This window comes from Haliotis cracherodii, unplaced genomic scaffold (genome assembly GCF_022045235.1).
Source record: "Haliotis cracherodii isolate W230 unplaced genomic scaffold, xgHalCrac1.p SCAF_6, whole genome shotgun sequence".
NCBI lineage: Eukaryota > Metazoa > Mollusca > Gastropoda > Lepetellida > Haliotidae > Haliotis > Haliotis cracherodii.
In genome coordinates this window covers 64,263,226-64,375,798 of record NW_027266319.1, presented here as the reverse complement: position 1 = coordinate 64,375,798, position 112,573 = coordinate 64,263,226, and the positions used below count along the sequence as shown (strand labels likewise).

Below are 112,573 nucleotides of genomic sequence, written 5' to 3'. Positions count from 1 at the left end.
AGAACCTCCGTTTATTATCCCCCTTGTAATACTGAGGGAGGGAAATGTCAGGGGAACCGAGAACCTCCGTATGTTATCCCCCTTGTAATACTGAGGGAGGGAAATGTCAGGGGGAAACTTTCTATTTTTCATAAACTATACAACAGCGTTGACTATCTGGTACCATAATTATTCTAAAGCCTAGAAAATAATTATAAAAACCACCAAATTATATTTAATAAAAATGTGTAATTTAAAAGCATTGACTACAAATATAAATCTTAAGTACTGTATAGTTAACCTTAAATTCACAGCATTTATATTTTTTACAGCTACCTTTTTCTTGTTTTTCTAAATGTCCAAAATAATCAGGTGGGTCGTGTTAGCATCAATCTAGTAAACACGGTGTTATATACTTACCCAAACATGGAATAAGTCACTATTCATATGGTCCTACTTTTTGTAGTCAATATTGTGATGACCTTTTGATCATCTACACAAGGTTACCGTATTCAATGTAATTTATTTGCGTATAATACACATTCATGTGTTATATGCACCCTTAATTATGGGCAATAAAATTCTTGAAAAATATATCTGTCATATATAAACATTTCAGGCTGTCAGCATAAACCATGAAATTTATCTTTCAACTGTTTTTTCTCACCAAAATGATATTCTAATAAGAGCCCTCATTTCTATTTTTGAGAGCGCCCTGGGCGCTTATTACATCAAATATGGTAGTTTGTTTTACTGTGTATTCATGTATAACAGAATTCATAATCAAATGCATACCGATGACATTTCCATAAGATATTATCCATTTATCTTACCAAACGTGAACTAATTGCATTTTATTGGTCAGCGATGTTTTGGTACATTTCCAAGTAATAAGAGGACAATTTCAAAACCTCAAAAATTAATAATCGACAAAAGACATGCAGGTTTATTGAAACTCTATCTGATCAGCAGTTAACATAGTTTGAGGGAGCCAAGATTCCATATACTACATAGTATTAACTGTTTATACAAAGTGTTTATATAATTAGAATAATTATGGCACTGTTGCCCCTCCAGTGTGATGTGACCCCCACTGACCCTCATCATGTCCTCCTAGGTGCATCTTCATGAGGCAAGGGAGTAAACTATGAAAGTCCAGTTTCCACCCTTGCTGACCTAGGCTGGAATTTCGGAGTTCTATTTGGCTGGACTAGTGAGTCAATCCATATTCCAATCAAAATCACGGAACGAAATCCACAGTCAGTTAGTAAACATTAAGACTACTGCTGTCCATATTTCGGTCAATTGCATGATTTGCAAAGCAAGTCCACTGGACATCGGCATGATATTTTCAATATCTTTTCATGATTTTGATCAAGGTGCTCAAGTGGTTTGATGCACTTCTCAAATAGATCTTGATTATCGATCAGATCTTCTTGACTTGCCTTCGCCATTTGGTTTGAAGCAAACGCAGGTGATATGAGACATGGAATCTGATTGGTCAATAGGAGGGAAATGGAAGGGACATATCTCGTAACAGCCATTGGTTGCGCCACAATTGAGCTACGAAATTCCAGCCTAGTTCGGCAAGATTTGAAACTGGACTTTATAGTCAGTTACCTCCATTGCCTCGCGAAGATGTATTCTACCCGAGTGTTTTACCCGAGTATTCTACCCGAGTGTTCTACCCGAGTGTTCTACGTGTGTGTTCTACCTGTGTGTTTTACCTATGCACAGTGTCTGCACTGCTCAGTGTCTCCAAGGTTTATCTTCAACTTTATCATAATACTCTAATGTTTTGCATGATGTTTTTTTTTATATAATCTGTATAATATTTATACAATGGATTTTGTGAACTTACTGGATTATGACACTGTTCAAACATGTGGTATGAGAAGGTTATTGACCTTGTCTCTTCTTCTGGAAGGAAGAAAGTGTTTGAATGTGATGAGAATGTGTTCATTTGACTGAGAATTTGTATTTTTGCTCTTTTCAACACTTGCATGTTTTAAACTTTCATCAACACCAAATGCAGATTGAGGCTCTAATGTGTCACACGAGCTGATATGAGCGTTCTGGAGGTATTATCGTAGTCGACGTAATAAGCGCCAAGCTCTAATAAGTGCCCTAGGCGACATTTGCTAATATTTTGGCTGGTGAACAATCAGCACCCCTTCCGATTGATCAATGTACACAAGACTTATTTATTCGTGTATAATGCGTACTCGTGTGTTATATGCACCCTTAATTATGGGCAAATAAATTCTGGAAAAATATATCTGTCGTACATTAACACTTCAGGCTGTCTGCACAAACCACGAAATTTATCTTTCAACTCTTGTTTTTTTTTCACCAAAATAATATTCTGATAAGAGCCCCCTATTTCTAATTTTTAGACAACCTGGGCGCTTATTACGTCAAATATGGTATTCTTTAATTTGAAAACGGGTAAACCTTTAACCCAAACTGGTTTTCTTAGAAGACGTAAATGGTGATTGTACAAACATGTCAGTCACAGGCTGGTTATAAATTCAAACTAATAATAGCCAGAAAAAAATGGTTGACAGTCATAGTCTATTTTAAAAAAGGGCGGTTGTGTAGCCTAGTGGTTAAAGTGTTTGCTCGTCACACCGAAGACCCGGGTTCAATTCCCACCATGGGTACAATGTGTGAAGCCCATTTCTGGTGTCCGCTGCCGTGACATTGCTGGAATATTGCTAAAAGCGGCGTAAAACCATACTCACTCACTCACTCACTCACTCACTGTGTGGAACAACATCTTGGCTGCTTCTGAGACCTATTCCAGACAGGATCAACTCATTGATAGTTTTCAGAGAGGCCTTGGGGTCTACCCATGTGTTTTGCAAGGTTTGGATACACATTGCACAAAGCATCTGACCATTATCATATTGCTGAATTTTTGCTCACGAGACTGTCAAATTTGTTGTCCTAAGTTGTAAATCTGAGGCAAGCAATTTGAATATCAAAAGCACTTGTGGGATTTAGGAAAGGAGATCTTAAATTTTGCTAAAGCAAGCTACCAAAAAAGTTTGTTTGTTATTGTTTTTTCACATCCAATGAGAGTTGCCAGCAAGCTAGTAGACAGCAGCCAGTGATCAATGTTGATATTTCAGTGGCATTATAGAAACTGCAGCAAGGGAGGATCCACCATTTTTAAGAGGGAGGGGTCCAAAATATCAAAATCCTCTCTCAGTGGAGGGGGGGATTGTCCACAACAAACTACATTTGGTTTTCAAAAGGGATCTGTCTCAGTGCAGGGTTAGAACTTACAGCATGCCCACCTGCAAGCCTGGGGCTAGTACTCATTTGTCCTGCCTGCTACAAATTTTTCAAAATTGCCTGTTGTTTTATCATTACAAGGGCATTTTATGTTTACCCAGACTACTTAAGCTTTTGATTTTTGTTCATGTTCTAACCCTGGGTGCCGTTGTACAAAACAACCTTTGCGCTACGTAAATCTGTGTTAATGTATGGGAGTTACGATCACCTATGCGCTACGACTGTCGTAAGTCTGTGTTAATGTATGGGAGTTACGATCACCTTAATGCTACGACTGTTGTAAGTCTGTGTTAATGTATGAGAGTTACGATCACCTTAATGCTACGACTGTCGTAAGTCTGTGTTAATGTATGGGAGTTACAATCACCTTAGTGCTACGACTGTCGTAAGTCTGTGTTAATGTATGAGAGTTACGATCACCTTAATGCTACGACTGTCGTAAGTCTGTGTTAATGTATGGGAGTTACGATCACCTTAGTGCTACGACTGTCATAAGTCTGTGTTAATGTATGAGAGTTACGATCACCTTAGTGCTACGACTGTCGTAAGTCTGTGTTAATGTATGAGAGTTACGATCACCTTAGTGCTACGACTGTTGAAGTCTGTGTTAATGTATGGGAGTTACGATCACCTTAATGCTACGACTGTCGTAAGTCTGTGTTAATGTATGAGAGTTACGATCACCTTAATGCTACGACTGTCGTAAGTCTGTGTTAATGTATGGGAGTTACGATCCCCTTGGCTGTAAGATCGCTTTCTACAACGGCACCCTGAGCTGTCATGTCAATGAAGACAGAGTTTACATGGATTTTGACTTTGTTCTTTTAATGTGATAAACGTACAAACCTCTTTACCAAAATATTGCATTGAGAGACTAAAGAAGTTGGTATCTATTAGTCAACTGTCTTCATTGGTGATGTTGATATTTTGGGCAAACCAGTTTCTCTTTTTTCATGACAAAGGGGTTGTACCCTTCACAGTAAGGCATTGTTTACTTTACTTACTTGATTTTTGGGGCGGTCGGGTAGCCTAGTGGTTAAAGTGTTCGCTCGACACGCCGAAGACCCGGATTTGATTCCCGACATGGGTACAATGTGTGAAGCCCATTTCTGGTGTCCCCCGCCGTGATATTGCTGGAATATTGCTAAAAGCAGCGTAAAGCCATACTCACTCACCCGATGTATCATTTTGAACAATGTTCCTTTCTTGATCTGTCAGAATCCTTTTGTGCTCTTGGTCTAATATCAGCACTTTGCTTCTCTCAACCCATTGTTATTTCCAGGGTCCCATTAATTTGATTCATCAGGTTTAACTGTATTTAGAGAACATGCATACATTTTACAAAAAAATTATTTAAAATGCGTCTTTGTTTATGTCATTGAAATTCACTTTGTGTGAAATATATGACTGCGTATTTATTCATATATGGCACTTTGAAGTGTAACCATGGTAACAGGAAGACACAGGCTGTTTATGAAAGGTAAGGTCAAACATTGAAAGAAGGTTGAAAATTTTCTTCTCAGAATATTTTTGGATGAACTTATTTGCGAATGCCTTATGAAATAATGGCTTCGCACAAATGTTAGTTATAAGCCTCAGCAACAGTTTCTTGGTTGTTAACCTGGCGCTTAATAAGCAGCTTGGGTTGTATACTCCCCAGGGAGCTGAGAATGATTCTTGAGTGCTCACTGATCCAGTGACCGGGGTAATAATAGCGCTTTGAGCATGCCCCGGAGTGGTGTGGAAATATGTGCAATATAAATAGCCTATCATTTCCTGAAACTTCATAATACAGATGAGTAACAAGAGGTTATTTTCCTGTGAGCTGATTTGTACTTCATTTTACTGGACATAGTAATGATAAGCTATGGAACTGACAAAACAGACTAAAATAGTTCAAAATATGTTTTACAAATACCATGTAGAATGGTAATATGATATTAGAGGTGGGAAATGTCACAGTTTTGTTATTTTAAAGTTATAACATTTGTTTTTAATAAGGGCATCCAATGCCCAGGTCCTATCCTAGCCTTGAAGGCAAACGTGTTCGGCAAGAGAATTGTCATGTGTGTTTTGGGTGATCCTATGAACCGAAGAGTTGACCACGATAAACAGCAAATGAACTACAGCATTGACAAGAAGTGTACATACAATTCCTGCATATTGCGTGTGCTTTGAGTTCGAATGATCTTTGCTGAATATCCTGCATAACGTCATGAAAGCTATACTTCTTAAGGCTTTTTTCTCATAATCTAAACAGTGCCATATTTTGATGGTATCTTAAGTGATGTGTTAATGCTTTAGCCTGCTTATGTCATGCCTTTGAGCTTGTGAACAGCCGTTGAAGCAGGTTTGTTACATATATAGTGTTCAAATTTTACAATAACATTGTCACAAACGCAGTGAATTCTGGGGAGTTTTTGTCTAACTACTTATCATTGTGCTTATGAATGACGTAATGTCACGTTGTGCTTCAGTATTTTTTCGTAAGCTTTGTTATATATCAGTGTTTTGTTTGACCATTTATGCATATAACAAAACTCTATTGTCAATTTATATATGCCTTTTCTATGTTGTTAAACAATAAATTATTACTGATTAAACTGTCAGATGTTTTCTTTAAGAGCTTGAGATGCTCAAGGCCATAGTCAGCCTTTTGCAATGAACTGTCAAGCATTCCTAGGCAACCGTTGTCACGGCAACAGGGTTGGAATGTGGGAGGAAGACCCTGAGTAAGAGATTCACCCAATCTGTCGAAGAGGTGGATGGGATTGGGGATCTAGAATATGGCACAAGTGACTAAGCAAGTTCCCAATGTAAAGGGGCGGTTGGGTAGCCTAATGGTTAAAGCGTTTGTGCTCGTCACGCCGAAGACCCGGGTTCGATTCCTGACATGGGTACAATGTGTGAAGCCCATTTCTGGTGTCCCCCGCCGTGATATTGCTGGAATATTGCTAAAAGCGGCGTAAAACCATACTCACTCACTCACTCCCAATGTAAATTTTTGCCCCCGCCCCTCTTTGAGTGAGTGAGTGAGTATGGTTTTACGCCCCTTTTCGCAATATTCTAGCAATATCAGGGCGGGGGACTCCAGAAATGGTCTTCACACATTGTACCCATGTCTTCGGCGTGACGAGCGAAAGCTTTAACCACTAGGCTACCCGATCCCCTCAAATTATCAATTGGTCACTCACGCCACATACACATATTCTTCACATACTCACTGCAATATCGTATCAATGATCCAACAATTACACTACCGGATCCCGAGGTCAGACTTGCTGACTTGGTTGATGCATGCCATCGTATCCCAATTGGATCGATGCTCATGATATCAATCACTGGATTGTCTGGCCCTGACTTGCTTATTAACAGACTGCCATCATATAGCTGGAATATTGCTGAGTGTGGCGTTAAAAAACAAACAAAACTTTCAAGTATGGATAAGATACCTTGCTGTTTGATTCTGATACTGTCTGTGTCTAGAATTATCAAACTTATTGAAGCGTACGTAAAATGTATTTTAATAAAACAAATTGCAAAAGAAACAAATCGTTTTGTTTCTAAGTCAGAAATACCTGAGTATTCACATACTAAAAGTCTTAAGAAATCTTAGGTGGGGAACATTTTCAAAATTAAGATTAATTATGAACATACCAATACTTAAATTTTTTTCATGAACTGTTTTTTTATTTTTTAAAGACATATCTTGAAACTTTATATTTTTAAGCAATATATCTTGTGAAAGGTTATAATTTTATCTTTATTTTGATATAAATCTGAAAATGTTAATTCAAAACAGGAAACAAATATTTTAGATTTATATGCATTTTTTATCCATTTTGACATGGACGGATTTATAAGTGAGAATTGTTTTACGCCCATTTTAGCAAACTTCCAGCAATATCCCGGTGGTGCACACCCTAAATGGGCTTCTCACGTTGTAGCGATGTGGGGAATGGAACCTGGGTCTTCCGTGTGAAGAGCGGACACTTTAACCACTGGGCTACCCCACCGCCCCGTATACGAGTTTGAGTAGGTGAGAGTAAGTTGGGTTTAAAGCATCTTTCAACAGTATTCCAGTTATATCACGACGTGTCAGTTTAATGAAGGAGGAAAGCCCGAAGTGACGCAGGTTACAGACGTTTACCACTTAAGCGAAAAACCACGAGCACGGGTATGGTGCTGACAAATCTAGAAACATAATCGGGGCGAACCGGGAATCCAACTAAAAAATCATAGGTTCCTGGCGTGCCCAAGGGACGCAAGTATGCACAGCGAATTTCGGCGCCTCAGACGACTGGGCTACCCGTGCCCCTAGACACGGTAATGTCCATCACAGTCAGTCAGTGAGTTGATGTTGTTTTACACCGCAACCAGCAGTGTTCCAGTTGCGTCACGGCGGGCTGCAAATAATCGAGTGTAGACAGGCAAATATACGGAACCCTTTTCGGGCCATTTGTTTTTTATTTTGTACTTGAAATTTCAAGATAGCAAGTTGAAATTTCAAGATACATAAGTTGAAATTTCAAGATGTTATGTTGAAATTTCAAGATACTAAGTTGAAATTTCAATATACATACTAAGTTGAAATTAAAAGATAATGATCTTGATATTTCAACTTAGCATCTTGAATTTCAACATAAATTTCAAGATACAAAGGGGCGGTCGGGTAGCCTAGTGGTTAAACCTTTCGCTCGTCACGCCGAAGACCCGGGTTCGATTCCCGACATGGGTACAATGTGTGAAGCCCATTTCTGGTGTCCCCCTCCGTGATATTGCTGGAATATTGCTAAAAGCGGCGTAAAACCATACTCACTCACCCACTCAAGATACAAAGTTGAAATTTCATGTTATTATCTTAAAATTTCAACTTAGTATCTTGAAATTTCAAGAAAAAAAGAAAAGAAACCAATGGCCCTAAAAGGCTTCCGTAAAAATATGCGATTGACGCCAATTTGACGACATGAGCAACGATTAACGCAGTACATTAACACTCTCTTCACTGTGCTTTGCATTAATATTTTGTCGGCACATATTATGACGTGGGTGGCACGGCGTTTTAAAAGGAGAGAGCTTAAAATAATATAGCAGCTCCATATGTTAAAACTGGCATAACCAGCAAAGTTAGTAAAAACATTGTAGGGTATACCACCCACTGCCTTACAAGTGCTATTAAAAGACCGAGTGCTCTACTTGCTGACTGAACCCTAGCCCCAGGTGTGGTACTGTAATCTCAATGCTCTTGTAACAGTAGGCCGAGATATGTATATCTATCAGCTGTATTTAACACAGTATTGCCACAAGTAAATACTTGACAAGGTGGAGGTATAGCATGAGTAATGCACTACATCAGATTTGTCCCCATAAAGTTGCATATTATTCTTTAGGCCCTCAAGCACGGTTGGGAGACACGACTCCGTTTCCGTCAAAAGAACTACATTGTGTACATGTGCCAGCATATAATAAAACTCATATGTACGCTCCGTTCACTCTTACTCCAGTATCTAATTCCTGAAGTGCAAGGGTTAAGTTGTTTATAAACAGGCTGAATAGGAGGGGCGATAAAGGGCATCCTTGTTTTACACCATACTTGACACTGAGAAAACCAGTCTGTTGTAAAACCATCAACTCTTTCACAACTTCAAACATTAAAATATATATAGTGTAGCGCTTTCCACATTTTACCTCTAACCCCCAGTTCACTAAATCTGTGCCATAATATACGTCAATCCACTGAATCGTACTCTTTCCGAAAATCGATGCACTACCAGCTGTCCCACGGGATTAAATAGTAACCACAGACATATATTGTATCGATAATAATGAAATATATATCGTGCATCGTGTATAAGCACATTCAGGAATATGCCCAGCAACCTTTACAAGGAATATCAGTTGTATTCACAGAGTGCCTATAAATTCAGACGACATAATATATAGACGGGCATGCATACATGCCTACAGCAGGCGACGTATGACTAATGCTGAGCTTCCTATATGTGGTGATGAATGATATCCGCGTCGCAAACACTACACACATTCAGCATGTGATAAGTGTGAGATTTATCATCGCAGTGGCCTGTCTCTTATACAGTGTCCATATATCACAGAGCAGCATATGCCATGACGGATATACCAGAATTACCAGCCTGGCACTTTAACATAAGATAAGATATTGATGATACAATAAGAGCCCTCAACGTGCTAAAATATCAAAACATATTAAACATAGTGGTTAATAATATTTGCAGATACAGCACTGTTTGTTTGTTTGTAACGCCGCACTCAGCAATATTCCAGCTATATGACGGCGGTTTTTAAATAATCAAGTCTGGACCAGACAATTCAGCGATTGATATCATGATCATCGATCTACGCAACTGTGATACGATGACATGCATCAACCAAGTTAGCGAGCCTGACCACCCGATCCCGTTAGTAGCCTCTTGCGACAAGCAGAGTCGCCTTTTACAGAAAGCATGGGTTGCTGAAGACCTATTCTCTTCCTGGATATTCACGGGTCAATATTTCTCTGTAGTTATATGAACTGTATATATCGTATATTACATGAGCCACACTAGACTAACGCTTAGTCTCTGAAAATATATAGTTTTGATAGAAACAAATAACTAAATTTAAATTCAAAGGAGCCCCAGTGCCTGCCCCTGGGCAAAATCTAGACTTGCTTTATCTAGGCCCATAACATTGCAGTAACGGCTGGACGACGAGGAAAATAATATGGTTCAGTGAGTGAGTATAGGTTTACGTCGTTTTTAGCAATATTCCAGCAATATCACGGCGGGGGAAACCAGAAATGGGCTTCACACATTGTACCTATGTCGGGAATCGAACCCGGGTCTTCAGCGTGACGAGTAAACACTTTAACCACTAGGCTACACAAGCGCCCTTATTAAAAATAGAATATGACTGTCAACCAGTTTTTTCTGTCTATTACTTGTTTGAATTTACAACCAGCCTGTGTCTGACATGTTTGTCCTTCGCCGTGACGAGATACCGCTTTAACCACTCGGCTACCCCACCACCTCTAAAATGATTCAGGGACAGTGAAGAAGAAGAAGAAGAAGAAGAAGAAGAAGAAGATTTTATTAACGTCTCACTTGTATACCACATTTTTGTCAAAACAAATTAAAAATAAAGTTACATTAAAGTTGTATACAACAAATCGCACAGCGATTTATGAGAGACGGTACATTGTTAACAGGCACATAATAAAAAAAATAGCAAAAGCTAAATATTAAAATATACACACATTTATATACAATACAATGTGGCATATATGAGAAACACAAATAATCCTCCTATTCGTTTTGCCAAGTATAAACAAAGCATTATTACGTAAACATCCCTATGAGGTTGTGTACCGTTTGTACCTCTGCAGAACAGAAGGGGCGATATCTGTCACCTCCAGCCCGTACAGGCAGCCCGTGCATCACCGACATGTTTGACCTCTCCCCTCACATTGTTCATTTATCAACGCTCGTGTTGGACAAATCACCACTTGTCCCTAATTTACTTCCCATCCACTTCACATCACTGTAACAAGCCCGCTGTCGGAGTTTAATTGCAGAGCCGTTGTCTAACATTGTCATTCATTATCTTACAGCGGACACCGTGCTACGCATGGCAACAGTGATAAATGTACCACCCCTTATGGATACGCGAGCTTTAGAAACGCACTTATTGGTGCTTTGATATGATTGGGTATTTCTGAATACGGATCGTGTGTTCTCTCTAGTTTATATAGTCAGACGAAGCAGAAAACAGATAAACACATCTACTGTCTGGTTGAAAACACTTCCGACCTCGAACTGTTTATTTCCTGAGGTTTTCACATTGTGGAGTTCTGTTTAAATATTGTATGATATTCAACAGCGATGGTTCGAGAAGAGCTCCTTGTATTCATCGTTGGATTTACGGTAAGTGCCTTTTTGAAAGCTATGTTGACCTAACTTAAATGCAGACAAAGAAAAGACGATGATTACAAACACATTTAAAAGAAAACAATGAAAGCAAATTGTTTTTGAAAACAACGAATATTATGTATCAACAATTGTTTTTTATGACTGTACAGTAATAGCTTGGTTTATTGTGACCTGCTTTGTTGAACGAGACGAGACGAGTTTGGGCTGTTTTTTTAAAGAAAGAAACGACACGTGGGAGTATTTCAGCGGTTTATTGTACGATAAACAACGACCACAAGTCGTCTATTTCTTCTATGAGATATCAACATTATGTTTTTGTTTGTTTGTTTGTTGTCTAACGCCGCACTCAACAATATATACCAGCTATATTGCGGCGGTCTGTAAATAATCGAGTTTGGACCAGACAATCCAGTGATTGGCATCATTAGCATCGATCCACCCAATTTGGACACGATAACATGTATCAACCAAGTCAGCGAGCCTGACTACCCGATCCCGTTTGTCGCCTCTTACGACAAGCATGATCGCCTTTTACGGCAAGCATGAGTTGCTGAAGACCTATTCTAACCCGGATCTACACGGGTTCAACACTATATATGTACGGCCTCATTAAGGATGATGATAAAATTTACACGGTTTAAAAACATATACCCGTATTTAAATAATGATTACTCCCTCAATAGAATTCGACCTCGACAATGCGGACAAGTCCATTTTATGCACAGATGGGGATTTCCCGCATATTCTCACAATCCTCATGTCGATTACCTGGACCTTTTCTTCGTTTTCTCCTGATACCGATTGCCATATCTCTCCCGCTTTCGGATGCAATCGTTCGGCCACTGCGTTCATCTGCGTTTCCCAGCTACATCTATGACGAACCACTCACTAGACACTCTAAAAAGTAACGTCGTCCAATATGCGAAGTCATCAAGTTGCGAGCACATGTTCGAATCACAAGAAATTACGTCATGATAGAACAATGTGTTATCGCGAATTCTATCGCTAAAGCGCTCGGTTCAAAATTAAAATAAAGAGGTATCTACTCTACAGTGGGACTACATCAAATTTCTAACACAGTAAGTTTATCTCCTAAATAAACCACACTTCGCTCGTCATTGTTCTTATCGATATATCGCGTAACTATCTTATATTAAAGAAATATAGGATGAGTGGGAGTTGTTTATTTCTTATAAGAGATATCAACATTTTGTACAGCCTTTTAAGTATGTCAGTCAATTGTACAAGCTTTAAACACATTTAAATAATGATGACTCCCCGAATACAAAATGACCTTGGCAATGTCGGACAACTCCATTTTATGTACAGGGGGTTTGGTATTCTCACAATGTTCACGTCGATTATCTGCAGCTTTTCTCCCAATACCGATTGTCAGATTTCTCCCACTATTGGGTGCGATCGTTCGGCCATTGCGTTCATCTGCGTTGTCCAGCTACATCTATGGGGAACAACTCAATAGACACGCCCCTCTTAAAAATAACGTCGTCCTAGTTACGACGTCGTCACGTTGCGAGCGCATGTTCGAAATCTCCAGAAATGACTTCATGAAAGAACAATATTTTATCGTGAAATAAATCACGCTTCGTTCTTCATTGTTCTTAGTGATTTATCGCGCTTTATCTTGTACATTAGACATAGAGGAGAATTTCAGTGACCGCAGAACCTTCTATTCAATACATCGGTACTTGATAATCATGTAGTTAGTTACCCTTGAAGAACCGGGGTAGAATTGGTCTTTAGCAACCCATGCTTGTCGTAAGAGGCGAAAAACGGGATCGGGTAGTCAGGCTCACTGACTTGGTTGATGCATGTCATCAATCCCAATTGTGTGGATCGATGCTCATGATATTAATCACTGGATTGTCTGGTCCAGACTAGATTATTTACAGACCGCCGTCATATAGCTGGATTATTGCTGAGTGCGGCGTTAAACAACAAACCAAACCAAAAATGCCTAACAGGCGACTTTGTTTGTCCTAAAAGGCGCTTCTTACGACAAGCATGGGTTGCTGAAAACCCATTCTAATCTGGATATTCACAGAATGAAGATTCTAATGTGGAGGGGCGGTCGGGTAGCCTAGTGGTTAAAGCGTTCGCTCGTCACGCTGAAGACCCGGGTTCGATTCCCGACATGGGTACAATGTGTGAAGCCCATTTTTGGTGTCCCCCGCCCTGAGATTGCTGGAATATTGCTAGAAGCGACGTAAAACCACACAAAACTCACTCACTTACTCACTCACTCACTCACTCACTCTAATGTTGATCTTCACCAGTCGCTCAGATTGTCATCAAATGGTTGATTTTTAAACACTGGTGAAGGACAATGTAAACTTACAGCATCCTCTCCCAATCAGGATGTTGAACGTACAATAATGAAAACGTGGACCTTGACGTTGACTGGAAGCGTTTGAAGCTGTAAACAGTTACTTTAAGGATGCTTAACAAGTCAATTATACTGACACGTGGAGCTCACATTCAGAATGGATATGTCACTTCCAGTAAATCGAGTGGATGCTTGTGTTTGAAGGAGAATGATGGTCACTCTGTGGCTTGTCATCCCTCCACAACTTTCACAATCAACGGTTCATTAAGTGACCCTTGACCTTTGACCTCGTGCGCGATCAGGAGACAGTTAACATCGAGGTGAAGTGTTAAGAATTTCCAAGTAATCTTGTGTCTAGTTTCATTTTCTCTAGTACATTTGGAGAATTGGTGTCACGCGGCAATAGGGTTTCGCGAATTATTAATTTAACTGAATTACTAGATGAAGGAAATTTAATTTCATTTGTGATTTAAGAATTATTGTGAATAAAAAGCAAAAATAGTGCCAAGTAGAATTACATGAATTAATATGATATATTGAAGGTTAATTTAACTCTGAGTTTTTTTTGTTTTGTTACAATATTATTTTTTTCATTTGTTATAAAATATGGCACCGATTTCCTGAGAAGGACTGTAATCCTTATAACGAGAGCCATGGGAGAGAATCACAAGTGTTGGTCCAACTGCCCCTATTCAGGACCCGTGAAGATCCGAGGTAGAATAGGTCTTCAGCAATCGTTCAGCAATATTGCAGCTATATGACGGCGGTCTGTAAATAATCGAGTCTGGACCAGACAACCCAGTGATTGACATCATGAGCATCAATCCACGCAATGGGATACATGACATGCATCAACCAAGTTAGCGAGCCTGACCACCCGATCCCGTTTTTCGCCTTTTACGACAAGCATAGTCGCCTTTTACGGCAAGCATGGGTTGCTGAAGACCTATTCTACCCCGGATCTCCACAGGTCGGGAGGGTATTGACAAAATGTAAGGGTGGGCACAAGACAGACAGACAACCACCACATTCAGCAACTGCCTTTGCTTTTATATTACATTTTCATTTAAGTTATGTTAATGTAGGATAATTAAAAAATTCCATGAACGTTTTAGTTTCCGTATAGAAGTCCGAGTTTTGCGTTTGGAAAATGCCAGCAGTTTTTTGTTTTTCGGCGTTTTTGAAAAATAAAAACAAGGCATATCATTAAACACTTACACGTGTTATTACGCTGGCAAATAACTCAGTATTAATAACCTTTCGTAACTTGACAAGGTAGACACAATTTTATGGATAACAACTTGTTTAATATTAAAGAAGTTGTTATCCATAAAATTGTGTCCACCTTTGTCATCCGTCAACTTTTAGGTAATGCTTATCAAACAATTTCTTTCGTAACTTTAATTGCAGCTTTCAATAGGGAAATGCCCCAATTATCCTCATTTTAGCCGTTAGCATCCGTTGACTCTCACTTAAAAACGTCAAGCGTTTTAAACTAACTAGATTTCGATAAAATGTTTCGAGTTATCTCTGATCCATGTCACAAAACTAGAGCAACTATAGTATTTTTAACATCTCGATTCACTTTGGCGATATAAAAAAAATTCCCCCAAATCGCAGTACGGTGAAATTCACAGTGCAACAAAGGGAGACAACTCAACAGTTTTTGGTCACATACAATATGATTCTTCAATAATTGATTCCTTTATATAATTAGTGACAGATTTCTAAGTAAAAAAATGCTTTGAGAACAAAATACAACTCCTTACAATCGTGCACAGTTTTATATATTTGCGGGGCGGTCGGGTAGCCTAGTGGTTAAAGCGTTCGCTCCTCACGCAGAAGACCAGGGTTTGATTCCCGACATGGGGTACTTTGTGTGAAGCCAATTTCTGGTGTCCCCCGCCGTGATATTGCTGGAATATTGCCAAACACGGCGTAAAACCATACTCACTCACTCACTCACTCATATATTTGCAGGGAAAGACAAAAGGACAGCTGCAAAATGCAGACCGCGCAATATGTTCACTTTCTAGTAATTATGATAGTATTTAAATATCATAACTGTTCTAGGCCATCGCCTGTCTACTCGTTTATATAAGACATGAACCTAGTCTATTATTGCACGTCATTTTGTAAGTTACGTGTACATATAGTAACTGACTTACATATATATTAACCTGCAGAAGCAATCACTGTTTATGTATGTATGTATGTATGTGTGTGTGTGTGTGTGTGTGTGTGTGTGTGTGTGTGTGTGCATGACTGCCTGTATGTATGTATACACACACACATCAACGCATATAAGCGTTAAACGATACCATCGTGTATCGTTAACGAGAATGTATGTCCTGAAATCACATCAGCTTTTAAGCTTTCTGTTTCCTAAAAAATCTTCACGGAATTGGGGGAACGAGACGCAAAGTAGAACTTTCGAGCTTTCTATTTTAAAAACAAACAAACTGTGTACAGAAGTGAGAAGTTAGAAGCGGTGTTGAGCTTTAAAGCCTTTCATCTTTCAAAAATTATGTTTGAAAGATAAATTTTCAACTGTTACCCGGATCGATCGTAACTCTCATACTTAACATAGATTTACGGCAAACGTAGAGTTACGATCGCTTTATGGAACGGGGCCCTGATCCTAATGTGATATTTTCGTTTTTGAATTTTTCGAGCTCTCGGATATTTAGAATTGGAAACACACAGCGAGATGAAGATCGGTACCATACACATGCAAGTGGGGTCATTTGTTCTTGCTTATTTGGAGATTTATCGCCCTATTCTTCAAATCTATAGCTTTATTTGATCTAGTAGCATCAAACAAACATGGCAGATATGTGTCCGGTATAATGCATGTGTATCGGAAAGGTGATTCAGTAAAATATATTTAGGAAGCACTTTTTTTTATATTGGACGTTTACTAGATTTAGTTTCCTTTTCTGATTTGCGAAAGGCCTATTCGGGGAATCCAAATTATACTGTGTGTGTCTTTCTGACATCAGGGGAAGTCTCCTTGTAGTAACCAAGAGTTGTGTGAACTGATATATGAAAATAAACGTGTCTCTCTCTCTCTCACACACACACACGCACACACAAACTAAAAATAAAAAAAACACAAAGAAAACAATGGAACTAAGACTCAACTAAAAGGGTATTAGCTTTAGCTTCCTATCGCCCAAATCGACCCCGTCATTTTCCACTACTCTCAATAAAATATGACGTGGGTACAAATTATCGACAAATGTCAACACAAGGAACTCCTTCAGAATACAGTAAATAATATATACAGAATAAACTCCATTACTGTGCATAATAATGAAAAATAATGAATCGAAAAAATAATATAGAGGATATTTCATGTTTCGAGTGAAATATCATCTTTCTCTTATCGTAGTTTCGTGAAAAGCGACTATGCTTGTCGTAAGAGGCGACTATAACGGGATCGGGTGGTGAGGCTCGCGGATATGGTTGATGCATGTCATCGTATCCCAATTGCGTAGATCGATGATCATGATATAAATCGCTGGATTGTCTGGTCCAGACTCGAATATTCACAGATCGCCGTCATATAGCTGGAATATTGCTCAGTACGGCGTGAAACAACATGAAATTAAATGACTATAGGTAGCGCCTTTAGCGCACCATTTGTCAGCGCCATGACATCAAATAACCACCATCTCGCGAGATCAGAGGTGTGTTCAGGGGGACGGGCGATCGCGTGAGCCTCCAGCAAGGAAACATGATGAGTCCTTCCGGATCGGAAGGCGCGGACTCGCTCTCACGGCTCGCTTCCATATTTAAACACATCTGTGACGTCATTCTATTGTTTGAACGCTCCATTATTTTTCAGGAATGGAGAGTTGCTTGTCAACTGTACATTATCTTGAAGCAGCATTTGAATTTTTCAAATATTTTCAACTACAGAATATTTTGTCAAAGTGTAAAAGTAGGGATGAGTTTTAAGTAGGGAAATATCCTCGTAACTCTCCATTCCTTAAAAATACTGGGCCTCGGCCCTTGCGGGGCCTCTGCTCCATTATTTTTAAGGAATGGAGAGTTACTCGGACATTCCCCTCTACATAGCGTCGCCGGGGATCAAAATGGCCATAGCTACAAGTGTTAAAGGTTCACACATTTAACTAGCACGCAATCAAGGAATAAAAAGGAATATCACAAATGTGCGCATAATTATTTGAAAATTCATATCTCAATTATGATCTGCCACCAAATTATTCCTTCTGCAAAGTTTTAAATCTTAAAAATGCATGTACTGTCGTTTCCAAACACGTAATATTTTTATGCCATTGCAAATAGTATTATTAATAAATATTTGCAACTATTTCATCTCAGTAAATCCCACGTTACACTATCAAAAAAATTGATAAAAAACTTTCTTGGTCCATGTTGGGCTGTTCACACTCATCAAAGTTTTTGACAGGCCGTCAAAGTTTTGGTAGGAATTATCTTGCCAAGGTGGATGCTACTGACGAAGAATTGCTTGCAGTTGTCATATGTATTTTGTGTACCGCCATGTTGAGAAGGCGGCGTCGGGGTAGGCAAAGGCATATTTGGTCCCGAGAATGGCTGCTCGTTGTTGAAACAAATCAATTAATTCTTCCAGCATCTCGTCAGTCCAAAATAGTTGACTCATTTTGAATTGACTCTATGCACTTCCGGTTGAAAAGGGGTATATGCTCTTGCAGTCTGATTGGCTAAATTAAATCAACGTCATTAAACTTTGATCAAAGTTTGACGAGAAGTAGGATCGGTCTCTATTCCATCAAGGTCCCGTCAAAATTTTGACCAAGATTTTTATCAAAGTTTTAAGATAGGACTTTTAATCCACCTGAGCTGATGGACTCCATCAGGCTCGCTGCTGGACTCCAGCAGACTCGCTGACTTGGTTGATGCATGTCATCGATCCAAATTGCAAGGATCGATGCACATGATATTAATCACTGGATTGTATGGCCCAGTCTCGATTATTTACAGACCGCCGTCATATAGCTGGAATATTGCTGAGTGCGGCGTTAAACAACCAACCAACCATAACGATTTTAATCAGTTGTCATTAGTTAGTCACACATAATGATATGTCACACATTACTATAGAAGTCTTTTTCACTCCATTGATTATGATCATTGTGTATTTTTGTCGCATGTAACATTTGCATTAAGATGGTATAAATTTTAGTACATTTTACCATTCAATAAATTTCAGTACCTGTTAAAACATTTTTTAATTTTTTTTATAATTTTTTATTTTTTTTATATTTATGTTGATTTAGTCTTCATAGGAAATTCTTTATTCAATGGTGTCTTTATGACATCCCTGAAAGTACATACATATTCTAGATATAACTCTCCGCCTACCCCGAAAGTACGTAACGGCCGACAAATAACAATGGTATAGGAAAACATTAATTACATGGAGAGGTAACGGTTTTCGGTCAAAGGGACGTAACCCCTCAAACTTAGTGATCAGTTGAGTTATTCCTCTACTCCTCAAGCCGGGGAACGTATAGATATGCCACACGATGTTTATAAGAAAATGACTAAGGAAGCAACACCATTTCCTTTTTATCAGTTGGTTTGTTGTTTTACGCCGCACTCAGCAATATTCCAGCTATATGACGACGGTCTGTAAATAATCGATTCTGGACCACACAATCCAGTGATTGATATCATGAGCATTGATCCACGCAATTGGGATCGATGACATGCATCAACCAAGTAAGCGAGCCTGACCACCCGATCACGTTAATCGCCTCTTACGACAAGCATAGTCGACTTTTACGGCAAGCATGGGTTGCTGAAGACCTATTCTAACCCGGATCTACACGGGTCTCCTTTTGAGCCGTCCTTTTTATTAAACATGGCTCAAACTTGAGTGGTCAGAACAGTGCTGTAAATCGGACAAGAGCCTATGCATTCTTTACTTTGGTAATGGGCATTTGGAGAAATCCGCAGAAAGTTTATCCTTTTCCATCCGAATCAAATTCGTGCACATCGGCCTCTGAAACATTCTTGATGAAGATAAAAAAAATATCATAAATGTATAAATGTTTGTTTGAGATTAGATTTTCTTTTTCAGCTGCAGATGCAAAACCAGATATTTTGATAATCCAAATATGAGCCTGAAGATTTTTAAAAGTAAAAGACCTTGAAACCTTGTGGCAGACAATTTCACGTTGTTTCAACAGACTGAATCCTGATATTTTATTTCAGAACATCAAATGGTCTCTACTTTAACCTACAACGTAAGACACAACAGAACCTACACTTAGGCTTCAGACAAAAATCAAATGAATGTGACTACACATAAAGTAAATGAAAAACCAAGTGATGTGTCATTTCCAGAATAACACATATGCCAGTCTTCCTAAACGTTTCAACAGAAATGGATAATCAAGAAATGAGTTATCACCTTCAAACATGTCCGTGCAGTGTGGTGATCCTCGGCCGCGTCACACCAAAAGACGTTAAAATATGGTACTTGTTGTTACCCTGTCTGGCGCTCGACATTAAGGGGCTAAAACAAGGACTGGTCGGCTCGGAGTCAGTATACTGTGTCTGAGTAGGGTATTCATGTTAAACTGCGGCATGGTCTCTCAGTGGGCTAGCACTATCAATCGGCATTAGTCCGGACCAGTACAAGCAGTTACACACACACACACACACACACACACACACACACACACATACACACACACACACACACACGTGCATGCACGTCGCTATATAAGTGCAATAATCTTGGACGCGACGTAAAACCCAATTTCACCTCACCTAATTAGATGTCCTCAGATCTTTGTGTAGCGATAGCGAGCACTAAGATCTGGTTTCATTGATATTAATCTTACACAGGAAAACTATTTTCTTACTGCAGTAGAGAATATAAAGCCAACGGGCACCACCAATTACCGATAAGTTCGTTTTTTCGTGACTCCTAGTAGATCATGTTTCCAAGATCTAACAGACAATGCAAAAAAGATTCCCCAGAAATATCAGAAATATTTCTCTTAACCAGATGGTGTGCGGGTCTGGGAGACTGTCCCTCCGTCTTCTGTCCTTCATCAACCCCGGGGGTAAGGGGAACAACGGCAACTACTGCGACGGGTTCTCCATCTTCAAACACTCCGCGTGTGACCACCAGTTCACCATATGCCTACACACTGTACACGGGTAAGTGCGTGTGCGACATCACAATTAATAAGGTACAGAATGCTGGAACGGGGTACATCCTATCTTGCAATATGACATAATTAAAGCTGACTGTGGTTTTAACAGGGATTTGTTGTAAACAATAAACACTTTCGATTATTAAAATTTGAGTGACCTGAGTCAACCAAGTTTATCACATTTCAGGGTTGACTAGATTCAAAAAACTTTCGACAGAACCCGAAATAAAATGCACAAAATGCAGACATAGATATTATACACATGGCGAGATGCAAAATCATCGTCAATGTTGTATTATTGATTCTAAAGTATTTATATGAACAATCGAAAGTTATATTTCGCTGACGCATGTCACAATACGCATATACTACCAATACCTAGTTAATCATATTCATAACAATGCCTTTATTCATTATTGAATCGGTAAATGAAACCAATTAGCTTGAACGATGACGACACTTGTATGCTGTATGCTAACCGCACCGCACCCAAACGGGTTCAGAAGGTATGGGCAACTGAAGTATACGCTTTAAAAAAGTACCATGAAATATACATGCTATGCTCGGTCGTCAGAAGATCCGATTTGAAAAATGCCTGCTAAAGACTATACTTAGCCCTGGGTCCTTTCCCGTGGTTCTCGCAATCTCCAGTTACCCGCCCTTGATTTCCATTTGCCAATTTGATTGGCTACGCTACTAGGTCTAACGTACCAATCAGAATGCGAGTTACAATCCAGCCTCAATGTTGGGTTGGCAAGTCCCATTGATTGTGAACGAGTTTGCGAGCAAATCAAAATTGAAAAACCGACTGAAACGCAAAAGAAAGCCTCGAAAATCTTTTTGATGGAAATGATGTCATACCCTCTCCCCTATTTCGACATCACACTCCGGCGCAGTGGTGACTTAGCTGGTCGCATGGAACTCTGGGTAGGAGAGTGTTTCGACATTTGATTGGTCGTTTGAAAATCAAGGGCGGGTAATTTGCGATCGTTAGGACCATGCCAATGGCTGTCTGGTGCTTTATAAGTAAAGTATAAGTGTTATTGTTATTATGATTGTATAATTGTATTAACTGTTGCTGTAGGTCCATGGATCTGAACACGTGCCAGTATGGGCGGGCGGTGACTGGCGAGGTCAGGGACCAGGATCGGACCACATTCGGGAGAGATATCGGGGGTGTCAGGAACCCTATTGTGTTTCGCATGACATCACTTCCGGTAAGAAATATAAGAGGAAAAATAGGATTTTTAATGTTTGTTTCTTGTGTGGGACACGAACTGTGAAAGAAAACAAACATGGAGATACAGTAATACCGACAAGGCCTCCGTTCCACAAAACGATCGTAGCGCAACGACTGTCGTAAATCTCTGTTAAAGTATGGGAGTTACGATCACCTAAGCGCTGCATAGCTTTGTAGAACGGACCCCATGTTTACTGCTAAATATAACCGCTCGCAGTCACCTGGCAGCCGTTTCTTATCCGAATTATAATTACCTGATCAAAACTCAACGATTCCACCTCTAGACTTTCGTATCGGCCCCAACATTTCCTGCAAATGTATACAACAGCAGCACTGGGAAGATATATAAAACCTGTCAGTACTTTCGTGAGGCAGCTCACAGAGCCATGACAACATCGTCAACGGATACGTCAGAGGTGTCAAGCACGCCGCGTATGGCCTATCCAGCGATTGAGAACTGATTCAGCGATGTTTGCTTCAGCATTGCATGCTGCGTCGAGCTGATGAGAGAGCCAGGATGTACCAACATCGCCGTGAACCTTTTTCCGCCAACTCAACACAGGTGGTTGACATATATGACGGTGGCAGAGTATTGATGTGGGTGGAAATCTCCCATACCAGTAGAACAAACCTGGTGCAAGTGAAAGGTTTGCTTACGACCCAGCGCTTCTGTGATGAAATCCTACAGTTGCACATTGTTCCCATTATGGTGGCAGTGTATTGATGTGGGTGGGAATCTCCCATACGGATAGAACAAACCTGGTGCAAGTGACAGGTTTGTTTACGACCAAGAGCTTCTGTGATGAAATCACACAGTCGCACATTGTTCCCAGCACGAGTCATGCTGACGTCATCTTTCCACACGAGCCGTGAACAGCACGTGTAACATTAATGTCCATACGGAACAACAATGTCCTCCAGTGCCACTCTGAGTTGTATTATCCTGAACCACCGCAGCTGCAACAGTTTGCACTATCACTACAGGCCGAGTGGTTTAACACTCCTAAAAGTGTAATCCGTGCTCTCATTTCGTCCGTGGGCAGGAGATGCCAGGCAGTATTTGAAATTAATGGTGGTATTAAGGTTCAAGAGGTATTGTGTTCTCATGACCTTGACCTCCGCATTTTCTGTGTAGTCATCATATTGGACAAGTGTCGATTTTTGTCTTGTTTGTAATATGTCATCATTCATCAAGTGTTAAGATGTACAGTACACGCGTGTTACTCCACAAACCAAATATCTGGTTAATATGCGTTTCTGTTTTCTTGAGTATATTCAATCCCTACATGAAGACATAATACTCAGGAACAAAATTATGTTTTTCTTTCAGCCTAGACTACGAATCAAAGTTGGAATATGGGACGTGGATAGCAGCAACGCATACGACTTTGTTGACATCATGGCGAGTGACACGACCTTGACCCCAAGTCCAACCGAGGCTGGTTCCAGAGCCTCCCGACTTCTGATCAAGAGAAGAAGCTCGTATGTACATTTCATAATTTCAAGACTGAAAGACCACAGATTTAAAGTGCTACACGCAACATGCATCTAAATTACTACAATGAATTACTTAATGTAGACGTTATCGTTTCCAGTGAATCGTCCGAATTATTGGATCGTGTTGTTACGAAGTGGAGTATCCACGCCTGGTCCTAACTACATGGCTAAATAGATACACAGGGGTCTGGGGAACTAAACGTGATTGTCCTTTGATGATGAAAAATGAGGAACTTAATTTAAAAAACAACAACCAAAAAAACAAAGGGTAGATATGTATAACCACGAATGTAGGAATGAATGATTATGTTTATGCAAAATACACTGATTCAATGTATGAAGGACACGCATATTGGTCACCAGATAAAAATAGCCCGCGTCTTGCTCCCATGGCCGAAAATGTTATACTGACGATTGTAACTAAGTATGACGTGTCAAAATTCAGGTTCCGCATGTGCAGCGAATGCCATGATCTGGTGGTAGTGTTTTCCGCGAAGTATGATGCGTTTCTATGATTTGTTTGTTTGTTGTTTAACGCCGAACTCAGCAATATTCCAATTATATGACGGTGGTCTGTAAATAATCGAGTCTGGACAAGACAATCCGGTGATTGACACAATGAGCATCAATCCACGAAACTGGGATACGACGATATGCATCAATCAAGTCAGCGAGCCTGACCGCCTGATACCGTTAGTTGCCTCTTACGACAAGCATACTCGCCTTTTTCGACAAGCATGGGTTGCTGAAGACCTATTCTAACCCGGATGTTCACGGATCCGTTTCTACGAACCCGAATCAATGAGTGTTTAATACTTCGCCACTACATATGTATTAGTAACGTCACTTAACACCAGAGGGGCGGTCGGGTAGCCCAGTGGTTAAAGAGTTCGCTCGTCACGCCGAAGACCCAGGTTCGATTCCCGACATGGATACAATGTGTAAAGCCCATTTCTGGTGTCACCCGCCGTGATATTGCTGGAATAGTGCTAAAAAGCGGCGTAAAACCATACTCACTCACTCACTTAACACCAGAAAGCGCCCAGTAGAAACTACACACTAACTGTCCCCTGGTGAATATGTGTTCCAAAGGAGCTTTGGCACCGGTTTTACCGCAGTGTGAGTGTTCTGTTAATGACAAATGACTGACCTTTTTGACAGATGGGTACAGACATGAGCGCGAGTATGGTTTTACGCCGCTTTTAGCAATATTCCAGCAATATCACAGCGGGGGGACACCAGAAATGGGCTTCACACATTGTACCCATGTCGGGAATCGAACCCGGGTCTTCGGCGTGACGAGCGAAGTACAGACTTGAAAGCATGGTATATTCTTCTATATTATCCAAAAAGGTAGAAAAAAAGAGTTTAAGAATAATTTACCGACATTTGCATTTTTGCGATTCTCAATGCAGCGCGGTTGAGGCGCTATGAACAACATCTGAACAAGAAATTAATTTTTTAGGAGTTTGTCTGTTATATTATTTTTTAATTTCTTTGCCACGGCTTGGGACTTACACCCGATAAAAACTTCACGATTAATAATACGTATTTTCTCGAAGGCCTTTGGCTATTGGTTAAACACCAACACAAGATGGCTGAACTCCATCTTGACCTTGACCTTTGTTTCAGTCTGCTTGTTGACGTCAAATCCTACTGTGATCCTAACTACTATGGCGCGCAGTGTTCAGTCTTCTGTCCCCCCAGCACCAAGGGGCGGTACACCTGCCACCCGAACACTGGAGCCAAGACCTGCGCACCCGGTACACCTGTTTTAATAGTGTAGAATGGGTTTGTAAAATGACAATTTAAAAGGGGCTTGCATATATTACGGAGAGTGACTTGAAGAAAAATAACGCCTGTATCATTTCTATCCAAGCGCTGGAATCAATCTATCGCTCTGTATCTCTGATCAACTTTAACAGGGCACTGTTTCACGAAGCTCTAGCTCTAAACACTACGCTCCCATACTCATACGCATATACCTCAAATGGTATAAGCGCTTAAGTCTCTTTGTTGAAACGGACCTTGGGCAAATGGGCACAAATCGATTATTAAACGAGATTGGGTATAGCAATGTAATATATTTACGGTTTGGTTATAGAAATGGCCAACATACAGTAAACTACGTTTATAACGAACACGCTTATAACGAACTGACGGATAAAACGAACTAACATTTTTGTTCTGACTATTTGCTGTAGTTATGCTGTTTATATGCTTATAACGAACTACGGTTATAACAAACTAAAATTAGAGGTCCCTTTGAGTTCGTTATAACCGTAGTTTACTGTATTTGCAAAATTCCTCAAAAGTTACAAGAGTAGAAGATGTTTTTTTATCCTATTAGGCTGGTACGGCATGAACTGTGAGGTCAACGTGGATGACTGCGCGAGTAGCCCTTGTCTAAACGAAGCCATATGTATCGACAGACACCGAGGATATGTATGTGCGTGCGCAGATGGGTTCGTGGGTAAGTTGTGTAATACTTAAACTCTCCAATACAATATATTATGATTTTGGTATTTAAGCGAGTGAGTGAGTGTAGTTTAACGACGCTTGAGGGCCCAGCCGTCTTAGGAGCTGCGATTTGTTTTCAGAGTTGCGTCCCTTGGGCACGCCAGAAACCTATGATTGTGGGTTCGGCTGTTACCTGATTGTTTGATAACAGAATCGCGGGACTTGCTTTCCTGTATTGCTTTGAAAGATTCGTACACTGAATTCGTACTGTAGCCTACAGTTTAGTGTGTGTTAATCAGTAAATAATCAGTCTGTTATTATTTGAAGAAGTTATTACAAGATTTGACTTTTTTTTTTGCATTTAAGGAGTTATAAACGTCAAAACCGATGTTCACACTTTGCGTGAATCCGCTATATAATGGATTTACAGTTTGCAGAGCGTTTTTAGGTTTATAAGTCCATAAACAACATTGAAGTCAATTACTAATTATCTAAAATTGACTGTATAAATGTATATCAGAGCGTGAATGTTACAGTTCTAATGCTTTAGATGACATCGTGTTTCCGCTCCCTAATCAGATAGTAGTTCGAATCCCAGGGACTTGGTCGCCACATTTCCTACCCGACCCCTCCTCACTATAACGCGCGGTATATCCCTGTTCTCCAGGTCCACGATGCGAGACAAGGATCAACCCCTGTCTGTCCGACCCTTGCAGCAACGGTGGGCTTTGTGAAGACACTGGCACGGGTTTCACGTGCAACTGCCCGGTTGGGTGGGCTGGGCAACAGTGTACAGTGGACAGAGACGAATGCGCAAGCTACCCGTGTCACCATCACGGAACCTGTGTCGACTATGCGGGAAGTTACGAGTGTTTGTGTTTACACGGCTACACTGGCCGACTGTGCGAGGACAACATCAACGACTGTTGGAGCAGCCCCTGCATCAACAACGCTACCTGCGTGGACGAGGTAAACAGCTATCGTTGCGCATGCGCGACAGGATTTACTGGACGGTCTTGTGAGGTCAAAATCAATGAGTGTTTAAGTAATCCCTGCGCCAACGGCGCAACCTGCGAAGACGACGTAAACGGATACCATTGCACATGCGCGAATGGATTTGTTGGGGAATTCTGTGATGAAAATATCAATGATTGTTTAAGAAACTCCTGCGCCAATAACGCTTCCTGCGTAGACGACGTGAACGGCTATCACTGCGCATGCTCAGAAGGATTTACCGGGCAGTTTTGTGAGAATAATATCAATGACTGTTTAATCCATACCTGCAGAAACAACGCTACATGCGTGGACCGAGTAAACGACTATCTTTGCGCATGCGCGGCTGGGTTCAGTGGTAAATTCTGTGAGGAGAATATCGACGACTGTTACAGCAACCCCTGCGCCAACGACGCCACCTGTGTCGACGGTGTTAACGGTTTTCGTTGTGCGTGTGCAGTTGGATTCACCGGGAGAGTCTGTGAGGAGAATATCAACGACTGTTTAAAAAATCCCTGCACCAACAACGCCACCTGTATGGATGACATCAACGGCTATCGTTGCGCATGCGCATCAGGATATTTTGGCGACAACTGCGAGTTTGATGTCAATGAGTGTATCTCTGATCCTTGTCAAAATGGAGGAACGTGCTCCGATAGCTTAAACGAGTTCTCCTGCAAATGTCCAGACGGATACGAAGGCAAATACTGCGAAAATAGAACTAACCCATGCGCCAGCAACCCATGCAGCAACAACGGAACTTGCCACGCGAACACCACCGACTTTACTTGTGAGTGCCTGTCTGGGTACACTGGCACGTTATGCGAGGCCGAGGAGGACCCGTGCGTGAGTCGGCCATGTTGGAACGGGGCCACTTGTACCAGTCTAGGACCCGCGTTTACTTGCAGCTGTCCCCGCGGGTTCACAGGATCCGCATGTGAAGTCGAGGTCAACGAATGTGACTCATCCCCCTGTCTGAACAACGGTACATGCGTTGATGAGGTGGGTCACGTGACGTGTAGATGTATGGATGGCTATTCGGGACACTTTTGTCAGATTGATATCAATGAATGTTCCTCAAGTCCTTGCCACAACAACGGAACATGCGTGGACAGGAAGGGATTCTTTAACTGCACATGTGATGAATTTTATGAAGGTAAGATTCTTTACTATAGTCTGAAATCACTTCCATGATAGGTGAGGTGAGGTGAAATGGGGCTTAAGATTATTGCACTTACTTAGCGACGTGCATACACGTGTGTGTGTGTGTGTGGCTGCTTGTACTAGACTGACTGACTGACTGACTGACTGATATAGATTGACTGAGATTTAACGTGCGCTATCCGACTGTAGCGTATTTCGAAAACGGTTGTACTAGACCGGACTGATGCCGATTTATAGTGCTAGCCCACTGAGATACCATGCCGCAGTTTAACATGAATACCCAACTCAGACACAGTATACCTACTCCGAGCCGACCAGTCCTTGCTTTAACCCCTTAATGCCGAGCGCCAGACAGGGTAACAACAAGTACCATCTTTTAACATCTTTTGGTATGACGCGGCCGGGGATCGAACCCCGGACCTTCCGCTCTCCGGGCGGACGCTCTACCACTAGACCACGGAGGCGGTCCTTCCATTATGGAATCATATGGAACCTGTGCAAATAAAACTAGCCTCGAAATTAATATGTTGTCGTTTGTTACACAGAAACATATTCAGAGGTATAGGCGACAATTTCCCTGTTATAAGAATATAGATATCATGCATTTCTACATATTCAGACGAGTCTTCGTAGGCTCCGGTATATGCGAGTCGTCTCATTTAAGTTAAGGAGCGGTTGGGTAGCCTAGTGGTTAAAGCGTTCGCTCGTCACGCCGAAGACCCGGGTTCGATTCCCGACATGGGTACAATGTGTGAAGCCCATTTCTGGTGTCCCCCGCCGTGATATTGCTGGAATATTGCAAAAAGCGGCGTAAAACCATACTCACTCACTCACTCACTCATTTAAGTTAAGCCGAAGGGGTCGTGGTCGGCACGGGTACTACAGTACCCCAGGTACGTTTCTGTACATACAGAAAATTACCCAAGCCAAAATTAGAATACAGAAACGTACCTGGTACATTAAACGGCGGACGAGTCCATATTCCCAACCCGAAACCGAAACCGGTTCATGTTGTAGTTCCGGTTTGTCGGATTACGAGTGCATGCGTGCATCGCGGATTATTAGAATAATGTATGTATGTCACTGTGTATGATTGTTTCCTATATGATATGCTGGAATGCATCTCATACGACAGTATGACAGTACTGCCATTTTGAATTTAACCGCGGTTTGGCATACAGGAAGTGACGAATACCTAAAGAACCGGTTATGTGCATTGCACCCTGTGGCGGAATGAACTCATCCTAGGGTACAGGAGAGAATATTAAAAGCTGTGCCCCTTAGACTTCGGTCTGTATGATTCTTCACAAATTGCAGTGGGTACGAGTATAGGGTCTTTACGCGTCCTATCAAAGTACATTACTTACCAGTCTTCTCGTGAATAGAACGACGCCTGTATGACTATTGTGTGTCTCCAAACCCTACAACCCGAGCAGTTTTCTCATAGTACAACACGTAAGCGTCTCCATAGCCTACGACCCGTACAACTCCTCTCAAACAACAGTCTGTATGTATCTTCTTATCCTACGACGGGTATGACTCTTCTCAAACAACAGTCTGTATGTATCTTCTTATCCTACGACGGGTAAGACTCCTCTCAAACTACAGTCCGTATGCATCTTCTTATCCTACGACGAGTATGACTTTTCTCAAACAACAGTCCGTATGCATCTTCTCATCCTACGACGAGTAAGACTCCTCTCAAACTATAGTCTGTGTGCATCTTCTTATCCTACGACGAGTACCACTCCTCTCACACAACAGTCTCTATGCATATTCTAATCCTACGACGAGTATGACTCCTCTCAAACAACAGTCTGTATGTATCTTCTTATCCTACACCGAGTATGACTCTTCTCAAACAACAGTCTCTATGCATCTTCTTATCCTACGACGAGTATGACTCCTCTCAAACAACAGTCCGTATGTATCTTCTTATCCTACGATGAGTATGAGTCCTCTTAAACGACAGCCTGTATGCATCTTCTTATCCTACGATGGATATGACTCCTCTCAAACAACAGTCTCTATGCATCTTCTTATCCTACGACGAGTAAGACTCCTCTCAAACTACAGCCTGTGTGCATCTTCTTATCCTACGACGAGTATGACTCCTCTGAAACAACAGTCTCTATGCATCTTCTTATCATACGATGAGTACGACTCCTCTCAAACAACAGTCTGTATGTATCTTCTTATCCTACGACGAGTATGACTCCTCTCACACAACAGTCTCTATGCATCTTCTTATCCTACGACGAGTAAGACTCCTCTCAAACTACAGTCTGTATGCATCTTCTTATCCTAAGACGAGTATGACTCCTCTGAAACAACAGTCTCTATGCATCTTCTTATCATACGATGAGTACGACTCCTCTCAAACAACAGTCTGTATGTATCTTCTTATCCTACGACGAGTATGACTCCTCTCACACAACAGTCTCTATGCATCTTCTTATCCTACGACGAGTAAGACTCCTCTCAAACTACAGTCTGTATGCATCTTCTTATCCTAAGACGAGTATGACTCCTCTGAAACAACAGCCTGTATGCATCTTCTTATTCTACGACGAGTATGATTCTTTGCTGTCTGCAGTTTTGATACGTCTTAAAAGACCGTAGTCTTTCGTGGTGTTCCAATAGAATTTGTGCTTTTGTATCGATGGTGAAGATGTCCATGTTCCGTCCTGCAACCCGTTGAAACTTGTCTGACACACGTCTCACGTTACAAAAAGGCGTTGGATGTCAACGAAAGGAATGGATGGAAAGAGAAAGAGAACATCTCACTTTAGTCTCACCCCGTTTGAATAACTCTGTGTTTTGTATAATTCCTACACAACACGAATAGCCCAGCTATCTAAGGTGCCACAATTCGCTGTGATGAGTCGCGTCCCAGAAATCTGTGATCGCGTTTTCAAATCGCAGATTGGCCTCATTATGTTTCTAGGTTTGTCATCACCACAGCCATATTCGTGGATTTCACCAAAGTGGTAAACGTCAAAGACCTGTACAGTTCTGACTTTCCTCCGATATCATACCCTGATATAATTAAAATAATGTTCAGGGCGGCGTCAAACCCAACTCACTCACTCACTCACTCATTTGTATCGTTCTTTCTTTGCAGGGATACGTTGCGAGATTCCTATTCCCGCATCCTCGGTGCCTGAACAGCCTCTGGTCTCCACACAGAGCATGACAGCGACTTCACAAAGTGCCATCTCCAGCATCTCAACACCAGGGCTAAAACACGGCGACACGGAATCCTCTACGGCTTCATTGACAGCCTCATCTGCAGCCTCCACCTACGCTGTAGATTCGAGCACGGACGCTGGAGGTCGTATCACGCCTACCCCGGCGTTAGATTCCAGCACTGATATCAGTACGGCAGCCAATAGACTTGCCTCAGAGATATACCAGACCCCATACACCACCATGGACCTCACATCCGCCATCTGGCCCACGCCAGTCAGTAGATGGACCGAGAGTTGGGCCACAGAGACTTCTCAGATGACTGTTGGGAACGGAAGTGTCTCTACGTCAGAAGGGACAGCGCCGCATGGTGAGTAGACACATAGCTTTTGTTTGTAATTAGGTGTTTGTGTCAATCCTAGAATTTTTCCAGAGCCGTAACTGATAACTATAACTGCACATAGGTGACTCGTGAAGATCTGGGATAGAATAGGTCTTCAGTAGCAACCCATGCTTGCCATGAAAGGCGACTATGCTTGTCGTAAGAGGCGACTAACGGGTTCGGATGGTCATGCTCGCTGACTTAGTTGACGCATGTCATCGTATCCCAATTGATTAGATCAATACTCATGACGTCAATTCCTGAATTGTCCGGTCCAGACTTGATTATTTACAGATCGCTTTCATGTGTCTGGAATATTGCTCAGGGCATCGTTAAACAACAAACAAACCGGACGAAATACATCTGATGGTCAGGCTTGAAAAGACTTGGTGGTTCGACAAAAAATATATTTTTTCTGACAAAAAGTCAAGTGCACTGACCCACCCACCACCCACTGCGAAGATTAAATAGCGAGTCACATATCAAAATGAGGCTGACAAGAAAAACTCGGCATGTCTGCGCGCGCCAGTATGGCGATGACATTAGGATTATAAGGTTGTACATGAAACTTGTATAACTCAGGGTCTTCGTGGATGATAAATCTGACTGGAGCTGCTAACTGACTGTCACTGGTTGACGATGCAGTGAATTGTTCTACTGTTTAAACGTTTGGTGCTGCAGGTTAGCCTAATGGGTATGGCGTCCGTTTGTCGCGCCGGCGACCTGGTTCGCTTCGACACGAGTACAATGTGTGAATCCTCATCTTGGTGTTTCAAAAAACAGTTTCATGAAATTGCATGAGAATTTACTCATTATCGTTTCAGACTCTTGTTTTCCGCTTTACCTCGAGGGGAAACTAGGAACGAAAGATGAAGAGGGTCTTAATGAAAAGATGACGCGCATGCTCAGAGACTACGCTGATCTGACTGGCAATTTCAGTGTCAGTTGTCAGTTCGCGTATTTCAAAGACGAAAAAGGGTAAGAGGATTTCGATTTTCTTCGCTGTTTACTTAATCTTGCGTGACGTATGCGCACTGCAACTGAATTCGCAATATGTATGTTGGTAAGGTCGTGCTTAATGAGTATTATACTTTCTTTTTTTTAAAGAGTCACAATTCTGGTGATTAGCAAATCAGATAATCAGCATTATTAATGGCAACCGTCAAGATAGATACTTTGAACCATGTGAGCAAAACAGATACAAACAAATATGTCAATAAATGCGAATCTCTTTGACATCTTTTTTAATGGATGTGATAACGTTAAACAAATCACGATTCTTTAAAAAGATGGTTCCAAGAAATGACTGACACGTCTTTAGAAATAAATCAAACGTACCATTTCTTCGTTTTCAACGCAGTTTGAATAGCACGACCCCCAAAATTGCGTCCGGTCAAATTACTCTCGTGAGCGAGAGGCATTCAGTGTTGTGTTCGAGACAGGAGCGATGGCGGTTGTGACGCCACGTGGTTATGGCGTGAAATGAGTCCAGGGTATTTATGTTTTGGAATGGGATGTAATTCACATGCTGTCTTTAAAACAATGGATAGTAGAAAATGGTATGTTTTCAATGAATTATTGAATAAAACGAGCGTTGGTTCCTAGACGATAAACGTGGAATTCAACTAATATAGTCGTGAAACGTCGCCCAATCACTTAGCCGCCATGTTGTATGTTCCATTGTTCAGAGGTCCGGTCACTGAGGTGACGCTGGTCATCACTGTTGATGGTCAGTTACTGGACACGTCTCAGATGCGGGAGATTTGCAAGAAAATACCAACTGAAAACCTCCTCGATGGCTTCCCCCACAAGATGTATCTCGGCTCGAGGTTTCCGATGTCAAGTTCAGCAGCTCAAAGTGACGATCAGGTCAGGTGCATGGAACGTTGGGGCGTTATTCAGTAAACTAGAGAACAGGGCGGTTGAGCTTAACTGGTCCCCAGCTTAGCCTTCTCATACCACAAGCACACCTTGACGTATTCCCATGGTTTGTTTTCCAAGATTGGGTGAGTTAGTTGGGAATCGAACTCGGGCCTTCGGCGTAACGATTGAACGCTTTAACCACAAGTTTACCTCACCAAAACACAGTTAGGTTCCAAGAGGTAAACACATGTGACACACCGCCATCACACAGTAGGATGGGGTGACCAGGCTCTGTGATTTGACTGATTGCGTAGCACCCTGCTCAAATGGTGTGGATCCTTGCTCATGATTTCGGTCACTGGTTTGCCTGGCCCAAAGTTTCCCAATTATGTACAGTCCGCCGTGGTAAAGCTGGAATAATGCTGACTGCGTCGTTAAACAACATACACTCACTGGCATACCTGTTTGCGCAGGGATTGTTTTGTAATATGTAAAACACAGACATTTTTGCAATCATTTTTAGCTGACCACCGCGGTATTATCCTTATATTTAACACCCAACACCCTCGCACTTAACGTTTTCTTGTAAAAAATGTAAATACGTAAATATATGTGATTGTTTCAATTTCAATTTTAAATTGTCTACCTTAAAACAGCTTGTGTAAAATGAATGTGTCAGTAATAGTTATCATTCTCTCTCATCCTCAGGTTTTAGGGATGCCAACCGTCGTCGTGATCGTGGTCGGGGCGGCAGCAGGTTTCCTTGCCATTACTGCAGCTGTCATTATAATTAAGTATCGAAGGTAAGCGATGACGATGTTTAAGCATTTTGTCCGTAAAAGGTTAGGTTTTGAGGGGAAAAGCAGCAGGCTTTCTGTGATTACTTCCAGAAATGCAAAGCAAGCTGCCTTATGAGACATCAGAAGGTTTACTGTCACATTACAATTTCATCCTACCTGGTACCCATTCACTGCTAGGTAAACATGGGCATATTTCGAACAGTCCCTTGCATAAAGAGACACCACATGTAACCTATGTTACAGGGTAGATTCGGGCACGACCGAAGTCCTAGAAACTCTCAGGAGTCAAGCTGCTGAACACTGTCACCCATCCAGCTACTATCCGCCACCAGTGTTGCTTAACATTTCGTGAATGTTTACCTGTGTGCAGTACACAGTGCCCCCATAGTGGGATATGCCATCAATAGGGACGATACCGTTCCCAGATTTATCATCCAGATGATATTATTAGCATTATTCCAGTTAAATGACATCGGTATGCAAATAATTGAGTCGTGACCAGACAAACCAGTGATTGATATTGTGAGCAGCCTAATGGCCGAGGTACGGTGACTCGCAATTAACAGATGCCGATCGACAAAGTCGCCTACTAAGACGAAAATAAGTTTCTTGGGGTCAATTGAAACTCAGAATCACCACGGGGGTCAACCAGTCCTAGAAGGATCATTGTTTGTGAGGTGAGGTGAAATGGGGTTTAACGCCGCGTTCAAGATTATTGCACTTATATAGCGACGTGCATGTACGTGTGTGTGTGTGTGTGTGTGTGTGTTTGTGTGTGTGTGTGTGTGTGTGTGTGTGTGTGTGTGGCTGCTGGTACTTGTCCGAACTGATACCCATTTATAGTGCTAGCACACTGAGATACCATGTCGCAGTTTAACATGAATACCCCACTCAGACACAGTATACTGACTCCGAGCCGACCAGTCCTTGTTGCAGCCCCTTAATATCGAGCTCCAGGCAGGGTAACAACAAGTGCGATCTTATGACGTCTTTTGGTATGACGCGGCCGGGGTTCGAATCGAACCCCGCTCTACTTCCGCTCTACCACTAGACCACGGAGGCGGTCCCAAGAGTCACTGTAACGTATTATGTCCTATGTATGTAAACGTTTTTTTTGGCAGTAAACGAAACAGGTGTCAGGAGTTTATAGTGCTAGCCCACTGAGATACCATGCCGCAGTTTAACATGAATATCCCACTCAGTCACAGTATACTGACTCCGAGCCGACCAGTCCTTGTTTAAGCCCCTTAATGCCGAGCGCCAGGCAGGGTAGCAAGAAATACCATACATTTTCTTATGTTTACTTCCAGCCGATGTCGGTCCAGCAGGATCACAGAGCCATTGAACGCGGATTCCGATTCGTTCGGGCACTTCGAGAACCAGATGTATATGCAACCTCACACCATCACCGTGGCGGATAGAGCCACGTCTATAGACTAGGTCACGTGGGAGGGGTGGGGGAGGAGCTTCCCGACAACCAATCGATAGCCAGCCAATGAAGTCACCAAATCAGGGGTTGCCCTGTCGATGTGTTTACATTTTGTAAAATATGCCGTGTAAATGATACCGCTCTCGATAATCCAGGTTTTATATCTACCCCCTTGAGCAAGAGAAATTCTGTGCAAGGTTTCTGAAACAGAGATATGGAAATGGTAACTTATGAATATTTTGGGGGATATTTTTCGTGGTGAAGACAGAACACACAATATCGTAAAAAATATCCCGAACTGTTTTGGTTCAGTATTTAATAAGAGGGCACGAGTGGCCCAGTCGTCTGAGGCGCCGCGATTCGCTGTGCAGAGTTGCGTCCCTTGGGCACGCCAGAAACCTATGATTGTGGGTTCGAATCATGGTTCGCCCCGATTATGTTTCTAGGTTTGTCAGCACCATACCCGTGCTCGTGGGTTTCACCGAAGTGGTAAACGTCTGAGACCTGCATCACTTCGGGCTTTCCTCCCACTTTACATGTCCGATTAACACATCGAAAACTATTTTCTGGGTTTTTCTTACAATCGTATTTTCTTTTCTCCGAGAACAATGATTTCTTTGTATTCACATATATTTTTCATTTTAAACTTAAAATAAAACGATCTATGACATTATGAAGTGGTATTTAGGTAGATATAATACTATTATATAGATATAAACACACACACACACACACACACACACACACACACACACACACACTTTTGTTGTTGATGTAAAATATGTAATATATTTCACAAAATTGATATTTGCATGGTTCTACTATTTGAAATTGAAAAGACTTGAACATATGTACGTTAATTATTGTACATTGTATTCTATAAACAGGAATAGTACCGCTATGTACCTTGCACGAGTATGAGAGACTTCGTTAAACTATAGCCTTCATGTATCCGACTTCACTTTAGCCGGAACTTACTACAGTGCCGGACAAAAGAAAGCATACACCCAAATCTCTCGGATGATGGCTATGACATAAAACAACAAATTGTTTTTGGATGGTGATGGATTTGATCCCTGTAACACAGGCGACATCACATGCATCAAATCATGCAAGTATGTCGCGCGACTGTTTTCAGCCTAGTAACGGTATTTTTGCAAATCCAATTTTGAAGTGTACACTTTCTTTCGCCCGGCATTTTATATGTATATTTGTATAAGTGTATGATGTGTGATATGTATTTTAATGTTTATTTACTGTGGTGATGTAAGTATACTAACTTGTATTGATGTCAGTATAACTCAACGTTTCTGCAGGAAATATCTCCTTAATCGCCAAGCTATTGTATATAATTACCTTCAACTAAGATATTTTTGACGAAAAAACAAACAAAAGGGAAATAAAAAGCGAAAAGATCTCTTTAATTCTTTTTTGTTAATTTTTGTTTTGTTTCACATTTTTACCACCATCCTCCACTCAATATTAATGAGCCGCAATTCCCAGAGTTGTATATTTTATATTATTACCCACGTGGTGAGGATACATGTGGTAAGATACTAAATCCGTACGTCACACGTGTGTCCACTCTCCTACCCAGAGTTCCATGCGGCGGGCAGCTTAGTACCTCTGCCACAGGCCAGCGCCATGTGACGATTCGTCACATCTTTCACAGTCCATTCAAGATATTGAATATGCTTTTCATCCGTTTCATGTTTGACAAGTCTACACATTTTCATAAACAAACGTCAAAGAATGTTTACGGTTCATTAAGAAAGTATCATAATACGTGAAAATCTATTTGTTTTTGCGTAGTTATCCTTTGTTTACATTGGTTGTACGGCTGCACGTGCTGTCATCGAAGCCCAACGAAGTGCTGGCGATACGGCCACTTTGGTGCATAAATATATATTGTCATGCAACTCACTGTCGCAGTTGTAGTAGCATATCTATATAATTATGCAAAACAATATGTTAAGCGCCCCCAAATACCAGCATTAGTCCGTTCTACACTGATTTCTGAAAAGGCGCGTTTGTTTACAAACAAGAGAAAAGTCCGGTCACGTGATATGCAAATTAGCCTGTGGCAGTGGTGTTATGCTGAGTCACCACTGCGCCGGAGTGTGACGTGTGTCGTACAAGTTTGACCTTGTTTTATTCGTTTTGATTGGATAACCGTGACCTCTGTCACACCGGGACTACTTTTTTTATTCATAAAAAATCGCGAGACGTCATTCGTTTTGTAACTACAAGGCAGAACTGAAGAAATTAATAATGAGAACGAGAGATATTTACAAACACTTTATTAAACCAAACAAAATAGTCACACGCATCAAATTCGGTTTGCATTCTATATAAGTTATGCATAGAGCTTCTACAGACATTACATATAATCGAGTTATATCCATTTTACGACTACCGATCAATAGAGCGAGGGTCCCCCATGAGTGTGATGCACCCGACCACTTTCGCAACTTTCAATTTAATTTAACGTAAAAGGATAAGCGTGGTGAAATGAAGTCTGTTTAACTATCCGGACAGATATCTAGACTTACTTGGGATGATCCGGTTGTGCCATCAGTGTCCCCTTCGAAGCGTATTTTGTGGCGCTGTTTCAGGAGGTGTTGTTCATGAATGAACATACACGACTGCACGACCAGATACAAATCTTTCGAAAAATCCGTGGAAGTGTGCCTGACTTCTGATTTTGTGTCCCCAAACATCCCAAATGTGAACAATAACATTCCCTATCTCTAGCGTAAAAAGCTGTGAGTAGACCACGATTGTCTTTTCTTATTCCGGTGGTGACCTTGCCCTTCGATCGTTCGAATCTGTCACTGACATGCAAGCAGACTTGAGTTTGTTGATTTTCACGTCTTCAGTATAGGGTGGTACAGTTAACACGAATGTCTTTGGCGAACACTCTGATTTCCCTCTTCCAAAATGGTACGAACATGATATAAATTCAGCCGATAGATCAAGGAAACCGAATCATTTTGATTGCACAGACGGGACACTGGCAGTGCGAGTGACCGACTGTTAGTCCGATATTCAAAGCCTGGCGCTAATGTGACTTTTCAAATTTTCTTATAGGTGTCCTTCGTACTTACAACATGGCGCTTTAATAACCATAAGTTGAAGAATTTCTTCCAAAAGGATCTTGATCGTCGGTGCTGTTTTGTTTGCTGGTCTGTCAACTTACGAAAGTTGTTATGTATTTACACTTAAATATATATTTAACGTGGGTAATGAATAAAATACCACACTCATTCTCGTTAGATACCATTTTTACGACACGAGTGGACTTTCTATGGTATCTGGCCGAGCGACAGCGAGGTCAGATGCCATAGAAAGTCCACTCGCTTTTGAGAAGGAAGTGCCTAATGAGTTGCTCCCAGTAGATGTCGCTGGACAGCGCAGAACGCAATGGCCGAATGATTGTGCGATAAACAACTTCCACTCGTCGTTATTTCTTAATTAATGGCGGATCTCTTAGCACGTATACAGATTTGATATGATGCTAAGCCTAATATATCGTACCCTCACCGTCTGTAACTTCAATATAACTGTCTCAGATATCGGTCAACATAGAGATAAACGTGTACGCCACTAGACACTAAAAGCAGCACATGGACAGTTTTGAACTACGTTGGCCATCACTGCACGTGTTACCGAAGGAATAAGGGTCGGGGTATGCAAACTATATACTACAAAATTTGACAGCGTGAGTTCTTTTGCCATTATTCTTACGATGTTCAGTTACACGTGTTGTCTGTCATTCCATAAAAAAACACACTGTCCTCTCTTGTTTGTCCCCACGTCTAGCATGTCTGGAATAGTGTATTGGACATTGTCCGCTTCTCGTATATGACAGTGAGTGAGCTTGATTTTATGCCGATTTGAACAGTATTTCATTTTTTTTATCGGAGTTTCAGCGTCATATGAGAGGAAAGCCCGAAGTGATGCAGGTGAAAACAATGATCACGGATATAGTACTGATAAACCTAGAAACATAATAACGGCGAACCGGCCTTCGAACCCACGATCATAAGTTTGCGGCTCGCTTAAGGAACGCTAATTAGGTGAACTGTCTGACAAAAGGTTTTTTGGTTTTATATGATCCCTTGTGTCAACAACCGAATATGTGATTATGAAACGCACTGAAACCATTGTGGCTTGTTTACTTTACGTTGTTTTAAAACACAGTAGACATTCTTAAGTAAGTTACTGCAAGTTTACTGAAAGTACTTTAAAATCCGACCATGAACATTAAGAATACGGGGCCGAATACACATGCATGCATGTATAATATGCTAAAAGATGAAAAGACCTCACAGGCAAAACTGCTTTCGTTGCACCACTGAAAACGGAAACCTTTAACTTAGTGCACATGTTTGCTTTTCTGGACGTTATGACCTAAATATTTACATATGTCGTATGTGTTCACGCACGTGTCTATTGTTAAGGTGAGGTGAGGTGAGGTGAGGTGAGGTGAGGTGAAATAATGGGGTTTAACGTCGCGTCCAAGATTATTGCACTTATATAGCGACGTGCATGCACGTGAGTGTGTGTGGCTGCTTGTACTAGTCCGGACTGATGCCTATTAATAGTGCTAGCTCACTGAGATACCATGCAGCAGTTTAACATGGATACCCCACTCAGACACAGTATACTGACTCCGAGCCGACCAGTCCTTGCTTTAACCCCTTAATGCCGAGCGCCAGACAGGGTAACAACAAGTACCATCTTTTAACGTCTTTTGGTATGACGCGGCCGGGGATCGAACACCGAACCTTCCGCTCTCCGGGCGGACGCTCTACCACTAGACCACGGAGGCGGTCCTATTGTTTAGACTGGTGCTGCAAATACGGGGCTATTGCGACACTGATTGGTATGGACCAACATGCGAGACATGTGTGGCGCACGATGACGACACCAGGGGGCATGACACCTGCCACCTAATCACGGGGAACATTGCCTGCATTGAGGGTAGGTCGCTTTCACACTTAGCATAACGTTCAGTTGATCTTCATGACACCAGTAGAATGATTAACATTTAATTCGCAATTAACTATAATTGTATACATGAAATTTATTGTTGAAGGTTACCGAACCCTGTTACCTTAGAGAATGAATGCTTTGTTTTTTTGTTGGAGAGGTCAGTTAGTGAGTGAGTTGGGTTTAACACCGCTTTGAACAGTATTCCAGATATATCACGGTGTGGCAAAGCAATGTGGGAGGAAAGACCGAAGTGATGCAGGTCTTAGACGTTTACCACTTCGGTGAAACCCACGAGCACGGGTATGGTACTGACAAACCTAGAAACATAATCGGGGCGAACCGGGATTCGAAGCCAAGATCACATGTTTCCGGCGTGTCAAAGGGAGACAACTCTGCACAACGAATCGCGGCATCTTAGACGACGGGGCCACCTAAACTGAACTGCAAAAGAAACTTTGCACATTTGAAAATAATGTGATTTTAAATTAGTTGTACTGGTTCAAACCCAAATAAGAACAAACACATAGCCCAAACGCATCGTTGTTGGGCCTGTAATTCTTACCGGCAATGCGCACTTGTTTTTGAGAAAATGCGAAAAATGTAAAATTATGTGATGTCCTTGCTGGTAGAAATGCTCGTACCACAGGGGTATAAGTACTGCACAATTAGCAGTGTCAAACATCAACATTGTAAAAAGAACACATTTAAACTGCCAAGTCTAACATCAGATAAACGTGAGCGAACAATTGTGATGGTCCAGATTGAGGTCACGCACACCCACGTTGCAAGAACCTTTGGCTGTTCCCGTGTTGCCGTTGGGAACTTGTTGCAGAGTTTCAGACAGACTGGAAGGACATCAGAGAGGCCCAGGACAGGGGGACCACGGGTCACTACGGCACAGGAAGACCGGTATCTGCGAACGTTGCACAAAAGAATGCTTTGGGTCGGCGGTTGAGCATACACAGTGACCAGAAGACTTCGGGCAGCAGGTATCAGGACCGACCGTTCAGATGACGTATGTTGACCGCTGAACATCGACGGAGACGAATACTATGGGCTAATACAGTGCGAAGATGGCATGGCTAGGGGACATAACTTTTTATTTTAAGGGACTTTTGACGTTAGGTCACATATTTAGCCTCGTTATTACGCCAGTCGTGCATGCCAAGGAAACACATGACGGCCACATCATTTGTTTGCGTCATGTTTCTGTCAATCATGTGAAGTGTAAATACACAAGAAATTCCTATATAGGTTGGAAGGGAGACAACTGTCTAGAAGAAGATTCCGCCACGTCTCTGGAACCTCGTACCGGTAGGTATTATCCCGAATTTGTTTATTCAAAAACAATTTGAAGTAAAATGCTGACATATATTCCCTTTTTCGATAACGTTATAAAAATTTGAAAAATAAGTACGTGAGTGTTGTACTGTTTCTATATAAATGTTTATCGAAATAATATTAATAAATAAAAAAACCGGGCGATAAATATCCTGTTAAACAACTTGACAGATTTTTTATTTTTATTCAAAAACAATTTGAAGTAAAATGCTGACATATATTCCCTTCTTTGATAACGTTATAACAATTTGAGAAAGGTACGTGAGTGTTGTACTATTTCTATATAAATGTTTATCGTAATAATAATTAAATTTTCGTAGTATATTTGGCCAGCCAAGGGATGGAGGTGAGGTGAGGTGAAATGGGGTTTAACGTCGCGTCCAAGATTATTGCACTAATATAGCGACGTGCATGCACATGTGCGTGTGTGTGTGTGGCTGCTTGTACTAGTCCGGACTGAAGCCGATTTATAGTGCTAGCTCACTGAGATACCATGCCGCAGTTTAACATTAATACCCCACTCAGACACAGTATACTGACTCCGAGCCGACCAGTCCTTGTTTTAACCCCTTAATGCCGAGCGCCATGTACCATATTTTAACGTCTTTAGTATGACGCAGTCGGGGATCGAACCCCGGACCTTCCGCTCTCCGGGCGGACGCTCTACCACTAGACCACGGAGGCGGTCCCAAGGGATTGTGGGACAATTTGCTCACATAACAACGCGTCGCCTGCCGTCTGTCCGTCCTTCCGGTCATACTCCATTTGCCAGACGGCTTGCCCTCATCTGGCCTACACCTTATATCGCCTACACCTCACCTCAAGCGGCAACTGAGACCTCGTGCTCGTGTTGACAGAGACCGAGATGCAAGGATCGAGAGACTGAAGCAGCAGCTTGCTTCTGGCAGAAGATCAGTGATCCAGTTTCTGGATGCAGTTGGACATTTCATCAAATTACAGTAATTTTGCTAGTAATGATGTAGTGCTTATGTTATAAAACATGAAGAGGATGGATATAAATATACAGTGCTGTGATAATACATGTGTATTTATGATATTTGATGTTTTGAAAACATTTGAGTTGTGAAGATGATCTCATATGCCAAATGAAATTACAGTATCAAAAGTCATTTACATTCTTTGTTATCTTGTTGGGAGAGTTCATTTTACTTAAGGGATAAGGGTACAAGTGTGATGTGCACTCATCCATCAATTTGTTTTGATAGTAGTGTAGGCGATATGAGGTGTAGCCCAGATGAGGCCAGGCCTGTCAGATACCCCAGTTGTTAGACAGTTGAGTAGAGATGGCTTGTCAAAACATATGAGATTTCCTGTTGTGGTCCAGGACCACTGCTTAAAGACTCTGTATAAATAAGATCAAATAAATAAAGTCGTTTGACGTTAATGGGTAAACAATTGGTCTATTCAGATAAAATAAGGTTATATATTGTTTTACTTTATACCCGTACACAGCTATCCAATGAACCATTTGATCGTGAAAGCAAGATAAATGTATAAATTCTTACCTCAGCTTCTTATGAGAATATGATTGTTTTGTCGATTTACATATGTTACTAAATTGTGCAGATATCTGAATTTGTCACAAACATGGCAGGTTTGCAGAAAGTTGATAAAAATGAGAAGTTAGAATCGAATTACCACATAAATCTTAATCATGAGAATTAATCTCAGAATGAGTTCTGTAAGTTGTCCAGTTATTTAAAGTTTGCTAATACAGAACCTGACTATATGCTCAGTACCAAAAAGGGAAAACCAACGAGAACACATCACAAAATTAATAATGTGCAGATTTCTAAGGTGTTTTGTTTTATATAATATAAAAAAAGTGTTTAAAGAAAATTGAACTTAGAACTAATAATATCCAAATGAGAAGCATAATCACCATGAAACAATATGTGTTATAATTAAATATATCATACAGATAGTGTTGAAACACAGGGGTAAAAATTCATTGAGAAGCATGTTTTAGTCAGACCACATTTTGTCATTTTCTGAAGAACAACCCGATTTTGAGATTATGTGTTCACGGAAATTGGGTTGAAGCTAGTAATCGGTTCTAAAGTGCTAAATGAAGCATCTTGATGTAGAAATACATTATACCTGGTTGAATTATTTATGTAACTATTAAAACCTATAAAGACCAATAAAATAGTTTCATTGATGTATTAAGTCTTATACTCTCATGGGGGTGTGGCAAATTGGTATGATCGGGACTAATCCATTTTACCAGATGGGTAACAAGCACTGGATAGTGGAAGAAGTCCACCGTGGCATTTGTCGTATTGGCCTATGACTATTGTAGTTCTGTATGTGTAATTGAATAAATATTTTTTGTGTATTATGTTGAAATTTTAGTATCATTATCATTGTTGCTGTTGGTGTTATTTTGATTTGTTTTAGTTCTTCTATGAATTCTTTGTATGCATCTTTGCACATATACGTGTAATTTTTTAGTGTAATACTGTATCGATCATGACATATCAATATGATCGCCGGGGCAACGGATGGCCAGTGACGCTGTGCAAAGCGAATCCCATATGCTACCAGAAACCAGTGATCGTTGGTTCCAATTAAAATTTGCTCTGATTGTAGTTCTTTGTTTGACAACACCAAAAATGAGTAGCTGACAAATAAATATTGAACTCCAAAAGACTTTGTACGTATAATTTCTTGTACAGATCATCGCTTAATCCAACGAACGCTTGGTGTGTCAGTATGGTATTAAGTACATTTTTATTATCTTTATGATCTTACAATATTTAATTGCACATTTTTTTATTTTGATGTTGTAAATATTCCAAATGCTTTAGAGAAGCAGATTGTCTCTGTTTTGTTTCCTTGATTAAATTGTCTGTGGATTATTATTATCATAATACAAGTACGGTTTCTTTATGCGGTTACCATAGTGATGTCTTCACGAACGAGGTGTGGCTGGATTATTTAGGGGCAGTGAGGTAACTTTGTTGTAGGAGCATTGGCTCCAGACGCCGAGGCCTGGGTTCGATTCCACTCATGGTTACAAGGGCGGGGAGCACAATCTGGGTCCTCCCCGCATTGATGTTTCTGGAGCATTTCCCTTCTTGGACGGAATTACTTTTCAGATTAGTGTAAAACACAACTCACTCACTCACTCACTCACTCGAACTCGAGGTTTGGGGTGAGGATGGCACAATGCACAAAGGAACTATAGTTGTGGACTAAGTGGACACAGTTAAAGACGAATAACTCGACGGTCAGTTCACACCACATGTATTCGATCCACATAAGCCTCACAACCCATGAAGATCCGGGGTAGAATAGGTCTTCAGCAACCCATGCTTGTCTCCCCGTGAAGATCCGGGGTAGAATAGGTCTTCAGCAACCCATGCTTGTCGTAAGAGGCGAGTGACAGGATGGGGTGGTCGGGCTCGGTGTCTTGGTTGATGCATGTCATCGTACAACGACTGTGTGGATTGTTGCTCATAATATCAATCATTGATTTGGCAGATACAAGCTCGATTAGTTACAAGCCGCCGTTAAAAAATATGTAATTAACAAAAAAATTCGCCATCAGTGCTTTGGAAAAGAGTATATCAAGGATAATATAACATATTTTTAAAGACTATTTATTAGCAAACTCTGCTCCAAGAAGAAACACAATTAGTCTTACCCCCACCTCTACCAAATTGATATTTGTCCCGAGAAGGAAGGCGTCATTTTCCGCAAAGAAAATCCCAGCCAGTTAACAGTACCTAACAATTGCTGTACTGAATTACGCTTCTCTTTGAGGACCGCCTCCGTGGTCTAGTGGTAGAGCGTCCGCCCGGAAAGGAGAAGGTCTGGGGTTCGATCCCCGGCCGCGTCCTACCAAAAGACGTTAAAAGATGGTACTTGTTGTTACCCTGTCTGGGCATTAAGGGGTTAAAGCAAGGACTGGTCGGCTCGGAGTCAGTATACTGTGTCTGAGTGGGGTATTCATGTTAAACTGCGGCATGGTATCTCAGTGGGCTAGCACTATAAATCGGCATCAGTCCGGTCTAGTACAAGCAGCCAGACACACACACGTGCATGCACGTCGCTATATAAGTGCAATAATCTTGGACGCGACGTTAAACCCAATTTCACCTCACGCTTCTCATTTCTTTAACTACGGTTTGTTTGTAAAGGAAGTTAACAAGTTAACTTTCTAATACAAGCTGAAAATAAAAGGTATACATAACTACGGTTATAACGAACACGCTTATAACGAACTGGCGGATATAACGAACTTACTTTTTAGTCCCGACTATTTGCTGTGGTTATGCTGTATATATGCTTATAACAAACTACGGTTATAACGAACTAAAATAGTAGTCCCTTTGAGTTCGTTATAACCGTAGTTTACGGTACACTGACACTTCATCCCTTGAGCTGGGTCAACATTTCAACCATAATGTGACATACCGTTACATGTTTACATGTAAATGAAAGTTTTCCCATGTTTTCAAACGCCTTGGGAGATGAGAAAGTAATATTGGCAACTCTAATAGAAGCCCAAGGCATGACGGGACCGGAAGAATCACGTGGTCTCCTGGATGATTGATGCGATGACGTTTGAAAGTTGGAAACGAAAATATGGCCGACGGCAGGGGTGCTGCTCAATCCGTAGTGCATGACGGGATGTTGTTGTCACGTGATCAACGCCATGTTTGGGAGCAGGGACGCACGGCTTCTCAAATGTTGGATATATTTGTGCAGTGTTATAACAGTAAGTAATGTCTTTTCAATTCATAGATTGTAAACAATGCATACAATAATTATGCATTGTTTTCATCGTCTGGGAAATTAATTACTTTTCTTTGTCAGTCATTAATGCAAAAAACGACCCCAGAAGAAAATCACTGTTATAATCCTTACAATATGAGGATTGTATATTTTAGTATTATCATTTAAATATTGAGAGCATGATTTATACAATCATTACTAAAATACAAAATTTACTGTAACACGCAATAGTATAGGCTAGATTTTAAAGGATAGAAGTGAGTCTTATTTACCTATTATACTCATTTACGGAGAATTGTTTCGTCGTTGTATCTCCTTAAATTTTAATCAGAATACTCGCCTGGTTTTGAATTTCGACGCTTAAACATCTGTCACATCATGGATTTTTTATCACATGGATTATATTTTCTGAACGCAGCACTAACGCGTGTCTCCTTATCCAGTCCTATGGCATATATAATGAAACCTCGTTAATACGGACACACGGCTACCGGACTACTGCTGTTGAGAAAGTCTATATAATGTTAACGGTTAACTACTTCGTTTTCCGGATGGTAACGGTACCGACGCATGATTTTGGATTCGACGCTGGAACATATTTCTCATCATAGTTTATTTTATATAAAAGATGGTATTTTCAAAAAGCGTCAGTCATGAGTGTATTCCTTATCCTGTAAAAACACCCATGTTTCATATATATACTGAAACCCCGTTATTCTGGAAACCCCGTTTACCTACTGCTGTTGAGAATATCTTACTGTATATAGTGTTAACGGCTCGTTGCTAATTTGTTTCCGGATGGGAACGGTACCGACTCCGTTAACGAGGTTCCACTACATAAACAAATGGTAATAGTCCATGCTAGATGTCATGCTCAACGTGTACAGAGAATTATTTCCCCGGTCAGTGGATCAGCGTACACTCGAATTTCATGCCCTTGTGCCCGTGAGGCGTTAACAGTCACATAGCCATCTCATCCTACCGGGTACCCATTCACGGCTGGGTGAACAGAATCATATTTCCAACAAAGTCACTTGACCAAGGAGACACCACATGTGCTTCAGTGTTGGACAGGACCGAAGCCCTAGACACTGTCAGGAGTCAAGCCGAAAAGGGTCGCCCATTCAAGGACTCTCCGCGACCAACGTTTCTTAATTTGATTCTCGTATGTTCTTTATAAAGATTATAATAACGGTACTGTTACTTTATGTTCCAGGTGGTTAGCCCCACTGGGATCTTGGAGATACGGTTTGACCGGTTTCAGGCAGTTAACACCGGTCAAAACACTGCGGACGCAAATGCCGGAGGTAGCTCCACCACCGTATCCATGGCAACAACGCAATCGCTGGAAAACCTGTCGTCCAATTCCACCCCGACCCCCATCGTCCCCGTCACCCCCTCCTGGGAGGACCCACCCGTCTGCCAGCCACCCACCAGATACCGCTTCCTGCTCTGTATGGATATGTTGGGGTAACGTGCCATGTTGTCTTGTTGTAGGTGGATATGTTGGGGTAACCTGTCATGTTGTCATCTTGTAGGAGGATATGTTGGGGTAACGTGTCATGTCGTCATCTTGCAGGTGGATATGTTAGGGTAACGTGTCATGTTGTCATCTTGTAGGTGGATATGTTGGGGTAACGTGTCATGTGATCTTGAAGGTGGATATGTTGGGGTAACGTGTCATGTCATCTTGTAGGTGGGTATGTTGGGGAAACGTGTCATGTGGTCATCTTGTAGGTGGGTATGTTGGGGTAACGTGTCATGTCATCTTGTAGGTGGATATGTTAGAGTAACGTGTCATGCCATCTTGTAGGTGGATATGTTGGGGTAACGTGTCATGTTGTCATCTTGTAGGTGGGTAAGTTGGGGTAACGTGTCATGTGGTCATCTTGTAGGTGGGTATGTTGGGGTAACGTGTCATGTCATCTTGTAGGTGGATATGTTGGGGTAACGTGTCATGTCATCTTGTAGGTGGATATGTTAGAGTAACGTGTCATGTGGTCATCTTGTAGGTAGGTATGTTGGGGTAACGTGTCATGTCATCTTGTAGGTGGATATGTTAGAGTAACGTGTCATGTGGTCATCTTGTAGGTGGGTATGTTGGGGTATCGTGTCATGTTGTAGATGGGTATGTTGGGGTAACCTGTCATGGCATCTTGTAGGTGGATATGTTAGAGTAACGTGTCATGTGGTCATCTTGTAGGTGGGTATGTTGGGGTAACGTGTCATGTTGCAGGTGGGTATGTTGGGGTAACGTGTCATGTCATGTTGTAGGTGGATATGTTAGAGTAACGTGTCATCTTGTAGGTGGATATGTTGGGGTAACGTGTCATGTCATCTTGTAGGTGGGTATGTTGGGGTAACGTGTCATGTTGTAGGTGGCTATTTTGGGGTAACGTGTCATGTCATCTTGTAAGTGGATATGTTGGGGTAACGTGTCATGTGATCTTGAAGGTGGATATGTTGGGGTAACGTGTCATGTCATTTTGAAGTTGGATATGTTAGAGTAACGTGTCATGTTGTAGGTGGATAAGTTAGAGTAACGTGTCATGTGATCTTGTAGGTGGATATGTTAGGGTAACGTGTCATGTCATCTTGTAGATGGATATGTTGGGGGAACGTGTCATGTGATCTTGAAGGTGGATATGTTAGGGTAACGTGTCATGTCATTTTGAAGTTGGATATGTTGGGGTAACGTGTCATGTGATATTGTAGGTGGATATGTTAGGGTAATGTGGCATGTCAACTTGTAGGTGGATATGTTGGGGTAACGTGGCATGCCATCTTGTAGGTGGATATGTTAGAGTAACGTGGCATGTCAACTTGTAGGTGGATATGTTGGGGTAACGTGTCATGTTGTCATATTGCAGCTGGATATGTTGGGGTAAGGTGTCATGTCAACTTGTGGGTGGATATGTTAGAGTAACGTGGCATGTCAACTTGTAGGTGGATATGTTGGGGTAACGTGTCATGTTGTCATATTGCAGCTGGATATGTTGGGGTAAGGTGTCATGTCAACTTGTAGGTGGACATGTTTGGGTATGTGCCATGTTGTCATCTTCATGCTTTCACATGTTACACTACTCACAGTTTTTCTATATTCCACAAATAGATGCTACATCTCCGACTGGCTAAAACTCATTGAAACCCGTGAGGATCCCGGGTTAGAAAAAGTATTCAACAACCCATGCTTGCGGCAAGAGGCGACTATGCTTGTCGTAAGAGGCGACTTACGGGATAGGGTAGTCAGGCTCGCTTGCTTGATGCATGTCATCGTATCCCAATTGCGTGGATCGATGCTCATAATATCAATCACTAGATTATGTGGTCCAGACTCGATTATTTACAGACCGCCGCCATATAAGTGGAATATTGCGGCATATTGCGGCATCAAACACGAAACCAACAAATTAAGCTGTATCATGCATGAGTTAGTGCGCGTTATACCGGGGAGGGTAACCTGTTGCAGGCAGCCGGAGCAGTGCAGTCTGGGGCGGGAGGAGACAGAAATGTTGCAGATCACCCAGGGGACGGTCACACCCACGGGGGAGGGCAGCGACATCCTCATGTTCGGAAACAACCTCCGAGGCATGCCCAACCCACAGGTCAACCCTCTCCGATACAACTTCCCTACCTGGCCGGTAAGACGGTTTTGTCGCTCACTCCGAGCCTACAGACAACCTTCCAGTAGATACAACCTACTTCTCGGTCGCTAACATGAATATCGCCCAGTCCTAACCTATAACCAGGGCCAACCCTCTCACATACAATCTACCCCTCGCTCGCTGAGATGAATACTGAACCACCGGGACAGGTGGTGAAAGGGTGTTCAATGTTACATGTCATGACTTCAGTTGTCTGCATGCAGCAGGTGGCCTTTCTCTCCCTGCTGTCATCCAGTTCGTTCTAAACCGCGACTACTGTTTTGTTTTACTGGAAAGTATTTCGATGTTTTCTTATTCTTTTTTGGTATTTCTTGCATTCAGACGGTCCATTGGCCCAAGGGATTTTTCCCAAGGTGAAGGTTAAACATTTTCAACCAAAACCTCTCGGTTGGCCAGATGACTACGTTACTCCTTCACCAATATTCCCTCCTTAGATACAGTTGTTGGTCAGTTTAGGAACCGGTAATACACGTTTCATATGAACATACATGATAATTAAGAATATTTTCTATCTTGTTTTTGTTTATTTCTATGTAGGGTTCTATAAGTGTGACTGCATATGTGCAGTGCTGTGGAGTTCCAGATCCGCGTCGCTGTGAGGAGAAACTGTCTGGCAGAATGTCAGTCATTCCGTCGGCGAACCAGAGAACGGCTGTGCCAACCCTCGTCAATGTCACCAACAAGGGGAGGTAACTACAAACAAGAAGAATTTCACATTTTAGAAAAGAGTTACGCAACTTATTGCGCAAAGATTGCTTTGCGAAACGGGATTCCGAAATAACATCGATGTTACATGTCTATTTGTTTGGTGCAGGGATTTATGGTATTCAAGGGGATTTCCAAGCAATTTCAGAGGATTCCCCCTTGTTTGAGGTAAATGCTAACAATGTAACCGTTGCTGTGTATGAAGGGGGCGGTCGGGTAGCCTTGTGGTTAAATCGTTCGCTCCTCACGCCGAAGACCCGGGTTCAATTCCCGACATGGGTACATTGTATGAAGCCCATTTCTGATGTCCCCCGCCGTGATATTGCTGGAATATTGCTAAAAGCGGCGTAAAACCATACTCACTCACTCACTCACTGTGTATGAAGGCTACACGTGAGAGCTGTATGATTATCGTGGATCACTGCTGATCGTTGTCTTGGCGAGACTGTGTTGTTTTGAAAGCCGCCGTCACTAAGATCCAGGACACTTCCTCTCTATTTAGTGGGTTTGAATTGTTCGATCCCGCGTTAATTCATCACTTCTGTCCTCATCAGCCTGATGTTGTCGGTAACGATCCTATGCTCCCCCAACTACTACGGCGTCAACTGCTCGACGTTCTGCCGCGACGACAACCAGCTGGACAACCGTGTCTGCCACCCGACCACCGGTCAGCTTGTGTGCAGTCCAGGTACGGTTGCACTATAATTTATAATTACACAGGCTAGCTAAAACCATGCTACGGTGGGAGCCCATCTTATATTAGTTACCTACAACCCAGGTACGTGCGATCACAGTTTACACTGGTTAGCTACAACCCATCTACGTGCGATCACAGTTTACACTGGTTAGCTACAACCTATCTACGTGCGATCACAGTTTACACTGGTTAGCTACAACCCATCTACGTGCGATCACAGTTTACACTGGTTAGCTACAACCCATCTACGTGCGATCACAGTTTACACTGGTTAGCTACAACCCATCTACGTGCGATCGCATTTTACACTGGTTAGCTACAACCCAGGAACGGAGCAATTACATTTTACATTAGTTAGCTACAACCCAGGTACGTGCGATCGCAGTTTACACAGGTTAGCTACAACCCAGGTATGTGCGATCACATTTTACAATAGTTAGCTACAAGCCAGGTACATGCGATCAAATTTTACACATGTTAGCTACAACCCAGGTACGTTCGATCACATTTTACACATGTTAGCTACAACCCAGGTACGTGCGATCACATTTTACACTGGTTAGCTACAGCCCAGGAACGGAGCGATCACATTTTACACTGGTTAGCTACAGCCCAGGAACGGAGCGATCACATTTTACACTGGTTAGCTACAACCCAGGTACGTGCGATCACATTTTACACTGGTAAGCTACAACCCAGGTACGTGCGATCACATTTTACACTGGTTAGCTACAACCCATGTACTTGCGATCACAGTTTACACTGGATTGTTACAACCCAGGTACGTGCGATCACATTTTACACTGATTAGCTACAATCCAGGTACGTGCGATTACATTTTACACTGGTAAGTTACAACCCAGGTGCGTGCGATCACATTTTACACTGGTTAGCTACAACCCAGGTATGGTAGGAGTACATCTGACACAGGTTAGCTACAACACACGTATGTTGCCAGCACATATTACACTTGTTAGAGTGAGTGGGTGAATTTGGTTTTACGCCGCTTTTAGCAATATTCCAGCAAAATCACGGCGGGGGAAACCAGAAAGGGGCTTCACACATTGTACCCATGTCGGGAATCGAACCCGGGTCCTCGGCGTGACGATCGAACGCCTTAACCACCAGGCTACCCGACCGCCTCTATACTTATTAGAGCTGTACGATCAAGATTCGATTGTGAAACAGCGACATGCTTCAATGTTCTCCAACTTTGCTGAATCCTCGTCTCCAGGGGTAGAATTCTATTGTGTTGTTTGTAGAGATACATGTTTGTTATTATACCGTTTCTATGAAATTATTGAATATAGTGTGCAATTCATATTACAGAATTTCTGCAAGGACCAAACATACATATTTGGTTTATATATGTCATGAAGGTCCAGGGGGCACGGGTTTCGCTGTGCAGAGTTGCGTCCCGTGGACACGCCAGAATTGATTGTGGGTTCGAATCCCGGTTCGCCCCGATTATGTTTCTAAGTTTGTCAGCACCATACCCGTGCTCGTGGGTTTCAGCGAAGTGATAAACGTCCACTCTGAGACCTACATCACTTCGGGCTTTCCTCCCACATTAAGCTGACACGCCGCGATATAACTCTAATACTGTTAAAAGTGGCGTTAAACCCAACTCACTCACACTAAGTGAAATAATGTGTGAAGTGTGTGATCACAATGGCTGTATCAAGCCGTTTGTGTAGTCAACCGGTCAACGCACCTTGATTGAGGGTGAAATTAAAGCAGTCCCCTGCCTGCAGCTATACGTTATAATTACGAGATAATACCTTCTTGACTAACTGTGTTGCAGTTCTACCTTCAGTTGCTTCAATAGTATGACTAAAAAGGTACAGTTGATGCAGTCTGAGACTCCTGCATGCAGTACGCCTTCTTTAGGAATACTATCTCGGTGTTCGCTCTGCCTATTAGTGAGTGAGTGAGTTGGGTTTAACGCCGCTTTCAACAGTATTCCAGTTATATCGCGGCGTGTCAGCTTAATGTGGGAGGAAAGCCCGAAGTGATGCAGGTCTCAGACGTTTACCACTTCGGTGAAACCCATGAGCACGGGTTTGGTGCTGACAAACCTAGAAACATAATTGGGGAGAACCGGGATTCGAACCCACAATCACAGGTTTCTGGCGTGCCCAAGGGGCGCAACTCTGCACAGGGAATCGCGGCGCCTTAGACGACTCCCCTCTGCCTATTAACTCATACTGACATTGTATACGACAGGCTGGAGCGGAAGAAACTGTAACGAGGACGTGAACGAGTGTGACCTTGGCGTCTGTCGTCATAGCGCCGGCTGTAACAACTTGCTGGGAACCTTCACCTGTCATTGTCTCAGAGGGAGTTCAGGTATGCCTAAAACCCTAAACCTTAACCCACCCAAATTTAACAACCATGGGCCATTGAAACCAACCTCACACCCGAACATGACAACCATGCACCATCGACACCAACCACAATACCACAAGCACGGTTCAATGGTACAGTCTCATTGCCCGGACCGGAACCCAAATCACAAGCAATACCTAATGCTATTCTACCCAAAGGACCACATTTGTGGTCTAGTGGATAGAACATCTGCCCGGAGAGCGGAAGGTCGGTTTTTTTTTTATCCCCGGCCGCGTCATACCAAAAGGCGTTAAAAATTGATATTTATTGTTACCCTGCTTGGTGCTCGGCAGTAAGGGAATAAGACAATGACTGGTCGGTTCTGAATGGAGTATCCACTTCAAACTGCGGCATGGTGTTACTCGGCCTAGAACAAGCAGTCACACAGACATACGGCGGACGTGCATGCAGATCTCTACATAAGAGGAATAATCTGGCATGCAACGTTAAACCCCATTTTAACCCCCCCCCCCCCCAAGCAAAACCAAGCTCCATAGGCGGACAAACTCAGCATCCCGAACATTACCTGATCTCAGACGAAAATCATGAAAAAGATGCACGAAAGAGCAATATGGCAACCTGATACAAAATCATTGCAGAATATAGAAGAAAATATAGGTTCATTGATTTGAAAATACACAAAGGTCTTTTGTGATTTTTAGGTATTTCACCTGAGGGGATTCGGGGTTAAAATTAGTTCCCAGAGGCGACTTAATGGATCCAGAGGTCAGACATTGTGACGTGGTTGATGACGTGTCAATGTACCCCGACAGCGTATATCGTTGCTCATAATATCAATCATTGGTTTGTTTGGCCCAGACGCTATTATTTACAGGCCGCTGTCACATAGCTGAAATATGGCCGGTAGGGCGTTAAACAAAATACAAACAAACATAATCATTATAATCACACACGCCCATCCACTACTCTCCCAGGCAGATTTTGTGAGAACCGAGAAGCAAGCTGTTCCAGCCAACCCTGCCTCAATGGTGGAACATGTTTTGAAGACTTGGCGTCCGTGGGCTTCCTGTGCGAGTGTGCCCCGAGCTGGAGCGGTGCCCAGTGTGCCACCCTCGTGCCCCGGACCACCCTTGGGCCACCCACTGGTCAGGTGACTGGAACAGGTAAGCAGCTTAGTATGGAAGATTTAGGCAAGCTGTTTAAAGACGATAATCGTGACTCAGTAGGTCCCCTCAATCAGCTTATGTTAGTTGAACCATGTATTTCTCTAAAACATAGGTCAGGCTGTTTGGGTGTTTTGTTCAGTAAGGTTTAGAATTGCGTTTTCCTGTTTAACCATGTACATGTATGTCAAGCAGGGTAGGGTGATTTTCTTACCATGGACTCCCAATAAACGCTCATTTTGACTATTATTTACTTTCAGTGGCTTCTGAACAAGATGACCCGAAAACAGAGCCCCAGGTAGGTGGTATGTTATGAACCATTCATTGTTGAATCGTTGTTCATTATTTACAGCTGTGGACGCCTTCCCAAAATCGCAAAATCACTTTACCATAGTCGTAGTCGTAGAACGTAAACCTGATCTTTGTTTATAGTTTTTATCCTCCTCCTCTTCTTCTTCTTCTTCCCCCTCTTCTTCTTCCTCCTCTTCTTCCTCCTCCTCTTCTTCTTCCTCATCTTCCTCTCCTCCTCCTCTTCTTCCTCCTCCTTTTCTTCCTCTTCTTCGTCTTGCTCCTCCTCTTCCTCCTCCTTCTATTCCTCTTCCTCCTCCTCCCTCTCCTCCTCCTCCTCTTCCTCCTCCTCCCTCTCCTCCTCTTCCCCTTCCTCCTCTTCCTCCTCCTCTTCTTCCTCATCTTCTTCCTCCTTCTCCTCCTCCCCCTCTTCTTCCTCCTCATCATCCTTCTTGTTACCCCGACAGCTCCGATCATTGCAACCACCGGTTTGTCTGGCGCATGCACTTCTCAGGCCGCCTGGTGACTCCAATCACATCCTTGCTCCCCTCCCTTACCAGTGTACCATGTATTGATAAACATCTGTTACCAGCCACGTATGCTTGCTGAAACATCACCTCCCTCTAACGCCAGCATGTGTACGTTATGTCTTCAGAGCAGCTCGGACTGGACACTGTGGTACGTGGTGATAGCGCTGCTGGCGGTCACGTGTCTCGTCGTCATCATCCTCATCATCTGCGTCATCTGGTCCAGCCGCAAGTGGGTAGTATTCCCTGTTGTTCTTATCATCGCCGTGATTAACACTTTTTGAAGGGACGACGAAAAACTACAAATGAATCCTAAACATCGAAATATATACCATTCAGAAGAAGTTAAAGACCACACCATTGTTTCATTTTACTATAGTTAATTTATCATGGAAGGGCAACCCGAGTCTTTCATTTTATTATAGTTAATTTATCACAATCTCATTAAAATCAGATCTTAGTTCTCGCTATCGCTAAACAAAGATCTGAGGACATCCCATTACGGGTCACGTCAGAACGACCTTTTATCCAACCATTCAGAGCATCGGTTACCAGATCATGAAAGTGACAGACGGAATGTGTTTTCTGATCATGCAACCTCGAAATATTAAACAGAGGGTATTCCGAACGACAGTTACGAGTTTTATGATTATATCCATACAATCTAGGCCATCTGTAAGCCATTCCAGAATGTTCTTTTTATCAGTTTTAATTTTTTTAACCGAGAATACGTCAAAATATGTTTCGAAGCGTAGTCGCCAGTTTGAAACTAGTGTCGTAAAGCTCGAGAAAGCTGCCTTCTGATTGGCTAATGTCGATTTCTTGGCAGTCATTTCATTGATCGATCAAAGTTCGCGAGAGGTCGTTCTGACCTCAGATCTTTGTTTAGCGGTAGCGAAAACAAAGATCTTACTTTAATGAAATTGAATTTATCATGGAAGGGCAACCCGATTGTTTCATTTTACTATAGTTAATCTGTCATGGCATAGCAATTTAACAATAGCAATATGAAAGAATCCTTAACCTTTTTTGAGTAGTATACACGACATGTTCGTTGAGCACGCATGTGGTTAAAGCGTTCGCTCGTCATTCTGTCGACTCCTCACGTGGTAAATTTATTTCTGGTATCCCTGTTATTGCTGAAATATTGCTAAAAGTAGAATTAAACCACACTAACTAACTCACCAAGGAGCAGATTCAAATTTCTATTTACTCGTAATTTCTTAAGAACTATCAATATTGTTTTCTTTATGAAGAGACTAACGTGACACAGATTTCATACCGTATCCCTGGTATCTGAAACTCACACATCCGAGACTTTATTCGTTCATCTGTTTGATGTCTATTTGAACTTCACGACACAAAGCAAATTCAAAATTGCTCTTTCTGGTTTTCGTTTAAGAAGTCATGACCTGGAAATAAGCATGGGCGCCACTTCAATATACCTCGAAATTTAAGAAAATGTAAACTTTGTAACTTAATCTTTTCTTTTAGTGTGTCCAGCATACGAACTGTTAAGTGAGTAAGTATGGTTTTACGCCGCTTTTAGCAATATTCCAGCAATATCACGGCGGGGGACACCAGAAATGGGCTTCACACATTGTACCCATGTCGGCAATCGAACCCGGGTCTTCGACGTGACGCTTTAACCACTAGGCTACCTGACCGCCCCTCGAACTGTTAAGAGAACCATACATCCTAACATATATAAATTTAACATTTTGATATCATCGCCATCATTACAAATCTAGCAACATATTTGTACTATGCGCATATGGAAAGAAATGTACGGTTAACTGCAATTCCGCCTGTACCATAGCTACACAAAGGCCTGAGGCCTAAAAGTACTGAAATAAGCTGATTGATTGAGTGAGTGAGTATGGTTTTACGCCGCTTTTAGCAATATTCCAGCAATATCACGGCGGGGGATGTCACACATTGTACCTATTTCTGGGACATCACACATTGTACCCATGTCGGGAATCGAACCCTGGTCTTCGGCGTGACGTGCGAACGCTTTAACCACTAGGCTACCTGACCGCCCCTCTGATTGATTGAAGACACATACCTAAAACAAAGAATGTTATAGTACAAAGGCCTCTGACCCATCAACAATGGTACACTTTGGCAACAATAGTAAGTATAAACAATATAAACAATGACGATGTATACAAAAAGGGGGACTATGTTCACAATATACAGTGTTTTTTATAAACAAACCTTGATAGTGTTTTCAAATTGATGTTAACAGTTTTTAAAGCTTTTAAATTTGTACGTATTCACATTATAAGAGAAATGCTTTGTAAGATCAATTCTTTATTTAGTTATACGCTGGACAAGGAACAGAAAGGATAATAATCTTCTGTGCCATATGTACAAACTTGGCATGACCTAAGTAGATTGTCAACCATCTACCTTTATTAAAATGTAATCTAAGAAAACAAGGCTTGAATCTTATGAGTATATTGAACGGCCCCCGTGGTCTAGAGGTAGCGAGTCCGCCCGGAGAGCGGAAGGTCCGGGGTTCGATCCCCGGCCGCGTCCTACCAAAAGACGTTAAAAGACGGTACTTTGTGTTACCCTGTCTGGCGCTCGGCATTAAGGGGCTTAAACAAGGAATGGTCGGCTCGGAGTCAGTATACTGTGTCTGAGTGGGGTATCCATGTTAAACTGCGGCATGGTATCTCAGTGAGCGAGCACTATAAATCGGCATCAGTCCGGACTAGTACAAGCAGCCACACACACGTGTATGCAAGTCGCTATATAAGTGCAATAATCTTGGACGCAAAGTTAATCCCCATGTAAATCCCACCTATGAGTATATTGCAAAACTTCTTTTCATCCAGTGTTAAATAGTTCTCTGGTTCCCGCAGACCTCGTTTGGGGGAAGCGACCACATTTCATTTTATCGACCTGTCACATTTCAGACGCCGGTACCAGATAAGTGGGGCCACCAAACCCGACCAGGCCATAGCTACAGTGACCACGGTGACCACAGCCCCACCTCCTGGTCAGTTCGATAACATGGTGTATCTCCACGACCCAGAAGACCTTGACCTTCAGCCTCCCACCTCTAACCTTTATCAGCGAGCTCTCATGTCAGATGACCCTTACATCAACCAGGCATCCCTCTACGAAGACCGAATAGATCCAGATACACCGTTTGAAGGAGAGGGTCAGGATGTACCTCGTGGAAGCGGGAGACCTGTTTCATCAGCCACTGATAACTTTTATGCCTCTTGGGATTGTATTCTTCAACCGGAAGACTCCCAATATGAGGCTATAACCTTTCAAGGTTTTCAGGAACGACTAGATGGTCTGCAGCGTTCTCAGTCAGGGACGTCCCCATCCTATCGCCGTGGTAGTGACCCTGCTTCAGATTCGAATTTTTACCCAACACACCCGGGCTTGTACCCTGTTGATTTTATTCAAAGTGACACTTCCGAAATGGTTGCTTCACAGCCGAACAATGATCGTCGACTTTCCACATTTAGACCCGTGCCGGAGTCTCAAATCAGCGGACAATTCACTGAACCAATTTACGACCGCCGGTTATCTGTTGAGCCAACAAATGAAGATGTGGCTCAGAGCGATCAGAGATTCTCGAGTATCTCCCAAACAGTTCAAGCTGATCGCCGAACTTCCACGGAGTGTGTCAATGAAGACTCTATACCAACGATTCCTCATTACTCCCAAACCGACAACACAAAGGTCACAGGGCCACGGGTGGTAACATTAACCAATCCTTCAATCAGTAGTTCTTTTAAACGGCCATGCCCCACCCCCAGGGCGAGTAGAACTATTGCCAAGGAGGCTTACACAGATAGTAACAGCGAAATGTCATCCACCCCACAACTGAGCAGCAGGAAGAACAGCGAAATACCATCCGCCCCGCAGCAGAGCAACAGGAAGAACAGCGAAATACCATCCGCCCCGCATCAGAGCAACAGGAAGAACAGCGAAATACCATCCGTTCCACATCAGAGCAACAGGAAGAACAGCGAAATACCGTCCGCAGCACAACAGGGCAAGAGGAGGAACAGTGCGGACCTACTGAATCAGATAGGAGGACTTCTACAGGATGGGCCCGCGGAGAACAGTCGAAGCAAAAGTGGTTCATATGCCCTGAGCAAGTGATAGAGAACCAGAACACTACTATCAGGAGTCAAGTCTATTTCGCAACATCCTAATTGTATTGCACAATGGCAATTTTAACGATTTTGTATTTATTTAAGTTTTTTGATATTAAAATCATTTATTTAGAAAGTCTGAATGCAAATAAAGTTATTATTTTGTTATAGTTGCTTTGGCACAGCGGAATTCTAGACCTTTGTAGAGAATGTTGTTATTATATTTTTCATTCTTGGACTCTAAATTATATTTTACACCCAAGGAGATTTGAATAAATTTCAAACTACTTCATCACCGGTGAGAGTTTAAAAACACTTCGAAGTAGAAAACCGGCACGGTTGAAAATAAAATGTATATTTAAATATTGAACAATATTAGAAATCTTGACTACTATTTGATGCAATACGCCCGGGCCTAATACAGGGAGTGAGTCAATTAAGCAGATATAGGTGATTTAACAGACTGAAGTCTTAAGAAAATAGTTTGTTAAAATATTTCGACTTTTATTAAGAAAGGAAAATACTTTCCATGCAGATTATTAAAATATATTTTGTTTGAATTTAATTTCCAAGTCCTTATTTGTTCATTGCCAACTTCTGTTGTCTAACGGTTTGTTGTCATTTATGGTGAAAGAAGCAGTTTTTTTTTATAGTTTTGAACAGGAATGTCTTAGTTCGAATGCCGAATAACTTATTTGTTTATGTTTTATGTAGAAATGGTAGTATACCAGCTTGTAGATGTATATGCTGTAATATTGTGGAATAAATGAATATGTAATGAAACCTTATTGTGATTCTGGGATTGTGTTTGTTTGTTTGTTCGTTTGTTGTTTAACGCCGCACTCAACAATTTTACAACTCTATGACGGCGGTCTGTAAATAACGGAATCTGGGCCAGACAATCCAGTGATTAATATCATGAGCATCGATCCACGCGATTCGGGTCTATGGCATGCCTCAACCAAGTCAGCGAGCCTGACCACTCGATCCCGTTAGTCGCCTCTTATGACAAGCATAGTCACCTTTTACGACAAGCATGGGTTGCAGGAGACCTATTCTACCCCGTGCATTCATGGGTCTAAACAAGCAACTACGAAAGAGTCGACCCGTGGATATCCTTGGGTCCCGGGCATTGAGCCCACTGGGTCATGCTTGTGGTTGGTGAAGTCCTATTCCACCCCTGATCTTCACGGGTCTCTGGGATTGTGAGCTTTCAACATTTCAGTGTTATAAATGTTAAATAGCAAAACCATTAAGTGTTAACAAATGCCTACCCAAGACCCAATACAGCATAAGGCATGAAGTGCCTTCAAATACCTATCCAAGACTAACTTCGGCATTAGACATGAAGTGCCTTCAAATGCCTATCCAAGACTAACTTCGGCATTAGACATGAAGTGCCTTCAAATGCCTATCCAAGACCTATACATACACATGCCTGGGACGGAATGCATCTGTAATTGCCTAAATGCGCTCATTGAAGAATGAATACGGTACGTAGTGCCAGCAGATGCATGTGCCTATCTCAGAATAAAGTCCACGAACGCCTTTCACATTAATTAAAAACATAGAACGGTTATTTTGACAATGAGTGGGATGTATGATCGTGTCGATATGATCAAAACAGATAATTCGAACCGCGCATAAAATCCTAAACGCTAACCAGTAACAATAACTGGCTATATCCTATATCAAACTCTGCTTTTCACCTTGACCTTTTAAGCCGAATTTTCTTGACTCGTTCTCTGATTGGGCTATCGATATGCGCGATAATTCTCTCCCGAAAGGTTCCGCCTCTGTGGACTAGCGGATAGAGCGTCCGCCCGGAGAGCGGAAGGTGAATGGTTCGATCCCCGGCCGCGTCATACCCCAAAACATTAAAAGATGGTACTCGTTGTTATTTAGCCTGCCGCTCGGCATTGAGGGGCTAAAACAAGGACTGGTCGGCTCGAAGTCAGTATACTGAGTTGGGTATTCATGTGAAACTGCGGCATGGTATCTTAGCGGGATGGCAGTATAGAATCGGCATCAGTCCGAACTAGTACAAGCAGACACACGCTCACACGCACACACGCATGCACGCATGCACGCACGCACGCACGCACGCACGCACACAGACACACACGGACACACACACACACACACACACACACACACACACACACACACACACACACACACACACACACACACACACACACACACAAAAACATGCATGCATGCATAACGTTATTTCGTGGCTTTGGGCTACACCGTAGTGGTAATCATCTCAGACCTTTCCTCGAATATTAACTAACAGTAAAATACCTATCTAACCTCCAACTGTAGGTTGGGCGGAACACCGGAGGCGTGACCTGGCCGTGCACAGATTGCAGTGACACCTGAAACATCAATACTTCACGCCCCAGGTACACTCTGACGCCAGATGGCTTTTGCACCTCTCTGCTTCTATTACTTCTATACCAACACGAAACATGACCATATCCATATCTACATCAACATGTTTATAGGACACGCGAAGAAGGCAGACATATGGTATGAGACACGTGGAGAAGGCAGACATATATGGTATGAGACAAGCGGGGAAAGTAGACATATATGAGACACACGAAGATGACAGACATATATGGTATGAGACACAAGGAGAAGGTAGACATATATGAGACACGCAGAGATGACAGACATATATGGTATGAGTCAAGCGGAGAAGGCAGACGTATATATGATATGAGACACACGGAGATGGCAGACATATATGGTATGAGACACGCAGAGAAGGCAGACATATGGTATGAGACACGTGGAGAAGGCAGACATATATGAGACACACGGAGATGACAGACATATATGGTATGAGACACGTGGAGAAGGCAAACATATATGAGACACGCGGATATGACAGACATATACGGTATGAGACACGCGGAGAAGGCAGACATATGGTATGAGATACGTGGAGAAGGCAGATATATGGTATGATACACGTGGAGAAGGCAGACATATATGAGACACGCGGAGATGACAGACATATATGGTATGAGACACGTGGAGAAGGCAGACATATGGTATGAGACACGTGGAGAAGGCAGACATATATGAGACACACGGAGATGACAGATATATATGGTGTGAGACACGTGAAGAAGGCAAACATATATGAGACACGCGGATATGACAGACATATACGGTGTGAGACACACGGAGAAGGCAGACATATGGTATGAGACACGTGGAGAAGGCAGACATATGGTATGAGACACGTGGAGAAGGCAGACATATATGAGACACGCGGAGACGACAGATATATATGGTATGAGACACGTGGAGAAGGTAGAAATATATGAGACAAACGGAGATGACAGACATGTATAGTATGAGACACGTGGAGAAGGCAGACATATATGAGACACGCGGAGATGACAGACATATATGGTATGAGACAAGCGGGGAAGGCAGACATATATGGTGTGAGACACGTGGAAAAGGCAGACATATATGGTATGAAACACACGGAGAAGGCAGACATATATGGTATGAGACACGTGGAGAAGGCGGATATATATGGTGTGGGACACGTGGAGAAGGCAGACATATGGTGTGAGACACGTGGAGAAGGCAGACATATGGTATGACACACGGAGAAGACAGACATATGGTATGAGACACGCGGAGAAGGCAGACATATATGGCATGAGATACGCAGAGAAGGTAGACATATGGTACGAGACACGCGGAGAAGGCGGATATATATTGCATGAGACACGTGAAGAAGGCAGACATATATGGTATGAGATACGCAGAGAAGGCAGACATATGGTGTGAGACACGCGGAGAAGGCGGATATATATGGTGTGAGACGCGTGGAGAAGGCAGACATATATGGTGTGAGAAACACGGAGAGGGCAGACATATGGTATGAGACACACGGAGAAGTCAGACATATGGTGTGAGACACGCGGAGAAGGCAGACATATGGTGTGAGACACGCGGAGAAGGCGGATATATATTGTGTGAGACACGTGGAGAAGACAGACATATGGTATGAGACACACGGTGAAGACAGACATATGGTATGAGACACACGGAGGAGACAGACATATATGGTATGAGATACGCAGAGAATGCAGACATATGGTATGAGACACGTGGAGAAGGCAGACATATATGGTGTGAGACACACGGAGAAGGCAGACATGTGGTATGAGACACACGGAGAAGACAGACATAAGGTATGATACACATGGAGAAGGCAGACATATATGAGACACACGGAGATGACAGACATATATGGTATGAGACACGTGGAGAAGGCAAACATATATGAGACACGCGGAGATGACAGAAATATATGGTATGATACAAGCGGGGAAGGTAGACATATATGGTATGAGACACGTGGAGAAGGCAGACTTATATGAGACACGCGGAGATGACAGAAATATATGGTATGAGACAAGCAGGGAAGGTAGACATATATGGTATGAGATACGCAGAGAAGTCAGACATATGGTGTGAGACACGTGGAGAGGGCAGACATATATGAGAAACGCAGAGATGACAGACATATGGTGTGAGACACGCGGAGAAGGCAGACATATATGAGACACGCGGAGATGACAGACATATATGGTATGAGACAAGTGGGGAAGGTAGACATATATGGTATGAGACACAAGGAGAAGGCAGACATATATGATATGAGACACGCATAAAGGCATTGGGCACATCGGGTTATCAGATATTGTATAAACACGTAAGGTATATGACACATGGGATAAACATTGTACAACCGTGTGGTCACGCCTGCACTAGAGGACTCCATCACGGCGTGACTGGAGGGTGCGACAATCGAGAGTTAAGAAAACGAGAAAATAGTTGGAACCGGTAAAATGCGTAGAAAAGATCTAAAAAACGACCCAGATGAAGGTTTGTTAAAACAAGACAAACAAGCACTTGGAAACTTGTTGGGCGCGACGTGAACTTCGTCTTTTCGTCCTCCTACGAGTTCAAAAGACCTTCAACGCATTCCACATTCCTCCTCCAAAGAAAGGTAAAGTCAAGTTACAAGCAATACGAAACCCAGCTAAAGATTATCAGGTATACACATTTGGAGACCTGGAATCTAAATTAAACCAATACCAGTGAATTATATTTAACGCCGCAATTGGCAAAAACTTCCGCGTTTTTAGCGCGGCCTGTAAAAAGTCGATTTTGGACTAGACAAACCAGTGATTGATAGTATGAGCAACGATCCACACAGCACGGTGACATGAAATCAGGGTAGTAACCTAATTCTTAACATAGGTAATATAGTGCTGGGGACCACACGGAGTTAAACTGCATGAGAAAAGTTATACTCCGTCGTGTGCGCGCAAGCACAACAGGCAAGGTCACACAAGGTCACACAAGGTCACACATTGCAGCTTTCCGATCCATATAGTCAGCTCTTACAAGCATGGGGTACAAGGAATTTATCTTACCGCCATGTCTATCATTTACCACATTTTGAAAACAAGCTGAGACTGAGACGCAAGTATTGGCGTGTGAACTCAAGACGACAATTTGTTCACGTTTCGGATCTGTGCATCACGTGCATCTAAAGACAATGTTTATTTACATGACGCGAAGCCATTTCGCCGTAAGGAGCTTGAATTGCTGCAGAGGTTAGAAAGAATGACAACATGTTGCCATGACGACGGGGAATATTTCTTTCGAGTTGGGCACCGCTGTAGCAGCGTAAATGGAAATTTATCAAAACGTCACTGACCCAAAAAATTATTTTTTTATATGTAAGGTAAGATAACTAACTTCTAACACCACACCGTTCAATACTACAGGCATGACGAGCCGGCTACTATAATGTACTTTTCAAACGTAAGTGTAATAGAACGAGTTTTCAGTGTGTCGAACAAACGCACAAACGTCGACGTCTGTACCAGCATTATCCACTATTTGTGCTTCTACATCCCCCCCCCCCCCCCCCACCCCACCCCCCACCCCCCAAAAAAAACAAAAACAAAAAAAACCACACACAAAAACGGTCATCTGTTAAAAAAATAACACTACTTACGTACGGTATCTTTTGAACATATTGCGAGTATGTTCCAAGAGGAATGCGTTTTGCATTTTTCCGCTGCATTTATGATGCTTGGGTGTTGTGTAAAACTCATGCATTGACAGTTCCATTTCGGTAGAGAGATAATACATCACATCAATAACAAATGAACATTTTATTTTGTACAGTTTATGTCATCCGGCAAAGAATAGGTCTTCAGCAACCCATGCTTTTCGTGAGAGGCGACTATGCTTGTCGTAAGAGGCGACTAACGGGATCGTGTGGTCAGGCTCGCTGACTTGGTTGATGCATGTCACCGTATCCCAATTGAGTAGATCGATGCCCATGATGTCAATCACTGGATTGTCCAGACTTGATTATTTACAAACCGCCGTCATATAGTTTGGATATTGCTGCGTGTGGTGCTAAATAACAAATAAACATTTTTTTCTGTCGACCTCGAAAAGAACTCCATATACACAGTTGTATACACGTGTCCTCAAATGCTGTTCTGTGGGAAAGAGTGTCCACCAACATATAACCCTCTATCTAAACACCGCCCCCTGCGCGACTAGGGCGAACAATGGAGTTGTATAAGTTATATATTGGTAAGGTGTGCGTGGTGAAGTCATAAATACAAGTGTAAATATTGTAAAGTGTATATAGGCTAGCTAATATTTACTTTAATAGAGTTAGGTGAGATAAATGCAGAAGACAAATACCGTCTTGTGTGGAGAGAGAGGGAGAGAGAGGGGGAGAGAGGGGGAGAGGGGAAAGAGAAGTGAGAGAGAGAGAGAGAGAGAGAGAGAGAGAGAGAGAGAGAGAGAGAGAGAGAGAGAGAGAGAGAGAGAGAGAGAGAGAGAGAGAGAGGTGGGGGTCGCTATTTTCTTAAATCATTAAATCGACTTATAGAGATGGTAATTAAAATGGAGTTGAATATAATATATATTGACAGTAGACAGATACTCAGAGAATGTCACAAATATCATAAATCCCCACCGGATCACGCACAGAAACAGGAATGTATATACCAGGAAATTCTGTCACAAGAAGGCATGCCGTTTTCTTCAAATCTAAACAGAATGTTGGGCAGAATTCATAAACTAAGTCCAATGCAAACATCGACATCCCATGGCCAGAGATGTCACACGACTTCGGCAGGTTGCATGGACACACTTTTATTACCGCTACATTGCAGTTCAAGGCACATTAAGCTTTAGTGTCCACATACACGTCTATCAAGATAGAACCTGGAATGTGTTTTTCATTTCATGTAGAGCCATAAGAAGCACGATTGATCCATTTTTTTTGCAAATATGAGGCTTGTGTCAAATTTATGCATTGACGATTCCATTTCAGGACGTTCATTCTTACATATAGGTTATAAATGAATATGACTTTATTTAGTAACACCATATTGGCATCACCGAGGAGTCTCCAATTTAAATAAATTGTCTGTTGCGGGGAGGCAAGGATATATCAAGACAAGTATTATATATCAGGCACGATTCCAGGGTCAGTGTGTAGACTAAAACTACGCTGAAACAACATTCTGTACATCATCGAGGATAAAACACACGTCTGAAGCTACTCCCACAGTTTATTATGCGTATACGAACATAAAAAGAAGGCATGTAGAGATTCGCCTTGCGGTACGCACTACATGATTGTACACAGATTCATGAATATACTTGTAGGCATCGAAGGCTGAACGTCTTTACACCGTCATTAGTGAGGACGGATAAAAGCTATGACATGCTATGACAAATAACCGATTCGTGTCCCTTTGTTGTTGCAGGATCCGCTGAAAGTTCTAGATTCACACTGATTATTATCACGGTCCCATACCCTTTCTCATTGGTGTAATCAAAGTGGAATTTGTCTCCGACCTGCGTCACAACGTTTTCCTAACGTTGTGCTGTACCTTACTTAGTGTCCAATGCCTGGAATACGCACTCACTCACTCACTCACTCACTCACTCACTCACTCCAAATATGTGTGACTACCAGGCCAAGGTACGTGATGAATGGAGAGTTTTACGCAGAATTAGTTTTAAGCGGAATATTTTGTAAGCAGAATGGGATGCATGTAGGTGAACAGAGTGTAGATAAAATGAATTGTAGACAGAATATGTTGTAGGCAGAATAGGTTGTAGATAAATTGAATTGTAAACAAAATATTTTGTAGGAAGAAAAAGTTGTGGGATGAATAAGATGTAGTCAGAATGAGTTTTAAATATAATGAGTTGTCAGACAGAATAGGCTGTAGACAGAATAGGTTGTTGGCGGAATATGATATAGGCAAAATAGGTTGTTGTTGTAGGCAGAATGAACTGTGGATAGAATATTTTGTAGGCAGAATAGGTTGTTGTAGGCAGAATGAGCTGTAGGTAGAATATTTTGTATGCAGAATAGGTTGTTGGCGGAATATGATATAGGCAGAATAGGTTGTTGTAGGCAGAATGAGCTGTAGGTAGAATATTTTGTAGGCAGAATGAATCTCATAGGCACAACGAGAGAACAACAACACGAAACCGAGTGGTTGAAATTGACATTTGGATAAATGTCATCTGTTACCAGTCCAGGCTGTCACGCGTAGAAAGTAGGCCAGGAGTTACGTATACAGATCGTGTATGTATCGTTACCCGCTGCCCGGCTACGATTTATAGCCTTCGACTCAAAGTCTCCATTGTCATGGTATAAATGGTTTCTGTGATTTGGCAACGGGGGCCAATTCACATGAATCAATGCCAATGAATTCCTAATTGAATTTTACTGAATGTAAGTATACATAGTGTTCATACCGGCACCAAACACGAGGTAGCTGCCACTACTGACGAATTAGGTTATATTGAGGGCAGCAGGGTTTACCTATCGACATCAAAACAGAGACTATTTATACACAACCGTGTCCATAAACGGGAATGTGATATATGGACTAGAAAAATATTGAAGTGTTAGTATCATATCATGTCAAGAATGACTCATATTCTAAAGATAATATATTGTTTGATGCACACACGAACAATACTGGTATGTTGTGTGAACCGACTCCGATAAACACATTACCTGTGACGTCATAGATTCATGATTTGAGATGCACCATTTCTCTCGTGCAGGATTAGCGTGTAAAGTTTCGAAATCACGTGCAGCATATCGCTATAAGAATAAAGACACTGTGGTTACATTTGACTGTTTGTCGGTTTTGTCATTAAGTGGTACACACTGGAAACATCTCTTCTTAACATACATACTTGTCTATATATTCCTATGGTATATATATATATATATATATATTCTGCACCAAAGCATTCCGACTGTATATATATATATATACCTTTTTCATTATTAAGCACAGTAATAGAGTTTATTCGGTATATATTATTTACTGTATTCTAAAGGTGTTCCTAGTGATGACATTTGTCGATAATTTGTACCCACGTCATATTTTATTGAGCTAATATCCTTTTAATTGAGTCTTAGTTCCATTGTTTTCTTTGTTTTGTTTTGTTTGAGTTTTTTTTAATTTTTAGTGTGTGTGTGTGTGTGTGTGTGTGTGTGTGTGTGTGTGTGTGTGTGTGTGTGTGTGTGTGTGTGTGTGTGTGTGTGTGTGTGTGTGACATATACGGTCTAGTATTTAGTATTGGCACATATGTCATACTATGTTCATGCATAGCGTTAGTAATAAGTTAGATTTATCAATCATTCTACTTATACCTATCTAGTTGTTATTAAAAAAATGAAAATAACATTAATATAGAAGCTTATATTAAACATAATGGCCATACAGTTATTTTTGAATGCAGAACAGGTAATAATTCCGACTGCATATAGAAGACCATTCGAAGTGTCATACACATACCACTGGAGCCTTTCGTGACCAACTCGTGTTATTCCGGGACAAGCAGGTTACGGAAAGGGGCGAGAGGTGGCGAATGCACTGGAGCATGTAATGATCGCCGATGATTCTATACCTGTACAGACCAACTCGATATCTCAAGTAAATAATTCTTAAAGACATGAGCCTGGTCGAATTGGTCAGAATTGTTATTAATCATTTGACGCACAGATATTGATATATGACCCCGCGTGACACGAAGTCGGATGAGTCGACATATGGGAAGTGTTTTCTGTCTGAGTGAGTGAGTGAGTATGGTTTTACGTCGCTTTTAGCAATATTCCAGCAATATCACGGCGGGGGACACCAGAAATTGGCTTCAGACATTGTAGATGGAGAATCGAACCCGGGTCTACGGCGTGACGAGCGAACGCTTTAACCACTAGGCTACCTGATCGCCCCGGTTTTTTTAACAGAGGTTGTACTATACATACATTGATACTGCACAAAACACCTGCGTATCTAGTAATCGATTCAAGCGATACAAGGATAAAGGAACAACGAGAAAGAAAGGCCTATAAAACGAGAGCGTTAGGCGTGGCTCTCAAGTCACGTCAAGTCATACAATACAGTGTACACTTGGCTCCGTCTTCATTGTATTTAAGTCCTGCACCTGTTTGAGTTTTTCGCCACATTTAGTTGTTCAAACCGGTTTTAAACCACAATTCTCACACTGCTGATTGTGCAATTCAGCAACCACGATCGTATTATCGATCTGAAAAACTAAACATACATCTCCGTTCAAGCATACAAACGACAGGTTGACGCTTGCCGTTCGCCTTGAAAATACAGTATGCTGTGTGAATCAATTGTCGGACAAAACAGCTGCATATGCGAAATCCAGATCAGGAACAACCATTTCATTAAAGAACACTGACCTTGGAAGAGAGGCACATGGGAATGCACGTGGGAAAGTCGCGATTTATGTGACATACTAGCTTATATTCATGTGATTTGTTGACAGTGCGTGCTTAGTGTATAAATAATCATTTATCATAATTCATCTGCCATTCACGTGGGCTGACATGTGTTTGAGAGTCTGCTACTTAAGGTAATACTTCTTATACCGTCGTCCAGGTCACGCTAGTCAGTACGTGATGGGGACAGAGAAATGTCACGCAAACTGCGACACGGGGTTATCTCCCCGTCGCTGCTGAGAGCGGAGTTGTGGGGCAGTCACTCTGACCAGAACTAGTGTTTACTTGCAACAATCACGTTTAATCAAGCGTGACACTCACACTGATCTCAGGTGGTAATCGCGGCCTTATGCGATTTCACCTATTGACAGTGACGTCACGGTCACGTGATAAGCGTGACGGGAGGTGACAATTGAGCCAGTAAACTTTGCCGTAGCGCTGTCAACAGAGACGGGCTGATTCGGCTGATTGACCGAGGGCCGTGAGAAACAGACGCGGCTGTCTTTGTCTCGGCGGTGTTTTCGCTACCTGTTCGGCATCTTCTCGTTACCTGACCCCCTCCCCTGTGTGTCCTGGGGGTGATCTGTGGTCTCAAGGTGTGGGCGAATGTCAAACGGCAACGTTGTCTAAAGTTTCTGCGACTTGGAAAAGTGTTGTGACTTACTATACCTGCTCCGCGTGACCCCACAGGGACGGGGGTGAATCGGGCTTTATACAGTGAGTGACTCTCTCGGATTTCGCTTCTTGTATCACCTTAACAGACGCGGCAGCAGCTGAAGATGGGGAAGCAAGGTCGTGGATGGAGCGTGGCTTTCACACTATGGGTACTTGTCATTCACGTGAGTACCTTGTATTGCCACTGATAATATACACAGATACATTTACTGTTCCAATGTCAACAAGTCCAGTTATACTGGTGATGCTAGCTTCATCATCCAGCGCCGGGGTTGGGGATGACGGGACAGAGTTTAATGGATGTGTAACTGTATAGACTGATGTTGTAGACTAACGCTTAGTCCCTGAACATATATAATTTTGATAGAAACAAATAATTCTATTTAAATCGAAAAGGCGCCACAGTGAGATTAGAGGTTCAGAACCTGAAGGAAATCTAGACTTGCTTCATTGAGGTCTTTAGCATTGCAGAAAGGGCTGGGCGGAGGGGAAAATAATGATTCGGGGACTGTGAGACACACTATTGTTGTAGATGTGTTGGTCTTTTGTTTCAAACGGTCTCCCTGTATATGTCTTAACATATGCGCGCGAGTGTGTGTGTATGTGTGTGTTTAGAGTGCGTACGTGTGTTTTGTGTGTGTGTGGTGTTTGTTAAGTGTGTATGTGTGTTTAGTTTGTGTGTGTGTGTGTTAAGTGTGTGTGTGTGTTTTTTTTGTGTGTGTGTTCAGTGGAGGGGGGGGGGGGGGGATTACAGATGAGGGTAAGTTTTATTAATAAATTATTAAAATATTTATAATGGGTAAGTTTGTACTAACCCAGGCCAAATTTGAATCAGGGGTTACTGTCGGAGATCTTTCCCAGATGAGTAGGGACACTGCGTTTAGGCTGCCAATATCTAGATAGAACTGCTTGCGGGTCTTTGTTGTGAGAAATTGCAGTGAAGGTATATATTAAGAATACAGGTTTAGCATTCAGTACCCATCATTGAAGAAACACACTCAACCGCGAAGATTTGGATGTGTGATATAGGTGACAATAATGACGTGTTGTGGGGAACTTTACTTATGTTGTTATCGGACTGTTCAGTCGGTGAGGCCAGGCCTACGGTTACCTTTAAGCATGACACGGGGCAAGATCTGAACTTGGTAGATGTTGTACTGGGTTGAGGGTGTCATGAGAGAGTGTGTGATGGGACAGGGTGTGTGTGTGATGGGACAGGGTGTGTGTGTGGTGGGACAGGGTGTATGTGTGATAGGACAGGGAGTGTGTGTGATGGGAAAGGGTGTATGTGTGATGGGACAGGGTGTGTGTGTGTGTGTGTGATGGGACAGGGTGTGTGTGTGATGGGACAGGGTGTATGTGTGATAGGACAAGGAGTGTGTGTGATGGGACAGGGTGTATGTGTGATAGGACAGGGAGTGTGTGTGATGGGACAGGGTGTGTGTGTGTGTGTGATGGGACATGGAGTATGTGTGATGAGACAGGGTGTATGTGTGATAGGACAGGGAGTGTGTGTGATGGGACAGGGTGTGTGTATGTGATGAGACAGGTTGTATGTGTGATGGGGCAGGGAGTATGTGTGATGGGACAGGGTGTATGTGTGATGGGACAGGGTGTATGTGTGATGGGACAGGGTGTATGTGTGATGGGACAGGGTGTATGTGTGATGGGACAGGGTGTATGTGTGATGGGACAGGGTGTGTATGTGGTGGGACAGGGTGTGTGTGTGATGGGACAGGGTGTGTGTGTGTGTGATGGGACATGGAGTATGTGTGATGAGACAGGGAGTATGTGTGGTGGGACAGGGTGTGTGTGTGATGGGACAGGGTGTGTGTGTGTGTGATGGGACATGGAGTATGTGTGATGAGACAGGGTGTATGTGTGATGGGACAGGGTGTGTATGTGGTGGGACAGGGTATGTGTGTGATGGGACAGGGTGTATGTGTGATGGGACAGGGAGTGTGTGTGATGGGACAGGGTGTGTGTGTGTGTGTGATGGGACATGGAGTATGTGTGATGAGACAGGGTGTATGTGTGATGGGACAGGGTGTGTATGTGGTGGGACAGGGTGTGTGTGTGATGGGACAGGGTGTGTGTGTGTGTGTGATGGGACATGGAGTATGTGTGATGAGACAGGGTGTATGTGTGATGGGAAAGGGTGTATGTGTGGTGGGACAGGGTGTGTGTGTGATGGGACAGGGTGTGTGTGTGTGTGTGATGGGACATGGAGTATGTGTGATGAGACAGGGTGTATGTGTGATGAGACAGGGTGTGTGTATGTGATGAGACAGGTTGTATGTGTGATGGGGCAGGGAGTGTGTGTGATGGGACAGGGTGTATGTGTGATGAGACATGGTGTGTGTGTGATGGGACATGGAGTATGTGTGTTGGGACAAGGTGTATGTGTGATCAGACAGTGTGAGTGGGTGATGGGACTGTGTCTATGTGCGATGGGACAAGATGTATTAAGAAATTAAATTTGTAAAATGTAATGATATATTAGGATATCCTGTTTGATCCTTCAGTTCATATTAGAACCCGGGAGTGATTTTAATGTTTCAAACGACGTGTGACCATATCTCGTATTTCTCTTATCTGGATACGACCAGTAACTCTAAGGTTTCTTCAAAAATAACTCCATAAAACACAGACATTTTTACCCTCGGTGTGGAAGCCCCAGTTGAATAAGAGTCTCGTTAGTTGTCTGCGGGGAAGCAGTTACAACCAGAACGGGGGTCATCGTTTGGGAGCCAGACCTATGCCAACCTACTTGCTTTACCTTGCACAGAATTATTCCGATCTTCCACTCGGTGTTTACAAATGAAACAAAGCCTGACTAGCAACACAAAACGACTACTGGAACATACAGTTTTATGTGGGTCATGATGTTCTTTCTTTGAGGTGAGGGTTAGACCCCGGGGGCAATGCCTTTCAATGATGGCAAATAGCGGACGTTGTATGTAGGTGAGAACTAGTCCCCGGGGGTGGGGTGTTGTTGACATACATTCGAAAGTGAAGGGTCTTGTGAAATTTACTTGTGGGAAATGCTGCCGAACGAACGTTTGATATTATATCATTATGAATATGCTATTAGTGACACTCATTGCTAGATAGGGAGAATTGTGAATATGTGATCAGCTGATGGGTTGCAGCTTCAAGCAATGGTTGTTATGGTGATATACAACTCAAATTTAGATGGACTATTGTTATTATTCCCCCGAAATGATTACTTATAACGAGTATTGTAAAACGGTCTACAATTTCTTGTTATCCCTATCCAAATTGTTTCAGTATATATTAACAAAATTTACAATAGTTTTGTTAACACGATTTTGCCTTGAACATGTACATGTATGTACCGTTTTGGGAAAAACACATGAACGCTATGATGTTCTATATACTTGAATAAGCGAATAAAAAACGTGAAAAATATGTAAGGAAATTCATGTCACATATCCAGCTCAGTTTATTTCCTCAATCACGTCTTCCAGGCAAACCGCAAAACCGGTTTGGGTAATACTGTTTAACATAAACCTATAATATTCCTCGTCATCACTTTTTGTTACAACATCATCAACCGTTCAAAGTCAACGCATCCTGATGGCCGCCTTGTTACTTCACGCCTACTTGATGACTCACTCAAAACGTGAAGGGTTTTCCAAATTCTTTTGAAAGAAGTAGGCGTTGTTGAAAGAGTTCGGGGGTTTTCTCACCAACATGAAGTATGAACAAGTCAACGTGACAGGTACATGTCACATTTATATAAATGTACGCGCCCTCACCCTCGCCACTGCAAGCCCCCACTGACTGAATTGCGTGTCATGATTATTCCTTTTCGTGACCAATTGATTCGAGACCAAAGTGTCACCAGCACCTGAGAAACGATTTGTAGAATGAGTAAGTGAGTGAGTTGGGTTTAACGCCGCTTTTAACAGTATTCCAGTACAACTTAATGTGGGAGGAAAGCCCGAAGATTTGTAGAGGAAAGAGCGAGAGAAACGAACATTCGTAAAATAGAAAGTAAGAACAGGAATCACAATGAAGACAACGGTGACGACGACGACGACGACGATGATGATGATGATGATGATGATGATGAAGAAGAAGACGAAGAAGAAGAAGTCAGCTATCTCATAACGTTATCCCATACCACAAGCATCCTCAGCGGGTATTTAAGAAAAAAATCCCGTCGCTCATTACGTTTTAAATAGTTTCCCGGTCTTATGTTTGTATGACTGATGTTTTTTCATACCACGGATGTTTCACATCCTGTTCTTGGCAAAGTGAAGTTCACATTTAAGTAGTAATCATAGCCAAAAGTCTGAAAAACCCCAAGCTATTTTCCTTACATGTCAACACTAATGTCAACTGATGGATCGACTGGTGTTACACATCAGCTGTAAACCCTGATTAATCTATCCGTTACCAGATTACATGTCCGTAACAGATATCCATCACTCGACGTTTATCACAAATGATCTCACCTTACATTAAAATACGAACTTCTGATAGATTAAGGACATGGGCTCCGTTCCACAAAGAGATCTTAGCACTAAGTCGATCGTAACTCCCATACCTTAACATAGACTTGTGACAGTCGTAGCGCTAAGATCGCTTTGTGGAACCGGACCCAGGCAATTATTTTCCAAGTAGCCATGCTCATACACCCTGCTGAGAAATCAATCGGAACACACCTTAGCTAATTTGCGTATCTCGCATAAGTATCGTTGAGCTGAAATGAACCGATGTTTATTCGAATGCATTGGGTAAAGGGAAGTTATTCGGTTTGTGTCGACAGTTAGCAGTCAAAATGGCTGAAGCAAAGCGTTTTACTCTGTGAAACTTATATTTCGCACATATATTCCGAGTCTGTATGAATGAACGTTAGTGAGGTAAATTCGTTGTCAACCGATCTCTCGGGGCATATAGTGTGATGTGCCCTGTGCGTGGGCTTGTTTTCCCCGAGCCGTCAGACAATTTATAATGTACACGATACAAAGACAAATTACTTAAAACAGTAAACTACTAAACCTCACGGAACATTTCCATTTTCATTTTATTTCCTGCTTGGAACATGGAAAATTCCTATTTTTGTTTTTGTTTCCGTATTGTTAAGACAACCACAGAATTCCCCCAGAGGTGTGTGATTAAAAACTTCAACGATCACAACAAATTTCTACCTTGAAATTCTGAATTCGTACATTTCAAAAAGGATAAACGTCGTCAGATAAAGTCATAATGTTCACAACAATCTACTGAGCATAAAACATCCTCGTTAAGATATTGTTATACATCACGCAGGTACATCACGTTTATACATCACGCAGGTACATCACGTTTATACATCACGCAGGTACATCACGTTTATACATCACGCAGGTACATCACGTTTATACATCACGCAGGTACATCACGTTTATACATCACGCAGGTACATTACGTTTATACATCATGCAGGTATATCACATTTGTACATCACGCGGGTACATCCAAGGGTACATCACGCGGATACATCACGCAGGTACATCACGCACGTACATCACGCACGTACATCACGAATATCCATCACTCAGGTACATCACGCACTCATATCACGCAGGTGCATCACGCACACACATCACGCAGGTACATCACGCGGGTACATCGCGCAGGTACATCACGCACACGCATCACGCACACACATCACGCGGGTACATCGCGCAGGTACATCACGCACACGCATCACGCACACACATCACGCAGGTACATTGCGCAGGTACATCACGAATATCCATCACTCACGTACATCACGCATATACATCACACACATACATCACGCAGGTACATCACGAATATCCATCACTCAGGTACATCACGAATATACATCACACACATACATCACGCAGGTACATCACGAATATCCATCACTCAGATACATCACGCACGTACATCACGCATATACATCACACACATACATCACGTAGGTACATCACGAATATCCATCACTCAGATACATCACGAATACACATCACGCATATACATCACGCAGGTGTATGAACGTAAAATGTAATTAGCAGTTCAGTGACGTACACGAAATTGCCCCCTGACTCCGTGTTTACGTCACAGCGTTCCTAGCCCGCGGTCACATTACACACGCCCCGTCCGTCATTCGGATGTGGTGTGGCATACAGATGCCCCGAGACAGAGATTTAGACACGAAGATAAAATACGGGACTTATACAACTAGAAGTGGGGTGATTATGGTTATTGAGTAGTTAGGTTGTTTTTGCTTTTCCAGACAGTCGATCATGCTCCAGGAACAATTTTTAAATCATGGTGTACATTATTTATATATGTGTGATTTTCAAGAGTATATATATAAACAATTTACTTGTCAGAGCAGACCAGGGTAGCACAATGTCGTTTAATTTGGGGTAGATGGAATAAATGCAGCCTGACTTTCCCATTTAAATTGCTGTATATGTATATGTATATGTATATGTATATGTATATGTATGTATATCACACGGGAAGGGAAGGGAACCAGAAGTTTCACCACAGTATGGGTACAGGGGGCTATACTATATGAAGGTTTTTAAAAAAATCTTTGATAACCTCATCATCAAACGATACAGTACGCTGATTACTTGTCTTGATTATCCGCCGAAACCATTTGGTGAAAAGGGCAGAATAGATGTGAAAAAAGGTATGATCACCCAGGTACATCGCGTTTATACATCACGTTTATACATCACGCAGGTACATCATGTTTATACATCGCGCAGGTACATCGCGTTTATACATCACGCAGGTACATCGCGTTTATACATCACGCAGGTACATCGCGTTTATACATCACGCAGGTACATCACGTTTATACATCACGCAGGTACATCGCGTTTATACATCACGCAGGTACATCACGTTTATACATCACGCAGGTACATCGCGTTTATACATCACGCAGGTACATCGCGTTTATACATCACGCAGGTACATCACGTTAATACATCACGCAGGTACATCGCGTTTATACATCACGCAGGTACATCACGTTTATACATCACGCAGGTACATCGCGTTTATACATCACGCAGGTACATCGCGTTTATACATCACGCAGGTACATCACGTTTATACATCACGCAGGTACATCACGTTTATACATCACGTAGGTACATCACGTTTATACATCACGCAGGTACGTCATGTTTATACATCACGCAGGTACATCGCGTTTATACATCACGCAGGTACGTCATGTTTATGCATCATGCAGGTACATCATGTTTATACATCACGCAGGTACAGCACGTTTATACATCACGCAGGTACATCGCGTTTATACATCACGCAGGTACATCACGTTTATACATCACGCAGGTACATCACGTTTATACATCACGGAGGTACATCACGTTTATACATCACGTTTATACATCACGCAGGTACGTCATGTTTATACATCATGCAGGTACATCACGATTATACATCACGCAGGTACATCACGTTTATGCATCACGCAGGTACATCATGTTTATACATCACCCAGGTACATCACGTTTATACATCACGCAGGTACATCGCGTTTATACATCACGCAGGTACATCACGTTTATACATCACGTTTATACATCACGTTTATACATCACGCAGGTACATCACGTTTATACATCACGCAGGTACATCACGTTTATACATCACGCAGGTACATCACGTTTATACATCACGCAGGTACATCATGTTTATACATCACGCAGGTACATCACGTTTATACATCACGCAGGTACATCACGTTTATACATCACGCAGGTACGTCATGTTTATACATCACGCAGGTACATCACGTTTATACATCACGCAGGTACATCACGTTTATACATCACGCAGGTACATCACGTTTATACATCACGCAGGTACATCACGTTTATGCATCACGCAGGTACATCACGTTTATACATCACGCAGGTACATCACGTTTATACATCACGCAGGTACGTCATGTTTATACATCACGCAGGTACATCGCGTTTATACATCACGCAGGTACATCACGTTTATACATCACGCAGGTACATCACGTTTATACATCACGCAGGTACATCACGTTTATGCATCACGCAGGTACATCATGTTTATACATCACGCAGGTACATCACGTTTATACATCACGCAGGTACATCACGTTTATACATCACGCAGGTACATCACGTTTATACATCACGCAGGTACGTCATGTTTATACATCACGCAGGTACATCACGTTTATACATCACGCAGGTACATCACGATTATACATCACGCAGGTACGTCATGTTTATACATCACGCAGGTACATCGCGTTTATACATCACGCAGGTACATCACGTTTATACATCACGTTTATACATCACGCAGGTACATCACGTTTATACATCACGCAGGTATAAGATGGATCACTGAAGATGTAATACCCCTATATAATTATGACGTCGCTTACATATGTGTTCGTTTAATTGTTTACATTTAGGTAAATATGGCATGTCAGGCATTTCAATAATTCGGCAACACCAGTGACAGAATATGTTTTCGAATTGAATAAAGAAAACACTTCCTCCCGCATTTCAACGACCCGATTATTTTCCCGACACCTGCATGCAAAACCACGAAGCTTGAATAGATTACGATTGAAAGCAGGTAGCTGATATTGACTTACAATGTCACCAATATGTAAGGTATCCCTTGTGACATGATAGTGAATGCCTGCATTGTTGGTGCTCGAACGTCGAACCACCGCTTTTCCGCTACGCTATTACCTACTACGCTATTACCCCAAATAAACGAATAACAATTCTACTCGTATTATTGTCTTAAACGATATCTGTAATAGAATCTGAATGGACGAGGTTCCATGGTGCATATAACAGACAAACCACAAACACCACACAATATACGTCATGAGTGATATTTCGAAAAGCGACATAACCCAGTCTAGAATACATGGGAGGCAAGATAGACACAATTGTATGGATAACAACTTCTCTAATGCTGTAAAAAGCGACGTTTAGGTATAGATCCTTATACCGTTGGTCGCTTTTTTACAGTATTAAAGAAGTTGTTATCCATTCAAATTGTCTCTACCTTGTCATCCGTCAACTTCTAAGTAATGCCTATAAATAATTACATATATGTCGGACGTGATGAGGAAAAAAGCACCTGAGAGTATTATGATCGATCATCTAATGAAACTTCCTGGTTTGAAAAAAATCTGATAGGTCTTTACAGTAAAATCCATGTCATGAAATAACCAATTGTCTCTACAGTAAAAGAACCTTGAAAATGGTATTACTCATGTCGCCATTTATAGCAAACACAGGGAATTCCGGATGCATTAATACACATGACGCATACACCGTATCTATTACAGTTAACGTGGTATTGAAAATAGTTCTGTGTTTCGTCTGACAACAGAGGGCAGCTATGTCACGGTGCACCGGTTTCGTTAGGATTCAGAACCGTATCAATACAATGCACCTTTCAGAATGGAAAACGAAGTCGTTTATCATGAATCTGCCACACACTGGCATACATGCACTGGTGCTACCTTGTTCTTGATCTCTCAGCCCTTACAATACCCCGTGATGAAGCCGGGTGGAACCAGTCTGCAGACTGACTGTACTCGGAAGGCAGAAAATGGGCGTCGGGTTATCAATGGTTACTGGTAATAAATACGCCTGTTGCGGCGACCAGGGAAATTAGGGCGTGTCTTCTTGCAACAAGACGGCGCTGAACTACAAGGAACGTTATGTCTGATGATATCTAGCTCCAATACACCTCACTTCGACGCAAATTGTATTGGACTGTATTTCATATTTTTATAACCTTTGGACCGCCTCCGTGGTCTAGTGGTAGAGCGTCAGCCCGGAGAGCGGAAGGTCCGGGGTTCGATCCCCGGCCGCGTCATACCAAAAGAGGTTTATAGATGGTACTTGATATGACTGGTGTCATCCAGGAACCGTGGTCAGGGAACATATCTGCCTAGTGCTTGGGACTTATTGCTTTGATCTTTGTCAGTGCCAATTATCTAACTGGCTTCCATTTGCCCACTGCTATTTCTGTTCTTTTACCTATCAGTGCTATTACCCCCGACCTCCCGTTTACCTATCAGTGCTATTACCCCCGACCTCCCGTTTACCTATCAGTGCTATTACCCCCGACCTCCCGTTTACCTATCAGTGCTATTACCCCCGACCTCCCGTTTACCTATCAGTGCTATTACCCCCGACCTCCCGTTTACCTATCAGTGCTATTACCCCCGACCTCCCGTTTACCTATCAGTGCTATTACCCCCGACCTCCCGTTTTCCTATCAGTGCTATTACCCCCGGCCTCCCGTTTACCTATCAGTGCTAATTACCCCGGCCTCCCGTTTACCTATCAGTGCTATTACCCCCGGCCTTCCGTTTACCTATCAGTGCTATTACCCCCGGCCTCCCGTTTACCTATCAGTGCTAATTACCCCCGTCCTCTCGTTTACCTATCAGTGCTATTACCCCCGACCTCCCGTTTACCTATCAGTGCTATTACCCCCGACCTCCCGTTTACCTATCAGTGCTATTACCCCCGACCTCCCGTTTTCCTATCAGTGCTATTACCCCCGACCTCCCGTTTTCCTATCAGTGCTATTACCCCCGGCCTCCCGTTTACCTATCAGTGCTAATGGTGGAGTCTACTATCGCCTACAGTGCACCTTGCCTACAGTCACTTCGCCTACAGAAATTGTAGCATGGTGTGGTAGTTTGCCTACACTAGCGAGTGCTAATTACCCCCGACCTCCCGTTTACCTATCAGTGCTAATTATCCCCGGCTCCGCGTTTGCCCATTGCCCATTGCCATTTACCTATCAGTGATAATTAAGTCCTGGCTTCCAGTTGTCCATGAGTATTAGCGCTAATTACTGTACAGGGTTGTCTTCCTTTGTGAATTGCTAATCGCCTATCAGCGCCAATTATTCTTTGGCTTCCAAGTTTCAAACTTTTGTTATCTTATTACTCTTGTTGTTCTGACGTGTACATATATATGCTCTCTGCCTAATAATAACCACCTAAAAAAAATTAAAAAACGTACTACAGGTAACTGTCCACACTGCAAACAACTATAAACCCCAAAACACTCACTCATCCACTGCACACACTACCTAACACATCGAACCGCATTACAAACCACCCTCATTCTAAACAAGGCTCTCACTCTAGAAGCAATATTAAACCCACAAAATAAACTAGAAAACTTCAAGGCCTTAGGCGTACTCTTAATCAAAACGGAACTAATAAAACGCATCTAAAAACACTATAATCTACCAAATGAAAATTACATAAACACTATAATCTACCAAATGAAAATTACATAAACAAACAAACATCCACCATACCCAGCTCCCTAAGTAAGTAAGTAAGTAAGTAATAGGTTTCATTCACCTGATGAAGGAGTAAGCATATATTCCCAAATGTTGTGTTCCTCACAAATTCTGTCTGTCTGTCTGCATGACACGACAGCCTCCCAGGAAACAGAATTTGTATCTCATCCGAGCGAAACAATAACCAAAGTTAACAAAACACTATTACAATATTAAATCAGGGATCTAATCCTCCGCCGTTACTCGTCCCCAGGAGCCAGTTACATCATCAAATATATCATGAATTTGTATAGCGCACTTTCCGAATTTTAACTGCTCAAGTGCACTTAGACTATAGGTATTATTACCCCTGATCCCTGGTATATTGGCTATACATGAAGCTGACGGAAACATTACTATACCATCAGTGTACCTGTCATCAGTTTGCTGATGCACTGCAGCTGACACGGTCGCCTCTCTCCAGTCAGGTGAAAGGTTGACCGTGTTAAACGCTTGTAGTTACATGTGATCACTGTCACTCAAGGGTAATGGGTACGTTAACCTGGACGAGGCCAAAAATAGCCAGACAAGCCACGATGGTGTTTAGGTAATAGTTTGACGTCACTGCTCCTACTGGTACCCCTGCCACGATGTTCTGGTCAATGTGATGTAGAAGTCCCAAGCTACGAAAGCCGTACGGTGCTACTTTGGTAGCATAATTTTATTTTTTTTAAATCGAAATTTCTAAAAAATTTTTTTTTCGAAATTTCGAGTTCTTTCTCGTTACTTTGATTACTTTCTCGTAATTTCGATTATTTTCTCGTTAAGTTCAGTGGAATTTCGAGTTTTGGAATGAATTTAAAACAACGAGAAAATAAACGAAATTTCGAGAAAATAATCGAAGTAACGAGAAAAAAAAGGTTACGAACACTTTTGACGAGTCGTTTTGACAAATAAGTTACAAAGGTGGTTTAGTTAAGTCCTTTGATGAAACGAGAATTTGATTTTACTCCAACACCGCCAGTTGTTGATAAAACGTGTCCCTGATTTGTGATTAATATTATATATGTAATATGTATTTACTATTGTACTTATCGTCACAGGATATAACCATCAACGTCAACTTTCCAATTATATTTACATGTAAGTCAATCAACTCAATAACCCGGATATAGTGAAATCTAGAAAGTGTGGATGACCGAGGTTCTACAGTATATTATTTAGTGTCAAGGATCAGTGATCGTATAGCAGTTCCATAATCATAAGAAATCTGTGTATGAATAAAAAAATGAGGTGAGCGTATCCTGCCCCACCGGGGGCACCCGTCACAAACACATGCAAAGGCAAATGAAAATAGTGGTTGAATACACTCGGAAACATATGCTACAGGTCACAATACTTAGGAATTGCATCGGACATCATTTTTGTAACTGATGCGTCAAATTTGGAAATGTCCACTACATATCTTCATGTCTCGACTGTGTCGTTTTACTATGTTTACATGTAGACGCACTTTCCTACGCGATACACAGCTTGTTGCTGTGTAAATATTGACCCGCTTGTGGTTTGGTTGTCATTTCATGTGTGTGTTGAGTGTTGATGTCTACTTACATAGCTGGGTGCACGGGTGGCCCAGTCGTCTAAGGCGCCGCGATTCGCTGTGCAGAGTTGCATCCCTTGGGCCCGCCAGAAACCTATGATTGTGGGTTAGAATCCCGGTTCGCCCCAATTATGTTTCTAGGTTTGTCAGCACCATACCCGTGCTCGTTGGTTTCACCGAAGTGGTAAACGTCTGAGACCTGCATCACTTCGGGCTTTCCTCCCACATTAAGCTGACACGCCGCGATATAACTGGAATACTGTTAAAAGCGGCGTTAAACCCAACTCACTCACTCACTTACATAGCTGTAGACTCTTTATTACCTCTGTGGTTATCTGAAGCAGGAGAGTTCCAATAGCTCCCAGGCTGGTCGCACGAGTGAGTGAGTTTGATTTTACGCCGCATTTAGCAATATTCCAGCAATATCACGGCGGGGGACACCAGGAATGGGCTTCACACATTGTACCTATGTCGGGAATCGAACCCGGGTTTTCGACGACCCATGGGTAAAAATATACACCCCGGCAAATTATGCTGGTCGTAAGTGGCGACTATACTGGTCGTTATCAGGTGAAGTTAAGCAGCGTCGGTCTCGGAGAGTAGGTGGATGGGTGACAGTCCTATTACGGCGTCATAATCTTCATAGCTATTTTGCCTTTACCCCAAGTGTAATGTGTTTTGTCGGATAATCGATACCGGTTTTATATTTAAACAACATACGGACGAACAAAACCACAAATTATGATCTGGCGGTCACACTGATTCAAGGCGTTCCATATACATAGACATGCACCGTGCTTTAAAACGTGTGCACTCTGATACCGATCGAGAGTTTTAGATCCCGCCCACCCCATAATACCCAATGCTTTCTACTAACTGTATTTGCTTCCTCGAGAAAGCCATATTTTATTTATGTCTATTTATTGTACATACAAATCTACGCACGAGTGAAGACTATGTGACCCATATGCCTCTGAAAGCGGTCTGGGTGTAATCTGTTCTGTGTGGTACGTTACAGAGCAGTGATCCCGCTGTGTTGCTATGGCATAGACACTCACTCACTCACTCACTCACGTTCTCCTTCTCTCACTCACTCCCTCATTCGCGTTCTCCTTCTCTCATTCACTGACTCACGTTCTCCTTCACTCACTCACTCACGTTCTCATTCACTCACTACGCCCCCCTCCTCTCTCTCTCTAGTGATCTCCCTCTCTCCCTCTCACTCACACACACAAAACCGCCGTACTTAACAATTAACACACTTACCCAAATATTGACACCCCACTAGACCTGACACTAACATTGATCCAAAAGCCCAACAAGCTTGTTACGAAACTTTCACAATTTAAAAAGTATTAATCCATGTATACATGTCACTTTGACGCTGTATATATTTAGCGTGCATAATATTTCGACTTTTGACAGGTCATGCAGATTAAGAAGTATATTTAGACTGAATACGTGGGTAGATTTTGTTAAATTGTATAAAGTGACGATGACCACATTTTACTTCCTGCGTTACAAGGAAGGCTGTTGTAATTTCTCCCAAAAAGTGAAAATATATGAATCTTTTTCAGCTTATCCCAGCTTTGAAGACAATATTGAAATAGTAGCGTTTGATAGAATAGTGCCTCTCAGACCAGACCGACAAAGAAAACACCGAACACAATTAATGTAATCAGAAATGAGAAACAATTCATGACAATATCTCGGTTGTGAAATACTGTCTCGAAACGTCCATGGACACCTCGCTATCCGGACGCTGTTTAAACGTCCATATAAATTTAAGATGAAAGGAACGCTCATGTTTTTTTTAATCCGTAAATGTGTTTATCCGGGCGATTGCATTGCAATTGGCACCGTCTGGAGTATTGGGGAATATGTATATGATCATACCTAGATATACACACAGTGTAGATGTAATAGTCAATGTTTACGATGACTGAAAATTCACATAGCCAATTTACAAAACGCCTTAATATTTCAGGTATTTTACAAATTGACTAAATATCTAATTTATTGTATTATTATAATGAATTTAAAATATTTTGAGTTTACTTTCATCATTATTTTCTGCATCGTAATTCAAGCATTATTAGTCTATTGTGATGCTTTTGAGCCCCTTGAATTTCTAACTAGTTTTTAGTCAATCTGTCAAATAAATGGACAGATTGTTCAGTCAATTTGTAAACGGCCTAAGTGAATCACATTTTACACATGAATACATTGACTGACACATTTAAAGGACACACTGACATTCTTCACTTGGCTTATACTCATCCGTGACCAACTCGTGTTATACCGGGACAAGTATTCTTGCAGGTTACAGAAAGGGGCGAGTGTTGATGAATGGGCTTATACTGTTCAACACCATTCAACGTCAATGCCTGATGTCTGTACGAGTAGACAGGATCTTGTGTATATTTAAAGTGTCTGAAATGATTAAAGAAGCACGCTATTAAGATGGCTACAGACACGCTTTTTAATCATGACTGTAAATATGATTGCGCCTTCATATATCCCACAACATTCCCGTGGTAGAGCTTCAAGGGCGTATTTGACCTATTATCATGATTATGTCTCTTAGAAATGGTTTTTAATATGATATATACTGATGCAATAAAGGCGTCTTTGCGTGACAGTTTATGTATATTTTGATGGCGCATCGAGGCAGAAATGTCCTTAATTAATAATCGCCTAGTGATGTGCAACTATGTTTACATCTGATGTCATCAATAGCGACGGTCTATAGAAAACATTTGTTGATGTCAAGGTGTATCCAATAGCGAAAGCGTTGTGGTTGATAGTATGGTTTTGAATATACACCTTAATGATATACGGTCCTTAGAAGTCAGTCTTCAGCGTAGGTAGACTTTTGATATGTATGTCAGTGTGCCATTCAATTACTGTTATATTTATCATATGAAGTAGACGAAATGAAGTTATCATCTTTTTCCACACTGAGCAGGGTATTTACTGTTATAGGTCCCGTTATTGTAAAGGCCGACATTATATTCCATCTTAATATAATTTTAATAACAGATCAATTGAATGTTTGTTTATTTCTTCTTTACATTGATAATTAATTATTCAAACAGTATTTTGTTTCATTAAAATAGAATAGTTTCAAAAGAGTCACATTGAATTAAGAAAATAACTGGTTGTCATGTAGTTTTTAACGCATGTTTTCCTTAGTAATTCTCGGCGGATCCGCTGACAAGATAAGGCAGGGTTGACTGTTTCTGTACATGATTTTGACAGAATTAAATTTGTGCGGGTTTTCCCCGTCTCTCCCTGATGACATTTCTTGATGTTGCATTACGATTTTACCCTGCCTGGCGCAAAACAAGGACTGGTCGGCTCGGAGTCAGTATACTGTGTCTGAGGGGGTTGCAATGTTACTCTGAAAAATATCTCACTGAACTAGCACCACAAATCCGGCATCAGTCCGGACAAGTACACAGGCACGCACGCAGGCACGAGGGCACGCAGGCACGCACGCACGCACGCACGCACGAAAGCAGGCAGGCACGAGGGCACGCAGGCACGAAAGCAGGCAGGCATGCAGACACGCAGGCACGCAAGCACGCAGGAACGCAGGCAGGCACGCACGCACGCACACACGCACGAAAGCAAGCAGGCAGGCGGGAGGGCAGGCAGGCACGCACGCACGCACGCAAACGTGCTTGCACCGGGCTATATAGAAGCAATACTCTTGAACGCGACGTTAAACTTCAAGTCACCTCACTTGTTTTCACTCCAGATATCTCACTGAAGAATAGGTTTGTTCTTTCTACACATATTGATCACTACCAGGGCGAAGGAAACTAAGACTGTCCCTTAAGCCCCTAACGCTGATGTCTGTGGAGTTGATAGGATAGTACTGCTGATCCGGCTTCCACCAATGCCTCTCAGACCCAAGGTCATGGCATCTGCAGGATAGGCAACAACAATATATCCTTGTTGAACATAACACAACGTGCTTTGCCATAGTAACATCAACACATTCGTGGGCAAAGTAAATGTAGAACCGGATCACCAAAACCAATGGACAGACATGATAGAATCGAACCCAGACAAAGTCAAAATTATCTAGGTCACATATAGCTTGCCATATTTCATTGCTCATTTTATAGCCGTTTGAGTAGGTCTGTAACATTCTGTGCCAGCAATTTATCATCCACTCGTTTACAAGTGAAACTTCATGACCAAGGTGAGGTGAGGTGAAATGGGGTTTAACGTCGCGTCCAAGATTATTGCACTTATATAGCGACGTGCATGTACTTGTGTGTGTGGCTGCTCGTACTAGTCCGGGCTGATGCCGATCTAAAGTGCTAGCATACTGAGATACCATGCCGCAGTTTAACATAAATACCCACTCAGACACAGTATACTGACTCCGAGCCGACCACTCCTTGTTGTAGCCCTTTAATGCCGAGCGCCAGACAGGGTAACAACAAGTATCATCTTTTAACGTCTTTTGGTATGACGCGGCCGGGGATCGAACCCCGGACCTTCCGCTCTCCGGGCGGACGCTCTACCACTAGAACACGGAGGTGGATCATGACCAACAAACCAAGTAGTACCCCCCCCAAAAAAAAATAAAAATAAATAAATAAATAAAAATAAATAAAAAATAATGAAAAATAATAAAATAATAATTTAAAAAAAATAAAATAAAAAAATAAAAAATAACTCTCCTTTGAGGAAACTAGATGGAATAACATGGAAAAGAATAACCATTCTCGATTATCCCACGAAAGGAATCCTTTGGGCTTAAAAGCCAAATAGTGGTGAAAATTATATATGAATGGATCACCGAAAATCAGTGATGACACCAGGTGTTCGCGAACGGGTTAGCATGTCCTGCACTGACGATGGCTCAAAACAAAATAACAATAATACTAATCCCGAGGAGGCTGTCCAGAAACTTAGGATGAAGCTGGTTATCTGAAAGTTTCTTAAGTCAGGGAAATAATCATTAAGTAAATGCTCAGGGCATGAAACCTAACGGAAACTATAAGGAAATGAAAGTTATATCAATGTTATTTGTCAGTGATTCATATCCACTTCCTATTTTCTAATTTACAGCAAGTGAAGTCCTCGGGGAAGTTGGACATGAAGCTGCACAGCTTCTTCTCCAGTGGTAAAGGGTCTAATGGAAACTGCTGTGAGTCCATTGTTTCCTGGCTCGGCTGCAACAACCAGTGCGATCCGAAGTTTACCCTCTGTGTAGACGAATCAAAGTGAGTACATGGCCTATCTTGTATATTTAGTTGAATGACGTGTAGCTAAATTAGAATAAATATATAAGGAGTAAGATTAATGAAAATAATTGTCTTAAACATTTATCAGCCTTAACTGCAGATAACTATTGGTATTTGCATCACAATACTTTGCAGACCATTGTTAAGTCATGTGTTACTATGACATCATAAATGACTCTGCCACTGAAGCCAACACACTGCTTTTTACTGGTTATAAACTAAAAACGTTAAAAACGTTGGAAGAATGTATTTGATGGTAAGTAGAATCTCACTAACGTACCCTCGTGGCTTCATATTGCAATAGACCGCCTCCGTGGTCTAGTGGTAGAGCGTCCACCCGGAGAGCGGAAGGCCCAGTGTTCGATCCCCGGCCGCGTCATACCAAAAGACGTTAAAAGATGGTACTTGTTGTTACCCTGTCTGGCGCTCGGCATTAAGGGGCTAAAACAAGTACTGGTCGGCTCGGAGTCAGTATACTATGTCTGAGTGGGGTATTCATGTTAAACTGCGGCATGGTATCCTATTGAGCTAGCACTATAAACCGGCATCAGCCCGGACTAGTACAAGCAGCCACACACACACGTGCTTGCACGTCGCTATATAATTGCAATAATCTTGGACGCGACGTTAAACCCAATTTCACCTCACCTCATAATGCAATATTTTGGAAAACAATTTCTGTCTGTATTAGAAGTGATGGTTTACATCCTTTGAATCACATGAACCTTAATTTTATTTATGATGAATATTATGTAGCCATATGATTGATATCGTTATGTTTTATTCCATTTTTTTAATTAAAAAAGGAAAAGACCTAACAGGTATGCTTTTTATGTAGTATGCATGCATCTCCCGTGTAGAGAATGACGCATGGTCTACGAGGCGTGTTGATCCTCGGTTCCGAGTGATTATATTTTGTCGAATTAATCCACAAGATACAGCTAATCCCCAATTCTGTAATTTTTATAACTTTACCCATAGTCGTAGAAACATGTCTGTCGGTCCTTCGAAGAGATATCACCTCATTCGGCTTAATGTTGTAATGATGTCATAAAATCTCTTGTGACGTAATAACTTTATTTGGATGACGTCATAATCAGTATAACGTAATTAAGCTATATGCGTTACAATTATGTATATCAGATCTGGTGATGAAACTTAAGCGGCAGTTATTGTGTGCATGTTGCTGGCATGATTCAATATGCTTTACACGACGTTCGATAAAGCCAGAGTCCATCCCTTGTCATGCATCCATGTTGAATAAAACCAAAGAACCTATCAACCTGTCTTGTGTATTATCCTAGCAAGAGTATACATTTGGTTTAGTAAGTCTGTCTTTGTCTTATTTTCTACATATAATCCATATCGATCAAGTATCTGAGGCCCTGTAACACTGTATTGCACATAAAGAGCCTGTGTGTTATGTATAACATCTGATGGTCATTGATGAATACCACTGTGACCAGGGCACATTAAGGCTACCTGTGTTTTCTACCCATATCCACGTTTTGTTTGTTTGCTTTTTGTTTACGCTGCACTCAGCAATATTCCAGCTATATGACGGCGGTTTGTAAATAATCGAGTCTGGACCAGACAATCCTGTGATTGACATCGTGAGCATCGATCTACGCAATTGGGATACGATGAAGCATCAATCAAGTCAGCGAGCCTGTTAGTCGCCTCATACGACAAGCATAGTTGCCTTTTGCAGCAAGCATGGGTTGCTGAAGACCTAGTCTAACCTCTCTATCCAAGAGGTTCGAGCCTTTGGTCTCCCAGTCACTAGGCGCATGCTCGGCTCGTCATATGCGTGACGTATGCTGTTACATGCTTATGTTTTGTTTCTTCAGTCACGCTCTTATTACAACAAATGTCATGTTCATTCAATATTTCAGCTCCGACAGTGTCCATGATTGTTCCTTGCTTAAAAAACAAACTGGCGTGATGCATGAACAAAACAATGTGATCTTCGGAACGGACATTGGAGGGGTGTCCAATCGCTTCATCATGTCCGTGGCATCAATACCAGTAAGTCTCATCATGTTCCCTCAGCAGATTTTATCATATCACTATCAATAACAGCTGTAGGCTTTATCATATCAGTGTCAATAACAGCTGTAGGTTTTATCATATCAGTGTCAGATAAAGCAGTAGGTTTTAGCATATCAGTATCAGTAACAGCAGTGGGTTTTATCATATTAGTAACAGCAGTGGGTTTTATCATATCAGTAACAGTAGTGGGTTTTATCATATCAGTATCAGTAACAGCAGTAGGTTTTATCATATCAGTAACAGCAGTAGGTTTTATCATGTCAGTAACAGCAGAGTAACAGCAGTGGGTTTTATCATATCAGTAACAGTAGTGAGTTTTACCATATCAGTAACAGCAGTGGGTTTTATCATGTCAGTAAAAGCAGAGTAACAGCAGTGGTTTTTTATCAAATCAGTAACAGTAGTGAGTTTTATCATATCAGTAACAGCAGTGGGTTTTATCATATCAGTAACAGCAGTTTTTTTATCATATCAGTAACAACAGCGTTTTTTATCCTCTCAATATCAGTAACAGCAGTAGATTTTATCATATTGGTAACAACAACGTCATTAACTATAATCATATCAGTGCCATCAGCATAATTACGTGTTTTGGTGTTTCTTGTTTTTTCTTGCCGAAAACATTTTGAATCACTATAAAATAGTGATGATACCAGGCCGGGCGTTCGCGAAAAGGTGAGCGTATCCTGCACCACCGGTGACAAACACCAGTCACAAACACACATGGCTCATCATACAGCAACGTCAAATGAAACCGGTTTCGGCAGATAATCGGTTATTCTCTTGCATTGACGTTTTAAATGTTCAGTGTCCTCAATACTTCTAATAGATCTAGAGTTTTGTATTTATTCGAGCCTTGCTTGTATACCTTTAATGAGAGCCATGTATGTCACACTGGAAGCTTGTCACACTTAGAAACCCATTGTGTTTGTCCTCAGTCCAAGATAAAGGTGAAGGTCGAGGTGTTTGATGAAGACCCCGCCAACGGCCAAGATCACATGGACAACTTAGCCAAGGTGTTGGAAAACTTCGCCGTTAGTCCCACAGCCGAGGCAAGCGTCTACGAGACATACGTCTTAAACCACAGGACACAGTGAGTCGTGTGAAACTATCATTTTTGATTATCATTTGGTAATCGGGATTGCGGATGACCAGGTCATCTAAGGCTCTGCGAGAAACCTTTGATGGGGGTTCAAGTCTCAGATTCCGACTGATTATGTTTCTAGCTTTGTCAGCACCACACCCTTGGGAATTTCACGATATTGGTAAACGTCAAAGACCTGTATCACTTCGGGATTCCCTCCCAAACCCAGCTTACACGCCGTGACGTAACTAAAACGTTGTTCAAAGCGGCGTCATATCGAAAACATCGATCAGGCTACTTTATCATAATTCATCAGCTATCTGCCCCTATCACTATCATATAAAAAAACGAAGGGATCGTGTCGTGAACTAGAATTACTATATGAGTGAGTGATTCAGTAGCCGAATTGTTGCCAAGTGCGTCTCCGTACCCCGAGGGGGTGGATCGATCGTTGTGGTATCAATCACTGGATTATCTGGTTTATATATCGCTTGAATACAGGGTTCCGTCATATAGCTGCAATAATGCCGACACACACAGGTCGTCGTGGAAGTGCTCATGCTATCAATCACTATGTAACCATACTTGATTATTTACAGCCTTTTGTCGTTATGATATCAATAAATAATTCTCGAATTTAAAGAAAATGGTTGTTTCGTTTCCGCTGTTAACTTATACGTTATCAATCTATTATATTATTTTTTCTATATTTCTTCAGACTGAAAATTCAGCTACGTGCCTACTGCGACCCTGACTGGTACGGTTCTGTGTGTGAGATATACTGCAAGGCGCAGAACAATGAACTGGGCCACTACACATGCCATCAGCAAACAGGAGCGAAAATATGTAATATGGGTAAGCTGTTAAACTATACGCTTTGTGTGAACTGGCCTAAAGTACCGACGACTATGAAAAATAAATGACAATAGATGACAATAAACCAAAAAAAACAAAAAACTGTAATGATAATTAAATAAAAAAAGAATTCTAAATTTAAAAAAAGAAGAGAAATATTATAATCGTTTAATAGATAATAAAATGATATATTGTACGCTGAAAAAATGTGTTGTACAAACATTATTTTCGATTTTTCCTTTTTGAAGCAGTAATCAAAAAGCATATTCTCACTTAACAGCGATGGATACCCGAAAATTTGAATTTTTAAAATCCTTACAGGCTGGAAGGGAGACAACTGCGAACAGGATATCAACGAATGTGAAGCCGATGGTTACTGCCAGAATGAGGCAGACTGTGAAGATTTACCCGGGAGTTTTAAGTGCAAATGTCGAGAAGGATTCGGAGGTAAGAGATGCATTTTATTTGCATTTTAAACCCCAAAATTACAAATTAAATCACATGTTGAGTTCCTAAGGAAGATTTATTTTGTAAATTTTACTTTGACAAACGTTCAGTTATGTTTTCTAGCCTTGTCGGGCGGTTTGGTAGCCTTGTGGTTAAAGCTTTAGCTTGTAATTCCGAAGACTCAGGTTCGATTCCCCGCATGGGTACAATCTGTAAAGCCAATTTCTGGTGTCCCCCGCCTTGAAATTGCTGGAATAAAGCTGAAAGTGGCGTAAAAAACATAGTCACTCACTCACTCAAGTCTAGAAAAACCCAACAAGAATCACCGGAATCACAACCCTTTGACTTGTTTTTCTTCATTTGATCATTTTTCACCCGACGGGCAATACTTATCAAAAACTCTTTTTGAAAAAAAAACTGTGGTGATTTCACTTTAGAATATATAGGTCGCCAGTAACCTATGCTTGTCGTAATAGCCGTCTAACGGATGGAAAGTCGGGCTCGGTGACTAGGTTGATTGTATTGTATGTATCCCAGTTGCAATCACTGGATTGTCTTGCCCAGACTTAATTATTTTACAGACCGCTGTCATATACATCCCTTGGGCACACCAGAAACCTATGATTGTGGGTTCGAATCCCGGTTCTCCCGATTATGTTTCTAGGTTTATCAGCACCATACCGTGCTCGTGGGTTTCACCGAAGTGGTAAACGTCTGAGACCTGTATCACTTCGGGCTTTCCTCTCACATTAAGCTGACACGCCGTGATATAACTGGAATACTGTTAAAAGCGGCGTTAAACCAAACTCACTCACTTTACTCACTGTCATATACATGTAGCTGCAATATAGCTGAATGTAGCGTTAAACTCTACCGCCAAAACCTTCAGGGTTCTTCTTCAATTATTTCTAGGAATGTTTTGTGAAGACATTACACACCAGTGTGCCACTGATCCCTGTATAAATGGAGGCACCTGTTCCGGAAACGAGACACACTACAACTGCACATGCCCAATAGGATACGCCGGAGATACATGCGCAGAGGAGGTTGACCCATGTGAGAGCGCCCCCTGTCAACAAGGGACCTGCGTGTCCAACAACGTCACAGCAACCCGGTTCACGTGCGCCTGTGAGTCTGGATGGACCGGAAACGCATGCGATGTGGACATAGTAGCAGGGATACCAACTGATGGTGGTGGGTGAAGGTTTGGTCAGTCTCGTTGTGACAGTCATTGCATCATCCTCGGCACACAAAGGCATTGTTACAGATTAAGAACCCCATATTTGTCAACTGAGTCTTCAACATACAGACATTTCTAAGTTGTACGTTTCGTGAAATTGTTCTGGTGCATCACTCTCTTACTAAAACAATAGTGCATCGTTAGATAATAGGTAATTAGGTTAGGTAATAAAACGTAACAATGTTTGATATATGCAAACAGAGTGAAAACGCATACACTTCAACACGAAATCAGCAACGATGTGTTATAAAACTCAAGTCCATCTTCAAACATATCGAATGATATTCAAACCCGTACGGTGACATTGTTTTATTTGATTATCTCATGCTTAAACTTCATTTTGATTTAAGTGGCCATTTTGCCCAATATCCTTTGAAAAATTGCATATCTGTTTCAGTAAAAGATTTACTACCTAATTTTGTTCATGGCAGAATAATAAAGAGTGATTTGTAAAAGGTTGGTAGTTACAAGCTACACATCAAGTAGTGGTCACTATGACTGTCACAGCGGGTGTTTTCTTATTTAACCGTTGTTACTAATATTTCAAACGACTGTTCTGGTTTCTTTCCATTCAATCATATAAAACTATTCATTTTTATTTTAAGAATAAAAAACAACCCCTGGTGAATTCCCTGTTACTTTCTTGAGGTTTCCAATCATTATATCAAGTCTCTGATTCTAACAGGGAAAGAGTAACTTTTTGCAGTGTGTTATCGCTAATCCTGTCATGGAATTGAAGCACACGAAAAGTCAAACTGAACTTAAACAATATTCGATGTGGTACAACACTGTCTCTTCCTGTAAACAAACATGTCAATACTTACAAGTTCAGCTGATAACTCTAGGCTTCTGTGGTCCAAAACGTGAACTGTTCTGAATGTAGAACAATACAGCAATGCTTGTTTTGGATGTGATCGTCCAAGGTTATTTGAACCAAGGGGACAGGATCAGGTTCGTAAGTAAAGGAGTCCATTTATTTTTGTAGTGACATATCTAACACCAACTAACCTGAGATTTATTCATACGTTTGTTAAAACTGAAACTGACATTAGCAACCATTTTAATAATATTATATATTTTTAATATAATTACAGGGTTTTATGGTCATATTGGTTTAACTAATATCATCATCAAATTAAAAGTATGATGTTTTTGTTATTTTGCATACTTCAGGGCATTAACATGTTAACGGAAATGACAGTAGGTGTTTTGGTGATGGTAAATATGTATCGACTACAATTGTAATATCTAATGTGACCGGGAGCAGTCGGGTAGCCTAGTGGTTAAAGCCTTCGCTCATCACGCTGTAAGAATGTTGTATGATTGGAATGTGACGTGTAAGAATGTTGTATGATTAGAATGTGTTATGTAAGAATGTTGTTTGATTGCAGTGTGGCATGTAAAAATGTTGTATGATTGTAATGAGACATGTAAGAATGTTGTATGATTTGAATGTGACGCGTAAGAATGTTGTATAATTGGAATGTGACGTGTAAGAATGCTGTATGATTGGAATGCGACGTGTAAGAATGTTGTATGATTGCAATGGGACGTGTAAGAATGTTGTATGATTGGAATGTAACGTGTAAGAATGTTGTATGATTAGAATGTGTTATGTAAGAATGTTGTTTGATTGGAATGTGACAAGTAAGAATGTTGTATGATTGGAATGTGGCATGTAAGAATGTTGTATGATTGGAATGTGGCATGTAAGAATGTTGTATGATTGGAATGTGACGTGTAAGAATGTTGTATGATTGGAGTGTGGCATTTAAGAATGCATTGTGATTGGAATGTGACGTGTAAGAATGTTGTATGATTGGAATGTGACTTGTAAGAATGTTGTATGATTGGAATATGACATATAAGAATGTTGTATGATTGGAATGTGCCGTGTAAGAATGTTGTATGATTAGAATGCGACGTGTAAGAATGTTGTATGATTGGAATGTGACGTGTAAGAATGTTGTATGATTGGAATATGACGTGTAAGAATGTTGTTTGATTGGAATGTGACGTGTAAGAATGCTGTATGATTAGTTTGTGGCATGTAGGGATGTTGTATGATTAGAATGTGACGTGTAAGAATGTTGTATGATTAGACTGTGACATGTATGAATGTTATAAGATTGGAATGTGACCTGTAAGAATGTTGTATGCGAAATATCACATCCTACTGTTTGACGGTTTTTTAATATTTGTGACTTTCATTTCCCTCCTTTTACCCCATGCTGCTACATTTTCAACATCTCATCCGACACCTTAAATGTGTGACCCCAGCTATATAAAACTCGCAAAATTCAGATCCGCCTTTAAATGTGACCACCATTTCAGCCATTTCGAAAATGCTATTTTGACCAATGAACTTTCTTTAATGGTCACTTATATATGCATCTTGAATTTGAAGTTGTGATCTGCATTTGGCTTCAAGTTATTACGTATTGTCATCCAACTATTCGTGTGTCAATATGTCACTGTACATGTACATCTGTTGTGTGAAATCTTGTTTATATCTGGTCTCAAGTCTTGCTCCATTTTGATAGGTGAGCTACAGAGCCGTGTGTCAATATATCACTGATTTTGTTACATTTAATTTTTACTGTTTATTGTGCTGTTCTCAGACCCCGCGGCCATTACGCTCCTGGGAGTGATTGATAACAGCAATAGGGACAATCTAACTAATGGCTTGATCAAACTCATCAATGAACTCGGAGGCGTTCCGAAAAAGGTTTTTGTCAAAGTCAACACAAGAATAATACCAATCAACAGCGAGTGAGTGATTCATACACTATTTCAATTGATTTCAGTGATTGACTTAATTGATGAACAGTCTCAAATGTATTCAAATGCAATCTTCGCATATCCATTGAATCCTTGTGGGGACATTGTCACGTTGTCGACCTTCCAAAAACAAGCTAAAAGTATCAATGTTAACTACAGCGCGACAATGCGACAACGCGACATTGTCAATATGTCTCATTGTCGCTTATTTTAACACCGTTTTGATGGAGCGACAACGCGACATATGTTTACCTTGAAAATGTCGCGTTGTCCCATTGTCGACCTTTAATAAAAAATATATATATAATGCGCGACACATAACAGAAATGTCGCATTGTCGCGTTTTGTTTAATTTTGAAACTTTTACTTGTTTTTGTAAGAGTGTCGTTAGCATGTACCACCTGTCAGAAAACCGTTATGTTCTGCAGGCTTGATCTACACCTGCACAGGCCCCAAGTTTGCAGCAAAGGATAAAAATACCAAAATTGAAATATAAAATTTCCCAATTCATGTTGACATGGTAGCGACAATGTCCCTACTCGGATTCAATGAATCCGCTTTTCAAGAAATGTCAGGACAAATGATGGCAAACAAAATACTATTATATTAAAGACGTCAGCTCTTAATTTCAGGACCACGACAACCCGTGTGGAGTTTTTCTCGTCACTTGCAGACGGGAACGTTCTGAACAATGAAGCTGTCAACCGCATCTTTAGCTCGAACAGCGATGACGACATCAACCCCTACCTGCCCCTCCCGCTCTACCCAGCCAGACCCCAGACAGGTCCACAAGGGCTAACAGAGGTTGTCACTTAATCTGATTATTGTTTCACTTTAGTAGTAAACGTCCGATACCTGCATCTCTTCGGGCTTTCCTCTTACACTAGGCTGACACGCCTTGATATAACTGGAATATTGTTAAAAATGGCTTTAAAACCCATCTCACTCTAAATAATATTTAATTTCATACAGGTCGAAAGACGTGGTTGACTCATAGGAGAGTTTCGCATAAACTTTGAAAGTGCCAATCTCGTGTCCATGAAGCCATAAACAGTTTCAACATTCGGGGAGGTCAACGATATTCATTATATTATAGAGTGGCACTGCCAATTATACATCCTCATTGTGACCTTATGACGTATGCCCGCCTCCGTGGTCTAGAGACAGGGCGTCTGCCCGGAGAGCGGAAGGTCGGCTCAGAGTCAGTAGCCTAGTGGTTAAAGCGTTCGCTCGTCACGCCTAAGCCCCGGGTTCGATTCCCGACATGGGTACAATGTGTGAAGCCCATTTCTGGTGTCCCCCTCCGTGATATTGCTGTAATATTGCTAAAAGCGGCGTAAAACCATATTCACTCACTCACTCACCTCAAGCCACCTCACGCCACCTCACCTCTAAGCATGGTAACAAAGCGACAAAACACTTTCCCATATCCAATCGAAATCAGAGTCGATTGTACAATTCCGACTATATCCTGAGCATGTGTTTATGAATCACTATCAAATAGTAGTGTGATACCAGATGTTCGCGAAAAGGTAAACGTATCCTGCCCCACAGGTGACACCCGTCACAAACACATGCAAAGGCAAGTCAATTGTTGACCTGAAAAAAACCCATGGAACAAGTCAAAATAGGGAACTGCATCGAACATCATTTTTGTCACTGATGAGTCAAATTTGGAAATGTCACAATAAAACCTTTTGAGAGCTTCACCCAATTCACTCAAACGTTTACTTTACAACGTGTCGATAATAATCAGCTGATATTCGTTTAACCCCACCAAAGCATCTTCCCGAGGCAAGGTAGTTAACTGACGTAAAAGTCTAGTTGTCATGTGGAAATTGGACTTTTGTAGTCAGTTAACTCCCTTGCCTCGGGAAGATGCACTAACATGACATACGCGATATTGAGGGTAGGGTCGAATGTTATTTTATATGAAAGTTTGAACCATCACGAGTCAAACGTTATAAGGGTCATGACATTGCGTGAGGTGAAGCCCTTGTTATTAGTTATTAATTCAAACAGTATAAAACCACAGTGATCATTGTTACCAGAGTACGTGGTTTAGTTTGGTTTAACGGCCATTGAATACTTTTAGAATTTAAAAAAAACTAAATGTGGTGGGTTGAAATTAGTAACCTTGTATAACTCCACTCAAGCGACAATAAAAAACACAGATGTCATGTGAACAGACCGAGTGTCTTAATCGGATTATAAGAACATCGATTAGCGGATCCTTCTACGGATAGAGAACGCAACTCGGCGAGAATCAGCAGTCAGGTCATGCAGGTTTGTATATTTTTGCAGGTGCGGAATGAGAGTTGGCTGACCCTCAACTGGTATGCGATCGTCCTCCCTCTCCTCATAGCGGTAATCCTGGTGGTCCTGCTGGCGATAATCCTCATCCGACGGAGACGATCGTAAGTAACGCAGCTGAACAAGGACTTAACTACAGCGTAATCGGCTCTTGTCAAATAACAGGATTATAGGATCCAGCGACCTGACAAAACATGAGACATAGATGATGTCATTGGAGAAGAAAAGGCGCATGTATTATTTTGTTTGCTACATTAGTCTCAGAAAAAACAACCATGGCGGCGGATTGAAAGTAGTTCCGGCATTCTGGATCGTTCGCTTTTGGTTTGGTTTGCTGTTTAACGCCGCACTCAGTAATAATCCAGCTATATGACGGCGGTCTGTAAATAATCCAGTGATTGATATCATGAGCATCCATCCACCCAATTGGGATCGATGACATGCATCAGACAAGTCAGCGAGCCTGACCACCCAATCCCTTTAGTCGCCTCTTACGACAAGCATAGTCGCATTTATGGGTTTTGAAGACCTATTCTACCCCGGATCTTCACATTCTGGATCGTTCCACGACGCCACGTATCATTGCAGATCAATTTCAGTGTTCTATAACATCGACTATCGGTTTTGCACCAATCACTCAAACTGTATTTATCATTCCAAGGTTAATGTCAAGACAAGAAAGTCAAAGTTCCTATTTTGTTTATTATCCTGTAAAGATCCTCCAAGGCATAATTATATATTTTCAATTTCCAGAGACAAGACAAAACAACTGATGCGTTGCGAAAGTAACGTAATGGACGCTGAACCCAACCACATGGCGTTTGAGAATGTTCTGTATCTCGAGGCCAACAAGGAAAACCAACAGCGACAGAACAATGATCTGCCGCTTGACGGCGAACCTTCGGCTGATGGCGGACTGGCGACTGGTGGCGCCTGCAGCGATGAATGCAACCCCTACAGCCAACCAGTGCAGTACGACACGCTTCCTAAACAGCCCACCACTCTTTGCAACAGCGCTGGTCAGTACCAGAACAGCAACCTTGCGTCTCTTGACACCCGCTGTGAAGCCGGAGCCAATGACTACACTAACTTTAACGATCTTGACGGAGACAAGACTGGGGTGGAAAATCACTATCAGGAACTGGATGAGGTCCTTCAACAAAAGGCGGCCATTGCAGCTCGTGACGGCGACGTTGGCGACGTCAGCGACGTTTCTGCTGGTGACAGTGACGTCGAGGACGACATTGACAAAATCAAAGAAAACATCAGGAAAAGCCACAGTGAAGCGTGATGTCAATGTCTGATAGTATTGCTGGCTCCATATAATAAGAGAATGCCTCAGCTTAACATTTCAGGGTCCGAAACAATTTCAACAAAGTATCTGTATTATTTAAGATGTGTTCGATCTCAACAAGGCAAAAAGTTAGATGCCATTAATGACGTGTGTTTTATATATAACATAAAAAAAAATTCCTTTTCTAAAAACGTTATGGGGGCATTTGATGTGTTTTTTTTTTAAAATTGCATTTTAATACATACGTTGATTAACATTGTTCGTTTTGAAACCAAAAAACTTAATGGAATCTTTTACACTCCGAAAATATTGTCGATGCAATATTTAATTTTAACTCACTCACTCTATGAAAATATTTGAGACACTGAACTGCACTGAACTGCGGAACAGATCTGTTAAATTTCTGTCTTCCACTTTGGTCTTTGAATTACTGACTGCCGGGGAAAAGAAAGTATATTCTTGAAAAATGGATTTGAGCAAAACATTACTAGCGCTACGGGGATGGAAACAGTCGCCGAAATACTGCAAACTCTAAAACATTCTCAAAGTAAGATACCCGTTTGAAATACATCACCATCGAATAACCATTTCTTCTTGTTTACTTTTAGCCACCATCAAACATGGGTGTATACTTTCTTTTCCCGGCATATTATATTTATTTTAAAAAAGTGACTATCCTAAACCAGGGGCCCCGTAGCCAAGTGGTTAAAGCGTTAGCTCGTCACGCCGACCCCGGTTCGATTCCCGACATGGGTACAAAATGTGAAGCCCATTTCTGGTGTCCCCTGCCGTGATATTTCTGGAATATTGCTTAAAGCGGCGTAAAACCATACTAACTCACTGTCCTAAATCATAGAATATCAATGCCATGTATATATTTAAATGTCTCAGTTTCGATGTCTCCGGGATTGTATGATATGATGTAAGGTAATTTGTTTAGTTCTTTGGCGGCGGCGGGGTAGTCTAGTGGTTCGAGCGTTAGCTCGTCACATCGAAGACCCGGGTTCGATTTCTCACATGGGTTCAATGTGTGATGCCGTGGGGTGATGGCCCCTGCCTTGATATTGCTAAAAGCGGGGTAAAACAATACCAACTCAGTCAGTTGTTTGCCCAATTTACTGTTGATATTAGTATACAGTAATTCCCGTTAACTCAAACACGGATGTGACGAAAGTATTTATCCTGGCGTTATAGCGAAATTGTATTAATTCTCTTAGCGTCTTAACGGAGCGTATGGTGTTATGAATAATAACCCATTTATGAGAGATCCCTTACTCTTTCAAAGCGATCTAAGACTGTCGTAAATCTATCGTAAAGTATGCAAATTACTTAACGATCGTAACTCCCATACTTAAACATGGACTTACACAGTCGTAATGCTAAGATCGCTTTGTACAAGCGGGCCCTAGCCTCTAAAGTATTTCTTGCCACCTGATCATTTTTATTATTATTATTGTTATATATACAGACATGGTGTTGTATTTCTGTTGTTTTGGAATCATGTTGTACATACATGTACATAAATACATATACAATGAACACACGTTAGTCCGAACAACGTTACACGATCACATCCATACGTTAACGTTTGAGACTTAACGATGTATACAATTATCATCGTCATGTCGTTCGGATTAACGAGGTTTCGCTGTAATTTAGTTTTGATACCACATGACACATCTGACCTATTTAGTAAGGTATAATAATGTTTCAGTTTAGAATCTGTGATTTTTACATGGTTGTGATATATACATTAATAATATATATACAGTTTATATATATTCTCCCAAATGTGAATGTCCGAAAGGATTTTTTTGAAAAAAATATGCAAATATATTTTTCCGATTCACGCAAATGTCAATTCATTATCATATTTTACATTAGCATAATCACATTATTTACTAATTTCATGTCTTTTCATGTTTGCATTAGTTTGTAAATATTTATCATGAAATGGTGCAGAGATAAAACAAAAAACCGCCGCTTCCATTTCTTCCCAGTGCTGTTCACTACTATGTACCGGACACTCTAATGCACTGTACACTTAAGAAGAGATTAAGAAACTGGAGCTTCCATAATCAAAATGACCAAGAGGCCCAGAAAAGACGAGTGCCCCTTTAAAGCAGTGCTATATCTCCGTACATTATAGCGTCTTTATTTGAATATACTCAGCACAGAGATCTATACATATATCACTATGTCCATGACGACATGTAAACAGTGCTATTACTGTTTTGTGTATTTTGTTATCCCCGATGTAACCAAACCTGAATTGTTTTATTGCTGGTGTACATAAAATTGGTAATGTTCGCTGGACGGATGACCTTGACCTCATAAAAATGAAGGTGTCCATCATTACAAGGTCACTGAATTACCAAATCCGCTTGTATATTAAGGGCACAATACAAGACTACGCTCAAACATCATAAAAGATCTGCGCAAATTTACTTGTTTACCTCCGGCTAAGTTATTCATATGATCATGTCCAACGACCACCAGCCATTCGTCACCAATCGCTCATTTCCGTAATAACCATTCGACATCTTCCGGGATGGCACGAGTGGTCCCGAGTACCACAAAGCGCGTATGAAAATAAGCCTAAGTTGACATTCGTCACCATTAACCCCTTTCCGTAATCTGCAAGAAGACTGGTCCCTCTATCGATGGATGTTATGTGCGAAAATACGACAAACCAGTCGAAATGCGTGTATGACTTCCAAGTTCTTCGGTCAAAGAATCCCTCAGGAATAATAGTGGATTTTATATGTCTTGCATCTAAAAATATACCCAAGATACAGTTAACTGTGTTCAATCATACTGTATTATACCGCATGTCCCGATGTGCTTTAAATTGCATCTGAAATATATATAATGTAGTGGGAAGATACGTGACTCATTACGCAACGAGTTGACAATTATTTTATCTATGGGCGTTGCCGCTAAGACGGAACCCGGTCGCAAAAATGTCCACGACAGGGGCACGAGTGTACAGGAGTTGGTCACGAATGCCTAATGTGAATATACTTGTATAGTGAGACACGAATGTACAAGTATGTCCTACAAGCAGGATATGATGTTAGTGCATAATCCCTTGTATTTACACACTGTCAGTTTAATTATCATTGAAGATGTTCCTTGTATATATACTACCCAAAAGAAGTAAAGGGTCACCTGATTCTTTGACAGATGACAGATTAACTATAGTAATATGAAAGAATCAGGTGACCCTTTACTTCTTTTGAGTAGTATATATAGACGCCTCACACATTTTACAGCAGCAGTATCGCACATCACAGACGGTATGTCATGATCATGACATTTAATGACAGTGTTCGTGTGGACATGACATTTATCTTTCTACATAACAAGCACTGTGTTTCCATCCTGGCGTACTATTTCTATTCACTGTAAGATGTTTTTGCTGTTTATATTTGTTTACATCCCAGTTTCAAAACACGTTGAACGATGTTATATATATACTGGAGGATATTGATACATTTCAATAAATTTTGCTCTTTTCACTTTGTTTTGTAATTATTTCAGTTATTAGTATATGAGGGTGCAGCAGATGAGTACATTCATTACACCATTACACATCACTGCAACAGGTTTGTAGATTTGGAAAGGATGTTAAATTGTATAACTGATTATTGATTGATGATCTACTATAACTGACAGTTACAACTATTGTGACGTAACTAAATATACATATGATTCAAATTAACACCGGAACAAATTGATACCTCTCGGCGGATCCATCGTCATGATCAATCAAAGGTCAAGAGGATATTGAGTAACCATGCCACCTCTGACCTTTAACCTCAACTTAGAGGTTATAGAACTAATCGCAAGTTTCTAGTCAGTGATGTAAAATAATGAGTTATAACAAGAAAACATTTCTGTCAATAAACGGATTTGTTTATGCTACTGTGCTTAATACACAAACAATAATTGAGGTAACAATTACTAAGGTCAAGGTCAACTGAACAATGTGAATGTAATGCATAAATCTAACTACATAAATACAATATCATATGTAAATCGCTACGTCCAATGGTCAGTAACTGCAATGAATTAAGTTAATTACCAGCACGTATAAATTATTACTGCATGAAAAATATTAAACCTGAAAGATCTGCCGCTATTAATAATAACAGTAGTTTCTTTAACGGTTAAATGTTTTTGTCTTCGGCTATTCAGTTTTTGTTTGATAGGGGGTGGCCATTTGTGCCATAAGTGCAAGGATAAACGTCGAGCTTTCAATTATTCAACGGATGAATTAAACATAATGATTGCATTGAAAATGCAATGAGAACTCTCCTTACATCATGTATAGTTTGAATGAGAGAAAGACCCATGACCTAACACGATTAAACCATGACCTAGCATGACTAAACCATGACCTAACATGACTAAACCATGGACTAATGTGACTAAACCATGACATAACATGACTAAACCATGACATAACATGACTAAACCATGACATAATGTGACTCAACCATGACATAACATGACTAAAACCATGACACGGTTAAATCATGACATATCACAACTACAACATGACCTCAAGTGATTAAACCATGACGTAACACGGTTTAGCCATGACGTCACACAGCGTGGTTGGTTAAAGGTACTCATCAAGCGTTCATTGTAAGCACAGGGATTTGGCCCGCGTGATGAAAAGAGATCTACACACTTATGGCGACAAATACAGTACTAAACCCGAATTTAAGAGATATGTGTATTATTTAAGATGCAAAAATCAAGCAAAGAGCCATGCAGACCATACAATTCAGAATAATTATGACGTTGAAAGCTGTTTTGAGTACACAGTGCAAAAATCGAAATGCTCCCTTCAATTTTCACTCTACTCTCAGTAGGTTTGTAACACTCGACCTTCGAATTCATACAAGAAGCCATTAAAATCGGTGAAAAATGAAGGTGAGTTGAAATTGTTAAAATTACAGCAACAAGCTTGATATTTGTACAAATACGTCTATAGTAAAACGGGGAGTTTAGAGATCAATACTCTTGAATAAAAATAAGACCAGGGCAGATATTCACTTTTAAATTTGTAGGAATGCTTCGTATGAACCAAGCTGTTTTCTATTTACGGTTTCGGTTAAGATGGAAAGTGTCTACCTATATACCTGGTCTACCTTTATTTTTAACGCTCGAAGAAAAGGTCCATAGCTGTTCAAAACCAACCCAGCTGATATACATTTGTAAAATGGCATACATGACAGACCAAGGCATAGTATTTTAAGACCGCTTCTCCCAATTCCTTTTTGTCGAACACACACACACACACACACACACACACACACACACACACACACACACACACACTGAAGCTAACTGCTTAAAAATCTGTAATATTTAATATGTTGATTAATCTTTGGTATCTGCGACAATTATTTTTAATATTAGTTTTTATTTCTTACCATTTTAATTTCCCTTTCTTTAAAATACACAGCACAATATTTTCAACTCAGCTTTAACCTTTGTTGAATCAAATTTATCTCTGTAACCTAATGTTACATCTTTGCAATGCATATAGTGTATTTAGTCGTAGGGTTAAAGGTACACAGTCCGTGATGTGACACGTGCTACAAGTGCAGTGGATACAGGGGTAACGAGTGAGTGAGGGAGTAAGGCTTTACACCAATTTTAGCAATATTCCAGTAATATCACGGCGGGGGACACCAGAAATGGGCTTCACACATTGTACCCATGTCGGGAATCGAACCCGGGTCTTCGGCGTGACGAGCGAACGCTTTAACCACCAGGCTACCCGACCGACCCTCAAACCGTACGAGGTCAAGTGAGCTAATAGATATTTGTAAGTTTATGATAGACGTTTATAAGTTCTACCTGTAGGGGGCGGTCGGGTAGCCTAGTGGTTAAGGCGTTCGCTCGTCACGCCGAAGACCCGGGTTCGATTACTTACATGGGCACAGTGTGTAAAGCCCATTTCTGGTGTCCCCCGCCGTGATATTGCTGGAATATTGCTAAACGCGGCGTAAAACCACAATCAATCACTCACTTTACCTGTAAGGGGGACATGTTTACCCTTTTCACGAACATTTGGCGAACACCTGGGCCAACTTGCACAAAGCGATCTTAGCGCTACGACTATTGTAAGCCCATGTTAAAGTGTGGGAGTTACGATCATCTTAGCGCTAAGATCGCTTTGTGCAAGTGGGCTCTGGTATTCTCTGACAATGGCGTTTCATATTGAACTAAATTATGAAAAAAAATGTTTTGTGTTGGTCCCTGTTTTGTATCATCAAATGAATGTCACTATGCACACGCCTCTTCTTGTTTTGACGATTACAACAGAACTAATACAAATTCAACACATTTTGCAAGGGAGTAGATTTGGCCACACCAATTTAACTGCCGTTCCCATCAACGGATTAACGAATATTAGTTATACTGGAGGTGTTATATCCAATCTGGGGTGGTAGCGTAACCGTGTGGTTTAAAGCGTTGGCGCAGCACGTCAGCAACCCGGGTTCGAATCCACATAAGTGCACAATGTGTGAAAACATTTCCTGATGTTCCCGAGATGGAAGTTTGCTTAAGGCGGCATAAAACCATACTCAACCATTTGTCTAATGTGGCTGCGTATGTATCATTTCAGAAAACTAAGATTGACGAATGTGCTTTATTTCAACAGTTCTGGATAGTCTTGAAATATTACTTGCAATATGAATTCCTTTACGGAGCGCCAAATATTGTTTAAGCTGTTCAGTGAGACTTATCATACAAATACTGTGTACTGAAGGACAAGCTGGTCCTGTTCCTGCAGAGGGTAGGCTTCTGAAAACACAATTAAGCCTTGGCACATAAGTAATGCTCATTTCAGAGACAAACCAGGACAAACCAACACATTATTATTTGCGCATAAAAATGAAGCACATATGAATAAGTGAGTGAGTATGGTTTTACGCCGCTTTTAGCAATATTCCAGCAATATCACGGCGGGGGACACCAGAAATGGGCTTCACACATTGTACCAATGTCGGGAATCGAACCCGGGTCTTCAGCGTGACGAGCGAACGCTTTAACCACTAGGCTACCCGACCGCCCCTACATATGAATAAACTAATGTTGCCATTCTCATTCAATGCAGTTCATGAAAAAATGTCAATTGTTGAATGATTGATAAATGTTATTTTTGTTCAGTTCTCAAATATGAATGCAGCACTTGCAACGGTCAGATGGATGAATGTCATTTAGTGCTGCCGTTTATGCAAATGTGGCAGTGACTAATGCAGTTGTGGTTTGCCTCAAAACTCGGCAAGATGGAAATTCGCGGCCTCCTGTATCTAACAATGGAATCCTAAGTGTCACTGTCGCTCTTACAAAAACAAGTACAAAGCGTTTGTCGCATTGTCGCGCTTTGAAAAATATCTTTGACAACGCGACATTTTTCGACGTAAAAACATGTGCCCCAGCTTAAATGTGTAAAAATAATTTAAAATGCCACATTGTGATATTGTCGCATCGTCGCTGTTTTCTATTAATGTTGAGCATGTAAAGTAAGTGTATTATTCTGCGCATGTGCAGAAATGCGTAGACTCTTTTTCAAACTCCACTGGGTCTTTTCTTTAGCTGCTATGATCCAATGTACCAATTTAGCTCCAAATTACCATAACAATACGTGGTTGCTTTTCTCAAAATGAAACAAAAATTGATCGTTTCTTAAGAAATAAGTTTCCTTACATATAGTAATTGTCGTTGTTGTTGGTTTAATAAACCAACATGTTTTCACGCCAAGAAACAAACTATTTGCGTTGTTGTCGCATTTTTAAGGGAACATGGATGGCCCAGTCTTTTTAGACGCAACAATTCGCTGTGCAGAGTTGCGTGTCATAGGCGTATCAGAAAACTATGCTCGTGGGTTCGAATCCCGGCACCACACATATGCATGACTTCGGGTTTTCCTGCCAAATCACTCTGAAGAGCTGTGAAATAACAGTTCAAAGCGGCGTAACACAACACTCGCTCAAATCGACAAATTCGCAGTGAGTTGCATTCCCTAGGCGTGCCAGAAACCTATGATCGAATCCCTGATTCTTCTTAATTATGTATCTTGGTTTGTCAGCACCACACCCATGCTAACGGGCATCAACAAAGTCTACGACTTGCATTTCTTACGGCTTTCATCCGACATCAAGCTGACACGCCGTGATGTAAGTGAAATACTATTCAGAACGGCGTTCAACAATACGCACTCACTCATGCTATCCAAATTGACGAATCAACGCTTAGATATTTGTTGAATTAAGGACATACTTCACAATACTTTTTGGGGGATGTCTATACACTCAATACATCCCCATCAACAACTTAACCCACACAATTAGCTCGTTTACGGACGTATGCATGAACATTTGTAATTGTAACGAGTGAGTTTGATCCCTGGGCGCATTCATCTATAATAACAGATAATGATTTGTTAAAATATGCAGTAAATAAGCGCGACAATGCGAGAAGTTGATGAAATGTCGCGTTGTTGCCATTTTGTAAAAGTAAAAAAAAATATTGAAAGCGCGACAATGCGACAAATAGTAAAAATGTCGCATTGTCAAATATGTACAACTTTGACATTTTTTCACATATGAATGGGACTAAAGGAATAAGTAAATTTGTTTAATGATATTTCATCTTTTGCAGTGGTGTGACTCTTTGATAACCTTCAGTTAATAAGCATCGACAAGGATCATTTACAAAACACCCTGGAACCATCTGAACACATGCACTTTGCTTATTGCACTATGGGGGCGGTCGGGTAGCCTAGTGGTTAAAGCGTTCGCATGTCATGCCGAAGACCCGGGTTCGATTCCCGACATGGGTACATTGGGCGAAGCCCATTTCTGGTGTTCCCCGCCGTGATATTGTTGCGATATTGCTAAAAGCGGCGTAAAACCATACTCACTCACTTACTATTGCACTATGGGTGTTCCGGAGGAGGATATGTAGCAGGGCGTGGAGTCACCCCATAGATGATATCCTTACCTTGTCAGCTTGTTGACGGGGTTAACCTCTTCGGCCGTGTTTACAAGGCGTCCGACTTCTGATAAGAAGGCCAGTGGTTTGAATCCCATCACGGGACTCGGAAATTTTATGGCCGCTACAAATATATTATGGCTACATATGTGCTAATACTGAAGTTAAAACAAGCCATTCCGCCGATAAGATATATTGCATTAAAACACATCTGTGACGTCATTCAATTACTTTTCATTACAATTACAATTCATCCATTACTTTTCAGGAATGGAAAGTTGTTTGTCAACTATACATTATCTTGAACCAACATTCGAATTAATTTCCACTTGGAGGTGAGGTGAGGTGAAATTGGGTTTAACGTCGCGTCCAAAATTATTGCACTTATATAGCGACGTGCCTGCACGTGCGTGTGTGCGTGCGAGTGCGTGTGCGTGTGTATGTGGCTGCTTGTACAAGTCCGGACTGATGCCTATCTATAGTGCTAGCCCACTGAGATACCATGCCGCAGTTTAACATGAATACCCCACTTAGACACAGTATACTGACTCCGAGCCGACAAGTCCTTGTTTTAACCCTTTAATGCCGAGTGCCAGACAGGGTAACAACAAGTACCATCTTTTAACGTCTTTTGGTAAGACGCGGCCGGGGATCGAACCCCGGACCTTCCGCTCTCCGGGCGTACCCTCTACCACTAGACCATGGAGCCGGTCTCCACTTGGAATAGACGGAACTATTTTTTTACATTTATTGACAAGTAAACAATTTCATTTTCTTTCCGAAAACGTGTCGCCAACGGGCTTCGAACCCGCTGCGTTTGATTTGATAACGTGTAATTGTCAACCTCAGCTACGGCGGCATATGAAGGAATCGTGTGAAATAAACTATTAGATATTTCCATAATTTTGCATAATGCTTAAAAGCTCAAAATAATATGTATAATACCATTGTGTTAGAGCAGGTTATCAACAACAATGTTTATATTTACAGCAATTAGATAAACATTGACGAGAAATACAAATCAGGTAATATACATATCCTTGTTCGGGGCTCTATATTTCCTGTAATTCTCGTCAGCTTACCCTCCACGTAATGACTGATATATTCTGTATTGAACTAATTAATGTCAACCTGCAACTAAATTGTCACATATATTGGTATTTGATAACGAATGTGCATTACTTTGAATACACCTTTCACCTGAAGAATTCGACATTATTATTTAGTCGCTATATGGCTGAAATAATACAGATGCGATGTTAAATTTGAACTCACTCATTATATTTTCTTTCTTGTTTCAAAAGGAAAGAAGGACAAGAGCGACTCAG

The 112,573-nt window shown here is 41.6% G+C and overlaps 3 protein-coding genes across 3 annotated transcripts; all 3 read left to right on the top strand.

Moving 5' to 3' along the window:
* The first annotated feature begins 10,885 nt into the window (after positions 1-10,885).
* Positions 10,886-37,166, top strand: LOC139444694 (fibropellin-1-like). Its single transcript, XM_071225623.1, has 12 exons — positions 10,886-11,219; positions 20,600-20,754; positions 21,835-21,967; positions 23,321-23,472; positions 25,120-25,250; positions 25,838-25,960; positions 26,615-28,096; positions 31,229-31,663; positions 32,500-32,653; positions 33,364-33,544; positions 34,247-34,341; positions 35,649-37,166. Exons 1-12 carry the CDS (start codon positions 11,178-11,180, stop codon positions 35,776-35,778), a joined length of 3,213 nt encoding a protein of 1,070 aa, XP_071081724.1. The 5' UTR covers positions 10,886-11,177; the 3' UTR covers positions 35,779-37,166.
* A 9,624-nt stretch (positions 37,167-46,790) lies between these two features.
* LOC139444680 (uncharacterized) lies at positions 46,791-60,401 on the top strand. The gene is made up of 10 exons (XM_071225612.1): positions 46,791-46,853; positions 48,087-48,340; positions 50,340-50,511; positions 51,073-51,224; positions 51,795-51,928; positions 54,164-54,286; positions 55,261-55,449; positions 55,710-55,747; positions 56,393-56,496; positions 59,192-60,401. Exons 1-10 carry the CDS (start codon positions 46,791-46,793, stop codon positions 60,399-60,401), a joined length of 2,439 nt encoding a protein of 812 aa, XP_071081713.1.
* An 11,180-nt stretch (positions 60,402-71,581) lies between these two features.
* LOC139444681 (uncharacterized) lies at positions 71,582-105,404 on the top strand. Its single transcript, XM_071225613.1, has 11 exons — positions 71,582-72,103; positions 89,983-90,137; positions 92,054-92,186; positions 93,149-93,303; positions 94,013-94,149; positions 94,471-94,596; positions 95,509-95,790; positions 98,458-98,608; positions 99,250-99,421; positions 100,922-101,034; positions 101,684-105,404. The coding sequence occupies exons 1-11, from the start codon at positions 72,044-72,046 to the stop codon at positions 102,219-102,221; spliced, it is 2,022 nt and encodes a 673-aa protein (XP_071081714.1). The 5' UTR covers positions 71,582-72,043; the 3' UTR covers positions 102,222-105,404.
* Positions 105,405-112,573: the final 7,169 nt, after the last annotated feature.

Excerpts from the sequence above, each read along its gene's own strand:
- LOC139444694 (XM_071225623.1), top strand. The coding sequence starts at position 11,178 with ATGGTTCGAGAAGAGCTCCTTGTATTCATCGTTGGATTTACG. Across the intron at positions 20,755-21,834 it reads TGCCTACACACTGTACACGG|GTCCATGGATCTGAACACGT; the intron begins GTAAGTGCGTGT and ends CTGTTGCTGTAG. Across the intron at positions 32,654-33,363 it reads TATTTCAAAGACGAAAAAGG|AGGTCCGGTCACTGAGGTGA; the intron begins GTAAGAGGATTT and ends TCCATTGTTCAG.
- LOC139444681 (XM_071225613.1), top strand. The coding sequence starts at position 72,044 with ATGGGGAAGCAAGGTCGTGGATGGAGCGTGGCTTTCACACTATGGGTA. Across the intron at positions 90,138-92,053 it reads CTCTGTGTAGACGAATCAAA|CTCCGACAGTGTCCATGATT; the intron begins GTGAGTACATGG and ends TCAATATTTCAG. Across the intron at positions 99,422-100,921 it reads GTCCACAAGGGCTAACAGAG|GTGCGGAATGAGAGTTGGCT; the intron begins GTTGTCACTTAA and ends ATATTTTTGCAG.
- LOC139444680 (XM_071225612.1), top strand. The coding sequence starts at position 46,791 with ATGTTTGGGAGCAGGGACGCACGGCTTCTCAAATGTTGGATATATTTG. Across the intron at positions 48,341-50,339 it reads CTCTGTATGGATATGTTGGG|GCAGCCGGAGCAGTGCAGTC; the intron begins GTAACGTGCCAT and ends AACCTGTTGCAG. Across the intron at positions 50,512-51,072 it reads ACAACTTCCCTACCTGGCCG|GGTTCTATAAGTGTGACTGC; the intron begins GTAAGACGGTTT and ends ATTTCTATGTAG.